The sequence below is a fragment of the Periplaneta americana genome, chromosome 1, assembly GCF_040183065.1.
Source record: "Periplaneta americana isolate PAMFEO1 chromosome 1, P.americana_PAMFEO1_priV1, whole genome shotgun sequence".
Classification (NCBI taxonomy): Eukaryota; Metazoa; Arthropoda; class Insecta; order Blattodea; family Blattidae; genus Periplaneta; species Periplaneta americana.
Window position 1 is genome coordinate 66,045,102 of NC_091117.1, and position 144,179 is coordinate 66,189,280.

Sequence of the window (144,179 nt, forward strand, 5' to 3'; positions counted from 1 at the left end):
AGTTACAAAATACAAGCTATAACACGGATTCGTTTCAAACTCTTTTTTAAAAATAAGCGCGCAAAGTTTCACCATACGTACCTTATCAACAGATGGCAATAGCAGTTCGCCAGCAATTGAAAAATCGAAGACAATAAATATGGCGTATTACATTGAAAAACTTGTTTTCAGTGTGTCTTCTTAATGGGTCACAAGAACTTTCCTTGAAACGCAACAGTAGTTCAGGACGACGTTTGGTGGGAGGCAATATGAAATACACGAATCCCAATTACACCCTGTAAAAGTGGGTGCATGGTACACCATATCTGGTTTAATGGTTATCGGACAAATTTTCTTTCGGGATATGATTGACAGTAATGCATACAAGATATTCCCAGAGTCTGTGAAGCAACTTGACGCGTGGAACAGAAGGATATTTTCAGCAAGATGGGGTGATATGCCATAGAGCGAAGAGTCACTGAAAACAATATCCAGTCATTTTGAAACCGAATCATCTCTACTGATCTATGGCCACCACGTTCACCGGAACTTAACAGCTTTGATTTCTTCTTGTGGGGCTGTCGTATAAGATTTTTCATGACAAGCCTCAAACCTGGAATAGCTGGAGGACAACATCTCTAGAGAAATCACGAACTCTGACAGTGTGATGTTGGTATACGTAAAAGAAAACATGAAGCGCCGCGACGCAAGCGGAGAACTGTGGTCACTTCCGGTAATAGATGTGATGTATGCGTGTTTTACGTGAACCAGAGCAAGTCTACTACAAATTTTACTATTATGCCTTCATTAGTTTCTGAACTGTAGGCAAGACATTGGGTTCGGTTCTATAAGAATCACGTTAGTAGTAGTAGTAGTAGTAGTAGTAGTAGTAGTACTCGTAGTAGTAGTAGTAGTGTTAGTAGTAGTAGCAGCAGCAGAAGTAGTAGTAGTAGTAGTAGTAATAGTAGCAGCAGCAGAAATAGTAGTAGTAATAGTATTAGTAATAGTACTATCATATTAGTAGTAGTATCAGTAGTGATAGTAGTAGTATTAGTAGTAGCAGCAGAAGTAGTAGTAGTAATAGTAGTGGTAGTAGTAGTAGTAGTATTAGTAGTAGTAGCAGCAGAAGTAGTAGTAGTAATAGTAGTGGTAGTAGTAGTATTAGTAGTAGTAGCAGTAGAAGTAGTAGTAGTAATAGTAGTGGTAGTAGTAGTAGTATTAGTAGTAGTAGCAGCAGAAGTAGTAGTAGTAATAGTAGTGGTAGTAGTAGTATTAGTAGTAGTAGCAGCAGAAGTAGTAGTAGTAATAGTAGTAGTAGTACTAGCAGTATTAGTAGTAGTAGCAGTAGTGATAGTAGTAGTAGTAGTAGCAGCAGAAGTAGTAGTATTAGTAGTGGTAGTAGTAGTAGTATTAGTAGTAGCAGCAGAAGTAGTAGTAATAGTAGTGGTAGTAGTAGTAGTATTAGTAGTAGTAGCAGCAGAAGTAGTAGTAGTAATAGTAGTGGTAGTAGTAGTATTAGTAGTAGTAGCAGCAGCAGAAGTAGTAGTAGTAATAGTAGTGGTAGTAGTACTAGCAGTATTAGTAGTAGTAGCAGTAGTGATAGTAGTAGTAGTAGTAGCAGCAGAAGTAGTAGTAATAGTAGTGGTAGTAGTAGTAGTATTAGTAGTAGCAGCAGAAGTAGTAGTAATAGTAGTGGTGGTAGTAGTAGTAGTATTAGTAGTAGTAGCAGCAGAAGTAGTAGTAGTAATAGTAGTGGTAGTAGTAGTATTAGTAGTAGTAGCAGCAGAAGTAGTAGTAGTAATAGTAGTGGTAGTAGTAGTATTAGTAGTAGTAGCAGTAGTAGTAGTAGTAGTAATAGTAGTGGTAGTAGTAGTAGTAGCAGAAGTAGTAGTAATAGTAGGGTAGTAGTAGTAGTATTAGTAGTAGCAGCAGAAGTAGTAGTAGTAATAGTAGTGGTAGTGGTAGTAGTAGTATTAGTATTAGTAGTAGTAGCAGCAGAAGTAGTAGTAGTAATAGTAGTAGTAGTAGTAGCGCAGCAGTAGTAGTAGTAGTAGCTAGAGTCGTGCACAACCGGTTACGAAAAATAGAAATTATAATATATTGATATTGAACGTCTGGCGCTGTAGTCAGTATGCAAAGCTCTTCCGCCTCGCGGGGTATCTCAGTGTTTGGTTCAACGTTTCTCATTCTTTGTGGGTGGACGGAAAAGGCACACCACACTGAGCTATGCAGGAGTTCCAAGAGCCCTTGCAAGGATGAGATTATCACCGTATAGGCCTATTACTTAATTGATAATTCTTCTTCTCTCACTAGAATCAAACAATCATCCACCATCCATCGACTCATTTATCTATGGTTTCACTGACTGGTTCATTGATTCACTAATTGGTTCATTCATTCATTAATTGATTCGTTGATTCATTCAACCAGGTATTACAGTTGGTATCGTCAAGAACATGTATCGTGAAAATACAAGCATTAGAGCTTGAGTGAACGTTTCTTTTTGTTAATAACATTCTATCTTCTTAAAAATGATTTATTAATGAAATAAAAATCAGTTATTTAGAGTAATTAAAATGCATTATAATATATTAGCAACTACTGTTTTAGAGGTATGCATTTTCAGTTTAAAGTGTAAATGTTACACTAGAATGTACGTAGGCAACTTATTGTAATTTATTTTATTCTTGTATTTCTTTACGCACCAGATTTCATATTCTGCATTACACTTATTTCCTTTGTTGTTACCGGTGTCCATTTGGTCATTTAAGTCTTAGTTATGAAGTTAAGTGTATTAAATGTCCAATCAATAATTGTAGGCCTATATCAAGCAAACACTTTTTTTTATGAGACAAAGTAAATTTCCTTCAATTGTTAATCCGGTTGTTACTCAGAAAATGTCAGTTTCATGTATGATGAAGTGCGCCTGGTGTTCTGTCTAGCCTGCAAAACATAAGGGGTAACCAGTTGAAATTCGAACATTCGGTTGCATGCATAATCTTGACGTATGTTTTCTGACTGGTCGAATCTATACGCCTCATGAAATTCTGCGCTCCCGTGAAGTTACTTGTGGGCCACCTTATATTTAGTACGTGTGAATCACGATGCGTAGAAAACGAAAGCTTCTCACACAATTCCAGATACCCACAAGAGCCGTGGGCGTTGATGGTTCCGACTTCTCGGTTTCCTCTATAAACTGTCCAATTTACCGATGCTCCACCAGCAGACGAATCCGGCGCAGTAATGGGTTTTCCACGAAGCCTATCCGATCCAGAACACGACTTTCCATCCACTCAGCTTGTGATGGATGTGTGTGAGACGCAAACAAAAGCTCTGCGATCTGTGGTGTGATCAATAGGGACTGTTTGTTTGCCCCGCACCCAATATACAGTGTCTTGAACGCCGTTAAATCTTCTGCGCTTGCTTGCGCAATTCTCTGCATTGTGGACAGACTGCCTGATACCTACACAATTCAAGCAGTATCAATCATCGTCACAATCCAAGGTTTCGTAACTTACGAATGTCTCTTACACAGCAAATACTTAAATGCCACGGGCCTCACAGCTGCTGCAAGACAATCGGTTGAAAATGTTGACGTTTCTGTTTAGACAGCCTTGGGGCAAGTTACGTCTGTAAGCGCAAAATGCGTGACGAAATGTGTCTCACTGCATTTAGGAATGCTCTATATTACAAGTGTTCGGTCCAATTATAAATAAAAGTGTGATGTCATCACTGCGTCATCATCTTTCACGCCATGGACTTACAAATAGTAACAATAATAATAATAATAATAATAATAATAATAATAATAATAATAATAATACGATATGATATGATATGATATGATATGATATGATATGATATGATATGATATGATATGATATGATATGATATGATATGATATATGATATATCTTCGGTTTCGTGGTAAAAGTGACCAAGTCACATTGAAGGTTTCCAAGCATTATAAAAATTTAAGACATAATTTTACATTAAAAACTAATAATGTAGCACATTTGCCTTCAAAATAATTAATTACTAACATCTAAAGAAGTACGGTACAGTTATTTTTGGATAAATCATTAAACCTTTAAATGCTTTTTTCCAACAATTTTGCATTTTGGACTTGGTCACTTTTACCAAGAAACCGACGATATATTTGTCAGCCAACTTTACAACTTTTAGTTATGGTGGACTTTCACATTCCTGGTTTTCGATTCACCATCTCTTTAACATATACATATTTACCACCCTAATCCATTGCATTTACGTTCTAGTTTCTTTTTTCTTCTACCGACTTATATAATCCTTTTATGATATTTTTATATCCCTTTGTCTTGTGTTTATAAATTTATTTACTAAGTACTTTCACAATCATTCCTATCCTTCTGCTCTGCTGCTTTACTATCCCTCTTTCCCTCTCCTCTCTCTCGTACCTACATTGTCTCCCTTCCATTTCCCAACTTTTCTATTAATTATTGTATATTTCTTTCATTAATTTTCTGAGTTCATTTATTCTCTATTCTGAAATCCATCTATTCTTACTTATTCTTTCTAAGCTATTACTATAATAATAATAATAATAATAATAATAATAATAATAATAATAATAATAGTCTACTTATTAAACACAATTGTGTACAAGTTGTTCAACTTGCCTGCCATTTTTATTTGTTCTAAAGACTTGCCTGGAGAATCTCGCAGTGATGGTGAATATGGACTGCTGGTGGGAAAATGATGATCATGATGATGGTGATACTAATGATAATGGTTAGTAGTAAATAGGAGAAACACCAGAAAAACTTTTCAGCACCTCATTTGTCCACACAATTTCCTCCACCTTTACCCATACATGTCGTGAGAATACATGTCACTCACTTTACGACTAGAATAGCATAATTCTCGACAAAACCTCAACCAGGTGAATAGTTCAAGCAGAATTCGAACCTACGCTTCACTGCTGTCTGCCTGAGTAAACAAGTTCATTCGCTACAGCCAAATTTAAGTTTTCCCATGATTAAGGCTGGCTCACAATAAACCGAGGACGAAAACGACAACGAGAACGAGAACGGATATAATGTTAATATAAATGTATTTAAATGCGAGTATTCACAATTAACTGTTGTGAATGCTCACATTTAAATAAATTTATTTTTAATTATTTCCGTTCTCGTTTCCGTTCCCGGTTTATTGTGAACCAGTCTTTACTTGATCAGTGCAACGTCCTTCGTTCCATCCAATGGAGCTGATCCTAGAATAATATAAAAATAAATGTATTTAAATGTGAGTATTCACAATTAACTATTGTGAATGCTCACATTTAAATACATTTAGTTTAACATTACTTCCATTCTCGCTTCCGTTCCCCGTTTATTGTGAACCAGCCTTTACTTGATCAGTACAACGTCCTTCGTTCCATCCAATGGAGCTGATCCTAGAATAATATAAAAATAAATGTATTTCAATGTGAGTATTCACAATTAACTATTGTGAATGCTCACATTGAAATACATTTATTTTAACATTATTTCCGTTCTCGTTTCCGTTCCCGGTTTATTGTGAACCAGCCTTTACTTGATCAGTGCAACGTCCTTCGTTCCATCCCATGGAGCTGATCCTAGTATAATATAAGTATGGCGCTGTAACTTATGCTTAAGGAAAGAGTCGCGTGTCGAATATGTTACCCGGATAAGCCGACTGCAACACCCGCCACACTACGTATTCCTCTCCAGCCATCAAATCCGTATATGATCGTCGCGGTAATTTAGTTCCCTAGCGACAAGCTTCGTGTTCGATATATGTTTTGCACGCATCAATAGGCCTACTTGTAATGTCAAGCGGTAATGTCACGTTTTCGTTATAAATATTAGGCCTATCTCTAGTTACAAATTATTATTTTACACCGATATCACCACACTGATTTCTATTATTGTCGTTCAATGTTCGAACATGAGAAGAGATATTAAGATACTATAAACTTCGCTCTACTCTACTGGCATCCAACAATACGTGGAAGTGAAGCAAGTAAACTAAAATAACGGAGTCCGTTGAAAACCGGTAAAGGAACTTTATCTTCGGTTCATATTTGCCGGGTCTCTGTAGAACCGAAGCTCGCTTCGCGTTCGTTCAATCTTTTCCCTTCCTTAGAAATGATCGGTGCCTTTATCCTTAGCTCCTCCTTTCCCTGCACCTTTATGCTTTAGCTGCATAAGAATATCAGGCACATACCTCGCACAGTTATACATAATAATGAGTTGAGGTAATTTCTGTTGTTATTAATATGACTAAACATTCACCAAAATATACGTATAAGTAAATAAAATAAAATATATTTTATGCTCGACCATGCCGAAATGTAGTAATTATACACCTGGTAGCAGTCCTTTAATGCATATCATTACAGTACACCTACTCATTAAAGTACAGGTGTTCAGCCAATGACAAGTCAGCTTTGTACCGTTATAAAACCTCAGCCAATGACAAGTCAGCTTTGTACCGTTATAAAACCTCAAGTATCGATTATTCTCGGATATGCAATCGAAAGAGAATTAGCGAAAAGTCACGGAGACTGGAAATCCAACACTGTCGCAGAAGGTTATGTTCTGTTACTATAACAATTAGAGTTAATTGTAAATAATATTCAAATAAATTCAATTTGTCATCTCGTTTTTCAATTCTAAATCAATTTTCAGGTTATACCAGAGTAATGTTCATCTTATTCTGTGCCAAGGTCAATGAAATTCGGCCTCGGAAAAAATCAATACTTCCGCGTCTGCGCACATCTCACAATTCAGGTCAGTTCGCACATAACCATAATTTTGAATACTTTAAAGTTAGAAATATGGTCGAGCATAAAAAGTCGTATGAAACTTGGCTATAATAGTAATTAAGACGCTCGTATGAAAATTATGAAACTCGCTTGCGCTCGTTTCATAAACAATCTTACGTGCGTCTTAATTACTACCATTATAGGCTCGTTGCATAATGTACTATTATGCTCGACCATGCCGAAATGTATACTTACACACCTGGTAGCAGCCCTTTAATGGACCTCATTAAAGTATACCTATTCATTAAAGCTCAAGTGTTCTACCAATCAGAAAACACCATTGTAGCAATATTAAAACGCAAGTATCGATTATTCTCGGATATGCGATCGAAAGACAACTAGCGAAACGTCACGGAGGCTGGAAATCCTATACTGTCGCAGAAGGTATGTTCTGTTACTATAATAATTAGCGTTAATTGTAAATAATATTCAAATAAATTCAATTTGTCATCTCGTTTTTCGATGTCTAAATCAATTTCAAAGTTATATCAAGATCAATGTTTATTTTACTCTCTAGATTATATCAAGGTCAATGACATTTGTTCCTCGGAAAAAAATCAATACTTTCGCGTCTGCGCACATCTCACAATTTACGAGATATTGCACAAGGTCAGTTCCGCTCCCCAGTCAGATAAGAATAACATGAATACTTATTAATAATTTCAAGTTAGAAATATGGTCGAGCATAAAAAGTCGTATGAAACTTGCCTATAATGGTAATTAAGACGCGAGTATGTTTATGAAACTCGCTTGCGCTCGTTTCATAAACATACTCGCGTCTTAATTACTACCATTATAGGCTCGTTGCATAATGTACTATTAAAAACGCATATGTTCATAGTACCGACTAGTACTGTGCAATGTTGAAACATGAGAGGAGACCACGACATTACAAACTTCGTCTTATTCCAGATGGAAAATTGAATAGCCGCCCAGAACGAGGTTGTAACCCTCACTTCTTACAGTAAACTGACTTTTTCGTCGATCAAGGTTGTTAAAGATGCGCTGTGGGTAATGCTTGTGCTCCATAAATAAATATGGCATTTGAAATTTCTAAAGGGGGGAGGCTAGGGGGTGGGGGGTAACATCTAAAATGTAATTAAGCCTGGATTCAGACTTCCCCCTCAATATCTAAATTGAAGTGTTTTTTTTTTTTGTTTAAATTCAATTCAATTATTTAAATAATTAGTTATTTACACTGGGAAGTTTTGAAATGAAAGCCCTATATATACGTATACAATATACGATTATGGCGAAAGGAAAAGCAAGTCTTATCTATTATAATACCGGTTACGTTGTGAAAATCTACTTGGGTCAAGGACGGGAACTTGTAACGTGCGATTAACAAGTTACATTTTAAATATTTGTGAAAGTTACCAAATTGCCAACGGCCAGACCTACGACGAAGATAAACGGAAGGCGATCACAAAATGTGTGTGATGAAATATCCGTTACTAACGTTCTGCTATAGCTGTGTGTGTGTGTGTGTGTGTGTGTGTGTGTGTGTGTGTGTGTGTGTGTGTGTGTGTGTGTGTGTGTGTGTGAGAGAGAGAGAGAGAGAGAGAGAGAGAGAGAGAGAGAGAATATTGTAAAATGCACACAAGCGTATTTTAAAACTTTTCTATATCGCCAAAGGCATTACGACTTCACAATCACATAGACACGAACACGGTGTACATTTTGAGAGGTATCTTTCTTCACTGTTAAATAAAGTTTATCTACAGGCTTGTATCGACTGCGACGAGAAATTCAATAACGGATACAAAAATGACAATGAAAAAGATTTCACCTCAAAGAAACCGTCGAAGACTTAAATAAAGTTTCCACATGCAAATCACGAGAAAAAAGAGATTATGGGCGCATATCACTAAAAATGGGAAGAGGTTGCATGGAAATGCTATATTTTAATGAATACAAATACTGAGCCTAGCCGTATGCTTCAAGTCCTAGGTTCAAAACTTATTACTATCAATTTTAAGTTATTTGCTGTTGAAGTTTTTATGTATTTTAGTACATTATTTTACGACGCTGTATCAACATCTCAGGTTATTTAGCGTCTGATTGAAATGGAGGTGATAATGCCGGTGAAATAAGTCCGGGGTCCAGCACCGAAAGTTACCCAGCATTTGCTCATATTGGGTTGAGGGAAAACTCGCAAAAAAAACCTCAATGAGGTAACTTGTCCCGACCGGGATTCGAACCCCGGCCACCTGGTTTCACGGCCAGACGCGCTACGCTAACCGTTACTCCACAGGTGTGGACTTTTTACGTAACATTTACAATTATTTGCCCATTTTTTTACACATTATAAAGCATATTTCTCGTGTATACCAACCTACAAGACTCTCAGTTTCATATAGGCCTATGTGAAAAATGTGTTGTAAACATAAGCTATATGAACATGAATAAAATAATATGAATATGATATTGTGTTGTGGTTCGGAAGTTTACAGCATGTCATATTTTACTCATGCTCTTAAATTCATACCAAACTGATATTGCATAGCCTATATGGTTCTTATACTCACAATCAAGCCAAATGTGGTGAAATTTACATAAGTTTGGCCGTATCTGTGCTGTAGACCTACATCAATCAAGCCGTCAATATCAGTCACTTGCTAGAAATAATGCGTTTATTGTCTGTAGATGTGGCCACGTAACGTAGTTTTATGTCACGTAGGCTAAAAAGTGGAAGAAAATATCCGACAAGTCATTTCGGACATTTCGCGAGAAGAATTAGTCGAGTATTTCGGAACAATCTTCGGATATGTCAAAAATATATTGAACCAGAAGAAGGACACTTTGTACACCTCTCGTGACACAGAATGTAAGATGCACTTGTATTCATTTTCAAGTTGTTTATAAACATTTTTCCCGTTAAGCAGAATTTTAGAAACTGACGTTACTACCGTAGAAACGGCGGCCATTTCGCGGTAACTGTGCGAGGCGCATAAAATTCCAATGAGCTTGTGGTGTGAGGGAAGTGTCATATATTCATTTACATAGTTACGGAGTCGATACATAAGTACCCCCTAGCGCAGATTTCAATACTTACAAGGAATTTAGTTACACTTATTTGTCTACAGGGGGCAGAGGAACAAGTGGTAAGCTCATCACCTCAAACGCTACCTAGTATGTGGGATGCGAGAGAGGATAAATGTCGTACAGAGACTCTTAATTTAGGCTTGTAAGTCTTTAACGTGCCGAAAATCGCCGACACGGGACCCAAGGCTTAAGGCTGGTCGATAATAAACCGGGAATAAGAATCAGAACGAGAACGGGAAGAGGAAGACGTTAACGTGAACATCTTTTATTTACAATAAACCGAAAACAGAAACGGCTGTGCATATCGATATTTATGTCGATAACGATCTGTAAAATCGATATTACGCATTCTGATATTATTTCTGTACAATTGACCATTGGCGTTCTCCCATGAGCACAACACAGGTTAACCAACTCACAATTTACGGCACGGAATATTTAAGAATTCAACTCACGTGGTAATCTGGAGTTACAAGCAATGTGTGAAGAAATTATGTCACGGCCTAGTTTTTTGGTGACAACAGAATGAATCTAGTAAGCTGTGATCGGAAACGAGAATGGCAAAGTTAAAAGTTCGCCAACATTCATGTTTCCGTTCCCGGGCTCCGGTAAGCTTCTCGTTAATTGTAGCATGGAAGTTCTAAATCAGCTAAGTGCCATTTTGATCAATTTGTAGATTTGTATGTCAAAATATTTTATATCCCGAGACTATTGTATTGCAAGACCTGTTAAGCTCTAGGTCGTCTGTAAGTTGTTCCTATGGCTGTCTATAGATAGTGTATGACATAGGCTATAACACAATTACAAAATTAAAGTTTTTTTTGAGTAACTCGAAAACCTAATTTTGGCACTTAGCTGGTTTAGAACTTCCATGCTACGATTGTGAATGCTCACATTTAGATAAATGGATTTTAACAATTTTTCCATTATCGTTCTCGTTTTCGTTTGCGTTCCCGGTTTATTGTGGACCAGCCTTTAAAGTCCCTTCCAGAGGATTTGAGTTCAGAAAAATCCCAGCCGCGTATGAACCAGCAATCCTTCGGTCTAGACGAGAGCACTTTACCCCTAGAACACTGGCGGCGACAAGCGTCATACATGGAAGACCCTATATGGTATTGTGACACTAGCGACGGTGGTCGTGCATGATGTTTGTAATAATGATTGTGCATTCTCGCCTTCATTGTGGACTTCGCTCCATGAACAGTCTTGCCCTAGCCTCTGATTTAATTAACATTTGTTGGTATAGATTCCCACCAGTACTAAGAAAATAAATTATCAATACATTTCCACCTCGCTATCAGGAATCGAACACGGATCCGCCCTATTTGTAATTACAAAAGCTACTGCTCGAGCCACAGCGAAGCTCTGTCAAACTCTATCGTGTTATTGACCACCGCGAGGGAATTTATTCGTAGAAGGCCTTACAACTACATCAGCTATTCCTGAGAGACACAATGGACTTCTGCGGACAGACTACTGTTAACCACTAGGAAGTGGCATGACGAGGATGAAGTTACATTACACACAATAGCACTAATAAGACGGACGGGGATTCTGTAACTACTGCCCTGGGTCTCGTACACTGCAGCCATTGTTGAGAGAACTTATAAAGGCTCCGCTGCTTGCCCGCGGCTGCGTTTCGACACAAGACTACGCGTGTACTAATTAACAGCAGGCGACTTATTTCAATTATGGAAATGCGTACCCACGTCAAACACGACGTAATGCTGATTAAACGTGCTGATACAAATGATCCTCACATCTTATTACTATCAATTAATAAGCTTTACACTCCATACACACTATATGCCTTTGTACGTTTGTTCAGATTCATGCACTCTACAGGGTGTAACTAAACGGCTTTTACAGTCTGAAAGATATTAGGGAACCTACATATGGTATGAGGAGATAGATCTCGGCGTTTTAATGATTATCATGGTTCTCACTCGATCCTATGTCGTGGGATCAAACCCGGCAGAAGCCGATAGGTTATATACAGCGAATTCCGAATCTCACCGGACCGGTGGACAACAATGACGTCACGCTGCAGCGAAATAGGAACAAAACTGCTGGAAGGTTCGATGGCTATCATGTCGGCTATACAAGTTGTTGTCTGTGCTACCTAGCAAGATTTTGCGAAATTTCCGTACTGTCATGTCGTTCAAAGAAAAGAGAGCATAAACAATTTATTTCTTGAACCAGTAATAATAACTGGTCCGTTGACATGTTCGCTCATAAGCCGTTAACATATTGCTTTTACGTTGTGCTCATTACAAACAATACAGCAGAACCAAAGCAGAACACACCGCCATGACACAACAGTGCACGATGTCATTCGTCTGCTATTCCCCCCCTATACAAGAACCAATCAGATTCACTGATGGCGGATGATGGAGACTGCCACCACCTCTGTAAGCTGGTGGAACATCAGTGACGTCATCGTTGAAATTCGGAACACCGTGATGCCATCAGATAGCTCAGCGCTGAGATTAGGAATACGCTCTAAGTGTCGTAGCAATATTTACATGTGTTCTTTGGGAAGGAACTACAGGCTGGAAACCAGTGTAAACCTGGAAGCAAATTTTAGGAGGTACTGTTGAAATCTTCTTGGTCAGACTAGACTCTGTATGGACTTGTACTGCACTTCTTTTCCAAAGTTACTTCTTCGTCATGCATCCGCCTCTTCAGACCTCCTTCCAGATCGCAGCCACAATTGTATATAAGGCAAAAAATTAAACGCTGACATTGGTGGCCCAACACTTTTTAGGAACAAAAGGCTTGCAACTCTTTTACTGGAAGAACATGCCTTTTCTTAGTGCAGATAGCGTTCATTACAGTACCTACAGCTCATTCACATTCTTTAGTTGAAATTGGAATAGAATCTATAACATGTAACTGGACTCAAGATTCATGAACACACAAAAAGTAACAATTTCCCTCTTCTAGCAAACTGATAGCATTACGCCTGAGCGAGTTTTAAAAAATTAGCGAATCGGTGCAGCATAATTCTTGAGGCACAACAATATAAAATTAGTGTTATGCGACATTAGTGTTATTAGATACCTACGCAAGTTTTGAAATTAGCGAATCAGTGTAAGAGATTTCTTGAGGTGCCATGGCATAAAGTTAGTGTTAACTACTTATAGCAGGCCTGCAGAACTCGCAAAGTAGAGGAACTATGACGTCAGCCTCACTCCAATTCTATTGGGGATGATCGACTTCCGCCCCGAGAATGAATGTTGATGCAACCAAGCGTAACTAGAACACCGTGACCGCACAGGTACAGCTACAGTTCTGCAGGCCTGACTTATAGAAACACCAAGGCGTTATGCAAGCTTGAAACTAACAAATCACAACCAGACCATGGTTTTCGATAAAACAACGAATGGACAAGCGTTTAAGCAAAGGATATGAGATGCCAGCCACTACTTTTATGCCAGGTATCAAAATCAAAATGTTTTTCAAATAACTAATATCCTTCCTTTCAAAGTAGGCCTATATTAAAGACTATTAAAACATAGTTAATACATTTTCCTATATATACATATATATATATATATATATATATATATATATATATATATATATATATTGGTATAGCGAGTTTTTATTTTAGACGGTACGGCGTACCGACCCAACTACAGCACTGCTGGGACCCGTGTGAAAGATTAAAGCCTTGGTTTTTCTGAACGGACGCATGCGAGATGCGAGGCCCGCTTCGCACAAATCCGGACTACAGGAGAGATAGTGAGTGGTTTCTACTGTTCTCCAACCAGGAGATTAACCGTGAAAGGAATGTGCTTACTACTGCGTCATCTATTGGAGCGAAGTAGATAGATGATATTACCGTTATAACGTCAGTTTAAAAAAAACATGCGCTCTCCTGCATATATTATTTCCTGTATCGAGGGATTAAAAGACCAGGAGATTAACCGTGATCTAATTTTGTAACTAGGGTAGTATAAGTACGTGTGTATCACTGTTATTGTTTGTGCTTTGAGAGTTAGCCAATGGAGATGCGTGTACCCACGTGTGTGACCTTATGACATCAACATTCATTCACAGCATTACCCCGCTGCGTCTCATTCCCTGAGACCTTCTCCTGGTTGGAGTACAGTATAGTTGCAAGGTGCGCAGACCTCGCGTCTCGCAGTTATAGAAACCACTCACTATCTCTCCTATAGTCCGGATTTGTGGAGGCCAGCCTCGCATCTCGCATGCATAAGTTCATAAAAACCAAGGCTTTAAGGTGTATATATACGACGCTTACCCCCGCAAGCTCAGAAGAATTTTCTGATAGACGCCTCGCAGTTATCGCGAAATCGACCGTCGTTTCTACGGTAGTAACTTTAAGTTATAAAACCTGTTTAGCGGGTAAAATGTTCATAAACAGCTTAAACATGAATAGAAGTGCATCTTACCTGTGTCACAAGAGATGTTCAATGTGGTCTTACGTTTCAATACATTTTTGACATCTCCAAAGAATGTTCCGAAATATTCGACTAATTTACTATTGCAAAATGTTTGAAACGACTTGCCCAATATTTCCTTCCACCTTTTGCATAAATTATAGACTAACTATAAAAAATCATATTTAAGTATCAGATCAGTATATTAAAATAATATTAAGAGTAAAGCAAAATAAATTCTAAAAATAACTTATAAAGCTTACTTTCTTCTTACAAATAATTCAACTCCTTTTCCGATACCAACGCTAAGCGTGCACGCTTCAACTGATACTTTTGTTGTGAGTTGTAGCCCTGATGACCAGGGAAAGGAAGTTCATGTCCTAAAAACGTGAAGAATATATATGTATTTATGCCGAAAAATATGCTAAAAAGTATGCATTATCAGCCTGAGATTATTTTAACAGAATAATAAGGTATAGGTAACTTAGGTTTAGTCTATGGATTTTGAAATGCTTGCCTCATTGCTGAATGCTCAATTTGTGCTGTTACAGTTCACAACTAAGCAGTGACGTATGTTTTCTGTTGTCATTCTTCGCCTGTTGTCTCTAAGCATAGCTTTGTAGCGTGAAAAACATCGTTCTACGTCACAAGAAGTAAGAGGGACTTCCACAAAAGCTGTGAGCTGTTTTGTAGAAAATTTTGTCGGTTTTTGGGGTGTTTTTCTTTCGAGAATATCTTGAATTTCTTTAAGTTGATAATAACCAGGGTTTTTGGAAAGAATATTTGCTGTTTTCTCGTTCACTTTATCTCTTACATTTTCTAGAACTGATGTTAAACTGAATATTGTTCTATCGAAATCTGCTAAAGACTGCAGTAAAGGAATACTTGAGGGGCTCCCTATGAGGGCGTCATCATTACGTTCAAAATTCATAAACATAAATTAGTCGTGTTTACGAGGTTACACACTTTTAAAAATGAGGGAAAGACAAATAAACATACATAATATGCAGTTTCCCTGCATAAATGTTACAATATGATGCTTTTATAAATAAAGACAAAATATGCACTTTTATGCACAATAAAAGTGATATCACTGTATTCAGAAATTTGTGATTCATGTTGATAATCTTTGAGCATATTCACACAACAATAGAGAACAAATATGCAAGCGCATGAACTTCCTTTCCCTACTGATCACATACATTTCAGATTAGCCATTCTCATATCATAAAATGGCAACCTATAAAAGAGAACAACCATTAGGATCATCACTGTCGAAAATGATTATTTTTGATAACTACCGCTAGATGGAAATACTTCTGCAAGCTATTACTCCATACAGTTCCAACAGGGTTATAACGTGACTTTTTTCGCTAGATGGCAGCAGAGTGAAATTCATACAAGTTGTTGACCTGAAAGTGCATTAGGTTGACTTATCTGTTATGTGTGATCAGGGGTTGTATTGAGACATCCCCCCGCCGCTCTGGAGCGCACAGATAAAGTGTCAAAGGTCTACAATTTGATTGCTTCTAATAACTAATTAAAGTGAGTACGTCAGTGATGTAAGTTATTAAAACAATAGGCCTAACATCTGAGCTCCGCAGTGCTTTGTCGAGGCGAAACACTGTCAGATCAACCTAACTGATGGACACTCATTAGTTTAACTACGAATCCGAGACTCGCACTCACATTATGATTTACCTCCATTAAGATTAAAGGGTATCCAGCCATTTTTTGAGGGTAATCAGGTAAATGTAAGGCAAAATTGCAAGTTAAAGTAACTTGAAGGAAAAACTGTATGTTAATAATAATGTCTGCTTGTTGGCCCATAAAATGGCTCATTACGTTTCTAATTTTGTCGAATAATGAAGTAGGGAATGGTGTTACGCAATCAGAACTATAATTTATAAAGCTAGAGCACTTGAGAACAGCAAAGCAATTCATCATTCCCATATGACAGTTTCGTCTTACTGCACCTTGTTAACACAAATCCTGAGTGCTGTCTCATAACTCGGATTATCAAGCAGCCTAAAATGGCACTTAAAGTGACACAGAAGTAACACGTAACCTAATGCAGATAATACATTGGTGAAATATAAATACGTCAGAGCAACATAATTATAAAACTAAAAATAGTTTGCGGAACTTCATTCTAAATGAGGATATGCTATTTACGACACAAGTTATTTTTGTACTGTAGAGTCAATGGAATATGATGGAGACATTTTGAAACAAAGACATTTCTTAAAATTTCTGATGAAATGGAACAAATGCATGACTGCATAGTCTGTCCTTCGATGATGAGTCGCAATTCGTAACGTCTTCCGTTACAAATCTCTCGACAGGTGGTCGTGATATCTACTGGCGTCCTGCATAACCGGTTACGAAAGATAGTAAAAGAGATATTGTTGCTGAACGCCTGGCGCTATAGACAGTATGCGAAGGTCTTGCGTCTCGCGGAGTGGTCCAATGTTCGGTTTAACGAATGTCCGAGTCTCACTCGGGTGGACGGCTCTGGATCATGAAAGACGATAATATTGAGCCATCTAGGAGTTCCAAGAATCATTGCAAGAACGCGATTATCATCGTGTAGCCTACCTTTCAAATGATATTTCCCCCTCTCTTCTCATTGATTGAAGCACGCATCATGAAACTACTATCATTAGACCTGAGAGTGCTTTTATTTTTGTTAATAACTTTTTCCTCCCTAAAAACTATTTATTAGAGAAATAATAATACATCCACTTAGAATAATTAAAAGACATAGGCTATATTAACAACTACACTTTAAGAGGTAACCTATGTATTTTGAGTTTAAAGAATGAACGTTACAATAGTAAGTGTGTAGGCCTACTTATTTACTCTTCTATTTTGTAAGTAATTGTAATTTATTTCATTCTTGTATTTGTTTACATGTCAGATTTCATTTATGCATTACGCTTATTTCCTTTGTTGTTACCGGTGTCCATTAGTTGATTTATATATTAGTTATGAAGATAAATGTACCAAAGTGTCCTATGAATTATAATCCTATTTCAAGCTAACTTACTTACTTATGGCTTTTAAGGAACCCGCAGGTTCATTTACGCCCCCACATAAGCCCGCCATCGGTCCCTATCCTGTGCAAGATTAATCCAATCTCTATCATCATATCCCACTTCTCTCAAATCCATTTTAATATTATCTTTCCATCTAGGTCTCGACTTCCTCAAAGGTCTTTTTCTATCCGGTCTCCCAACTAACTCTCATTTCTGGATTCGCCCATACGTGTTAGGCCCCTACATGCCCTGCCCATCTCAAACGTCTCGATTTAATGTTCCTAATTATGTCAGATGAAGAATACAATGCGTGCAGTTCTGCGTTGTGCAACTTTCTCCAGGTACTATGTGCAGGTAATATTTCGCATTGTCTGTAATGAGACGATAGTAGCGATCCTAGTGGTTAGTAACTATCTATGGCTGAATATTTACTACGTATTGAGCTTCGTGACTGTATATACTAGACTGTGATACTGCGTCATTCAAGTATTGGACGTAAAGCCAACACGTCCAGCCACGAAAATAGATTGAGTTGTGCAGGTTGATTTACGTCCTGGTTGTACGAGGGGAGAGTAGCCGTTAACCACTGAGTAGCGGCGAGAGGGAAACACTGTCGGTCTGGAATTATTGGCGAGGGAAAAAAAATGGCGCGAGAACTCCTGCTGAGAACGGAATCTGGACTGTCTAGTATGCTGCCACTTTGCTGACTCCGTTATACCAGAACTGAACTCTATTCTGTTGTGACAAGGGGCAAGATATGTTTCGAATCTAACGTATCTAGTTATTTTAGAAACAAGTTTCACTCCAGCAAGGCCTATCGTAAAATACAACATATTGAGTTTAAGCTTTCGAATCTAACGTATCTAGTTATTTTAGAAACAAGTTTCACTCCAGCAAGGCCTATCGTAAAATACAATGCTTTTCTTCCAAAGAAATTTTCTTTTTTGCAAATCATGTACGGAACATGAATTTCATACTCTCTTGAAGTAGGTAAGAGAGAAAATGATGCTACTTCCTACTTTTACTATCGTTCTCGTTAAGTAAAACTCTAAGATAAAACATAAAGAATTCTTGCTTGGAGAGGAAAGTACTCACAAGTATTCTCATGGGAATAGATAAAAAAGTTATTTTTTTCTTCCACCATGTTCATACTGTCAAAACAATTGCTTACAAATGTTGGCCACTCGAGAGTAATTACCAGTTTCATTAAAAAAAAATAAGTTTTCCTGGGGCCGTTTACAGAAATAAAACACAATTTTATTCGAAACATTTATTGGAACAGATACAGAAATTGTTGAGTTCCTTTTCAACATATTCCCCATCGGAATTTAGACATTTGTCATACCAAGGGATCAACAGAGAAGGTCAGACGGCTGTCACACACTGGTTTCGATCCCAGATGGCAGACTTCTACGGCATAGGGAAACAAAAGTTGATCCCAAATATGTTCAAAGAAATAAATTTTATGAAAACAGTTTTTAATTTCATATACTGCACGAAAATATTGAACGCACTGAGAACTGGCTGTGTGTAATGTTCTTGCAGGATACAGTAATTTACTTAACGCACGAAATTAATCATAACAACATTGTTATTTATCCTCCTGAGTCCTGAGACATTTTTTGTTTTATTTTTAAAGTTCAATATAATTCTACACTTCAAAAAAAGTAACTGAAATGAGGAAAAATGGCGAAAAAATTCTGCAGGTTACAATTAGGGCACAAATGCAGGTATATTATACTATACTTTGGATCTCTGCACATACATCTTATACCATATCTTTTTACCCTTAAAGTATTGTGTACTTACAGTACTTCGAAAGCATGTCCTATGGTGTCTTGGCGTTGAGTTGCTGGTCGCCATTTTCATTTACAAATAGTTGAAACATGTACTGCAATGATTGAATCGATCTTCTTGTGCTTCCTGTGAGTCCTAAGAGATGTCAGGAGCTTGGCAAGTACAGAAAATAAGTGACCGATAGCGATTCCACCTAGTGGAAAATTTGAAACTAAATGCATGTATGAAGTATAGTATACTATTCTCCAGGATACAGGAGGTTATAATTTTTTTTCGCATGGTGACCGTAGTTTAAATTCAAATAAATAAATATTATAAAGATAGTAATTTTATACATCGCATGAATATATAAGTACAATTTGAATGAATTGAGAACTGGCTGTGTGTTATCTTTATGTAAGCCAATTTACTTACAGCACGATAATCATAACAACATTGTTATTTCTAGGGTTTCTATAGTAACTAGCCATCGTGTGGTACGAACGTATAAATCATCTCACATAGCATGTAAAAAAAAAACGGTAAGTACGAAATAACGCGCCATCGTGAAAAAAATGTTGCACTGCGCCTCGTTCAATTGTTTAGGTTTGTCACTTCCAAGTACATCTATTTAAAGTAGGCAAATGTTTACATGGGCATACATACATACATACATACATACATACATACATACATACATACATACATACATACATACATACATACATATACATACATACATACATACATACATACATACGACATAAGGAAGATTACCCCACAACTTATTTCATTTCACAAAGCAATGATTGAGGATAATATTTATACCAGTGGTTTTCAACTTATGACCCGAGAACCACATGCAGTACTGCATTTCGAAGTTATTTTGATACTCCAACCTTGTAAGTTTCTCAATTGAAGATCTCCCCGAAATAAGGATGTAACCAACAAAACTGTAATTCATGTTTCAGGAGGAAGGAAAATAATTTCAGGGGTAGGCCTATATTCTAGTAATGCCGCACTTCGATTATTGTGACGTTCTGTTAAGTAATCTAAGTTCTGAACTGTCAGTCAAGTTACAGCGAGTTCAGAATATGTGCCTCACATACGTGTGCAACATCCGACGATATGATCACATATCACCGTCCTTCGCAAGTCTTTTGTGGCTCCGAGTCAAAGAACGTAGAACTTTACACTCTTTGGCTTTACTTTTCCGAATTCTGCACATCTCAACACCAAATTACCTTTCGTCTCGTTTCTCTTATCTATACTCTAACCACGACGTAAATACCAGATCACTTATCTGTTGCATGTTAAGTATACCTCTCCAAAGAACATCTCGTTATTCATCATCTTTTACAGTATTCACCTTGCGACAATGGAATTCCTTGTCACAAAGTATTAGGGGCTGCAAAACAATAAACATTTTTAAAAATAGCTTAAAGGATAACCTTCTTAGTAATTCACTCTAATTATATTGATTTAAACGGTTACGGACTATATGGTAACTTCTTTCTTTAGATATGCGTCCTGATAGCGAAATATTTTCAACATTGTCTTATAATTATGTATTTCTTTATCTAACATAATTTATAATATATTAACATTCTATGTATTTTAATTTAATTCTGCTACACAGCTTGTATTTCATTGTTTAATTAATAGTCCATAGTATTTTACGGTTTAATTCATAAGTAACTCTTATATACACGTAACTTTTATCTAAATCAAATTGTTGTATTTTTTGTAGCTTATGAGTTCATAAATATGTAGCCTATATTACATACTTTTTGCTGATTGAGTGGAAGAGAAGGCCTTACGACCTTAAATCTGCCAGCTAAAATACATTATTATTATTATTACTATTATTATTATTATTATTATTATTATTGTTATTATTATTATTATTATTATTATTATTATTATTATTATTATTATATTTACCATCACAAACATTTGACTAAGCAAGGTTACAATAAATTTTATTCAGATATTGACTGTAATAATTTACTGTTATAAATAAGTGCTTCAAAATTACTTTTTCCAACTACATCACATATTTCAAGAATCTGATGTTACATCCTTTTTCTCGGGAAGTCTTCAATCTTAGGGCTTACTTACTATGCTAGTTGAAGACTAGTTCTGTCTACAGCTTGCTTTTATGTTCTTTAAAGTAAAATCACCACTTACATATTCGGGGAAAAGTTCAACACGAAGTGTGGTTCTCTTGTATCTGGTTGTTTAATTTCACCCTTTGTCTACAAAAGGTTGAAAATCACTGATTTAAATGTAGATATAACATTTAGTATGCTCACTATTACCTGTAGCTTGACGTGCAGTGTGCTAGGTAGACAAAACACTCACCTGAAACAAGAGAAACAGAATTGTGGATCACGCTGTATGTTAAAGAGGTTAGACGTTATGCTGTCGATTGCCAATACAGAACAGTGTACGCGAATTGTTACACCAGCAATTGCACTGCCCTTACTCAGCGAAATGGGAGAGACAGGGTTAATAATACTTGACGCGGCCCATCACGTGAACGTCAGTGGGTGAGTCACAAGAGTTCCTCCGAAGCGACATTCATTAGCTCAGCAGTCTCCTGAGTATAACAAGGCGCTCTCATTTGCATCCCGCTATTAACTACGTGCGGGACATCTTATCTTGATGAGAATCCTAACTTTGACAAAAATAATATCCCTTCCTCTGGCAGCAGATTTTTTTATCAGCGGCGGCTCGTCAATTGGAGTCGTAGGTGGTCTAGTTTGTAACATATTTTCTCTTTAAATCCAAGACCATGTGGCTATGATGCTGGACAAAGTAGATGGACGGACGTAGAGACGGACGGACGGACAGACAGATGGATAGACGGATAGACGGATGTATGGATGGATAGATAGATAGATAGATAGATAGATAGATAGATAGATAGATAGATAGATAGATAGATAGATAGATAGATAGATAGATAGATAGATAGATAGATAGATAGATAGATAGATAGATAGATAGATAGATAGATAGATAGATAGATAGATAGATAGATAGATAGATAGACGGATAGACGGATAGACGGATAGACGGATAGACGGATAGACGGATAGACGGATAGACGGATAGACGGATAGACAGATAGACAGATAGACAGATAGACAGATAGACAGATAGATAGATAGATAGATAGATAGATAGATAGATAGATAGATAGATAGATAGATAGATAGATAGATAGATAGATAGATAGATAGATAGATAGATAGATAGGCGGAGGTACAACACATCAGACCGTCCAACTTGATTAGCATGGGATGTGACTTCTGCCATTGGTTGAGTACCAATTATCTTTCTCCCTTCTACCGCTAGCAATGTTGACTTGGCCTCTCAGACATTATGGAACACAGTACGTATAGTAGTCTACACATTCAGCTACCGGAAGGAAACCAAAAAATACCCTAGTCCTCCAAGTTTGAGTTTTTGCAAAGAACTACAAACTCATCCAGCTAAAGGAAACTTCCCCTCCCCACTAAGTGTTAGCTGAATATTTTAAGAGTAATAAATGTCTTACCATATCTCTAGTGTGAAGAAGGGAAAAGTTGATCGTCCTGTATCGTAGTTTTATTGCACATAAAAGATCCTTGCCCTTGAGTGAGAGGACTCGAAATTTCAGAGCTCGCTTCTAGCCCACGTCAAAATGTAAGCGTTGTTTCCGTTTTCAATTAAATATTTTGTGTCTTAAGTGGTCAGGCATCGTCCTCATCCCGCGTATGAGCAGAACTGTCAAGCAGCATGTGTTAAAATAATATTTAAATTGAGAAGTGAAAATATTTAATATACGTAATTGAAGTATACGCGTAAGACAGCTAATTGTAACGATGAAATAAATAATTCTGTACGATTAAGTAACTGATAGGGTAAAGTTGCCTATTTCCGTGATATCCCTAATCCCGTGATACTTTTTTAAAATTGAATGTCAGTCAAAGCTTTGCCATTGGACCATAGCGCCAGACATCTTTATCGAAAGAGTGCACTTTCGTCTACTTTTGAGACATCGGTGAACTTCCTAGCAAGATACCCGACCCCGTGACATTCAGTGAAAAAAACGTATCACGGAATTAGGCAAATTTACCCTAATATTTACGTATCCTATTTTTCTCACCTCTGATTGAGGCTATGCCTGATATCTACATCTATTACCAGGCAGTACATCTCACTTGACGATATGTATCAGAGGAAGAACAATTGTTTGTATACATCTGAAGTCTGATTAGAGTAATATGTAGCTAATCGGCGATGTATGCAATGGAGGAGGAAAGGAACTCGCCATCCTACCCTATTATCTCCTCGTTTAGTTGCCCCATGAGTCGTGCCTTATTGATATCATTTATGAGGTTCAAACTTGTCTTCAGACAGTTGATTAAACAATACTTTTCGTTCTTCCGTAGACCCAATCCTTTGTATTGTTTGTCCTAATGCAAACCTACTGATGCTAGGGTTGTCAAAGTCTCGATTTGGAGGAACATGTCCTGTTCTTTCCTGCGTTGCAATTTGAATGATGTCCAGCCTTCAATCCTTCACTAACAGTGATTAAGTAGTATTTATTCAATGATGTTTTCCACTAGAGAGGTTATTCAGCGTTGAGCAAGAAATGGTTGTGAGATTTTGTCTCTGGACTCTATCATGTGCCGTAAATCTACGACAAGGAGCCTTTCTTCCTTCCCGGAGGAAACAATGCTACGGAATGTCCTTTAAAATCCACCCCTTCGGCGAAATGTCTCAACTGTCAAAACTAACAGAAGAGTTCTTGCATTTACCTGGAAGTTTAAAAAACCTGAAAGATATGAATTATGATGATGTGTAGTTATTTGTTAATACTTGTTAGAAAATACTGTGAGTACGTACTCAATTAGTACATTTTTACGCAAAATATCTTACCTTAACGTCTAATCCAGTAGTGTCAGAGTTGTAAGCTCCAATACCGGTTGTGGAGCTAGATCGGAGCTTGAACTTGCTTATGTCTGTGGAAACACCGGAGCACGCAACCAGTCTAGTGGAGCACTCCGCTCCGTTTGGTCCCTGTCTGATATCGCTGGTCTAATCGAACGGTAGCACTAGCAATGACTAGCATGGTAAACGAGGACGAAGAGGTTCTCTTGCACTGAAGCACGAAGCCTCTTCGAAGAGCAATCCCGGAAAACCCTTGACATTTATCTCTATTATCCGCACGTGACAAAATATAATACAAAATTATTATACTAGGCTCACTAATGAACGTACATGTAGATACAGTCATTCTCACAGAAATTGTTTTAATAGTTAAGATCCTTAAATTACCAATTAAGTTGTGCATATACTTGTGTGGGGCCACACATTGTCCTATACAGCCTACGTAGTAGCCTACTGTGCCACGCCCAGTAGAAATTAAACGTAGGAGGGAAAATGTATGGTCACGGAAGTACACTTATTTACTTCAACTTGCATATTTTCCTGCTATTTTGCGATAAGAGCCCATGTAATGTACAAGAAGCAACAACATTAGCCGCATTCAGTCTATTAATACCCAGAGAATTAAAACAAGTACGAATATAGCTGAATGACTGAGTCATGTCTTCCTTGATATGAAAGCGATATTGTAGACATGCAAGTGGAGCCTACTTTATACCTACAGAAAAGAAAATTGTATCTTCGTGTTTCCATAAAAACACAATCCTGTCAGCGACTGCATTTGAATAGGCCTATAGCAGGGAGAAACTCTTGAAAAAGCGGTGCAATTTATTTTAGAGTATTTAATGGACTGTGTACTAGGTCTCTTTTGTCTTCTCTGCCTTCTTACCAACGCCTCAATCTCTCTTCTCCCCGTTCTTTGTCTTGTATTTTCTCTGGAAAAATCCAACTTCAATACTTTTAAGACTATTTCCCATTTAATGCTTACCAATTGGAGTCTATATTTCTCTGCTCATTCCATTCTGATTTAACTCTATTCGTACACGTATGTGTTCGAAGTCCTAGCATCTTTTTTTTTAATTGAGTTATTTTACGACGCTGTATCTACATATCAGGTTATTTATCGTCTAAATGAGATGAAGGTGATAATGCCGGTGAAATGAGTCCAAGGTCCAACACCGAAAGTTACCTAGCATTTGTTCGTATGGAGTTGAATAAAAACCCTCGGAAGAAACCTCAACCAAATAAGTTGCCCCGACTGGGATTCGAACCTGGGCCACCTGGTTTCGCGGTCAGACACGCTAACCGTTACTCCACAGGTGTGGACTCTATCATCTTAAAAGTTATTTACTGTAAACAAAAAGTTTAATTATTATGAAAGTATTTGGTCCTTATATAAGCACTCAATACCGCCGTCTTGGTAGCTCAGTTGGTAAGGTAGCCTACTGGATTACGATGGCTGGAAACCTGGGTTCGAATCCCGGTGAGGGTGGCATCGTATGTTTAGTGAACAATGCCATTGTTCCTGAGGGTTTATAAGCACAAAGCCACCCTGGCGGTTTAGATAAAATATTACTTAATCCATTACATTATACCTATTCCTTATAACACTTCAGCAGGAACGGTTAATAAATGTAAAATTGAACACCTAATCGCATTTCTTATGGTACGCCGCGCAGTGTTTATGCAACTCGATACTGCAATTAACAGATAAAAGCTCTTAAATGCCTACATAAGAAGAACAAAGGACATACGAAACGAAACACTTGGCCACATAACTGAGAATACTGATTATCTAAATCCTAAGAGAAATGTACCGCTACATCACAGTCTACTATATACAGTCACGAAGCTTGAGTTTTGAGGGTGCTGGAAACAATAGACTGTGACGGTACTATTTTGCATTGCCTGTAATGAGGCGATATTAGCGATCCTAGTGGTGAGCAACTACCTAATGTTTGCATATTTACTACGTATTGAGCTTCGTGACTGTATGTACTAGACTGCGGCTACATGGTCGGCATGAAAGACAATTTTATTAGTAAAATGTCGACAATGTCGAAGCTCCACTATACTTGTGTATTTCGTTCTGTCGTCCGAGTTTTCAGGCATGGCACAAAGAGAGAACAATCCTAAAGGGATACGCAAAACGTTTGAGAAAATGAGATCGAGTAATGTCATAAGGACGTATAAATTTACTGCGAACGTAGAATGTTTGGGTTGCGCAATACTTATTCTCCAATACTAATAATGTCATTTCAAGCAACATTAATCAAAACAAAGAACAATTCTTACAATTACTGAGCTCATATATTTAAAGACAATACGTGAAGATTTATTCATTTCAAGTATTGTGAGAGGTGAGGTCATTATTCTTTCACCATTGACACATTTTCAACAACAACAAACGTTGAACCTTTATGATTAATTACCATTCAAGGTTTCACAACAATAAATACCATTGTTTCCCCCCCACATCACTAATTCCTTCTCTCCAATTCCCGTGTTATACCTTACGTATATGGCCAAAAACTTTCGATTTCTATTTAACAATTCAGTGATCAAATCTAGGGCAACCTCAGGCCAATTACAAACAATAATTCACATAAAATGACCGAAGTCTGCCTTCTTCAGATATTTGAATAAATATTTACCCAACAGCTAAGTCCAGTTTGAAAGATTTGATATGACTTCTTATAACTCAAATAATATACAATTAGTTTCTAGGGTCCTTCAAAATAATGTACTACAGAGAGGGGAAAAAAGTCATGACATACATACCGTAATCATTTCAAATAACAGGTTACACCGCGCGCTCGCCCAGAGATCCTTTCTACAGTATTTCATCACAGCATCGAGATTACGGATTTATCTGACCTGTCGTCTTTACCAAACCGGTAATGAAAATGAATCAAGATAACGTCACAGGAAGGAAATAACGAGTGCATCCTTGCAAATACATTTAATAGTTGCTGGCTCGTAACACTTTCTCCGGCTTTTGATTCAATCCGCTTTCAGGAACATAAAAAAATTCATTATATCAACAATCTCAAGGTCATCTTTCTCTTTTCCTTCAGTTCGTCGCCCTCGATGGTCTAATCTTTAACTGTTGAACCGAAATTGCATGAATTGATATCCGGCCTACTGGTTTGGGCGCGTATTCTGTATACCTTATTTTATTTCAAGGAGTGCAGTTCGGTGTTCAAAGGAGCCACCGAACTGCACTCCTTGAAATAAAATAAGGTATAGGACGAGGACGCATTCGTCGATAGATGGAAGCGCGAGCACTGTGACAAGGTTAGAATGGGTCAGATAAGGAGATAGCCGAGGTATCTGACAAATGTTATGTTAGGAGGTAAGGACTGAGACAAGGTTAGTATGGGTTAGATAAGGGGACATCAATGAGGCGAAGGCTGTGACAAGGTTAGAGTGGGTTAGATGAGGGAATACATAAGTGATAGGATACTGGAAACTGTGAAAGATGCTGAATGAATTAAATGAGAGGATACCTAAGTAACAGGAAATCGAGGACTGAGACAAGTTTAGAGAGGATTAAATGAGGGGATAGCTAAGTGATAAGTTACTGAGGACTGTGAAAGATGCTGAATGGCTTAAACGAGAGGATAGCTAAGTGGCAGGAAGTCGAGGACTGAGACAAGTTTAGAGAGGGTTAAATGAGGGGATAGCTAAGTGATAAGTTACTGAGGACTGTGAAAGATGCTGAATGACTTAAATGAGGGGATAGTTAAGTGGCAGGAAGTCGAGGACTGAGACAAGTTTAGAGAGGGTTAAATGAGGGGATAGCTAAGTGATAAGTTACTGAGGACTGTGAAAGATGCTGAATGACTTAAATGAGGGGATAGTTAAGTGGCAGGAAGTCGAGGACTGAGACAAGTTTAGAGAAGGTTAAATGCGGGGATAGCTAAGTGATAGGTTACTGAGGACTGTGAAAGATGCTGAATGACTTAAATGAGGGGATAGTTAAGTGGCAGGAAGTCGAGGACTGAGACAAGTTTAGAGAAGGTTAAATGCGGGGATAGCTAAGTGATAGGTTACTGAGGACTGTGAAAGATGCTGAATGACTTAAATGAGGGGATAGTTAAGTGGCAGGAAGTCGAGGACTGAGACATGTTTAGAGAGGGTTAAATGAGGGGATAGCTAAGTGATAAGTTACTGAGGACTGTGAAAGATGCTGAATGACTTAAATGAGGGGATAGTTAAGTGGCAGGAAGTCGAGGACTGAGACAAGTTTAGAGAGGGTTAAATGAGGGGATAGCTAAGTGATAAGTTACTGAGGACTGTGAAAGATGCTGAATGACTTAAATGAGGGGATAGTTAAGTGGCAGGAAGTCGAGGACTGAGACAAGTTTAGAGAAGGTTAAATGCGGGGATAGCTAAGTGATAGGTTACTGAGGACTGTGAAAGATGCTGAATGACTTAAATGAGGGGATAGTTAAGTGGCAGGAAGTCGAGGACTGAGACATGTTTAGAGAGGGTTAAATGAGGGGATAGCTAAGTGATAAGTTACTGAGGACTGTGAAAGATGCTGAATGGCTTAAATGAGAGGATAGCTAAGTGGCAGGAAGTCGAGGACTGAGACATGTTTAGAGAGGGTTAAATGAGGGGATAGCTAAGTGATAAGTTACTGAGGACTGTGAAATTTGCTGAATGGCTTAAATGAGAGGATAGCTAAGTGGCAGGAAGTCGAGGACTGAGACAAGTTTAGAGAGGGTTAAATGAGGGGATAGTTAAGTGGCAGGAAGTCGAGGACTGAGACAAGTTTAGAGAAGGTTAAATGCGGGGATAGCTAAGTGATAGGTTACTGAGGACTGTGGAAGATGCTGAATGACTTAAATGAGGGGATAGTTAAGTGGCAGGAAGTCGAGGACTGAGACATGTTTAGAGAGGGTTAAATGAGGGGATAGCTAAGTGATAGGAGGCTGACGACTGTGACAAGGTTAGAGTGGGATAGATGAGGTGCCCACACCTGTGGAGTAACGGTCAGCGCGTCTGGCCGCGAAACCAAAAGGCCCGGGTTCGAATTCCGGCCGGCGCAGGTTATCTGGTTGAGTTTTTTCCGAGGTTTTCCCTCAACCCAATACGAGCAAATGCTGGGTAACTTTCGGTGCTGGACCCTGGACTCATTTCACCGATATTATCACCTTCATTTCATTCAGACACTAAATAACCTGAGATATTGATACAGTGTCGTAAAATAACCCAATAAAAATAGATGAAGGGACAGATACGTGATAGGAGTACGACGACTCTTACAAGAGTAGAATGGGTTAGATGAGGAGATAAGTGACAGGAGGCCGAAAGCTGTGGCAATGTTAAGAGTTGGTTAGATGATGTGATGGTTAAGTGACATGAGGCCGGGATATGACAAGGTTAAAGTGGGTTTAGATGAGGAGATAGCGAAGTGACAGATAGGTTACATTACATTATTGCTTTTTTCGAACTTTTCGACGTATTCTAGCAAGTAAAACAAAAATAAATGTATAATCCATAAATTCTCATATTTTAAACGACCGTGTCGTACAGAATTCCCGTGGATCCATTGTGCTGACTCCAAATTTCGACGCGAAATGACCAAAAAAATTTCCTGAAGCAAATCTGGCAAACAAAACTGCAATGTAAATAAAATAATTTAACGAATTAAAAAAAAACCTCAAAATTGAATAAAGAAAGTAACAAGTGGACACAACCATTCGCATATCAATGGCACCGAGGTGAAACAATACATTTAAAACTAAATAAACACAATAAAAGAGCCTTATCAAGATTGAAAAATGAACACACCAGAAAAACTAAGATAACAGATTCAATAAATCTTTTCCAATCTGCTCCAAATGTAAACCGGAGGACACAGCACCAGAACACATACTATCCTGCACTGACAACACTATCAACGATATCTACAGTACATGCAACCCCACAAAGTGACCAAGAACTTAAAGAAATTCAGACTCTGGACTTGGTCAAAGAAACTCGGGACAAGAAGTAGAAAGCGTCTACTTCCTTCTTGCTAGATATAATATAAAAAGCATTTTTATAACCATCAAAGCTGTGGAAGGGGGTTGACCTGAGTATTTAACAACGTCTGCACACACATTCGTCACAAAACGTACAATGCATACATCATCTCTCGTCTCACACCGTTAAAGCTATAAAGGTAAGTCGCACACGACCACCATTTGAAAGTTGTCGAAGTTATAGCTGAAATAAATCTTGCCCGTCGTTAACCCTCTCGTGTGTCATTCCATAAAACTGTCTTAACTCCGCTATCCGCAAAATCGTGCACGTCATCGAGGGACTTGAGACTCGCACAACGGAAGTCAGGAATGCCCGCTCAGAATAGACGCTGCGAGAGCTTCGATCCGCAGCCTGCGCTCCCGGCAGCTCAAGGACCAAATCCACGTATATTACAGTGAGGAAGGTGCAGCTCTACGATAGCATGTCACTCTAATCTGGATGCGCTTTAGTAAAGGAAATGACAAACTGTCTTAGGCAATGCGTGTAAGTTTACTTCTGTCTTTCTAGTGTGATAGCGAAAGTCTGTTGTGTCTGAGTTCTACTTGTTTTAAAGTAGTGCATGTGTATATTAAATATTACAATGGAACCTTGTAAATGTGTGGTATTACACAAAAGAATTGGACCAGTATTTGAACCCCTTCAGACGCAGCTACTTTTAGAAGCGTTGCCGCTTGTGAATAATGGATATAAATGTGGCCCTTCTGACGCAGCCACAGCCACAGAATAGCGGCGCTGCAGATGGTCTCAGTAATTTAGAGATGGGCAAAAAGAGGTGGAACAGTTTTTTTGAAACTGCTCCAGTGATCACTTCAACGTTCCACATGGTTCCAAGAGATAAACAGTTCAATTTTTAAACAGTTTTCCTCTTTTCTGCCTGCAAAGACCACGTGTAGCGCTATCATTGACCTCCAGTCGAAAGTAGATATAATATTATCCATGTTCCACACGGCCTTCGTGCAACAGCAGCCTATGTAGGATCGCACAATTTAATTGTACGAATCAAATTCCCTAATAAATATGATATTAATTATTAGCTGTCCAATGATGGAGAATATGTTCATGGTGCCCTAAAAAAGTGTTAATTATTAATATACCGCGAAAAATATCATCGGCTAATGACATCGTTATTAAACTCTCCTAGAGTTATATGCATTATTTTTTTTTACTAAATTCGGCTTATTTACTGTACCCTTAACAGTAGCCTAACCTACGAAAAATTACTTTCGTCGTCATAATACACTGAACAACTGATTTAAAGATGATTCAAGTGCTTTGAAACATGTTCCCGAAGCAGATGAGATGTTGAAACACTTGGAACAGTTGCCACTGATGTTGTAAACATATTCCTATGAAACTGTTTCTTTGAAACTGTTATTCTGGAACAGCTTCGTTCATGAAATAGTTACAGTCGAAACTGTTTCTTAAAAATAACAGTTTATCTCATCTCTACAGTAATTGGCTTCGGCGCTGGTGGCGGCCACTAAAAGTGACGCTTCAAGTCGATACCAAGATTAAATTGTAGGTTTCAGACAGGGCCACAGCCACGTCACTATTTTAGTGGCGCGTCTGTGGCCCTGCTGACGACTTTTGGGCCGCCAATTCTTTACACCGCCACGACAGCCTATTGTGCCACGATGTCTCTTTTTCGAATTTCGTTGGTAATTCCTACTAGAAGATCTTGAAATGATTTCTTAAACATGCGAACATACGAAGAAAAAAAGAAACTTTTTACAGTCATGATGTAAATCATCAAATAAAGTGTGAAATAGTCCTACATTGTCATTCCAAAACCAATAGATGGACCCAGACTCTTCTTCTATTTTTAAGTCTATTCTTTCTCCGTATGGGCAAAGTTAACAAAAATATATCTTCCCTTTACGTCCATGTTCACTGCAAGACTAAAAAAATTCTCTACAAAAAATTAGTTGTTAAACAGTACTTCATACGCGCGTTCGCAGCGCCACCAACGAGTCATTAGTGGCGCTGCTAAGTTGCCTCGTTTGAAAGGGCCCTTATAGTCTCACTCAAATGGTTATCGTCGGTAAGTTAAAGAGTTAATGTTTACTGTTTTATCGCAGATCTTTGAACACTGGCTGAATGTTTTGTTTATTATCGATCATCCGATAAGCGATACGTTTCTAAGGTGAAGATAAGACGTGACCTTGACCTCGACCTCTTTTGCCTGTATAACAACAATTTGCTTGGCGAGTAAGAAGTACACGAGTAAAATAACAAACACGCGGTGAGCTGAGTAAACTTGAGTATCAAAGCATTGCCGACGTTAACCTTTTGAGAGCGACGATGAAACTTAAAAATGGGCCTCTCAGGTAGCTTAGGTAGTGTTGCCACTTTTGGTACAATTCTACAGATTTCGTAAATTAAAAGTTAAAAAAAAAAAAAACATAGTCCAAATTATCTCTGATTAAAGTTCTGGCTGATATGTACGTCTATTATCAGGCAGTAATCTCATTTGACGATGTGTCAGAGGAAGAACAATAATTGGTTGTATGCATCTGAATTCTTATTAATGGAATATGTGGCTAATTAGCAATGTATGCATTGGAGGGGGGAAAGAACTAACCACTCTACCTCATTATCTCCTGGCCTAGTTGCCTCATGAGTGATGTCTTATTGGTGTTACTTATGAGGTTCAAACCTGTCTTCGAAGAGTTAACTAAACAACAACACACTCCAAAAATGCAAATTTAAGATTTAAGCATGTGGTGAGCGTATAGTAGCGGCCATCTACTGAATTAATTGTTAGGAGAAAAAACATCATAATCCTATGTTATAGGAGTCAAAATTTTCCGTGGTTTTCATAAAACAACCATAGTACAAAAACTTTTTTTTTTTTTTGTGAAAACAGTAATTGTCCGGGACGATGGTAGAATTTACAAATATCCCATTCATATCATCTTGAAACATTTATCCATACAATTTTAAACTGTAGTAGATTCGCAGTACTGCTTCTTACAGTGAATGTAAAAAGTATTCGCAAGGTGGGTAATAAAAGTATATAGCAATAATAAATGTGCTTCAAATCATATACTCTCAACTTGTTGGACATGAACACAAGTTACGCGCAAGTATACACATTCTCTGTTATTTACATACAAACACAAAATTAATTGTACAATTCTCAAAATAAACAATTATGTTTGATTAAAACACAATGATACCAAACAAAAATACCAACAAAAAGTATTCGCACACTGGTCACACTTTAGTCACTTCCTTTTCAATTTCAATACTTTGTAAGGTAGCCCTTGCATTTTACAGTAGCCTCTAACCTTCTGGTGATAGAATTAAGTAAATTTGAAGTAATATTTGCGTGAATGTTCCACTCTTCTATGATTGCAGTCTTTAGAGACTCTTTGTGGTAATATGCCTGGTTCTAATCATATTTCTAAATAATCCCAAAGGTCTCGATTGGGTTGATGTCTGTTGACTGGGGAGGTGCCTGAAGGTATGGAGGGATGCTATAGAGAATCCACAGTCAACTATTGTGGGTCGTATGTTTGGGATCGTTGTCTTGCATGAATATGAAATTGTTTCTGATGTACAATTTTTGGGCACTAGGCACTACATGATCCTTCAGAATATCAGTGTAACGTTGGTGATCCATATTGCCCTCTGCAAAAGCCAACGACTTCACTCCTGCTGAACTCATGCACCCCCATCCTAGTACTCAAACTCCACCTTGTTTCACTGTGGGACGAAGATTTTTCTTTTCCAGTTCAACATTTTTTTTTCTCCACACGAAACTTCTCCCATCAGATTGAAATATATTGAATTTACTTTCATCAGTGAAAAGCATTCTGTTCGAAAATCCTTGGGGCCGATTAAGATTTGTTTCAGCAAAGTCTAATCTTTTACTCTTATTAACTTTACTGATGTAGTATTTCCTATGGGCGATTCTACCATGGCATTCGCTGCTCCTTAGGCAATTTCGGATTGTACTGTTACACACACTTATACCGAGATCATATTGAAGCTCTGCCGCACTAATATGCGGATTCTTTTTAATTTTTCGTATGATTGCTCTGCAACTGTATTCGTTTATTTTTCTCTCCCGGCCACTTCTCCTTAAATTTCCGTTCGAATTTCTTTCCCCGTATCTGTCTATGATTCGCTTGATGGTTGACTTACCTCTATTCACAATCGTTGATATTTCACTCAGTCTTTTGCATTGATTATGCAGACGAATGATAGTAGCCCTTCCTTTCTTAGAAGTTTCTTTCCCTCTTACTCCCATTTGACGTGATAGCTATATACTACTTGTAATTCTGGAATCAAACTGTTTTGGAACATGCATTAGGAGCGTTTTCTTAGTACCATGTGCCTATTACGTTCCGCATGAGTGCTTTTATTCATCAACAGAAATGAGTGTGCGAATACTTTTTATGCTGTAATTTTGTTAGGCATTCAATTTATTGAACTATGACAGAACTTACACACAAAATTATGAAAATTTATTGTGTGTATTTGCTATGTGATGCATTATTATTATACGTGAACAGTTTATTTCATACCAAGAATTAATAGTACTTCATTTAAGTCTCAATTCGTAGTAAAAACGTCGTCGTGCGAATACTTTTTACGTTCACTGTATGTACGCGGCGAAAGCCACCTCAGAGAAAAAGAATACTTTAGCACGTGAATTGCTGTATTAGTTATGGAGTCATCTTTAAGTGCAGAAGTAACCCCATGGATTAATGTAAGGAACAAAAGGAGAAGAAATATACTTTTCTTCATTAAAAAGTTTAGAAAATTTAATATTGAAGGTAACGATTAAGAAAAGTAAATATTTCTTGAAGAAACAGGTAAAAGATCCTAGACTAAATTGTTGATGTTGATCTTTAAAGCATTCTAGTAGTAAAAGAATTGTGCCGATATTAAATTAGCTGTATATTTTATTATGTAACTGCTTTACGATTGTAAAAAAATATGTAATTTGATATTAATTTTACAGGTAATTATTAGCTATTTTAATATTCTAAATAGTGTTTTGTAAAGTTAATGCATGTAAGTTATTTTAAGCATGAAAAGTTTTGTTAATTTAGCTTTTATAATAGCTAAGGTACAAAAAATAATTTTACTAAATTTTTTGCAGGTCAATGGTGTAGGCTACATTCCCCTTAACGACCGCAGAGCGGGACCAGTGGCCCAGCCCTGCAGTCATAGGGAAGTGTTCCAAGTGCTAAAAGAAGGAAGAAATATGGTGAAACTTGACATCCTACGTGGAATGATCATGGTACTAATCGAAGAACATCTACTGTAGGTGACGAGACGCAATGGTATTCTGGAATAGTTTGCAATCCTGTGACCGTCAGAAAACTACTTGTCATATCTACAGTAACTCCGGGGCTGAAATACAACTCTTAGGAATTTCATTAAACCTGCCCCTACTTGGGATTCATGGACTGAGCTGCTCTGAAACAAAACCGTGATGTTCACCTCCAATCGTAACTTAGTTTGAAATGGATTCAGATTCTCCGAAGGGTCCTACATGAGACTAAGAACTCCATTTGCTTCTAACTCAATTATTTCCATTCGAATGGAGTTTGTGCTCGATGTAGGACTCTTTTGGGAGTATGCACTGGTTTGAAATTCAGTTACGATTTGAAGTGGGCTTAGTTACGGAGCTCCTCAACCAGGCTAAATGTAATGGCCTTCCGTTCGCCCCCTCACACGAAAGCATACACACTACAAAACTTATGTACAGTATGTTGTATCGTCAAGTGCTCGCTTGTACAGGGACATCATTTTATTTTTACTAACATTTTTAATATTAACCTGTCTATACCTTTAGAGAACCGGAAATACCGCTTGCTCCCCCCTTCAAGACTGGAGTTCGATGATACTGGCGTAAAACACAAATCACTCTACTAGGTATAGGATGGAAGAAACGTAGTTCATCCATTTACGTAAACTAGGAAATATCGCGATTTTGAGTTTGATAATTTTCATTAGGTTTTTCTTTAATCAAAGTACAACACTGTATTAAGAATAAGTGTTTTTACTCACGAAGTGAGTTATCCATGCGAACGTATTCATTATGCAGTGTATACTGTCTAGAGCACATTAGCGTACAATATAGAGAAAGAAGTTAAATTGAAAAATAATCATAATATGAATATTTAAACACAATTTTGAAAATGGTGGCCGTTCATTTCGATACAGGCTTCAGTTCTTTTGTGCATATTATTGCACTATAGACTATTGCATCTAATTCCAATTGCCAGTTTCGTCCTTCGTACTAGTAACTCATGTTGAAATAATTCTGTACCTACTCTACGTACTGTTAATTCAATCTTCACTTCTGCCCGACCCGAAAATATAAAATTACTCAGACATGCTATCTACTGTCCGTCCAAGTGGTTATGCCGCAGGATTGTAGAAAGGGAGGAAATCACGTGACAGTTAATTACTTAACGAGGCCCTTTTATTTAAGTTAAATTAAACAGCTGTATAATATTACGTAAACGTCCAAATCCTAAGAGAAATTAATGTTTTCAGAAAAGAGCTAAGACAGCCCAGCTTTTACAGAGGGGCGAGCAGAAGCAGGTGGGGGAAATCGGGATGCGACGTAGGCAAACGGACAGTACCTGTGCAAAAAATGATTCAATATTGAAAGCTCTTTCGTCACTGGAAAACGCGAACATATTTCTGGAACGTACTATACTCAGTAACTCAGTACTGCTTACTATCTGCGGTCTTGGTTCTGTGTGGAGTTGGGGTGGGAGTGAAGTACATTAAAAAACTCAGGTACAATAAAAATTGAAGTAAAAATAAAATGATGTCCCTGTATCATCGTTGCTATAAATCAGGATCGCATTGATTCTATTTATGGAAAGGGTTTCGCACAAAGAAACTAATTCTCTAACAAGGATGGATTTTTTATTTTTATTTTCGATCACTTGGAAAGCACTGTAATCAACGAAAGGAGACGGACTTCGGCAACTTCCAATTCTTATGTTACTTACTTACTTGTTTTTAAAGAACCCAGGGGTTCATTGCCGTCCTCACATATGTCCGCCATTGGTCCCTATCCTGAGCAAGATTAATCCAGTCTCTATCATCACATCACACCTCCCTCAAATCCATTTTAATATTATCTTCTGATCTACGTCTCGGCTTCCCCAAAGATCTTTTTCCCTCCGGTCTCCCAACTAACACTCTATATGCATTTCTGGATTCGCCCATACGTGCTTCATGCCCTGCCCATCTCAAACGTCTGGATTTAATGTTCCTAATTATGTCAGGTGAAGAATATAATGCGTGCAGTTCTGTGTTGTGTAACTTTCTCTATTCTCCTGTAATTTCATCCCTCTTAGCCCCAAATATTTTCCTATGCACCTTATTCTCAAACACCCTTAACCTATGTTCCTCTCTCAAAGTGAGAGAACAACCGGTAATATAACTGTTTTATAAATACTTTCAGATTCTTTGACAGCATAAAGGATGTTAAAAGCTTCTCAACCGAATAATAACAGGCATTTCCCATATTTATTGTGTTTAATTTCCTCCCGAGTATCATAAATATTAGTTACTGTTGTTCCCAGGTATTTGAATTTTTCCACCTCTTCAAAGGATAAATTTCCAATTTTTATATTTCCATTTCGTACAATATTCTGGTCACGAGACATAATCATATACTTTGTCTTTTCGGGATTTACTTCCAAACCTATCTCTATTCTTATGTTACATGGCGCAAAGAATATAAGGTTGCTACTGATACATCACTGCTTCATTCAAGCGTGAACGAGCTTCGCTATTCCATGCGGGCATTCCTTCCGCACTCTACTGGCATCTATTCTTCCTGGGTCACCTGACGCACGAGCATGGTTACAACTATTCTATGTCCCAGCAAACCTTGTTCCTGATGTAAACAAACAGGACTGGCAGTCACCTTGTACACTTTTTACGATTGGAAAGAGGTTTTTTAGTAGTAGTAGTAGTAGTAGTAGTAGTAGTAATAGTAGTAGTAGTAGTATTTATTTATTTAACCTGGTAGAGATAAGGCTATCAGACCTTCTCTTTCCTCTATCAGGGGATTACAACTACTATATGAAGAATACAATTACAATTACAATTAATACTAAATTTACAATTACAATAAAAATCAAAGTTCAAAAAGATTACCTGAGTAATAAAGGCCAGACGATTTATTGTACAAGTTAAGAACAAAGAAAGATTTTTTTTTTTTACTGAAATACAAATTATTAAACCTAGAGTAATAAAATGATATAGTGATGAAATTACCGATATTGAAATATTTTGTGCTAGAATAAGATAGCTATTTACAAGAAGTCATATCTGAACGAGTCTCAATTACTGACCAACTGTCTATGGTCCGTCCCAGAATTCTGTGGAGTAACTTGGCGAATACGGGGGCGGAGTCTATCTGCGTCTGAGTGTATTGCGGGCAGTATCAGTTCGAGGCCGCTAAGGGGTAAGATGCTCTGGAAGAGGGTTCAGATAAAAATGATCCCCCCTCTGAAAGCGACTGGTAGTTTCGTTCAGCCAATACCTTCCCCCAGAGCGGCCATTGGTCCTAGCCCTCCCACATACTACCTGCGCACAGGTCTTATTTCGTCTTTTTATTTCACACATTCCTGGGACGGACCATAGTATGTTTGCGTTTGAATTCCGTTTTATTTCGACAGTCCCTGATGCTAGCAGGTAGCGAATTCCAGAGTCTTGGCAGGGCTATTGTGAAAGAGGATGAGCATGAGATGTGATGGGATGGTATTGTTTCATGGGGAGAGCGTGTGTTCGCGCATATGCTTCCATAAGTTCCCCGTTTAATCGTAATATTTTGTCACATTATAGTGCTGAAAATACTACAAGTAAGTGATACGTGAAGTTCATTCATACTTTTAATTTGTTTATTTGTAAGTTACGAATCATAATTATAATTTAATTTACAGTAATCTGAGTAAATGAACGTTATAGGTTTAGGATTGTAATCATGCAGGTACTATTCTGTGCATGAATTTAATAGTATACGATACGCAGACAACGTGGTACCTATTGCTAAGGGATCATGATGTAGCTTCACACAACACAAGCCTTTTATTATTGTTATCTATCTTAGGAGCTGTGGCAGAGGAACAATGCTTCTTTCAAACTCACACAAATTTGGTCTTTATTCCAAACCGCATTTCAAAAAGTGTGCATTCAATGTTTTGCCCACTCATTTCATTTATGTGATTCGGATTCCGCATATTGCGGATAGATGACAAGATTGTGACCCTCTTTTAAATTGCACACTACTTCGGCGGGCCACGTTGTGCAAGATGTGTATCTGCAAATTTATGCCTGTACTAGGATGAGCGTATGTGTAAGTACTCGTGTAAGTGCAGTGTAGAGAATGGGTGAGGATGATGAAGAAGATGAGGAAGGGAGAAGGGGAAACCCGGTGCCGACACGCAGCCTACTCATGTAGCACCGAGGGGGCCGCCTCGCTTAACGTCCCCGTCCGACGGACGAATCACTATCAACAGTCACGTATGCCTTTTCTTCATATGCACTACGGATAGATTTGGTGCACAATTTAGTGATTAGAAGTTGTGCACCGCCATCTCTCCTAGTCCCGACGTATAAATTTTACACGAAAATCGTCCACCCCTGTGGAGTAATAGTTAGCGCGTCTGACCGCGAAACCAGGTGGCCCGGGTTCGATTTCCGTACGAGGCAAGTTACTTTGTTGATCCATGTTGAAACTTTCGTACACTACTTTTAACACTTGAATATAAATAATTGATTAAATGGCGATCTTAATAGTGTTAATTCTGAGGATGGTGTCAAGTAGCACCGAAACAGCTGTAAGCCGCACATGCTTAAGTAATTAACACGAGTAAGATCGCCATTTAATCAATTATTTACTTGGTTGAGGTTTTCTCCGGGGTTTTCCCCTCAACCCAATATGAGCAAATACTGGGTAACTTTCGGTGTTGGACCCCGGACTCATTTCACCGGCAGTATCACCTTCACCTTATTCAGACGCTAAATAACCTAAGATGTTGATAAAGCGTCGTAAAATAATCTATTAAAATTAAAAAATACACGAAAATCTCCAAAACCGACGGGATTCGAACTCGGGCCGACTAGTCTGGAGGCAGACGCGCTACCACAGAGTTAACTCGGGCATGCATTTCAAACAGTAACCGCTGAGGATTGGTCAAATTGTTTTCAACACCTCATTTACATTTAAACCTGAACGGTGTGGCGGACACCGACCGTAGTCTATAGAATTTTTGTTATTACTTATTAGAGCAGCACCTGCAGAATTGTAATACATCACTTAAGATTTTGTAAGTTTGAGCCTCCTCTTACTTAAAAACTTCTCTGTGTGAATGACCAAGTTCTCGCACTGGTCAGTGTATAAAGCAGCCTTCAAGCTCTCAACAAAGCCGAGACTGCAATATTTCCGCAAAAACGCAACTGCCAATGGCGTCCAGGAACGCGGCTGTCTTCCGACCACATCTAACACGCGATGCTGTTCTGTGCGTGCACAAAAAGTGGACTGGCCGATTATTGACATTTCACAAGCAAAGCCGCCACTTCCGACAAGTCAAACGGAAATTTCTAGGTACAGAAACTGTCAATAAACCTAATACAAGAGAAATCCCTTTAATATTCTATGGACATAACTTATAGCACAGTCTAGTATATCCAGTCACGAAGCTTGAGTTTTGAGGGTGCTAGGAACAATAGACTGTGCAGGTACTATTTCTCAATGTCTGTAATGAGGCGATAGTAGCGATCCTAGTGGTTAGCAACTATCTATGGATGCATATTTATTACGTATTGAGCGTCGAGACTGTATATACTAGACTGTGCTTATAGTACACGTGCGTACATAGAGGATGTGTCAGGAGGAATGTAAAATACTTCAGGATAATGTAGTTTGGGTTAACCTACATCGATTTAACCTAATATACTTATGTCCGAAGTCTAACGGTTGGGGTGAAATACTGGAACACCTTGCGGTTCTGTGTACTATACTTGACGTGTTATGCCAGATTTTTGCATACGGTAACGTCTGAGCACGGCAACACACACAACTGAATACACATTCACTTGACATTTAATTTGTGTATTCTCATAGTGACTATGAAGACATGATTTTTGTCTATGGATTTTTTGATGGCAATACATTGGCTACTGTTGAGAAAAAAGATGACGTTTTCCTAATTGAAAGTTCCATCTAGCTGTATGTTTCCTCGTGTTTACCGGAGGCAAGCTACCAAATGTTTCATTGTGGTCGGAAAGAGAACCGAGAACCGGGAACCGGTACCCGTACCTGATATGAATTTACAATTGAGGGGTTAGCTGGAAGAAGGGCGTAATTCGAATTACGGCGTTTATCCGTAAAATGGCTATATACGTTCTTTGGCGGCGTTTCTACCAACCACCACAATATTATGCCTCTACTCCCAATAGATTGCAATAGAGAGGTATTAACCTGTTGAATTGCATCCGTCTTCCATCTCACTACTGTGGTTCGAGGACCGGCGAAGGTAGGCTAACTGCAAGGGTGTTCGCGTTGTCTGACGAATGTTCTGATCTATCCTATCTTTCGCCTAATGGAAGCGAATATAACCTTTCTGATGTCGAAAGTGTCAGTGAAAATGAATTACATACGGAAAGGTAGGAAACGGAAACGGTTTAACAAACTATGAAAGAATAGACTAATCTAGCAAGCGACGACGAAATTACGGCAAAGCGCACACAAATAAGTCAGGAAAAATGGTGAAAGAAATACAGTATTACTATTTATTCTTGTCAATGGAGAATGAATATATGGTACTAATGGGCCTAACATAGGCATATGTAGTGCTATAAAATGTTAGATCCAGGCTAGCAGTCAGTCATTTAGGTACGATCATATTTCTGACAGGTTAGCAGCAAAACATTTGAGCCAGTTGCTGCCAGAAGAAATATGAGATGTCTACAGAGGGACAAGCCATTTTCCATTGAGGATTTTCGGAAACTGGAATCAAAAACCAACAGGATACATTTATTATGGGATATTTGGAGAGGACCATTAAGCAACGTCAAACAACTGTAAAACCACATTTAAATGTTATCGACCTGGGCCAAAGAGATTAAGGGACGACAAGGATAACAAGGACGTAACACGGGGAGCAAGGCAAAAGAAGGGAAATACAGTGATAATATGAGGAAGACAAGGATAATAAGAAGAATACTATACCTGGTAAGTTTTATCTTGTTTCAGTAGCAATAAAACCAAGTCCCTTCAAATGAGGGTGGAGATTATAGGAGGGTTGTAAATTTTCAGGATTCCTTTCAAAACCTTGTTATTGTACAGGCTACCGGAACTCAATTTCTTGAGAGACAAACTCAGTGACGGAACTACACAGTACGAAGAGAGTAATTTTATTTTGCGCTACAGAATGTATCACTGGATGGATGGACGGCATCGCTCCACTCCCCCCTATCGCCATAACAACACAGACGAAGTTATATCTCCTTTCTCTCTCTTTTCACAGTGAAACAAGATACATCACACAGATTTTAGGAGAACAAGGGGAATTCTAGAAAATAAAGGCAATAGAACAGAAAATTGAGAATATTTGGAGAACAAGAGAAATACAAGAACAAGGAGAGTGGGTTACATATTTATGTGAGGGTCAATTTCCAAGTTATCTCCCACCATATCTAGTGAGCAGAATGACGTAGTTCTACGTCAAAACCAGACGCTTGAAAAGGGGTAGAGGATTATAGACGAAGAAAAAGAAGATTAGTTGTAGAATATAATTACTGCTGATAATAATCTATTTAAATGTTGTGAAAAACAAACGTGTTTAAACCCAGATTTTCAAACGTAGGTCACCAGCATGCACTGATCGATCCGGCTGCCGCTGCATTTTCAGGACATTATTTATATGTGGTTATCTACGCACAAAAAAGAAAGGTTACTCACTATTTCTAAACCTTATCTCTAGAGCCCACTCGCAAATGTCACCCTTTATATTGTAGATAAATATTTACAAATTAATTTATGAAAATTCATATGTTAACGACCTTGCTCTATCTGTCTAGGAACATGGCTGCTGTCAGCTATTTTAAATAAAGTTCTCCCCCCTGCTTAGTCTATCGTGAGTAATGCGTAGTGCTATACCTCAAGATCAATACTCCGGTGCTGCACGTCCCCTTCATCACCACGCTCCTGTAGGACACGATGGGCCACCATCATTTACTTATTAGCTTATAATAACCACCCCAACCACCCTCTTACATTTTTAAATTGCATTCGTGTACACAGAGGCAAGCGTCCGTTGAGTGGAATGAAACCAGACCATGCATGAATATGTGTATTCAAAAACGAAGTGATTCAACCGCTAGTTAGCTGATAGCTTCGCATCATTCAGGCGGGAGTTCGATTTCCGGCATTATCCTTTAAAATGTGTAGTCAAAAGACAAAAAATTGATCCATGGTGCAACAGCTCATAAAGGGCAAATGTCCACCACCCGACTGTTGCCTCACGTCCACATGCTTCAACAGAGGTGAACGAATATACAAGTCCACCGCTGTGGAGTAACAGTTAGCATGTCTGACCGTGTTGAGTGGGCCCGGATTCAAATTCTGATTGGGACAAGCTACTGGGTGATTTTTTCCTAGGTTTTCCCTCAACCAATTGAAGCAGAATTGAAGGGTTCACAGCCATATTGGGCCAAGCGCCATTTATTAAAAACGGAGAAAGCAAGGATTAAAGTTAAGTGAATGCCATAGTTTAATGAAGATTGACATATCATTTAGTTTTATTGTGTATACTTTATATTACTTGCTATATGTTTCCATTTAATTATGGTAATAATTCATTTTAACCCTTGTTTTCTACGGTTTTAGTAAATGGCGCTTGGCCCACTATGGTTCTGAATCCTTCAATTGCTAGATAACTTTCGGCGTTGGATCTCGGATTCATTTCGCCACCATTCAATCACATATAAGTTTCAGAAAGTAAAAAGAGGATAGCAATGACAAAGGAAGCTTTTAACAGAAAAAGGAGCATCTTCTGCGGACCTCTAGAAAAAGAACTAAGAGACTAGTGAAGTGCTTTGTGTGGAGTGTGGCTCTGTATGGGGCAGAAACATGGATATTACGACGTGAAGAGAAGCGAATAGAATCGTTTGAAATGCGGATGTCTAGAAGAATGGAACGTGTGAAGCAGACAGACAGAATAAGTGACGCTGTGTTGGAAAGAGTGGATGAAGAAAGAATCATGCTGAAACTGATAAGGAGGAGGAAAAGGAATTGGTTGGGTCACTGGCTGAGAAAACTGCCTACTGAAGGCTGCATTGGAAGGAATGGTGAACGGGAGAAGAGTTCGGGACAGAAGAAGATATCAGATTATAGACGACATTAAGATTTATGGATTGTATGAAGAGACAAAGAGGAAGGTAGAAAATAGGAAAAATTGGAGAAAGCTGGATTTGCAGTGAAAGACCTGCCTTTGGGCAAAACCTATCAATGAATGAATGAATGAAGTTTAATCATCCATACCATAGCTCGGATTAAGTTCACGGTGCAGCGTGATGTATTCGTACAAGAACGCGATCGTTAGGCGACAAACATCGTTCACAGAACAGGAGAGGTGAGCGCAATACGTTTCAGGCTGCGGTACAAGTCTTCCGGCTCCTCCGTAAAATGAAAAAAAAAAAAAATATCCATCCAGAGCGGAGGAATCGTGTGGTTAGCACGATGATCCTCACAGCCATTATTTATAACACGTTTCTGTAAATGGATTTGGCTATCTATCGCTGTTCCACTAATTGATCACGATGGGTGGGCATCGGTTCCATACACTGACTGAAATTTTAGGAGCAAATTCCATCCCCATGAGCACACCAACTAGCGCTCCTTCTGTAACGCGAGTCCTAAGCATGATGGAATTAATTAAAAATTAAGTCAGATTCTTATTTGATGCACCACTAGAGTATCCATTCGCACGATATTTGATACAGAATAAATTCTGATAATTCTTCTTCCTCTTCTTTATCCAGGATAAGGTCTCCTTACTTGTTCTGGCTGTATACCTCTTCCTTGTTTTCCTATACGACGTCTCCCAATTTATATTTATTTTAGGTAAGCGTGATAGCCGAACAGCTATAGTGTTGAATTTTTACTCTGATTACCCGGGTTTCAATCCCGAGGGGCTCATGTGAAATTTCTGGTGAACAAGAAGGTGTTAGGTGGTACGTTTTTTCGGAGCACTCCCGATTACCGACATTCCACCAGATGATGGACTAAGGGTCAATGCCCTGTGACGAAAAGTCCAGGTGGTAACTCAGGTGGTATACTCCATTTTATTTCAAGGAGTGCAGTTCGGTGGCTCCTTTGAACACCCACTTACAGATTTATGACTTCCTACACAAACACCTTTGACAATTCCATCCTGTCCCCTCGTCCCAACATTGTACTGTTGCCACAATCCTGGTGACCCTCAAAATGAGACAGTGAGACTAACGGGGTTCTTGGAATTCGGAAAAGATGCGGCAACTCTGCATCCACGTGGATTTGACGGGGGCCTGTAAATTCTTCTGAACGAGGGTTGTGATTGGTTACTGACAGGAGAAGACAAGATTTCCGTCATAGTAAGGAAGACATTTATTTATGACAACCAATTAGAAGGTCTGACGGCAAAGTCCTTTCTATGAAACTGCACTCTATGAAATAAAATAAGCTATAGCGTGTTTGCTAGCTGTTCCGTAGTTGCGCTCGGGCGTGGGTTCGTGTCCCGCACGAGCTTGTTATCTGGTTAGTATTTTTCCGAGGTTTTCCCCAACAGCAAGGCAAACTGATGGCGAATCCTCGGCCTTATCTCTCTATAACAAATTCCATCGACGCTAAGTAACCTAGTATTTGATAAATAATCGACTGAAAAAATTACGCAAAAGCCAAGTATCCACCACTGGAAGAAGTATCCACCATTCTCCTTAGGTGTCTTAGCCACTTGTATGAAATAATGACTATTTTTATTTACGCAAATATTTTTAAGTTATTCCTTATTATACATCTTGATTACACAACTTTTAACACTATATCACTTCAGAAAACGTATTATTTGACTTTCTTGTGTTTAATTTATATTACCGTGTTAACATGTTTCAGCCTGCTATTGGCGATCATCAGATCTCTGAGACATCAACACAGACATGGAAATTCTACACATCCAACCAAACGCCAGAAACTAAACACACTGCAACAATATGATATATACAAATAGACAAAAACACATCCAAATGAAATTCTCAACACACAACTCAATTTCAGAACACACACGCTCTTTGACTCCACATTACACTACTCAAACACACCCTCACAGGAAACAAAACAAAAGGCGCCAAGACCAGCAACAACCAGTTCTGATGATGGCCAATAGCAGGCAATATAAAATTTAACACAAGAAAGACAAATAATACGTATTCCTTATTGTTTCGTTAGGAAATTCTGTCAATGAAATTCTTATTACATTATTTATAACTCCTAAAAATTCATTTCAGCAGTTTAAATGACATTTTGTTTCCAATACCCAAGTTTCAGAAGCATATATTTCAATAATCAAAACTTCAAAAGGCGTAATACTGCAATATAGATGTGAAGCGCTATACTACCAACAACAAGAAATACTCTCCTCTCACTCGAAACCTGATTTCGATCAGTTCTCTCGAGAAAGGGTTTTAAACTTTTGTGCCTACAATGTTCATCTCCAATTACATCATTACCCCCTAGTGCTTCTTTCGGAGACAAAAATTAATCTCGCAACAGGGGGGCGTGCCCTACATTTTAACAACCGTTGTTCCAGAGAAAGAAAGTATAAGAGAGAAACAAAGTCTGATGCTACATCTGACGAGGGGTTATAAACAGAAAATCTTAACTGTTCCAGCTTAATTATGTCTGAACCTTACCAAGTGAAGTGACATGAAAACTGACACTAATTTTACAAGATCTTGATTACTTAATAGTGACAATATATTATGATGCCACCGACGTACTACAGAGCAGTAATCATGTCCAAGATTGCGTTCGGGCATGGGTTCGAATCTCTCTTGAGCTGATTATCTAATTGGGGTATTCCAAATGCTTTACCCAACTGTAAGTCGAATGGTAGATCATTCCATAGCGAATGCTATTGTAGCAGTAATAGTAGTAGTCCTCACTTTGTCCCAAATCTCTTCACTTAAGTATGCACCTCTCACTTCTTGTGACGTAGAAATATTATTTTCTGTGTTCAAGAACGTGCTTCAGATAAACAAATGAGGTTAAGTGAAGAAAATTTTGAGAAATTATTAATAGTACGTTGGTTCAAAATCAAATAAAATTTTTACATCATGTAGAACTCAATTTTGTTAGTTCATATTAATTTTACTGTTTTTTTTTCTGTTTCATTGCGCATGTTTTGTCATATGATACTGCATGAATGCATGCATGCTTTAAGATGTGAAAGGGCATGAAAATCCGGACTCTATGACATGGACGCTAAATAACGCAGTTGATTCAGCATCATTAAATGAAGGGTTCAGAGCCATAGTGGGCCAAGCGCCATTTATTAAAAACGGAGAAAGCAAGGGTTAAAGTTAAGTCAATACCATAGTTTAATGAAGGTTGACATATCATTTAGTTTTATGTGTATACTTTGTATTACTTGCTCTATGTTATGGTAATAACTTCATTTTAACCCTTGTTTCCTACGGTTTTATACTTGTTTTTTTTTTTTTTTTTTAAGATGGGACATGACAGGAGCGTTGCGATCGGAAAAACAACTCAATGTCATACAGCGTGGTAAGCCTGTTGCTATGGTAACAACGGTTGAGTTACCAAACTTACCGTTCTCACATGGCAAGTGCTTAATAGCTCTCTTGGCGACATTTATTGTGCACACAATGTTAGCACTGGTACGTTTCGTCTTTGATTCTCTGTCGATTTTTGTATTGTTTTCTTACCTTCGCGTCAATTGTCAATGAATGTTTTAAGGTCAGCCATCTTAACGTCAATTCATACTTCCATCAGCTGGCAGCGTCGTAGTCCATATTGGCAACATAGCACTGTAGTTCCAAGTTCGGCCGCTTAACTGTCATGTCCCATCTTTCAAAAAAATAAGCATAGTAAATGGCGCTTAGCCCACTATGGTTCTGAACTCTTCAAATAGCTCTTGAAATGTTAATGATCCTCTCAGTCGTGGGACGAAGGGAAATATAACCCTTTCTGTAGTTAGGCTATATGTGTGTAACGCCTCCTTCTCTTGGAATGAATGAAACCTAGTGCAAATATTTTGAGACCTGCTCGTTGACTCTTGAGGATATAAAGATGATTAAACCAGTCAACCTTGCCTCCGCACTGCCTGCGTAATATCTTTAGACAGGAAACACAATGACTCAAACTAATAGACCTAAGTGCTTTGAGACCAAATGTCACCGTAAGCAAGGTAGAAAAGCAACCCTTCTTCCTACTCTTGTACTTCTTATTCTTCATCATCATTATCGCCATCTCTACCTTCGCCAACATTAGTCCAGGACCACGATGCGTGGTTGGAAACAAAAACCTGCACACAGTGGCCCTATTACGGAACACGGCGGGCCTAAACAGGAAAGTTGATAAATATCCGAAGCACGTACACGCTCCATACGTGAACTACGGCAAGGGCCTCCGAAAGAAAAACTCTGGAAATAAACCCGGGAAGAAGGTACCCGTTAGTCATACTGATGGCAAGATGATGCAAGCACAAAAGCACTGATTCTATCAGTTCAAGATTTCTCAGAAATCGTAACAGTTTGTCTTTTACATATTACTATTCATAATTAATTTTACCTGTGGAGTAACGGTTAGCGCGTCTGGCCGCGAAACCAGGTGGCCCGGGTTCGATTCCCGGTCGGGGTAAGTTACCTGGTTGAGGTTTTTTCCGGGGTTTTCCCTCAACCCAATTTGAGCAAATGCTGGGTAACTTTCGGTGTTGGACCCCGGACTCATTTCACCGGCATTATCACCTTCACCTAAATAACCTAAGATGTCGATAAAGCATCGTAAAATAACCTACTAAAATAAAAAAAATAATAATTAATTTTATAAGGCCAGCAGCACATTGCATTGGACATTCTGTCTCGGACTACTCGAATGTTTCATTAGAACTCTAGGAAAGAATTATAAAAGGAACAGATATGCTAGGCTATGTTAATTATAAAGAAACGATGGCTTCATGGTATGGAAGATGGAATAGTCTGGCAAAATGTGCCTCTAAAAATTCCATCAGTAATTGCCCCAAAAAATTATTTCTCACTGATGGTAAAATGCAGTTATATTACCGGTTGTTCTGTATGGTTCTGAAACTTGGACTCTCACTTTGAGAGAGGAACATAGGTTAAGGGTGTTTGAGAATAAGGTGCTTAGGAAAATATTTGGGGCTAAGAGGGATAAAGTTACAGGAGAATGGAGAAAGTTACACAACACAGAACTGCACGCATTGTATTATTCACCTGACATAATTAGGAACATTAAATCCAGACGTTTGAGATGGGCAGGGCACGTAGCACGTATGGGCGAATCCAGAAATGCATATAGAGTGTTATTTAGGAGGCAGGAGGGAAAAAGACCTTTAGGGAGGCCGAGACGTAGATGGGAAGATAATATTAAAATGGATTTGAGGGAGGAGGGATATGATAGAGAATGGATTAATCTTGCTCAGAATAGGGACCAATGGCGGGCTTATGTGAGGGCGGCAATGAACCTCCGGGTTCCTTAAAAGCCAGTAAGTAAGTAAGTTAGTTGGTAAAATGCAGCATAACTGGATATAAGCTTGGCTTGGCTTTACATGAGCCGGGACGGGTCAGTACATTTAGGCACGGTTTGGCTCATTTGCGCCCTTACATGCAATGATTGTCCAAGTCTGATAGGTGGCCTTGGTGGCATTCGTGATTCCGACGCTGATAGATGGGTCATCCTGCCTCAGCCCTTGAGAGAGCCAAATCCCGTTTCGTGAACGAGTACCTGATAAGCCCAAGGGCCCGCAGCAGCAAGCCCTTCTTATATCAGCATCAGAAAACCGTACTATCCAAAGACTTCACCTCAACCTATTTTTACTGTTGCGGATGATAGATGAAACGACATGGGAGGTAGAGTGTGTTGGTGGAATGATAGAGGGAAACGAGAGTACCCCGAGTAAACTCCTCTGCAACGTCTGCTTTGTACTGGATAAAGGAATGTATGATATGCTACTCCAGTGATCCCCAAAAGCTGTGTCGCGACACAAGCCCCTGTCTCTACTCAATAAACGCACCATCACCCTCTTCTTACCTCCTTCACTTCGTTAGAAATAGAAGGTGGGACCGGAATACTTTAGCAATCAATGTACGCAAGCATTGACTATAGCTTTTACACACTAGGTACTGGGCACACACTGCGGACATAAACAAAAGTAGTACAGTCTGGTTATGACTGAAAATAAAGTACATCAATACATACTTTATACATGCAAGGAGCCACCGGCGTGTCTCAGTCGGTTAAGGCGCTTGCCTGCCGGCCGGTCTGAAGTTGCGCTCGGGAGTGGGTTCGATCCCCGCTTGGGCTGATTACCTGGTTGGGTTTTTTCCTAGGTTTTCCCCAACCGTAAGGTGAATGCCAGGTAATCTATGGCGAATCCTCGGCCTCATCTCGCCAAATACCATCTCGCTATCACCAATTTCATCGACGCTAAATAACCTAGTAGTTGATACAGCGTCGTTAAATAACCAAATTAAAATAAATAAATAAATACTTGCAAGGTTTCGTCTTCTTCGGTTTCGTTGCCGCATTACAATGAACAATAAAACACATCCGAAGATTTGCGAACTGAAACGTCCTGCGGCGATCACTCAAACAGTTTTTATATTTTGAAAACGACCGTTCAACACCACAGGATGTCAATGGTGAATGCAAATAATACGACTGGTGTTTCGACATTGCACTTGTACACGTTACCAAATACAGTAGAGCGTCTCGTTTAGGCACAGTGAAAACGTAAAGAAAGTGCAGGTAACGTGTGGGGAAGGTCGAGCCGTACGATAAACACGAGGGATGCACAAGGATTTAGTTACAACATTTATGGCGGAGCATTAATTGAAATTATATTTTCCAAAAACACACAAAACAAAAGAACACAAATTGCATAACTTTATCATACACACATTTTAACAAACAAGCAATTGTAATGTTGAAATAATTCAATATAACACATCAAATTTTGCTACTTACTGTATATGATGTCGCTTTCAAGCACCATCTTTTACAGTCATAAATTTCATTCTCTGTATAACTAACATAATGATAGTATGGTTTATTCTCACTCAAACCTTTGGTCCTGCTGGCCCTTCACATTATAGCATTCGGGCCAGCAGTCCCTTCCATATACTATTTACAACTTGCACAATACCCGATGTTAATGACCGACATCTCTTCATCATTTAATATTCACCCACTATGTCTTTCATGTTCGTTCACCACACTTCCTATATTTCTGCGTTTATTAAATATTCCTTCTTTCCCTCTCTCCTACCTTCTACTATTTCCCATTCCTAATAACAACGTAACAATTACTTTTTCTATTCATCATTTTCACAGATCAACTATTTAACATATCACTACAATCATTTACTGTACTATAGTCTTAACTAAGCTTACCCTCTATTATTTGCTTTACATCTATCTGTATTACTTCTTTGTCCTACTGATACCTATCTAGTCTAGTCCTACTTTTAGCTCCTCTACTCTTCCTATATTTACAATACGTCCTACTCATTCCTACTAATTAAATAAACTCATCATGACCCTTCTCATACTTAAATACTATTCATCCATATTCACTGCACCCTTCATTCCACTGACACACTAACATAATATCACCGTCTTCTGTGGCCGAATTAACAAAACTACATATATTGGCCTGAAGTGACAACACTTTTCCTAAACATAATAATTATCCCTTCTCAAAGTTCAATTTATTCAGATACAGTACAGAAGACGGTGATAGTATGTTAGTCATACAGAGAATGAAATTCATGACCGTAAAAATGCTGCTTGAAAACAACATATAGACTAAGTAGCAAAATTTGTTATATTGCATTATTTCAACATTACAGTTCCTTGTTTGTTAAAATGTGTATATGATAATGTTATGCAATTTGTGTTCTTTCATTTTGTGTTTTTGGAAAATATGTCAATTAATGTTAATTATTATAATTAATTGTAACCAAAACCTTGTGCATCCCTCGTGTTTATCGCACGGCTCGACCTCCCCCACACGTTACCTGCACTTTGTTTACGTTTTCACTGTGCCTAAACGAGACGCTCTACTGTACACATAAACACTGTGACAAACAACCTCGACACTAACGTCAGACAACTGTTCACTATGACTGCGCACAGTAGACTACTCTGCTGGCTTAGGTTCGGTTCCTACAGCGCGCAATGGGACGGCTGACAGGTCATTTTGCGTTAACAAAATGTTCCTACGAGAGTAACGTTACATGTCGAAGCTCCGTTGTGCATCAACCTATTGCCGCCATCAAGGTATCCCAAGTCCGCCGTCTAATTAGAAGTAAGCAACAAATACCAGTAGCGGACTACATTTGCAATACTGTAAGCGTGTATTATATTATAGGATACTATGTTTAGAAATGTATCTTTCAAAAAAGCAAATAAATACGCAAAAACGTAACTTTAAGAAGCATGTGAAGAACAGTCTTTGTTTCGTGCTGATGGCGAAAATGAGAAGTTTAACTTGTCGTAAAATTATAAATGGAGTATAAAAGAACAATATACGATATAGACTAATTATTCTTCTTCTCATAAAGATCATCACGCCCTTAACTATAAGTTGAATATTTCTAATAGGCTTAAACAAACAATAAAAAGTATCGGGTACTGTTTCTATGTCTTTAGGGTAAAATGCTTCGGGGTTTTTTCGACTTAGGGGAAAGTTGGGTAGTATCGGACATCGGGTAATAGCGGACACTGCGTTTCTTTCATCTACCACCAGATGGTAGTACCTGAATAACTTGGTTACGTTTCTGTATGCGACATCACAGAAACGTAGCCATGTCATTCAGGTACTATCATCTGGTGGTAGATGAAAGAAACTCACTGTCCGATATTACCCGATGTCCGATACTACCCAACTCTCCCCTAAGTAATATAATTTCTAACATAATGATCAGCCTGGCACATTTTTCTAATTTAAAAAATCTGCTGATGTAAAGTACGTGTTCTCTTTCATAGTGAATAAGAAAATAGATTTCTCTTTATTAATAATAAAATAATAATGAATGGAAGAGGAAAATGTTAACACGGGTTAACAGTATGTAGTTAATAAGTAGAAGAATATTAGGCCTATATTGATTTTGTTTTCCGGTCACAGTCCGAGTCTGCACTGTCATTCACTGCATTACCTGAGGAGATAATCTCTCCACCCCATCTCTCTGCGATAGAGGTGTGCGAGTTACATCTACACTACGTAACAATTTTTTGGCTGGCAGCCACTGTGATACTTTATTAACCCTTAAATTGGCAATGTATCCTATAGGATACAACAGGTTAATAGGCTATATGCTATAATTTTAACAGAATAGAAAAAAAATTGGTAGGAAAATTAAAATTTCACAATACTATATGAAATTGTTTAAACAAAAACCGCCCTAAATAAGGGTTCGATAGATCGGCCTACTAATCAATTCATAAAGGATAATAAGTAAACAAAACAATTTTGTGACATTTGGAAAGAAAAAGAAAAAAACATTAAGATAAGAAAACGTAGGAAATCATTTACAATAAAAATTTTGTTGGGTACAAATGATTACTAATTATAGCTAAGGATGATTTTAACACGTGAGATCCTATGGGATCAATCGTTGCATCAGAAATTTTATATTGTTTAAGTTGATTTAAAGTTTCACGTGGGATCGTGCCACGGGCACCGAACATGAGCCCAAAAACTGTCCAATGTGTAATGTGGTATTGTGCTCCAAGATGCTGACAACAAGGCTCATATATGACTTGTTTTTCACGACACATCTCTTGTGGCTGTTGCTCATGCATCTCAAAACGGATTGTGGGATCAAGAATGACACCCTTATCCTTCTGCCGATCAATTATGATGATATCAGCCCGTCTAGTAGAGCCATCAGAAGAGACGCAACCAACCTCCTCATAAACCTCATAGGAAGCATTCTGACGGATTGAAGCTGCGATGAGAGAACGAACCGTATTATGTCTGTTGATTCGGAGCAATTCTCCATGATGGCAGAAACCCAAGACGTGAGAAAGCGTTTCTTGCTCGTCGCATCTTCTGCAACGGGTTGAGTCAAGAGTTCTACCAGGGAGAGTACGTACATATGGACATTGCGATAGTTGTTTTCTTTACAGTCCGACACGGTTTAATAAACTAGTGTGAGAAATGAAGTTTTGCCAGTTTAAGGGTTAAGACAATGGTTTTCATTTCTGTTTTGCACTAAATTCAAAGGTCGTAATCATAAAAAAAACAGTTAAAATTACATAACTGTGACAATATTCAACAACGTCACTGCTGGCTCACGAATGATTTTGTGCGTCTCGAAATTTACTTACATCACGTTTCATAATCGTAATCTCATTTCGTCACCTGGACAGAACTCACGATTCTCAGGCTGACCTCGTAAAACCTCGAAACACACCGGTTGCCTAATGCAGTCAGTTCCTATATTCTGTTGTTATAGATAGCATCACACTTTCGAAGAAGACACTACAGGCATTAAAACATTTATCTGAACTCAGGTGACAGGGTAGCTCGGTTGGTAAAGGAACTTGGCTACTGAGTGAAGGTACCGGGTTCAATACTGGGAATTTTCCGTTGTCAAAACTTCCAAAACTGCACCAGGATCTACTCAGCCTCCTATCAAATTGAGTACCGGTTCTTTTCCGGTGGCAAAACGCGGTCGAAACAAAGCCGACAATACACTGAATTCCATTACTGCCGTCTCGTTCCTTAGTCGTATACTGACAACGACACTCTGTATTCCATCCCCACCCCTACCGTGCACGTGCGGCTGACTCGTCTGTCTTGTGTATTCCGGTTTCAGTGATGTTCATGCTAGAGTACGCAATTTGTACTGGTTTGCGATGTTTGCAAATTTTCAGAGGTGCAGCGGCACGCCACTGCTCATGAATGACTACAGACGTGGACATATTATTAAATTAAAACGTTTTCCTGGAAACATAATATAATTCGTCATATCAACTATCAGTATAATTCACAGAGTCTCTAGTATTGTAAATATGATTCCTTACATCTTCTGGTATATTTTTTCCAATGATTAAGTATATTTTTTCTGGCTATGTTGGTACTACTGATGTTTTAATTATATACTGCAGAAGATATTCTCCCATGGCCTGCAAGAAGACCGGACATCAACGAAAATGAAAATCTGTGATCTATATTGAAGAAAAAAGTGAACAAAAAGAGGCTTACAACGAAATATGGACTCATTTAAGCACTGTCTGATATCTGGCTAAATGATGCTGATATTCAAAGAAAGTGTCCAGCATCCCTGACAAAATCAACGTGTTAATAAAGAATAAGGGAATGTTCACAAAATATTAGTAACCTCAAGACTCAATTTTCTGTTCATTATTGCTGTGCAAAATACATTTTCGTACATTATTTCTACCGATAAATAAAGCTTTGTTGCACATATAATTAATTTAATCTACTAATTTGTCCACGTCTGTATTTATATGACATGTATACATAAAGAAGTGATCGGCAAAGATGACGTCACATGATATATAGCCCGCAAAACACAGCAAGGGGAAAGATGGAAGGAGGGAGGTATAAGAGGAGAAATCGCGGAACACCTTCACGATTGCTCAGAGAGGGACAGTGAACATACCCAAACTAAGAAAAAGTTCTATTAAGTTTATGTCAAATATACATTTGTTCACTTCTTTTTTATTTTTGTATTTGATTTCTTTTTTCTGTTATTTCATACACAATTTAAACATTAAAATGGAAGTGTAATTAACTCATTAAAATTAGGAGTCAAACTGCATTTTTAAGCGAATTTTAACTGAACAACGAGATTTTCGTCGTCATACGCGAAATTCTTTTTTATTTTACAACTGATCCTGTCGTGTTTACTTGAACACTTTGAATGAACAAGTGATGGCTAAGGGAAGGGAGGAAGATCATGCCTTACCCTTCCATCCTACTTGCGTGCTAAGGGGTTAACCCGCGAGTCAAGAAATGCAGACCACTGAGTCATGAAGATAAGTCAACCCCATGACAGGCCAAATCGACCCAGAACGTGACGAGAGGTTAAAGCTCCCACCTTAACATACAATCGGCATTTAATGGCAGTAGAGATGTCAATCCCACATGGCCGCCGTCTTTACAATCAGGGAAGTGCCCCTGGTACTCATTTCTGTTAGAAGTTGAGTAGACACCAGGGCCATAATGCGGCTAGAAGAATTACATCATTGGAAAAATCTATTACCCCTATCGGAAATCGAACTCGCGACCTACCGGCCTGCAGCGTTGCGCCTTAACCGCGACGCTACCGCGTGCTTCGTCTTATATAAATACAAATATTTTATTATATTTCTACCTCTGTGCAACGTTACAGTTTGTGGTGAGAGGGAAGAGAGATAGTAAGAGGTTGTATGTGTTTTAGTAGGCCCTACTCTGACGCCCACGATCAAAATAAGCTACGCAGCGGCAGAGACATAATTCAACATCTGTACTTACTAGCATAACAGTGGGAGGGAAACGGAATACTGACTCTAAACACAATTTCAAAATGTGACGGCAATAATAGAATTGATTGTACCACTTTAATCCAGTACCGAGGTCACAGAATCGTGGAACTCTAACTCCATGTTTCTCATGCGCCTCCATGTCGTGTAAAGCGGATACCTTTACATTACCAATACTGAAATTGATCCTATGTGGCTCAAACTGCACCACATCCAATTTACATATCCAAGTAGCATGCCGTCGAATCCCATAAGGGAAGAAGTTTGTTCCTTACACTGTGTTCGTGCTGTACTGTGTTGAACGACGGTTTTGTGCCTGCAAACCACATTATCACAGATCTCCGTTCGTTACAACTTTTCATAGGTAATGCCTCGAGACTGCGATTAAATTTATCTAGAAAAAATCAAGCGCTCTTATCATCATGGATTTTCTTCATTGACCTTCCTTCCGACCGCACTATGGCTCTGAGATTAACCGAGCCTGTAACTGAAATGAGTGCCTTTATCTCGAAAAGGAAGCAAAAACGAGCAAAATGCCATTAAACCTTTTTGTTTTAAATATCTGGAAGAATAGCCTAACCCCCTGAAATTAATGACATTACTTACGGTTCAGTCTGTGTGTGTGTTTATCCTATATGGCCTGTGTAGCGCAGTCGGTATAGCGCTGGTCTTCTGTGTTCGAGGTTGCGGGTTCGATCCCGGCCTAGGTCGATGGCATTTAAGTGTGCTTAAATACGACAGGTTTACGTCAGTAAATTACTGGCATGTAAAAGAACTCCTTTCGGAACAAAATTCCGGCAAACCGGCGACGTTGACATAACCTCAGCAGTTGCGAGTGTCGTTAAATAAACCATAATTTAACTTTAATATACAATATATATATATATATATATATCTGTGTGTGTGTGTGTGTGTGTGTGTGTGTGTGTGTGTGTGTGTGTGTGTGTGTGTGTGTGTGTGTGTTGTGTTTCGTGTTGTAGTTTTATGCTATTCGCACAATATGTCTTCAGTGCAAAAATGTGGCAATTATATCCAATTTTATTGCAAAAAGGGAGTAGCTCCATTATTTGTTTATATTTTACCCTTGCCCCAAATTGCTGATTGTATTAGATGAGTGAGTGATAAAACCAAACTCCTAGGTACCTAGGACATACTCTGAAAAAGAAAAGAGGCTCAATTCAAATTTGATTTTTTTTATGCTTTTTGTTGTTTTCCAAAACTTTGTAAAAATGGAGCTACCTCCTTTTTGCAGAGAGCTCTTCAATTCCTACGAAAAGCCATATTGTAGAAGGTTTAGTATTGCCGCTGTCCACCCAGAATTGTTCTGGTCAGGCATATGAGCTCTGAATGAACTCCTTAGAAAAGCCGGAAATCCTCAGAAAAAAAAAAATATAGGACTATATATATTTTTTATTTTAAACCTAGGAATTCCTTACAGTTGTCTGTTTCTTAAAACAACTAATGGGTAGCGGAATATTATTAAATGTTATTCAATGCAGAAGACCCGGCATTGCAATCAAATTGCAACCCCTCCGACCTTGAGGATACAATACTGAAGGGTTCATTTTCCTCCCGAAAGAAGTCATGCTGACAGCATTAGTCTTCTCTAAAATTCATCGTTCTCATTCATATCTGACCCAACGAACCTTCGAACTAACATGGCAATCACTGGAGAAACCAGAGCGATTAAAGAGACTGATTGCAGTAGTGTTAGTGGTGGTGGTGGTGATGATGATGATGATGATGATGATGATGATTTCCATGTAACATAAGATTACGTCTGACAACCCTTGAGACCGTAACTAACACAATGGTAACCGATCTCATCGGGGACGGAAGCAGAAGATACTGACTACCACGTTCCAATCTCGAATCTGGACTGCGTCCAAGAGAGTGTGTTCTCTCCTTCCCCTTGGCCCAGTGAATATATTATAATAACCCCGACTATAGCCAGCTACACGATATAGTATCACCAGCAGTTGCAGCTGTGACCAATAAAACATATCACGCAGACTGACTGGCCAGACTTCTGGACACATTCGCCGTGGATAAATTTAATACTGCTGATATCCCGTCCATTTATACAGATTCTTGATCAACACACGAAACACCGAGCGCAGTTCGAACAGTGGACTGTAAGTGAACGCAATATGATCCGAGGAATGCTCATAGTTAGGGCGACAAATACAAAAAAGCCCTAAGCGATTTCTGATCACCTTTCAACTAAAACTTTTCTTATTAATTTCAATATGCGTATGAATCTACCAACAAATAAAACAATGTAAAATGAAGTAATTGTAAAATATTAAATTTCACAAACAAATAACCTATAAAAAATAATGTTCTAATATTTATTCGTAACACTTCTCTATGTAGAGATCCAGATCAAGCACTCGTCTGGGGATGGAACTTTCAGGGCTCAGATGCAATGGTCCGTCTGTCAGCATCGAATTCACAAATGCCACCAGGATCATCTGTCGGATTTTGACAATCATATATATATATATATATATATATATATATATATATATATATATATATATATATATATAGGGCGCACAATGGTACAATGTAACCTTAAGTGTAAGAATCCACTCCGAGCCTGATCTTCGCAAAGTCAGACGTTTAAGACGTTTCGTTGAATATTTCGCGAACACTGCTGAACGCTTGGTCGCACTGTACTTATGCAGCATAAATTTCAATACACAAAATATTCACGTGAACTTTACAAAACGATAATTTTATACTGCAAACGGTTTTTAATTACGAATGTAAGTGTGTGAGTGCGAGAATAAATTCTTTGCATATTAACTCTGCATTAAAATGGGGAAGGAGAAAAGATATGACAAATTATCTTGAATCTTATGACGATACGTCACTATAAAAGTGCTACTTTGGCGCAGAGACTGCAACGTGTTCATAATATGTGCGTCCATTTCGTCTGCAATATTCGCCGGGCAGATCACGTAACACCATCCCTCGAAATGTTGTCCTGGCTCCAAAGATCGTAGGAAAATCCACTGTCATTCCCTCCTCTTTCACATACTGCATTTCTCCACTCCTATCTATCTTGCGTCTCGTTTTCAAAATTTATCCGCCCACCATAATCTAGACACACGATCACAACACTCCTCAATATTATCAATTCCCTCCCACAGAACATCCTCATATTCATCTTCTTTCACTGTGACTGTTCCTTTACTTTGGAATTCTCTACCGAGTAATGTCAGAGACTGTCAGACATCAAACCAATTTAAGAAAAGACTAAGGAAATATTTTTCAAACAATTCTCGTTAACAAATATAGCTGTTACAAGTGTCTCAATGTTTAATAGTTATATATATTACAGAATAAATATTTAAATTATCTCATTATTATTATTAATATTATTATTATTATTATTATTATTATTATTATTACTGTTACTATTTCTTAACAGTGTTTATTATTGTCTCACAAACATTACTTATCTAACTTGCATTATTTACTTTTGTGCGAGATCGTGCGTATTTGCTTGTTTTCCGCACAAAACCAATACGCGGTAAGTGTGAAATACCACATTCAGTATTCCCAACGTAACACACATAACAATTTCCCTCTTCTTACAGCTTAAGCGCCACATTCATTTTACTGCTTTAGGCTTTTAACATATTATTTTTAGAGACGTTTAACATAGTAATAATTATAAATTGGAAACTTACCACTGCAATTTCACCTAAATTGCAATGTTAATTATTATTTTTAAATATTTGCAAAAATTAAGTAAAGTCTACTACTCCACGAAACTTATTGCATTCCTGATACAAGTAACAATAAGGAAGCCGTGAAAAAATCAACGAGATTCCAGACGCCGATGTTATTACTGCAATATGTTATATAAATAATATTGTTAAAATATTAAAATGAAAAATAAATCATTACATAACCTTACCGTTTGTTTTAAGTTCGATTTATAGACTGGGGGGGGGGGGAAAGACAGACGTATATCACGGCCTACTGGAGTATAGTAAACACAGAAAACATTTTACAGCAACAATGTTGAAGAAAGATATTTTGGTGTTCCGAAGTTGGCGTCATTAAACAGAAACCAACATGGAGATTTCATTGCAACTAATTAGAAATTCCTCTTTCAGGTATGTAATAAACGATCTTCGCACAAAAATAATGTACGATACACGAGCGGTATGTTTGTTTTCATGTTCTCGGAAATTTAAAAAGCTCAACTACGTTTCGCTTTTTCAATCTTTTCCTCGACCATGAAAACGTCAACATACCGCTCTTGTAACGTATATTACTATTACTTCCATTATTCACTTTCATGTTGTTTTACGGTCTAAACATTAATGTAATAATTATGTAACCAATTGTATTCAATTAGAATTAGAGTCTGGCTGGGCGGAAGAGAATGTCTACTGACCTTAGCTCTGCCAGATTAAAGAAATAAATTATTAAATGCTCCACCAAACCTCACTGCAAACATTTCTCGTAAATTTATTGAACATGTTTCAATAAATGTATAGTCCTACAATACCTGTATATAGAGTCCGTTCAATTTCTTCCAGTGAAGTTTGGCGTTTAAAGGAGTCACGGAACTGCACACGAGGAAGTTGAACAAAGTTTACAAAAATGTTGCGTATGAATATGATTTGGGAAACACTATTGCATGGCAGCAGGAAATTTCAGCGAACGGCGTTTTTTAGAAACATCTGAACTGGACTGGAGAGCCCAACATTACTGGAAGAGGACGCATCTTACTTGACAGCACTGTGCAAGACACTAAATATCATCCACTTCACGCACTCGCATTTTATTTCCACGTATTAAATATCACTTCAAGACAGACACCAACAGTACCGGCACTGCAATAGACAAATCTCAAACTAGATAATTCTTCGCATTGCAATAATGGCTTGAGACATCTTATCTGATTTTATCTTTGGACTCCGCACAGTCAATAGTCGTGCGTAAGACAATTCTGTTAGGTATACTGAATACAGAACCTTTTTCAGACAGAGCGTTGTCGCCGTACTAAAGGAGTCCCACCGTGTGCAAAGAAAAACAGTTATCAATTCTCCATTCTATGCTACAAAGTTATTCAGAGTCAATTAAACAAATTTTGTTGAAAACAGAACGATAAGGCATTGGCATTGTTTTGTTACTAGAAGAAAAGTTAATCTACCAGAGCTCTGCACGGATCGGGTTCGCGCAGAAACCTTTAAGGGTTTTCCGAGCACGGTTAGACTAGAGGAATTAGAGCAAAAACTACACATTCTTACTGGATTTGTCTCGGATCGTGATAGCGTTGTTTTATTAAAATTATCAACATATGAAGGGTTCAGAGCCATATTGGGCCAAGCGCCATACATTAAAAACGGAGAAAAGAAGAGTTAAAATTAAATGAATGTCATAATTCATTGAAACATAGGGTCTATAGCAAGTAATATAAAGTATACTTACTTACTGGCTTTTAAGGAACCCGGAGGTTCATTGCCGCCCTCACATAAGCCCGCCATTGGTCCCTATCCTGAGCAAGATTGATCCATTCTCTATCATCATATCCCACCTCCCTCAAATCCACTTTAATATTATCTTCCCATCTACGTCTCGGCCTCCTTGAAGGTCTTTTTTCCTCCAACCTCCCAACTAACACTCTATATGCATTTCTGGATTCGCCCATACGTGCTACATGCCCTGTCCATCTCAAACGTCTGGATTTAATGTTCCTAATTATGTCAGGTTAAGAATACAATGCGTGCAGTTCTGTGTTGTGTAACTTTCTCCATTCTCCTGTAACTTCATCCCTCTTAGCCCCAAATATTTTCCTAAGCACCTTATTCTCAAACACCCTTAATCTTTGTTTCTCTCTCAAAGTGAGAGTCCACATTTCACAACCATACAGAACAACCGGTAATATAACTATTTTATAAATTCTAACTTTCAGATATTTCGACAGCAGACTGGATGATAAAAATTTCTCAACCGAATAATAACAGGCATTTCCCATATTTATTCTGTGTTTAATTTCCTCCCAAGTATCATTTATATTTGTTACTGTTGCTCCCAGATATTTGAACTTCTCCACCTCTTCAAAAGATAAATTTCCATAATTGAATTTACACGAGTAAGGCCAAATTCAACAGTGTTCATGAATAAGATATTAAGCATACAAAGAGATAATTTATTACAGTTGTATGAACACTTTTTGTTAAATTAAATTGAAATTAATTTTACAAAAAGTGTTCATACAACTGTAATAAATTATCTCTTTGTATGCTTAATATGATAAATTTCCAATTTTTATATTTCCATTTCGTACAATATTCTCGTCACGAGACATAATCATATACTTTGTCTTTTCGAGATTTACTTCCAAACCTATCTCTTTACTTCCTTCCAGTAAAATTCCCGTGTTTTCCCTAATCTTTTGTGGATTTTCTCCTAACATATTCACGTCATCCGCATAGATAAGCAGCTGATGTAACCCGTTCAATTCCAAACCCTCTCTTTTATCATGGAATTTCCTAATGGTAATATAAAGTATGCACATTAAAACTAAATTATATATCAATCTTCAGTAAACTATGGTAGTCACTTAACTTTATTCCTTGCCCACTATGGTTCTGAACCCTTCATATGTTGATAATTTTTCACCACAAAAAAAAAAAAAACAAACAAAAAAAAACAAGAAGAAATGGGATATCTTTGTTCTGGTTATCGTTACTGACTGAGGTCAGTTTGGGTTAGCTAGACAAAACGAGAGTAGGCGGCTCCTCTGGTCATACCTATCTGCCCTGATGATGGAAGTTATGTTAAGTACCAGGAGATGACGGATTAACCAAAAGTCTATTTCTGAATATTCTTTTTATGTACGAGTAGGAGTTTCTCTTATTTGATCCCCCAATCAAAGTTCTTTATCTGAAGATGCCGCCTTCCTCTTCCTCTCTTCCCATCTAAGAGTCTGCCTTCTCACCATTGTGAACCCAAAATATAGCAACGAAGGATTAAGCGTTTCTGCACACATGACACGATACAAAAAGATCAAATATTGCGATCTCAGAAAACATCAACGGAGGTACCCTTATGTATGAAAGCTTCAACAACAACTTCCACAATACGCTCAGCTACTACCAGGTTATTTTAACGTAAACCATCTATAAATGAGCCGTTCAGAGCTAAAGTGGTGTAAGTCAAAATTGGACAATGAGGTTAAAAGTAAAAATTCTGTATAATACAGCGTTAAGTAGCAATTAATATGTCCTTCGTGCTGATAGCACGAAGGACATATTAATTGCTACTTAACGCTGTATTATACAGAATTTTTACTTTTAACTACTGACTACTAATAGTTTAAATAAATTCAATATTAATTGCTACTTTGCGCTGTATTTTACAGAATGTTTACTTTAACCCTCATTATCCATTTTTGACTTACACCACTTCTGCTCTGAACGGCTCAAATGTAACAAATGAAACTAATCTTAAGATAAAGAGATAAACAGATTACTAAAGCAAAAGCAAAAATAACTAAACGAAGAAATCTCCTACAGTTATTCATAAGAAGATTTTACGACTATCTAACTGCTCTAACAGTGAGTCACAAGAGAAGAATTTGTGAGAGAGAAAAATAAAGGGTTGACGCGATCTCGCAAAAAGTCTGGTGATGAAATATGTAAGATTCCAGCTGCTACACATTTGTCTCATTCCAGAGTAGTTTACATCTCTTATTCGGATTATTGTGGAGGTGGAAGTCGGGGAAAAAATAAAAAGTACTATAGCACAAAATGGGAAAGAAAATTGCCAAGTACTAAGTACCAGACTATAAGTCACGTACAAAAGCGGTTCAGTTTGGAGCATTTCTGTGCATGTACAATTGGGTGATCTCGTAGGTCAATCAGCTTCATTCGGTAACGAGCGTCAGCAGCTCCATTTAAAATGACTCGAGGATTTCTAAACGGAACGGCGAAAGTCGGAGTGAGATAAGTTTTCTTATTGATATACATATTTACAGATTTCAATTAACATAATAATTGTGATTTCAATAGTAAAACAATTTTTAGACAGATAATTCTTAAAGGTACGCTTAAGAACTATTATGGGGAAACGTGTTAAAAGTTACTGTACCGGTACTACTTTCCACGTGAAACGCCTATGCCTGAGGTATAAAGAGAGTAAAATTGTAATGTTCTGACATGAAGGGTTTACTCGTAAGTCACTCGTGTTACCATGGAAACAGAAACGTTAGATGAATTTCACGATTCGTGGTTTACACAAGGCCCATCTAACTCCATTATCCATTTAAAACGATCGAGGTTTTGTGAACGGAACGGCGAACGTCGGAGTGAGACAAGTGGCCAACAGGCTTGGAGCTCACACAGACACTTTCTCTCAATCCCAAATTCCCTTACCAGGACGCGCGATCTTGTACAGTAGAGGAGGCAAGATCTGTCCTGTGTCCTTATCATATGTCGTGACTATATCATCAATGGACATGGAGGGGGAAGATATGTTTTAGTCTGAGATGAACTTCCGTGTCGGTAGATTCGTGTAATATTAACCATCATGAAACAAACTCTCTTTCTGATAGCTTATTCTTTCCCCTATCGCACAGTTCACATGCCATAGCTTTCAATTGTTTCTTTCCCGATTTCCCCTTCTTTCATTGTCACTGTCAGTGAGACTTTTCACAGTAGTCATGGAAATATTGAATATATTTATATAATCTGATAAAGTTAAGGCCATCAGGCCTTCTTATCACATCACCAGAAATACAAATACAAAATGCAGAGAAAAGAAGTAAATAAGAAAAATTAACAATGAACACAAATGCAAAAAGAGGAAATGAAGAATTATAAGTACACGAATAAAATTACAGTAAGTGCAAAAAAGAATTAATATAATATATTAACAAACTAATATAACTTATTTAGTGATTAAATAAAATAACTAAACATCTAAAAACAAGTCACTGATTGTACAAATTTCAAGAGAAACAAAACAGTAACAATAATTTCGAAACATTTATAGTATTAGATATGTATATACATGAATATCAAATAAAATACACTACAGAGTTAAGGAAAATACAAAAGCCTATTGTACGAGTATTTTATTACGTTAATTCCAGTATAGCCGTTTCACACACATTAAATGGACAAAGGAGCGAGATGGTTCGCGTGGAAAATCACGAGTTACGAAGTTCTGTTTCCATGGAATCACAAGTGAAGTCAGAGTAAACCTTCTATGTCAAAACGTTATAATTTTTCTCATTAGTACCAAGAACATAGGTATTTTATATCATTAAAGTATGGTTCACAAGATGGCGTAAAAACTTAAGTAATATGAGATAGTATATAGGCGGCCACTATAATACACAGTTCTCTCTCTTTAAAATGGATGATGTCAGTCGGGAATACTCACCGAGTTGATAAAACACATTGCTATAGCTGGTGCTTCTACTTCGATACCACCGTACTGAAAATATGTACTACGCGTTCAATCTTACATGACCGCTGAGAGCTGATGTCGCCACTGTCGTATGTAAGACATTATAGGTGATTATGGAGCACGAGGCATTGAGGCGGCTAAAGCATTCTGCTAGCACTCTGCTAGTTCGAGGAATCAACACCGGTCAACTTACAACGAACGCGTAGTATATCAGAGGGTCCGTCTAGGCGATTATGCAGACAACAGATCAATTTGTAGTAGTAGTTTCGTGTAGAACCTTTGTAGACAATAGTATTTACGATGCAAGGTTGGAAAGTGCATTTTACAAAATCGAGAAGTTTGAAAAAAGAGAAGAACGAGTTTTTCAATTTCCGCAACTTTGTAATGCACTTCACAAACATGTATTGTACAACATATTTTGCACGATCATATTTTTAAAATTACAAATACAATACATTTTGCATTGGAAATTTAGAGCAATATTCTTCCAAAGCCTTCGCAAAACTATACTGTAATGGTAACTAAGTAACGATAAGTGCACTGTAATACAGGGACATCACTTTATTTTTACCAACATTTTTAACATTAACCTGGCTATACTCGGAAACACTGTTACCTCGTTCCGTTACAGGAGTTTGGTGTTACTAGTACAATATGTAAACAAATCATTTTACTAGTTATAGGAGGAGAGAAAAGTAGTGTATCCATTTATGTTACAGGGAAATACGATATTAGAATTTTCAGTTTGATCATTACGTTTACAATATTTTATCAAAATACAGCAGAGTAGTAACATTTTTTTTCCACAAACTCAACTCTTCAGGCGGTTTTATTCATTATAAATGGCTACTTTATTCAGCATATTACCGTACTTTCGGGTAACTCTAACTTCACTTCTGTTCAGTCCACACAGATAAAGTTATTCAGTCATGCTACACACTGTACCTGTGCGAAACAAGCAGGGCCAGGTGTTTATGGAGATCGCGAAAATCACGACATAGGCCTAATAGGTTAGATATACAATAGATTTTTACTAATCTTTACGAATTAAGTGATTCTGATTAATAATATGCGGATAAAACAATCACGATAAATCGCGAAATAGAGTTCTAATAGCAAAATATGAACACATTCGCGAATTATTATTATTGTCTCGTTTTACAGTACAGCGAATTTCATATTCTGAGTTGTTTTTTTTTTTCGGAAATTTTTTTCATTTGAATTTGTTGCACATTCAAGTAGGCTACACTACATGGTATTCCAGGTGTTCTGATTACATTAGTGAACTCAGAAGACGGAGAATTCAACATTTCACTAATAATTTGAAAGTATTATTTGAGGGCTGCAAGTTTTTTTTTTTCCTTTTTTTAATGACTGTATGTTAAATACAGTCTTAACCCAACAAATATTGTCTATTGGCCATACCGCACCTTTACCAGAATCCAATGAATCTTTAATGTTAATTATTTGGAAAGTAATATTCATACTGAGTTAATACTGCAATTTCAAAATAGTTGTATTTTCCAAAATTTCCATTAATATCCAACAAGAGTACAAATCAATCTCCAACAATCTCCGTCGACACCAATATTAAATAACACACATGATAAATTAATCTCCATAAATACCTGTCCCTGGAAATAAGCTTCAATAATATAGGCTCTCCCTTCTATGGAAAACGCAACCATATTTCTGAAACACACTATACTGCTTCACTGCTAGCAGACTTCGAATGCAACAGCGGCCGTAAGTTTGTGTGGCTGACGGGAGCAAGAACATTAGTGAAAGGGGTGGGAGTCAAGTACATTCAGAAACGCAGGTACAATAAAAATGCAAGTAAAAATAAAGTGATGTCCCTGTAGATCTATTTCAGTAAAGTTATGAAGAATGGTTTCCCTAGCAACAAGTTTCTGTGTGAGTATTCTAACTTTCAGGGCCTAACAATAATAGCTCTAAATGCAACAAAAAACACGATCGTGCTTAAAATATCTTTACCACAAACATGGTAGCGCCTTCTGGGAATGTATACCAGTCGTACTGATAGGAAATATTCAGGTGTCTCAACTGTGGCGACAAGTGCTTAAGCAGAATCAAGAATAAAAGGTAGGGAACACATCAATGACACCGATTCCTAGATTTCTGTAAATTACCCACCACGTGTTCATTAAGATAGACAGCTGGGAGCAATGATGTAAGCGGATCTGACAGCTCCAACTTATCAAGACAACGGCCGTCGTACAAAGGAATTACACGTGACCGTGACCTTATTTAAGTACTGTCCTCAAGCTTGTGTAAGATTTGGGACGAACACATTTGTTACTTCAGGTTGAGGAAGAGTTAGTTGTAAGCAAATGAAGACTCGTGATATCGTACTCGAAATATCATGACTTTGATTTTCGACGAAAGAAGTACATATTTATCTCACGCTTACTAAATGCTTTATTTAAAAGCTGATCTACATGCAACATGTTTTTAATTAGCTCTGGCTGTGAAATTAAAGTAAAAAATTGCAAGAATGACCTTAGCTTTTTGCAGTAGGGTCTAATCTTACTGAAAAAATTATGTAAAAGTCACAATGGCGTATGAAACTGCAGTACAAGGAATTAATACTGAAAGGAACTAGTATCACCACACGAAATGAGTAATAAATCTTGTAACTGACGGATGGACCAGGGATGGGGAATAGAGGTGACAGTCAAGTAAGTTTGGTTTAATCACTCCTCATCTCGGCCAGCAGCAGGGTTGCTAGATGCTCTCATCAGGAATCCAGGACAGATGATGATGCTGCATACCTTACCGTGACTACAAATTTGAATTAATTCAATTTGCAATACAACTGATTTTATTCGTTTTATGTTTCAACTAATTATATAGGACCTCCCTAAACTTTTAATTTTGTTAATTTTTTTTTTTAAATATTGATAAAGTCTGGAAAAATGTCATACTACAGCCTGACCTATTAAAATGCATGAGACACTGTTTAAATCCTACTAATAATAAATCAACATCCAAACAGAGTAAAGAATAAAGATATTGCATAATTCTTAATACATAGGCCTACTCAGAGCCGGGTATTTATGGAGATCGTGAAAATCACGACATAACAGATATACAATAGATTTTTAGTAATCTTTACGAATTAAGTGATTCTGATTACTTATATGCGGATAAAACAATCGCGACAAATCGCGAAATAGAGTTCTAATAGCGAAATACGAACATATTCACGAATTATTACTATTGCGTCATTTTATAGCGAATTTCATATTCTGAGTTTTCGTTTCACTTGAATTTCTTATATATCCAAGTAGGCTACATTACATGGTATTCCAGGTGTTCTGATTACATTAGTGAACTCAAAAGACGGGGAATTCAATATTTCACTAATAATTTGGAGGGCTGCAAGTTTTGTTTTTTTTTTTTAATGACTGTGTGTTAAATAAAGTCTCACACCAACAACTATTGTCTATTGGCCATATCGCACCTTTACCAGAATCCAACGAACTTTTAATGTTAATTATTTGGAAAGTAATATTCATACTGAGTTAATACTCCAATTCCAAAATAATTGTATTTTCCAAAATTCCCATTAAACTCCGCCAAGAGTACAAATTAATCTCCAACAATCTCCGTCGACACCAACGTTAAAAAACACAAATGATAAAAAGTTAATCTCCATAAAGACTTGCTCCTGTAGGCCTACATGCTACAAAAGGGTTGGGCGCTATTAAATCGAATGAGTCATTGCAGACCAATCCTTTCTCCCCACTCCACTTACCGAGGTTGAGACAGTTATGTTTTAGTGCGGTACCAGCGGACAGGAAGGTCAGTGACGGGTTTGCATTACGAACTTTCAAACATTTTAGGAAATTTAATATTGAAGGTAACGATTAAGAAAAAAATATTTCTTGAAGAAATAGATGAAAGATCCTAGACTATGTTCTTGACAAGGTTTTTAAAACATTCCTGTCAAATAATCATGCAGATATTTAATTAATTGTGTATTTTATTATGTAAATGCTTTACAATTGTAAACAAATATATGTAAATTTTATATTATTTTCAGAGATAATTATTAGCAATTTTAATATTCTGAATAGTGTCTTATAAAGTGTAATGTAAGTATATTAAGCATAAAAAATGTTGTTCATTCAGTTTTATAGTAGCTGAGATATAAACAAATGTGTGTATGTGTGTATACCAGGGCTGGACAGCAAGAGCGGATTCTACTCTCTCATATGATTTCTCTTCATCCCCTTTCTTCCCCGCCGAACACCGCGCAGCGTTGATGCAGAACTGGTGAATATTAAGCGTCCCCGTTTACAGTCTAGTTCCGCTCCCGATGCCCAGTCCTGGTTATCCAATGCCTATCCACTTCACTTGCGTGATTCGGGTTCCGCATATTGCTGATAGATGGCAGAACTGTGACCCATTTTCCAGTTGTACACCACTTCGGCGGGACACACTGTACATGATGTACATCTGTGGAGAGTTATGTCGTGTATTAGGGTGAGTGTATGTGTAAGTGTTCGTGTAAGTATCGTGTCTGGAATGAGTGATGATGATGAAGATGAGGAAGGGAGAAGGGGAAACCCAGTGCCGGCACGTAGCCTATTCCTGTCGAATAGCACCAAGGGGGCCGCCAGGCTTAACGTCCCCATCCAACGGACGAATCACTATCAAGAGTGACATATGTCTTCTCTTCATATGCACTGCGGAGAGATTTGGGATTTAACCCAGGCATATTGGTGCACAATCTAGTGATTAGAAATTGTGCACCGCCATCTCTCCCAGTCCCGAGGTAGAAATTTTACATGAAAATTTCTGACCCCGCCGGGAATCGAACCCGGCTAGTCTGGAGGCAGACACGCTACCACAGAGCTAACTCGGCGGATTATAAAAAAATGAATTTCACTAAATTTTTGCAGGGCAATGGTGTACCTCCCCCTTATGTTACTCGTATACGGTAGGATAGAAAAATGCATATTATGGTACCAGAAATTTAAAATACCATGTCAGGTGCCGCATTAATTAAAATAGACGTTAATAGTAGTAGTAATAATAATAATAATAATAATAATAATAATAATAACTTTATAACAATAAACTATAAACCGAATATGTCATAATTATTAGTATAAATTGGCCTACTTAAAAAATGGTATGTCAACGACAAATTTCTTCCGCCTACATGTCTAACAATTCAAACAATGCAGAAGACGGTACTTACTTATTCTGTTTCGTCTCAAGCTTCTGTCTCTGAGCAGTTGCCGAAAAGTCATAACTTCGCTATTCAAGTCTGCATTGTATAAAACTGTGAAACTGTGCTTGTTGACAGATCTTATATACTTATTTTCAACAACAAAGCATATTTGGAGATGATGTAGCAGTAGTGATATAATAATGTACTCGAATATAAAATGTCAACAGCTCCAACATTGAATTCCAATCCTTTTTGGTGAGAAATTTTAAGCTGGCGAGTTACATCTAACTTCTGTTCAAGGATTGCAGTATTATATTAAGGGAAAATACCTAAGCATTTCCGAGAAGGAACTACTAAGCTTTAATTTTGAAAGTCGTATTGAGGTTAAGATTTCAGACAGATTGAAAGCATATATAACTAGTGGCTTATGCAGCAAATACTGCAAATTAAGTCCATAACAAGTTCAAATAAAAATTGTTCAGATTTATTTTCAATGAAGAATACCAGACATTTTGAAAGTTATTTGTTTCCACAATAGTGAAACATACTCCCTCTGAATGTTTTTTTAATGCCAAATACTTTTCCTTGAACCTATCCGTCTTCAGTTCTTGAGTTTCAATGCGAAATCGCAAGTAACAATGTCAGGACGATCAGCGAGTTTTTCATGTGGGTGTAATGCAGTAGCTGTTTCAGATCATTGCGGATTGTATGTGAAAGTTAAGAAAATGTAAGGTTTGTCATGCTTTGAACAAAAGACTTAGCATCTTGGTATAGCTGCTGCATGTTTCGTGAACTACCCTGAAATGTAGAGGGCAGAATCACTTTTTCCCACTAAGAGATCTTGGTGAGGTGATCAAGAGACTACAAAATATTGTAGGCCTCTTATTTTGTCAGTAAGTAATACCTTTTGGTCTTTTCTTAGGAATTGTAATTTTTGTGCTTCCTCCAGACAATACTAATCTACCACTGCTGGATTAATATGTGTAACAATGAATGTTATCCCGTATATTTTCTGTAATATAGGCTGTTGTGAAGAATCTATTGCTGAGATTCGGAAAAGGAGGCGAATGATATGTCAGAGTTGTAGAATCTTATATGCGCCCTAAATAAAATTGTCCATCGTAAATCGTTAGCAGTTTCAGTGTTTCATTCGTTGCTGGTTGCGGGAAATAAACTTACTCATCACGGTAGCAAGAAGTGTAATGACCTGCTATTTCCCCTACAACAAAATATGCTTGGCAGCGATCACAAATAATCTAATCGATTAAACCAAAGAAATATGAAATTAATTTTGATGTAGTTTAAAGACGCAGCTAAAATAGGAAGCATGACTCAATTACTACCAAGGAAAATTACAGAATCAGACATATAAATATATATATCACACCGCCATTAAATATATGAAAAAGACCCACACCACTTGATTAATAACTATAAGAGTATTTCATTTTTGTTACCTTACGTAAGTTTTATAGTTTTCAGAAACATAGCCGTTACTCAGTAAATTATAGAAATGAAGATCTAATATAAAATATTCTTTCTCTGCGTCTACTTACATAAAACCCCAAAAGGTTTCACTTTCATATCATCAGTATAGTATTATGTGTTGCATTAACTATAATAATATTTCATTTTTAATGGTAATAATGCCATCAAACATTCTTAAGTTTTGTAGTTCTTAATATCCAATACACAGCTGTACTCGGAAAACTACAGACCAGAGAATCAGATCTGTAAATTATTTTTTATATGTTATCAAAAAATTTACACAAATGGCATTACGATGTGAAAGAATCTCAGCCATCTGAACTCTAAATATGTCAGCAATCCTGCAGGTCATGGCCTTCGTGTAATAGTCTATTGTTTATTGTAGTGTGTGTTTTGTTTAGTCTGAAAGGCAATTAATTAGTTCTCAAAACTGACGAAAGATGGATTCCAATCTTCAAAATGAGGGGTCATTTATTAAAATGCGTTCAGCCGTTTTTCCATAATTTCCATTACCAGTTCAAATTATATATATATATATATATATATATATATATATATATATATATATATAGATAATGAATTGTTTTATAATTTCAGTCAACAACTTATCAATTAGTACAGAAAACATTTTTCTGTTATTTCACATCATAAGGTTATATGTATATCCACAAATATGTTCGATTTTTTAAAATCATCTTCAGGTGGAGAGACATAAATGCACTCATGTTCAATTGGTCAACCTTGTGATGTGAAATAACAGAAAATTGTTTTCTGAAATTAATTGATAAGTTATTGACTGAAATTATAAAACAATTCATTATTATATATAACGAGCTTTAAATGGCAACACTGGGATATGAGATCACCGAGAAGCTACCTGAATAACGAACTGCTAGTTTATTTCGTTTCCGATGTCTCAACTACCGCCTCATTCTCCACTCGACACAAATTGCAGGCTACCATTTAGGCACAGTTCCAATGATCCTGTTACTGTAAACGCATCTCCGTGCGTACGTGTTCGAAATCACACACACTGCTTCCCAAGTGCCAAATGACCTAGTCTCCAAAATCAAATAAAAATCGAGAGAGAAAAAATTAACGGAACCTTGGTGAAATAACATAAAATTCCTATAGAGTTCAATTGCACAAAGAAATTCTTTCAAAAAATAATAAGTAATATTATAGTCAGAATGAAAAATACTGCAACAGTTTCCGTGTGGGACATGGCTGGATGTCCTTTATCTATGTTGAATGAATTATCTTTCGATGGAAACTGGAGTTGTATCGCCCTACAACACGAGGATACCAACCACAATACATTCTTCGAGTTTGAGGTGTAGCAGGAATTAGAACCAAAACTCTCTTCAAGGGCAGCATGCGCCATAGAGCAACTACAATACTATGCGTAGTAGTAGTAGTAGTAGTAGTAGTGGTAGTAGTAGTAGTAGTAGTAGTAGTAGTAGTAGTAGACAGTAGTGGCCGGTGACCGAAATCCTCAGTAAGGCCAGATGCAACTACTTTAAGTGCCTTCGAGAGGAAATGTTTAATATGGACTTTGCTGTACGTTTCACAGAGACATATTTTAATTAATCGAACTAGTTTCTTGGAAATACCAAATCCAATAAGAATATTATATAAAACTTCTCCCTTAACCGAGTCATATGCCTTTCTGAAATCTATGAATAACTGATGTACTGTACCCTTATACTCCCATTTTTTCTCCAATTGTATCGAATAGAAACAAATTTGATCAATAGTGGATCTATTACGCCTAAAACCACACTGATGATATCCAATAATTTCATCTACATGTGCAATTAATCTTCTCAAAAGAATATTGGACAACATTTTGTACGACGTCAACAAAAGTGATATTCCTCAGAAGTTACTACAGTTAGTCTTGTCCTTCTTTTTAAAGATAGGTACAATTATGGACTTCTTCCATTATTCTGGTACAATTTCCTTTTCTCAAATAGTAAGTACAAGCTTACGAATTTCGCGCGCTTCCACCCTCTATTATTAATTCTGCTGAAATTTGACCGATACCTGTAGACTTGTAATTTTTCAGCTTTTCTATCGCAATTTCGACTTCAGAAAGTGTGGGTTCGGGTATAAATGGCTCAGCAGTTAAAGAGTTTTTGTGTTGTGAATAATTTAATTTTTATATCCTTTTGTAATCTTGTTATATAAGTATAAGTGATAAGTTTTTGACAGTTAATGTCCACACTATTTTAAAGTTAAAGAATTAAATTATTTTTATTTGTGATATTGAATATTGTTGGTGATTTCTGCAGAGCTGTAGTATTGTCTCGTTTTCAGCTTCAGAAATTCTGGTCACATTGCATTGAGAAACAATGGAGCGTGCATTCTTTGTAAAGACTACCCTGTCATGTGATATTTGAGCGAAGCTCATGCTGCGCCAGCACCATCTATTTCAGGTCGGAGGCTACTCTATTTTAAAATAATCTTTTACTTTGACTCCAATTCCACAACCTTACAGTCAGTATGGGCAGCAATTTCTTTTTATATTTGCCCACGCAGCAATATAATGTTACATCTGATGAATGATGGACAATTTTTCAATAAGCGAGAGGACCATAATAAAAAGCTGACCACCAGCAGGGGCGTTGTATGTCCTTTGGTATAGTTTAATTAGGCTGGCGTGGTTATTCTCTGGACTAACACAAAGGAGAAGGGATGTAAATAAGGAATAAATAAACATACATTAGAGAAAGAGAAGAGAAAGACAACCATCAATGTTATAAAGACTCGTTTATTTGTTGTTCATATTATTCCGATAGTGTACAATTGAAAATAAACTCCTTACATATGTAATTTCACGTCTTTATTTGGACAAGTACAGTAGACAAACCCGTGCCTGAAGCACCATTCCCACCGCCAATGAAAGGGTTTCATGATCGTACTGTTGCATGATGTGCACCACGCTGAGGTGGAACTAAACTTGCCGGGGTCATCAACTTTCCCTTTCTTTTCCATCTCGTCACTTTTTATGAGAAAAAACAAAGCCTTTGCGGATGCTACATAGCTGATGATTCATATACCTTGAAAATGTTGTCATAATATGTACGAGTAGAATAATGACCGTCCAAGAAGTGAACACAAATCTTGTATTTTATTGAAACAGGTATAACTACTTTTTAAAACAATTACCGGTATATGACTTGTAGGAAGCATACGCCTAGAATTTGCGCTACCTCCATTAATGAAAATATTTCCATTGACCAAATATACAATACAAATGGAGTAAAAAGTATTATAGTATTTTATAGTGGATTAAAATAATAAAAACGAAGTATTTTCTCTCGCTATTTGCACTTAAAACGGTTAACGTACGCATTACAATAGCTTAAGGAGATCCAGATGTGAGATTTATACATTTTCAGCAAATACAGAATGTTAAGAAAAAAGTATCCAACATTTTAGGAGGTGCTAGTATGCATCAAAACAAGACAAAAAGTCTAATAAACATGGGTCCTACAACACATAGGCCTACTTTCTGAGATCTGAACATTTGATCATAGAAGGTGCTCAATGTGATTCCATTCATGGCAATGCATTCCTCTGCCGTTCGGCGTAAGGAATCACGCACTATTTGAAATTGACCTCGTTGTTCTTGATAACCAAAAGTATAGGAGATTTAGATTAGGAACGAGCAGGCCAAAGTGTGGGGCCTCCCTAACCAATCCAACGGTTCTGAAATGTCAGCGTCAGGTGTTCACGATTATTGCGGAAAAAATGTGCTGGTGTGCCATCATGCAAGAACCACATCTGTAGTCTTTGCTGACACGGTACATACTCCAGCAAGGTAAGCAATACATTAATTAGAAAATTCTGATAACGAGCCCCAGTTAATTTTTTTATTTATTTTATTGGGTTATTTTACGACGCTTTATCAACATCTAGGTTATTTAGCGTCTGAATGATATGAAGGTGATAATGCCGGTGAGATGAGTCCGGGGTCCAGCACCGAAAGTTACCCAGCATTTGCTCGTATTGGGTTGAGGGAAAACCCCGGAAAAAACCTCAACCAGGTAACTTGCCCCGACCGGGATTCGAACCCGGGCCACCTGGTTTCACGGCCAGACGCGCTGACCGTTACTCCACAGGTGTGGACGCCCCAGTTAATCTCTGTGGTAGTACGTATGCCTCTATCGCCAAGAACGCCTATCCATACGTTGATAGAGAATCGGTGCTGATGCTTGCTTCTTCAAGTGCATGGGAATTTTCAACAGCCCACACATGTTGATTACAAAAATTCAAAACACCAACTCTGCTGAACCCCGCTCATATCCGCAACCAGACTTTTGTTTCCAGTATTCCTTGCAACGTATCGGTATTCCATACGCAGGAGTGTCAACTACGGTATGATTATTTGGTAGCCTGCTCTATTGTAGGGCAGAAAAATGCATTGCCATAAATGGACGTCACATTGAGCACCTCCTATGAACAAGTGTTCAGATCTCAGAAAGTATGTGTTTTAGGACCCATGTTAGTAGACATTTTTTCCTCGTTTTGATGCATACTATCACCTCCTAAAATATTGGATACTTTTTTTAACAACCTGTATTTATTATTTGTTTATGTCACAGAGTAGATCAAAAAAGGGAGGGGAAGAATTTATATTTATTGATGTAAATCATCAGCCCTCTCACCGTCCAGCGTGCTGACATAACATTTTCAATCACCTGTATGTAACCCATATCATGTGCGCCGTGCTTATACGCTGCAAATAATGTTACTGTTTTAATAACATGAATACTGAGCACAACAATTTAACTGGACTTTTATGGTAATATGCTGAAAATATGTGAACGATAACATGTATTAAGAATTATTTATGAGAGCAATCCAACACAATTTCCGTGCTCAAAAATAGCCCATCTGGTTGATTCATCACATTCATCCTAACTGCCCCGTCACAGTCGTCTTCGTAATTTGTCAATAAAAAGCCAGTACAAAGTGTAGTTTACAGCGAACTCTAAATAGAGTATGGGCGAGCAATCTCGTTGACTAAACACAATTTCTAGTAACGGCATAAATACATATTGTGCGTGTGTGGACTGGTGGGTGGACGAGTAGGACTTCTGAGTGGGCGTATTCGGATGCATGCGTGAACATACACGTGTGGGAGGATCACAGAGAAATGCTTTTGTTTCATCTCGATCGAAATTACAGACGTCTGATTAGCAACTAGATAGCAGGGTAACAAAGCCACAATATTTCATATCTCAAACGCTGGAGGAGACTAGAGGCAATGGAATATATTACGACTCTATACAAAGACGTGCTGCACTTAACACATCCTGCATACCTTGCTTATGTTTTTATTTATTGATTTACGACGATATTAGAGATTCAAGGAATAAAGAAAAAGCACAATGAAAATGGGGCCTGACATGTGTACCGTTATCCGAACAGCCACAGCTTTGAGTCTTCAAGCGAGAGATCCAGGTTCAAGCCCCGATGAGGTTGTAAAAAGAATAAAAACTGACAGAGAATTTAAGGATATCCCAGTGATTGCATGAAACGTCTATACTGGAATCAAAAATAATAAAATATGAAATATACTTTCTTTAACACTGTAGTATGTATAACATTCATGTACAGGGACATCATTTTATTTTTACTAACATTTTTAATATTAACTTGCCTATACCTCTGGATCAACGCCGTTTGCTACCCCCTTCCACGACTGGAGTTCGATTATACTGGCGTAATATACAAACAAATCACTTTACTAAGTATTGGAGAGAAGAAAAGTAGTTCATCCATTTACGTAAACTAGGAAATATTGCGCTTTTGAGTTTGATCATTTTCATTAGGTTTTTGTTTAATCAAAATAGAGTACAGTGTTTTTACTCACGAACTGAGCTATCCTTGTGGACGTATTCATTATGCAGTGTACTGTATATTATACTGTCTGCAACACATTACCGTACGATATAGAGAATGAAGTTAAATTGAAAAATAATCATAATATGGATATTTAAACACATTTTTGAAAATGGTGGCCGTTCATTTCGATACAGGCTTCAGTTCTAATGTGCATATTATCGCACTATAGACTACTGTACTAATCCCAATTACCAATTTCGTTCTTCGTACTAGTAACTCATGTTGAAATAATTCTGTACCTACTCTATAAAAGAGTACCTTACGTACTGTAAGTTCAATCTTCACTTCTGCCCGATTCGAAAAGATAAAATTACTCAGACATACTATCTACTGTCCGTCCAAGTGGTTATATCGTAGTGTCGTAGAAAGGGAGGAAATCACGTGACAGTTAATTACTTAACGAGGCCCTTTTATTTAAGTTATTCTAAACAGTTTTATAATATTACGAAGACGTACAATTCCTAACAGAAATTAATGCTTTCAGAAAAGAGCTAAGGCAGCCCAGCCTCTAGCTGGCGAATAAAAGCTGGTGGGGGAAACCAGGATACGACGTAGGCAAATGGACGACAGTACCTGTGCGAAAGTGATTCAATATTGAAAGCTCTTTCGTCACTGGAAAACGCGAACATATTTTTGGAACGTACTGTTTATTATGACCGTAAGGCTACTATGACTGTATATGCAGTCTTGGATCTGTGTGAAGGACGGTTGAACTTCATTAGTAGAAGGGGTAGGAGTGAAATACATTCAAAAACTCAGGTACAATAAAAATTGAAGTAAAAATAAAATGATGTCCCTGTATAAGCCTATGCGTAAACCATATAATCCTATATTTGCAGGACCACTGCCTGTAGAATTGAATTTAAACTTCAGTTAAAAATACTGTTCATTTGTCTATGGTAACTGAAAGATGCAACATCATACAAGCAAAAGAATCTATACAAAACAATATGCCGCTCTGATAGCAGTGCAGGAAAATTCTTATTATTAATTACAGGAATGCTTCTTTATGTATCACCGAAATTAAAATTGAAGCATTCTTTTCAGTTTCAGAGACAGAGAAATCAACTGATATTTTTATTTTTAGGCCTACTGTTTCACCGTGGGAATGTCTACGAAGTATCAATATATCTATTTATGCCCCTGTTAAATATTAATATCAAATATGGCGCATGCATAGTTATGAAATTCCCATTCCCACCTACAATAAAAACTTTTGTTGGAATGTCTATCGTAAGTCGTTTTAAGTTTATGCCCTTTGAAACTGGAAATTTTTACAGAGTTACCATAAATCTAACTCATTAAAACAAGATTTTTTTTTAAATTTTAGTAGGTTATTTTACGACGCTTTATCAACATTTTTGGTTATTTATCATCTGAATGAGATGAAGGTGATAATGTCGGTGAAATGAGTCCGGGGTCCAGCACCGAAAGTTACCCAGCATTTGCTCATATTGGGTTGAGGGAAAACCCCAGAAAAAACCTCAACCAGGTAACTTTCCCCGACCGGGAATCGAACCCGGGCCACCTGGTTTCGCGGATTAAGACAAGAAAACTAATGGACTTAAATGAGAGTAAAGTGCTTTCTATCCCTCTATACATATATTTTTTTTTTCGAGGAATTACACATTTGTAAGATTTTTTATGTCCGACTTCACATGGAATGTCCCGCATGCAACCTTGTTCTGCAGTTTCGAAATTGTTTACTGATGTCGATTGCTGCATACTTTAGAACGAGGTAGAAAGAACTTTGTGATGGCGATAGTGCAAATAATAAGTGTATATAATTAACATTTCCATACATATAATTTTTTTAGATCTTCCATCCGGACACACTGTATCTTCCTCCCACACATGTATTTCAACCACTTCTGTGTGGTACACTGTGGATTACATGTCGAGTGTTGGACAATCCCACGCGCTCTCAGACCATTCATAAGAGCCTATTGTCCTAACCCAAATGATGACGTGGGCTATAAATAGCATCTAAATCTTAACTCGAAGATACCGAATTTTCACACTGCAAAATCTGCAATATATTGGGGCTGAGTTGTATAAATAATAAATCTGAACTCAATAAATGAAAATACATTCTAGTTAAGCTGAGCTTGGGATGTATTCGCAGATGGTGTATTGATGTGAATACATTGCAAAGCCTCATACTCAAAATGTCAACCTCACCTTCTAGTGCTGCACTTGCTTTCAAAACAGACGAGGCTCTGGCGACCAAGCGTCAGGTGGGATAACTAGACATCAGAATAAGAAATGAAGCTGTGTTGGAAAGAGTGGGAAAAGAAAGAAAGATGCTGAAACTGATCAGGAAAAGGAATTGGTTGGGTCAGAGGCTGAGATGTACTGGAGGGAATGGTGAACGGAAGAAAAGTTCGGGGGAAAGGAAGACATCGGATGACAGACATTAAGATATACAGAGTGATTCACGAAGATTTACCGTCCTTTACGGAGCTTATTTCCGAAGACATTCTGAGCAAAAAATGTCATATAGAAATGGGTTCTATTCTCAATATTTACAGAGTTATGTTTCATTATTGGAACGCATTGCTGTGAACGCGTGATCTTGGTCAGCGTGCAGTCAGCAGCCAGCGCGAGCGCTACGGAAATCAAAGATAGCCGTATGCAAGGTGGAAACATAGTAAAGGTGTGGGACTGCGCATGCTGTTGCGATAGCGGCCGAGGCGTGTGACGTCATCTTTACTGCAGACAGCGATCGCAGCTCATTGCGTTGAGTACATTTTCTTTAATGAACCTAACTAGACATTAATTACAATACATAATTTGAACTGATTGTTGCCAATGTTATTCATATCCTTTTCATTGTGCGTTTAAGTTCATGTACTCTTTAAAGAGTTATGAATAAAATTTAAAAAACATATAAAAAATTAACAGTAATAGCTTAAAAGTCGCTCCCTCAAATCTGCCGTCCTAGACAGCTGCTTAGTCTGCCGAGGCCTAAATACGCCCCTGATTGCATGTAGGCTACTATACCTTTTAACTTTCTTTCACTTCAGCGCAATAGGAGCATCCAGCACTAATGTAACAATGGAAAATCGCGGAGTCACTGAGTCTACTGTCACAGAGGAATGCCAAATACTAAGAATTAGAAGAGAAGAATTACTCTCTAGAAACGAGGATTAAGGAATTGACAGCTGCCAACAGGAAACATGAAGAAGAAAAAAGAAAATTACATGAGGATGTAATTTCATTGAAAAACATTAGACAAACAGAAGTTAAATCTAAAGTGGCTCAAATTTTGAAACCATTTTTCACTATTGGGCAAATTGATGCTCTTTTGAATAAAAAGCATAGGGTGAAATGGTCTGTAGAAGATTACGGTACTGCAATAACACTTCGAAACCTAAGTCTAAAAACATACCGATACTTAAGAACAAAATTAAATTACCCGTTACCTGATTTGTCAACTCTGAGAAAATGGGCAGTAAAACAATTATCGCTTGAGGAAGGGGTACTTCATGATGTCTTAAAATTAATGAAGGCGAGAGCTACAAATATGTCGGAGTTAGATCGTGTAACAGTATTAGCATTTGATGAAATGTATTTAAATGAGGAGGTTTCTTTTGACAGTAGGGAAGAACAAATAATTGGACCTCATAAAGCAGTGCAGGTTGTTTTTGCACGTGGTTTGTTTGCAAGGTGGAAGCAGCCCGTATACTATAAATATGATCAGACAATGACAAAAGAAATCTTAACAGACATAATTTGCCAGTTAGAAGGCAGTGGTTTTCAAGTTGTGGCCACAGTTAGCGATTTAGGTGGAAGTTACAGAAAATTGTGGCGTGATTTGAAAATTTCTACCAAACTAAATTGCAGTTTTCCTAATCCAAATGATTCAACTCGAGAAATATTTGTTTTTTCAGACGCTCCACATTTATTGAAATTACATAGGAATCACTTTCTAGATCATGGTTTCAACTTGAACGGATTGAACATTTCATCAGAACCAATTCATGAACTTTTACGTGCATCCTCGTCCTCTGATACAAAATTAGCTTACAAGTTAACTCCGTTACACTTAAGTGTCCGTGGTACCCAAAGACAAAAAGTTAGTTTGGCAGCACAATTATTTTCCAACAGAGTTGCAAAGGCTTTGAAATGGTGTGGTGAAAACGAGCTGTTGAGATCAAATGAATGGGAAGAAACTTCAAAGGCAATAAAATTAACTAATGATTGGTTTGATTTATTTAATACCGTTTCTAAATTCGGTACCCACCGTGGGCTGCATAGTTACGGAATAAACCTTCAAGATCAGAATATTATACTCTCAGAAATGAATGACGTCATGACCACAGTTAAAGTAGGAGAAGCAAACAGGAAATTACCTTATCAGGAGGGGATTATAATAAATAATAAATCATTAACATTGTTGTATGAGGCAATGAGGTACAAGTACAAAATTGAATACATCATCACAAGAAAACTTAACCAAGATCTGGTAGAAAACTTTTTTTCGGAAATTAGAAGCATGGGTAGAACAAACGATCATCTCTCTGCTTTAGATTTTAAACATAGACTGAAGTGGTACATACTAGGTCGAAATCCATTATCTCAGTTTTGTGAGAACAAAAACACCTCCGATTTGCTTTCGGAAGAAGAGGCATTAATAGTGGGTCCTAGTACAAGCCAATCAGAAGTCAATGATAATCTGCAGAAAGAACTATGTGCAACGGCAGAATTTCTTAAAGGCATTCTGAAACCGGTTAAATTTACCAACGATCGAGATCCTGAAGAAAATATAGGCCTCCCAGAAAAAATATATGAAATCTCTGCAAGACAGCGGATATCCCAGGAAGGATTAAAATATATTGCAGGATATGCTGCATCAAAACATATGGAGCAATACCCGAATCTTGGAATTCCCACAAAATTGTCAACTTCTGCTAATCAAAAAGACTGGATTACTACAGTGTCCCGTGGAAACTTAATTCTCCCTTCTAAGGATCTACAATTGGTTGCCATGCTTATTGAAGTATATTCTCAGATGTGCACGGAATTTCTGTTTCTCATGAGAAATTTATAATAAAAAAGACTGTAAATTTGGTTAATTCTGCCATGAAAAACGAAGCAGAAATCAGTTCTCCTCTTCCGCCAGAAGTAATTACGACATTGGTTAGAACAAGAACATTTATTAGAATTAAAGAAATTAATAAAATAATAAAAATGTCTGGATTTTCAAAGAGAAATATTATAAAGAAAATGAAAAAGATTGCATAAGAATAAGTATTTACTTAACAGAGTGGGATTTATAATGGTGAAATTATGTTATGTCGTGTGTGGAATAATAAGGTAAATAATGTAGTAGACTATATTATGTCTCCAATAGCCTGAATATATAAAAATATTTGTTTACTATAATGACAAATTATTCCAAGAAATTCATATACATATGCTAATGAAGGTTTCAAAAGTATTTGAATTCATATACAAAATAATATACGTTATAAATAACTGTATAGATCTAAGTATGTATATATTTATTACACATTGTATTGTAATTATTATAAAACCACGTGTAGGCCTATATTACAGAAGTCAATATTATTAATGACACACTGCCATATCACATTGTTTCTTGAAACTTGAGTTTAATATGTAATAGATCATAATTTTATTACGTTATCATTTCAAGGTAGTTCCTATTGTACTTGAATTCGTGTGTAATATAATTTGTGTGATATATGGGCCTAATTTTGTGCATATTTGTAGCATAATGTATTATAATTATTATAAAAGTACGTGTATATTACAGAAGGCAATTATTAACGTTGCACTACCATATTACATTATTTCTTGACTCTTGAATTTAATTTATTGTTCACTATTTTATAATGTTATCACTTCAAGATAGACCCTATTATAGCCTATACTGTCAATATTTACTGAATACACAAACCATGAGTTTTATTTATTCATTTAAATCTATGGACGCAGATCTAACCATCAACAATCTGTTATGTTGACTGTGTCATTCGAGTGCGGCCTGCAGTAAAGGTGACGTCATGCGCAGACTGAACGAAAACACGCACAGCTTGTCCCACACCTCTACTATGTTTCCACCATGGCCGTATGCAGTTACGTAGCGCGTCGAGTGCCGTTCACAAGCGTGCGGCCAAGTGTAGGCTACTCAAGCGGACGGCGACACTGTGTTGGAAAGAGTGGGAAAAGAAAGAAAGATGCTGAAACTGATCAGGAAAAGGAATTGGTTGGGTCAGAGGCTGAGATATACTGGAAGGAATGGTGAACGGAAGAAAAGTTCGGAGGAAAGGAAGATATCAGATGATAGACATTAAGATATACATGGTGATTCACGAGGATTTACTGTCCATTACGGAGCTTATTTCCGAAGACATTCAGAGCAAAAAATGTCATATAGACATGGGTCCTATTCTCAATATTTACAGAGTAACGTTTCGTTATTGGAACGCCTTGCTGTGAACGCATGATCCTTTTCAGCGTGCAGTCAGCAGCCAGCGCGAGCGCTACGGAAATCGAAGATAGCCGTATGCAGTTACGTAGGGCGACGAGTGCCGTTCACAAGCGTGCGGCCAAGTGTAGGCTACTCAAGCGGACAGCGACATTTTTTAAAATGTGTTGTAAACTCTCCAAGACTGTAAATTAGGATGGAAAATTGAACTGTAAATAATTAAGTCGGTGGAAGTGGTGTGATTTCTAATATAATTGTTGTGATAAGTGCGTAAGAATAATGTAATTTTCTAGTTAAAAATAGAACAAAGATGTCTGTCCGAAGCAACTAAGGAGTTCACAGCACATTTTTAGCTTCATAATACTTGTCAATTAAAGAAATGATACTTCTGAATGGTTCATTCTCTATTTGTATTATTCTTTTATCTTCAAATTAAATAAAAAACGTATTTTACAAACAACTTTAAATTAATGTAACTCTGAAAATATTGAGAATAGTAACTATGTTTATATGACATTTCTTGCTCAAAATGTCTTCAGAAATAAGCTCCGTAAGGACGGTAAATCCTCGTGAATCACCCTGTATAGATCATATGCGGAGACTAAAATGAAGGTAGAAAATAGAAAGATTGGAGAATGCTGGATTTGCAGTGAAAACCTGCTCTAGAGCAGAACACTTATTCATGTACTTGTGGTAATATCAAGTGAAGAATAAGACATGAACATTAAATTACAAAAATACAACAAAACCAATGTCGCTAAAACCAACTTCATTATACGGCAGTGAAACTTGGGTACTAAATAAAAGGGATACAGAGAAATTGGAAGCAGCACAAATGAGATTTTTAAGATCATTATTAGGTCTCATGGGATTGGATCATAAAAAAATGTAGATAACCGCAAAAAATTAAAAGTAGACAGTATAATTGATGTTGAATGTTATCAGAAAAAATGGTTTCAACACATACAAAGAATGGACCCACACCACATCCTAAATTAGCTCTGCAATATAAATCTATGGGCAAGACCACGGCAATGCTGGAAAGACCAGGAACATTTTCAAGAGTTTTCACGGAACGGGTTTTGGAGGATCTAAGCCGAATTGGTTCATGATGATGATACTTGTGATGATAGGAGGAAATACCTTTCAAATTATCAATGACACCTATGAACTGGCAGTTCCTAGGCAGTAAATAAGGTGGCAGCCCCACGAAGGTACTCGGATATTATGGACCGACCAATCATCTAGCTTATCGCACCCAGTAAAATATTGCCGTATGTCGAAAATCACATATTACTTTCGTAAATAATTTCCAACACTGTTTTATTAGCTGGAGTAGGAAATTCTAATAATAAAATAGCAAATTATCAAAGGTTTTGGCAAAGATTTATTAAAATATTTTTACAGCAGTATTTTACTAGGAAATAACATATCCTTACAAATCACAATTTTCCAGTTACGACACTATTTTACTGGGAGTGCGTTATATAAACTGAATGTGAAGCATAGTCAAACTATGGAAAGAAGTTAGTGTTGGAAGTGCTTCACAAGAAAATATACTTCTCATGGAACGAAAGGACATTGCTACTGCTATTGCTGCTGCTGCTGCTGCTACAACTACTACTACTACTACTACTACTACTACTACTACTACTACTACTACTACTACTACTACTAATAATAATAATAATAATGATGATTAATAAACAAAAATTATGTTGTATAAACATAATGCAAGATCATTCAGCCTTGTTCTAAGAAAAAATCTAACTGGATATTTTTCTCAGTTTAAGATGGGTGAACTTAGTTTAGCAGAAGCTAAATAATTTTCATCAAAATAAAGGAGAATAAATACTTTTCCTGCAAGTAAAATAGTGTAAAGTTTATTTTCATTATAAGCAAAGCAAAATGTCTGTATCAATATTTCACGCATAATTTCTAAGCATCATTTTATATGATGGGTTGAAGGCTATTTTTTTTTTACAACTTCAGATTTTTCCAACTATACTGTATTTTTGGGGTTACATTTATGGAACTATATTCTGCTGCAGTAATTTTTTCCAACCCTCCTCCTTATCTTTGGTGGCATATGTTTTTATTCTGTATAACTGATTTATGTTTGATAATTCAATTAACATCTCTTTAATAATAATAATAATTATTATTATTATTATTATTATTATTATTATTATTATTATTATTATTATTATTACTACTATTACTATTATTTGTTTCGTGTGTCATCAAGCAGACAATAATTGAATGTCGAGCAATGAACACGAATTTTCATCATATTTTGCGCTGACAATTTTGTGACTCAGCTCAGCACTAAACCAAGTCATACGCATAATCTTGGATTAATGTTGTATCAGTTCTATTCATGATGTTGAATAAAATAAACAAAAAAACTATAGTTAACGCTATTTATGCAACCAGGCCTAAGAGAGTAAAATGCGATATAACCCTGAATTTTCAGGTAGGCCTAGTCTTTTTTCCTGTAGAAAATTTTATCTTTATGTGTTAGCTTTTTTTAATGACCAATCACCTTTTTAGCCAGCGGCGTAGCTGAGGCGGTAGGAGCGCTTGCCTGCTGATCCATAGATGTCTTCGGGAATGGGTTCGATTTCCGTCTGGTCTGATTTCCTAGGTCCCCCCCACCCCAGCTGTAAGAAGAATGTCAATTGAAGACCTCCCTCGAAAAAGGATATAACATCAAATTAATTAAATACGTAACTTCAGTGAAAAAAGTAATTCTGAAGCATTCATTTATAACAATGGGCGGCGGGTAGCTCAGTTGGCTATGGACTGGAAGGTCCGGGGTTCGATCCCGAGTGATGACGGGATTTTTTCTCGTTGCCAAACTTCCAGAACGGCCCCGAGGTTCACTCACTCTCCTATAAAATTGAGTACCGGGTCTTTCCCGGGGGTAAAAGGCGGCCAGAGCGTGGTGCCGATCACACCACCTCATTCTAGTGCCGAGGCCATGGAAAGCATGGGGCTCTACTTCCATGCCCCCCAAGTGCCTTCATGGCGTGTGATGGGGATACCTTCATCTTCTTCTTTTTATCATTTACAACAATAAAAGAATTCAGCCAATAGTTGAATAAACTTGTATCTTTGATTAAACAAATGGTTCTGCTGGTAAATATAGGCCTAAAGAAATTATTTTTTCCTCTAATGCGTATTATAGATTTGTTGGTTACACCCTTATTCGAGGGAGGTCTTCAATTAATCCCCTGGTGAACTTTCGGCTTTTTTATAACCAAACCCATCACCGCTATATAACCTAAAATAGTTTAGTGTCATTAATAATAAACGATTAAAAATTACCGTGGTAAAATCAGAATCATTTCTCTCCCAGGCTGAAGAGAAAAATGCTTGGCCTTCCTGGTACACCAGAGATAGCCACAGAACTGGAGTTATTTCACTCATCGTACAGAAAAATCAACGCGCATCCGATACGAGGCGTCCTTGTAGCTTTCACAGAGCTTGGTCGTGATGTCAGAACCCTGTCACTTCCATGCTGTAAATAATTTAATCATGTATATGAAAGTTGGGGTAGCTTTTTCTTGCCCTCCAAGCAATGTTTAATTACATACTTCCCAGTATTTGTACATCATTTAAGTCACGATAGTAAGTGGGGGAGACATGAAAGAGGGAAACAAAAGAATCTGACCCCTTTAAAAACTGACACGGAAGGAGAGGAGGAGGGAAAAAAAAAGTTGACATGAAAAGAGGGCGCTGGCTAGGTCGCAATAATATCCTATAACGGACTTGGTAGTTACGATGTAGAACTCCAGTTTCCAATCCCACAGTCGTAAAGTTAGTTACAATCGTTTTCTGTTACTCGGGCGGAAATTTAGAATGTCTGGAGCAGAGGTTTTCATTACGCGGAGGCCATTTACTTTTCGTGGCCCTTGAAACATATCCAGAGCAATAAAATCGTGTTCAGTTTGTCCCAGTTCTAACGAACACTATATGGAACAACTTCGTATTACAAACTTCGACCTTATCTATCTGTAGATAGATAAAGTGTAAGCGTACGTAGCTAGTAAACATGTCTAATGCAGGCAAAATACAGTCAAACCTCTATACAACGAAAACCCACATAACGATAAACTCTGTTTCAACGATAAATTTTATTGGTCCCGGCGTATTTCCTGTATTTTAAAATACGTTTCATCCACAATGGTTAAATTTCGGAGAAAACAATATAACGATATAAACTTTTTTTTCGATTTACTTTGTTTTCCTGTTCAATGCTATTTCAGTTTTCTCTTGGTATCGACTTCTTAAAGATATTTTCTGTTATTTCGCCTACCTTCTTTCATAATCTCGTTGATCTATCTTGGCATTCTGTGAAAGGAGTGTTTTTCAACAAAATTCTACCTGCTTCAAGAATGCGTGAAAGAAAGGTACCTCTACGTAAATCAGAGGTCATCAGTACAGTGCATCTTCGGGCTAGCGGATAAGACAGTGGTCGTCAGCACTCGCTGAAATGTGCAACGGGTAAGCGGTGCTGTCCCTCGTGCACCGTCGTGCAGCAGCAAGAGATAGAGAGCATACCCGCTAGCAGCTACGAGCGCACCATGGTGCACTATGTTTTCCGCAGGTAAGTAATGCTAGCCCCAGAGTGCTCTGCGCTGACGACCCCTGGGATAAGAGAATACACTATGGAGAGTGACGCTGTGGTTAGGTCATCAGAGTGAAACATTCTTCAGTGATGGTATCAAGAAACTGATCAGCCGCTGAGAGAAGTGTATTCATTGCCAGAGCGATTATGTGGAAAAATAAAACTACAGGTACGAACAGTAAGTCCACCGTTGTGGCTGTGGGGTTTAGCGAGTCTAACTTCGAACCCAGCGGTCCCGGGTTCGATCCCCGGTGACGAGTTGCCTGGGTGAGGTTTTTCGAGGTTTTTCCTCACTCCTATGAATGAATATCAGGTAAGGTTATTAGGCGATTGGAACCCCACTCATCTTCGCCATTTCCTTTCCTCCCCATCATCCTCTCCTCATCACCAGGTTCTGGTTTTTGAGATCACTCTACAGACGGCCTCCCGAAGCTGCTGACTCTCTCGACCGCCCTCCGTGGAATGTAGTTCAGCGATGTTGGATGGCTTCTGCAATGGCACCCGAGGCGGACCTACTGGGGCGGAGGAGTTTCGCCTCGGACCGACAGACTGGCCTTGGGGGAAGTTGCCGAAGCAGGAATAGTATATGGATTTCTATTGGCTGTAGGGACCGGTCGTTAAGGGAGTCATGTGGTTAGGGCGGTGCGCGTACGGGATCTGTGGCACGCAACTCATTCTATATCGAGGATTAGCGCAATAGATCTCAACAGGTCGCATTTTTGGGCCATATGTACTTCCCTCAGTTAAATTCCATCCCATTCCATGCACAGTATGGTTGTAGCACTCAAATAACTATAAAACTTTTGACATAAAAAATTAAAAGTATGCTTTTCAACACGCCTTCATAATTAAAAATTAAGTTGTAGAGTTTATTTTAAATTTTATAAGTTATTTTGTTCAACGTGAAATGAGCATTGTTCATTCTTCGTTATCTAATGCAGTTTAAAGATAAAAATTAACCCGTATATGATCTGATTGCAATGGGAAATCCAAGGTCCGCGCCACAGTCGTTGAGCACATCGCTGCAGAGTGTCATGCGATCTTTATAATTGTATTGTTCAATGAAAATCAGAAGAAATCCGGATATCAGAACAGGTACAAATATCTATAATTCGTTGCACCTATAGAAAATTAAAAGTTCATTCACGTGAAGTCCAGATACGGTTACGGCTCTGCAATACATGGCACACAAACAAAATAAAATGAACTTCATCACTAACGAAACATGCAAACTGTGTGCCAACAAGGCTGAGGAACCATGTAGAATACTAACAACAACGTCCGAACAATATATTGCTGTAACACTTATAGTATAGCGGTAACAATGCTAACATAACCCCTAACGGTACAGATTTGGACACAGATATGATTTCTATTCTTTTCAACTAGCAGCATCGTGAAAACGTGTTTACCATACAATAAGTCGTGTACAGAATAAAATTACAGTAAAACCCCGCTAACTCGGACTATTAGGGGGAGTGTCGGAGAGATGTAATACGTTATTCGTCTTCAAGCAATTTTAATGAAAATCTCTATTAATATTTATATTTTTAATTCCTCCTACGCTCAAGTCATTCATCATATACCAAGCCCCTGCTATACAGGCCAATTAAAACACAAACATGAAATATTTTACTGTCGAAAACATTTCAAGTTACTTAAGAATTCTAAATATTTTGGTTGTGAGACGTAGCTCACACTTCGGCTATGACGTAAAAATCTCAACCTTTACCCGAAGGATTGGGTATGAAATACCAAACAACAAACACCTTTAAGAACAACTTAAAAGATAACCTTATTAGCATTTCACTCCAATCATACTGATTTAAACTATCACTGACTACACTGTTACTTTTTTCTTTAGACATCATCCTGATTGTGCTGTATTTTCAAAATTGTCTCATAATAATCTCTTTCTATTATCTAATATAATTTGAAATATATTAACATTCTATGTATTTTAGTTTAATTCTGCTACACAGTTTATTTCAGTGTTTAATTAATAGTTCAAAGTATTTTGTTGTTTAATTCGTAAATAACTCTTGTATACATGTAACTCTCATCTAAATCAAATTGTTGAATTCTTTGCAAGTTCATGCATATGTATATACACTTTTTGCTGGTTGAGTGGAAGAGAAGGCCTTACGGCCTTAACTCTGCCAGCTAAAATAAATAATAATAATAATAATTATTATTATTATTATTATTATTATTATTATTTCCACCATTCCGAAACAATAACTCATTCATTAGAAAACTAGTTGTGTCAGATGTCAGATTATTTTGTTACTTCTAGTAACAGTAAAATTCGATCGTCTTTCTTCCTTCTGCTAACAAGCAAACATTCTGATAGGGGCAGATAAAAGAGTTATATTTTTTTCTTTCTCTATGTTAATAATGTCAAAGGAAGTGGTTATACAAATTTTTGCCACTCGACCGCAATTACGAGGCCGTCCAAAAAGTGATTTTCCCTGGGGTTGTAAACAGAAAAAAAACACAATTGCATGAAAAGATTTATTGAAACAGATACAGCAATTGTTGCGCTATTTGTCAACATTTCCCCCACTGGAATTGAGACTTTGTCATACCATAGGATCAATTTTTGTATCCCTGTGTCCTAGAAGTCTGCCGCCTGGGATCGGAACCAGTGTGTGACAGCCGTCTGCACCTCTCTGTCGATCCCAGGATAATACAAATGTCTCAATTCCGGTGGGAAATATGTTGAAAAATAGCTCAACAATTGCTGTGTCTGTTTCAATAAATATTTACAATGAAATCATGTTTTCTTTCTGTTAACGGCCCCTGGCGAACCTATTTTTTTACGGCCCTCGTAATTGCGGTCGAGTGGCCAAAAATTGTATAAGCACTTCTTTCGACATTATTAACATGGAGGAAGAAAAAAAATTAACTTTTTTATGTGTCCCCATCGGAATGTTTGCTTGTAAGTCCCTAATTTACGCTACTGAACCATAATACTAATTTGCTCGTACGCTCACAAAATCGGACAAGAGTGTCCATTTTCCCTGTATTTTCTAAAGTTTATTTTATACTATTAATTCTATTATCCGTACGAATTTATGTACTTCCCCTTCCTTACATGTCATTCAAATTCTTAATGGAGAAGATAGGTTATGTTAAATACATTATATTTTCTCTGATTAAGGTTCTGGCTGATATGTAACTACATCTATTGTCAGGCAGTACATCTCACTTGACGGTATGTGTCAGAGGAAGAACAATAGTTTGTACACATCTGAAATCTGATTATTGTAATATGTAACTAGTCAGCGATGTATGCAATGGAGGGGGAAAGGAAGTGGCCACCCTACCCCATTATCTCCTGGTCTAATGGTTGCCTCATGAGTGTTGCCTTGCTGCTGTCACCTGTGGGGTCCACACCTGTCTTCGGACAAATGACTAAAAACAACACACATTATATAAAGTACACTTGTTTTTTTTTACTTGGTTATTTAACGACGCTGTATGAACTAGCGTCGATGGAATTTGTGATAGCGAGATGGTATTTGGCAAGATAAAACAGAGGGTTCACCATAGATTATCTGACATTCGCCTTACGGTTGGGGAAAACCTTGATAATCAGCCCAAGCGGGAATCGAACGCACGACCGAGCACACTAGCAAGCAAACGAGCTGTCACCTGAGTTATGATGGCCTACACTGTTGTATTGTTTTTATACTTGCGAGATAATCCAAGCTTCTACTAAAGTTTCCAGTCCTGTAATTTACAACGTCTTTCGCCTGCTCAACTATAGGCCTATCTACTAGCGCCAGAAGGCTCAAATTTAATGAAAGTACAATCAACAATAATTACTACATCAGGCTCGTTTGTGGTCAGTACATACTATGTAATCTTACACCAAGTTGAGTGAGATCTATTGCAGGCCTATTTATTTAGAAAGATACGAGCTAGACTCTAAAAATAAAAACAAAGAAAGATAATGCTAATAACTTATGTGGGGTATCTTATTTCAATGACGGAACATTAAATAAACATGTAGGATGCCATTCCATCCTGTATTTCGCTATGAAAACCAGATTCATGACTTTCGTGATTTTATAAACTTTGAAACTGATCTACCGGTATTCAAGTGCAATTATCGACGACTGAAATTAAGGGAAAGAAAATGAACGCGTTACTTAGCTCTTCCCGCCCTTTGCCAATGGTTCTCTGTGTGTTTACTCTGGGTTGAAACAGTACATCTTTTTACCCGGCATTCGCTGGCGCCAGACGTGAAAGGAAAATTCCTTTAATCCTGATTTAACAACAAAACTAAACATGACCGCTACGACAGAGTACTGCATCGAATGTTATTTCCCACCGCTTTCCTTTCATATGCCACGCATGTTACTTCTAAGCAGAGTATTCATCGCAAGAACAAGTTAATCCCATCCATCACAGAAGGAATGTAAGCTCCAGCACGCGGAAGACGAGACGAGACGACTTGGTATTAAAAATAAAAGACAAGGATGAACACGAAGCAAAACTCAATCTCTCAATTGTCATATGCGAGCAACTGTACAAATGTATTACGTTAATGAGAAGGAACTAGTTGCTGCGCATGAGTGTTCGTTTTTAGGAGTTTAATTTAAAAATGCAAAGAGTGATCTATAATAAGTAGGGAACGGAATTTGGAGTAGTAAAAGCTAGTATTGGCATCTACACAGCCATTTGTTTACAACCCTTTATACCAAGTCCTCCCCTCCATGACATACACGCAGATCTCTGCACGTCAACAACAGGTGAACGGGACAGTTGTCGCATAAGAACTTCAACGTGCAGGTTTACAGTTCAGAGTAGTGACGTGCAGGTACAATTCCGAAAGTGAAACCAACTAACAATACAAAATTGAAAGACTAGCCTATATTTGTAAAAGCTCCAGTTCGAGTATCAAAATTCAGGAAACATTTCCCGATGACGCGGCTGCGATTCAAATACGCCAGGAACTGCTAAATGATAGAATCTAAAAAGAAGTTATGGATATTAAGTCAATTTTTTATATTTGCCGGATGCCATTATTTGGTTAGAAAAGTCAGAAGTAGAACTAATTGAGCAAATAAATATTATGAGGACTATTGTAAATAAACTGAGTGCAGTAGAAGGTGAAGTAGGAAAACGTGTTGGTGAAAAAATGAACATAGTTTGATTAAAAATGATAGGTATAGTATTCTTAGTCGGATTTCAGATGTACTAACAAAGACGTTTCCCAATGACGTCATTCAACATGTGAATTTAATTGACGTATCTTGTTTCAAGTACTCTCCAATTGTCTCTGCAGATGTAGAGTATAGTTTTCCCATGTTAAAAATTTCCTTCCTTGCAACAGAGCAAAGTTGTATTTTGAAAATTCAGAAATGATATTTACAATTTATTATAACAAGGCACAGCAGGAATAATTGTTTTTATCAACAAAACATAGCATTAATTGAAAATGCCATTTCGTTTGGTTCTATATTTTGTTCAACATTTAATGATACTGTATTAGGCTATGTTGTAAATATTGCAGTATATTGTATATATTGTAAATACTGTAGTATACGTTGTATACATATTATCATATTTCATAATATTGTAAATAAAGGTTTTAATTTAACACGCTCCTGACAGAAGAACATACATATTCAGAGGCGAGTTCCATACAGAAGACAACTATCTATCAGCCATCAATATTTCCACCGACACGCGAGGACGCAGAGATTGATATTAATTATGTATATTTGTAATGTTATTTATTGGTGTCCTGTGCGTTGCCAAGAAAAATACATGTAGTTCAAAGTGAAATGCAGATTATGTATGTAGGCCACTATAACCATTAAACTATAACATTTGTTTATTCTGAAATACGTTCACAGCACGTTGCGTGTAAGTTTTTATGAAGTGGACTGTACTCGTCCATGCAGCTCGCTTGACAGTCACTGAGCTACGAATATCTATACTACGTTTCACCATTCGTTATAATACTCCAAATCCCTTTCCCTGATAATAAAGCACACTGTTAGTTGAACGACTTAAACTTCAGCTTTCCAGGCTGGAAACCTAGATTAAAATTCCGGCGAATCCAAGTGGAATTTATAGTAGAAAAAACGGTATTCGGTGGCAGGTATTAGCGGGGTATTCCCGTTTCCGTTATCGAAATTCCACCAGTGCTCCAGTAATAATTATTCTACTGACCCTAGGAAAACAACATGAAATCTTCTCAGAATTTCACCATCCTCCAGGGTATCTGTGACCATAGAAATCCACTACAGTGACAGCCAACATCCGGCAGGTCACTGGATATGATAGGTGCTTGAAGTACTAGTGGAATATACAGTGAGTTCCAACGAACGTTCCCCTTATTTTCGACGGCCAATCAGCGGAAGGTCCTCCCGCTACCATCGCTACTGGCATCCGCGGGGCTCGCTGCACGGTAGCAGGCTGATCGCTTCACGTGTTTACTTTGCAGTGAGTCAGCTAAAAATAAGCTCAGTTTATTCTCTTACATTGTGTTGTGTTTTGCAATGGTTGATTATTCAGTGGCTGAATGTGTACACATTTTAAAACTTAAGGAAAAAGAACAACAAGGGAAAATTTTAGGCGTAAATTTTCTGGCCAACCAGTTCCGTGTAGAAAAATAACACTACAAAGTGAGTCAGCTAAGAATAAATGCAGTTTGCTCTCTTACGTTGTGTTGTGTTGTGCAATGGTTAATTATTTATTAAACACGTTTAACACGTTTTAAAACCATACTTACGGAAAAGGAAAGAACAAAGGAATACTTTAGACGTAAATTTTCTGGATAACCAGAAAAACAACATTAAATTTAGTGAATGGGTTTAATGAAACAAGTTCATTGGATGAAGGGAAAAGCCAACGACAATTCCTGTACTTAGCGAAGAAAAACTGGATGAAGAGCAGATTTGGGACGCAGTCCTACAATGATAGTTTCTTACGACGATGTGAATTATGAATCGCACAGGATGGGAGACATTACTAGGAAGTACTGTGAGTTGAGAGTGTGTCAAGAATTAAACATCGTTTTAATGACTATATTGTAACTGGCAAATTCGAGGATGTATTTCTCGTACACAATGTTGGACTACAATACTACGTAAAAGTAAACTGAAACATTGAAACGGACGGGTAGACTCATACGTTCTACATACATGATTTAGATTTTTTATCCCAACGGTCATATTACGTCATTTAAGCCCTCGAAGTTCTCATTTGCATTCATATGTAAATCTGAACTTCGTGGAAGGATACGAATAATATGTTAGCTTCACAAGTTCTCTGCTATGAAGGTGAATTTTTTACAATGTACTTCTGTCTGGATTTTTGTAGTTTCTTCCTTTCTTCAGATATACTTCTTTGATCTTTCTTTCGCTTTAACATTTTCACTCTACAATATTTATTTCACTTGCGCTATTATTGCACATCCAGCCTTATTATTTACACTACATGCTCTTACCAACGATATGCTATCACAGATGACTTTATGGCTTCATTCTATGGTTTCTTGCTTAATCAACAGAAAACTATCAACATAACTTTTAGCCTAAATCATCTAAAAAAATAAGGACAACAGACAAAACTATACAAAATTTCTAGAACTTTTTATAGACTCTAGTTTAACATAGGATAACCATATCGAATATATATGCAGAAAGGTATCAAGAGTTTTATATTTGTTAAAGAAATTAATTATTTGTGTTTCTCAAAATTATTAAAAATGTGCCTACTTTTCTTTCTTTCAATCGATAACCCGATATTACGCCTTAATTTTCTGGGGGAATGGTACCAAAATCGGAAGTGTCTTGATTTTGCAAAAGAAACCTATTAGAACTGAAGCGGTCAGATCAATAACCATTCAAGTCCATTTACAAAAGTTAAGAGAGAGAGAGAGAGAGAGAGAGAGAGAGAGAGACTTTTTTATTTCTTACCTAATTATTATTTTTTGCACATAATATTTCTGGTTGTTTTCGAGATCAAGACAAAGTAGTATACCAACTTTTAAAGTCGTAACACTTGTGGAAATATCCAAAATTTAATTTCAAATTTTCAAAAAATGAATGGCCAGAAGTGGACTTGATTGGTTATTGATCTCACCTCTTCAATTTTATGTAAATCAAACTATCTTAAACATTTTCGATCACTTTTCAGATAATCACAGTTATTAACAGTCATAATATTATATATATATATATATATATATATATACATATATATATAGTCCTTTACAATCGACAATTACTCATTATGAACATATATGATTATGAAATTAGAAATAGTGAACAAATTAATAATCCATATTGTAGATTACATAAGAGCAACAAACTTTTCTATTATGGGGTAAAATTATAAATTATCTAATAAGTTTCCCAGTAAATATTATAAGTTACCAAGCAATACATAGCTTAAAACTAGATTTTATAATTGGTTATTAAATAACCCTTTTTACTCTGTTGGTGTCTTTTTAACACAAATTTGTAAGAAATTATTTTAATAAATACATTTAATAACATCTAATTACAATTAATATATTAAGGTTGAAGTGTTTTAATTAATTTAATAGTTTCAAATTATTTCATGTTTTCATTGTTTTAATTAAATTTTACTGTTTCAATTATATTTGTGTTTTTCAAATGTATATGCTTTTCCATGTATCTGTAACGAAGCCTATTACTGTAGGTCTCTTGGCCTAATAAATTGAATTGAACTGAATATTAGTAATGCAACATACACCCTGCGCCATTAATGAGGAAAGCCAAAAAACAATCGAATTAGAGACGGACTTCAATCCTTTCCTACTGACACTAACCTCGGGTAACCATTTTTAGAAAACTCTGATTTAAAAAAATAACACTTCCAGCCTTTCTCACATCCAGTTTTAATTTCTGTCAAACGCTAAAACATATAATGAGAAAGTATGTGTCGACTTCGTGACACTCATTTTTATAGATTCAGGACCGAGAGTCGTGTAATATCACAACCCACCAATCTCCACCACGCCGTACGACAGTCGACGACTTGAATTTAAACGACAACCCAGGCATTCTTTAACGAGAGCTGCTTTTAATGCTGTGCTAAATAAAAAGCCTGTAGGACTCTCTTCTTTAACTGACACGATTCATTAAACAGGCGATCATAGCTGATCTGATGTGATCATCCGATTCAGTTGGTACTAGCAAACGGAATGAGTGTGGTGCAGACTGACGTGTAATGTTTATCGTCTGTTAGCTGTAATGGATTTTCTATGCATTGGATTCGGAAATGAAAAACATCTCTGGGTTCTATTCCACTACGCTCTGAATCGACTACGAGGAAGGTAACGGATTCCCAGTTCTACATTTCCTACCACCAATCAGGAGGCTAAACGCGGAAAACGGCTGAGAGGCGGCAGAACGGCATATTTCTCATAAGTATGAGGTAATATCTTATGAACGAATTTCTTTTCGACTAACAAAGAAGCTTTTCAAACATTAAATTTGTATTTTATATCAGTAGGGCCAGATTCTTCGGTTTTGACCACTTAATTCCTTGTCATTAAATCTGAGAATTAAAAAAATTAATCGTCCCGCGTACAGTGGACAGTTAAGTATGTTACTTATACTGACCTTAATTGAGGACTTATACGTAAAAAGGCCACATAGGACAAACTGTTGTTACTAGAAAATAGCGTTTTAAGTTTTGTTATGATTAACTTATTCTAATTAGGAAAATATGCAGGGTGTAAAAAAAAGTATCCAATATTTTAGGAGGTCATAGTATGCATGAAAACAAGAAAATAATATCTAATAAACATTGGTTCTACAACACATACTTTCTGAGATCTGAACACTTGTTCATAGGAGGTGCTCAATGTGACGTCCATCCATGGCAATGCATTTCTCTGCCCTACAATACAGCAGACTACCAGATAACTATACTGTAGTTGACACCCCTGGCATGGAATACTGATACGTCGCAAGGAATACTGAAAACAAAAGTCTGGTTGCGGATATGACCGGGGTTCCGCAGAGATAGTGTTGTGAATTTTGGTAATCAGAATGTCTAGGCTGATGAAAATCCCCATGCAGTTGAAGAAACAAGGCATCAGCACCGATTCTCAATCAAGTTATGGGGCAGTCGTTCTTGGTAATAGATTAATAGGACCATACGTGTTACCACAGAGATTAACTGGGGATCGTTATCAGGACTTTCTTATTAAACGTATTAAAACAAATTTCAAAGAGTGCGTGATTCCTTACGCCAAAGAGCAGAGGAATTCATTGCTATGAATGGACGTCACATTGAGCATCTCCTATGAACAAGTGTTCCGAACTCAGAAAGTATGTGTTGTAGAACCCATGTTTATTAGATATTATTTTCTCGTTTTCATGCATGCTATCACCTCCTAAAATATTGAATACTTTTTTAACACTCTGTATTTAATGATAATAAACATGCTCTGCTGGAAGAGACATTTCATCAACTAAATGAATGAACAAGAAATTGTTGGATAGTACTTTTTTAACATACGATTTTTAATGGGTTTATTATGTTATGTGCGCAGAACTACATATTGCAAGGGTAAATGTTTATATTATTATGATACTACACTGCTGAGAAGATTATTATTTAATATCAGTATTAATTCATCATAGCTGCGGTCATTGTACAAAAATAAAATTACATTTTGTAATTATAATAATAAAAATAATGTCAGCATTCTTGCGGAAGTTAAAGAGGTCGTCTTGTTCTTTTATGAGGGGCAGCAATATTATTGTTGCAAGCGATAAATTCATCCCACGTGTTTATTTTGTTTTTGTACACTTCGCTTTGATTAACCCTAAGAAAAAAATAGACAGAAAGTCTGAGGACTTTGGTGGCTATCGCACGTGAGCACCGTGGCCGATCCGTCGTTTGAGGAATGTAAGATTTAGATGATGTGGCAACTGTAGACTAAAATGTAAAGAGCCTTGCCATTTGTTTCAAACTTCCAAGCGCATCGGATTTGTACAGACTAACTACAAACAGCCGTTTCTCTGCGCCCATTATGAACAATGATGCCCTCAGACGATCACTAAAAAGAGACGTAGTCATCATACCTTTGTATTACTCGACCAAGGCCAGAGGAGTCCTGCAGGCCGGAGCCGTGACGCTACTGCTCCTGCGTTCGTAATACCGCATCGCGATAGTTCACATTACGCCCGCGGCTCCACTGGACTTTGTCGAGTAATACGTAGTTATTTGTTGTTTTTCTTACCATTTGTAAGACTTGTTTTGCGTAACACTGAAACAGCTATATCTCGACACGCATTGAAAATTGGACAAATGTTTATATGAACTTTATTTTTTTGCACAGAATACTTCCTAGTACCACTCCTTAAAATATTTACTATTCCTCCTAGATCATCCTGGATTTGGTCAATTTTTCCATTATATGTTTTTCATAAGCTTCGTTAAATACATTTTACACATATTTGTGATCATTAAAGACTAAAAAATTCACATGCTTAATGTTTATTCCCTTAGGGGCATGTTTAAATAAATTCATTAAAATCCATGCATTTTTTTAATTGGTTAACTTACGACGCTTTATCACCTGCCATGCTTATCTAGTGTCTGAGATATGATGGTGATAATGTCAGCGAAACGAGTCCAGCGCCGAAAGTTACCCAGCATTTGCTCTTAATGGGTTGAGGGAAAACCCCGGAAAAGCCTCAACAAAGTAACTTGCTCTGACCAGGATTTGAACGCGTGCGCTCGTTTCACGGTCAGACATGTTAACTGTTACTCCACAGTGGTGAACTGCAGGAGTTGAGATGTGATTAAGTCACAGAATACAATCTCATTATTGTGGTTCACAATCCACGGTCCTTATCAGAGTTGTAAAATATGAATTAAAATCAGAAGTAATTTTGAATGGAGACTTAAAAGTTGACTTAAGCCCTGGAAGAAAGTCATGATATAATAGTTTCGCGACCGTATGTATGATTGTGGTTCACATTCCACGGTCCTTATCAGAGTTGTAAAATATGAATTAAAATCAGAAGTAATTTTGAATGGAGACTTAAAACTTGACTTAAGCCCTGGAAGAAAGTCATGATATAATAGTTTCGCGACAGTATGTATTATTGTGGTTCACATTCCACGGTCCTTATCAGAGTTGTAAAATATGAATTAAAATCAGAAGTAATTTTGAATGGAGACTTAAAACTTGACTTAAGCCCTGGAAGAAAGTCATGATATAATAGTTTCGCGACAGTATGTATTATTGTGGTTCACATTCCACGGTCCTTATCAGAGTTGTAAAATATGAATTAAAATCAGAAGTAATTTTGAATGGAGACTTAAAACTTGACTTAAGCCCTGGAAGAAAGTCATGATATAATAGTTTCGCGACCGTATGTATTATTGTGGTTCACATTCCACGGTCCTTATCAGAGTTGTAAAATATGAATTAAAATCAGAAGTAATGTTGAATGGAGACTTAAAACTTGACTTAAGCCCTGGAAGAAAGTCATGATATAATAGTTTCGCGACCGTATGTATTATTGTGGTTCACATTCCACGGTCCTTATCAGAGTTGTAAAATATGAATTAAAATCAGAAGTAATTTTGAATGAAGACTTAAAACTTGACATTAAACCTTGGAAGAAAGTCATATTATTTTTTCGCGACCGTATGTTTTGAGGTACAAAAAGACTTCAACACCATACTTCACGAGAACTTTCATATGGAACTTGTAAATTATTTAGCCATTCCTTTGTGTAAAGGCCTCAGATGGTGTGGTAACGTAAAGGGCGATGCACTTTTAAGAGCTATTAAACTCCCTAAAAGGGCTTCTTCTGGAAGCAAAGTGAAGTTGAAAGACCCTTTCACATGAATTATTGTCCCTAAGTCAGAGTGCTTCAGGATAAACTTTCCGGTCATGTATGAAAATTCAATATCGGATCCGTAAGGGTGGCCTAAGCGATTGTGGTTTCTCATTCCTTCAATCCAATGTCCTAAGCTAAAAGCGAGCGGGACTCGTGAATCAGCCTCTGAGCTTGGGCGCGTGTTCGAATCCGGCTAAGGATGACTTCATAGTTGACTTTTTTTTTCTTCTTCAGATTTTCTATAGCCTAAATAGAAAGTGAATGTCAAGCAAACTCAAGAGAAAATCTTCGATTTCATCTCGCGATCACCAATTACACCGATGCTATATAGCCTCGCTGTTAATAGTGTCGTTAAATAGCCGATAAAAAATTCCATGCTGTCTAATTTCATCGTCCTCAAAGATTAATTACACCCGTGAACTTCGCATCCAAGGGAAAACATGCATGGCACCTGATTAGACTTCCGAAGAAAACTATAAAATTCAGAAGCAGAATTTTCAGAATTTCACCGTGTGCTGGAACTTCACATATCCATGGTTCCGGAACTACATTTTATACAGGGTGAACCATAAGTAATGTCATTAATTTCAGGTGGTTATTATTCGAAATACATCAAACAAAAACGTTTAAAACAATTTTGCTAGTTTTTGCTTCTTTTTCGAGATAAAAAATGTTTTGTGTGAAACATTTCATAGCGTATCATGAGAAAGCCATTGATTTAATTCCCAATACGATCAGTCAATTTAAGAGAGCAGTGTATTATGACAATAAATAATTGATAGAACTTTAGTTTTGTCCTTTATTTGTGAAGAAATTTGATCCCAACCAATGTAACATTGTAAAATTTCTCAGCTGAACGAAAAGTTACATTTGTTCGCCTCAAATTTCTGCACATTTAAAGAATGAAACTAATATTCTTTCAACTATTTAGTGCACTATCAAAATACATTGATCTCTTAACATCACTGAGCATATTGAGAATTAAATCAAAGGCTTTCTCAAAACATGCTATGAAGTGTTTCATTTAAAATAATTTTTATCTAGAAAAGGTATCAAAAACGAGCAAAATTGTATTCAACTTTTTGTTTGGAACATCTCAAAGAATAATCCCCTGAAATTAATTACATTACTTACGGTTCATTCTGTATTAGACCTACTATGCTCGAAAACTGCAGCACTCAGAAAATTGTTAATATCATCACTTGTGGGCATTTTAGGGAACATTTCTCTATTGAACAGACGTAGGTACTCCACATCTTTCATCATTAGACATGATTTTGTTTTAAATTAACAGCACTTGAAATTATATTTTAAAATCTTCATTTTATTTAAGTTTAAAAAATAGTAGTTCACTAAACGCTGACAAAGGCGCAAAAGTAGCGCCAAAACGAAACTGTTCGGCTGTATAAGATATATTACCTTTCTATATAATTCAACACTTTTAAATTTTGCATTTTTCGAAATTTTAAATTTTAAAAATATTTCCAGATATTCAAGTCTTGTTTCACTTACACCACAGCAACTCCGCCGCGGTGGATCTCAAATAAAGCGCGCGCTACCCATCCAGCTGTCCGTGGTTCGATTCCCGCCGTAAGCAACGTAAGAAACATTTATCTCCCAACTATGAAACTGGATGGTGGTCCATTGTCTTGCATTTGTACTGTAATGTCTCTGTGGTAGGCCTGTGTTGTGCCAATCTGACATCCAAAGAGGCCCGCAGTAATCTCCTTCCCCTACTTAGCCTAGGTCTGTGAGTCAGTAGTACAGAAAAGGTGAAAGAAAGAAAGAAAGAAAGAAAGAAAGAAAGAAAGAAAGAAAGAAAGAAAGAAAGAAAGAAAGAAAGAAAGAAAGAAAATTAAAATAAATCATCTTGAAAATATAGTTGTATTATTAACACAGTACAATAATATTACTCACAATGCAACTAGTACTCCTGCCACCCTGAGGTTCAACATGAAAAAAAAAACTATTTCTATGTGTAGAAGTAACTATCATAAAATGAAATTTATATTAATGAAGTTAGGTTAAACTAAGTGCACTTTTAAATTCATTAGATATAAAAGTTGTGAAATAATTAAGTTATTGCTTAGAATTCATAACACGTCTTTATTATCTACGTTCTTTAAATACATGTAAAATCGGTTTCCGTGTCTTGCTCAATATAAAACCACTCTTCCTGTTAATTGTTCTGGGAGACATTAACTTCACTGGCCTCTATAATTACGTGTTCCCATCAGCTTGGCTTCCTAGCAAAACAAAGTTTACACGACGAATAGTAGAGCAAGTTACGAATAAAAAGCTTTAAAACTCGATTTTATAACTGGCCATTAATAAATTCTTTTTACTCTGTTGGTGAGTTTTTTTTAACATAAATTCGCATGAACTTGTTTTCTAATAAAGTGAATCCAAAAAATATTGGGACAGCTGATATTAAGAACGTATTTTATACACAGAACTATTACACATTATTTACATTGCATACCACATTACCCCATCCTTCCAAACTCTAAACTGGCTACGGCTTAACGAACGTAGAAATTTTCATTCTCTTGTTCTCCTTTTCTAAGTCCTTCACACTTCTACATCTACCTACCTTGCCTCCCGTTTCAGTTACCTGTCATCACAGTTACCTCTTCACACGCACGCAAAATAGCCGCATATTAGCCATACCAACACATAAGACATCATCGTATTCATCATTATACACAATCTCGCTCTCGCGCTTGTAGAATACCCTACCCAGTGACATCAGAGACTGTCGGAATTTAGTAGAGTTCAAAAGCAAACTTATTAAGCATTTTCTTACTGCGTAGAGTAGGTTTAATTTTTACTTACTCAATACAAGAAATGCTTCTCTCTTCTTAACTTTTAAAATAAACTGTCTAGCTTTCATTAATCAGTTAACCTTTTAGTACTTTGATTTTTATTGTATTTGTAAATTTAATATTAATTGTAATTGTATTCTTAATATTGTAATTGTAATCCCCTGGTAGAGGGGAAGAGAAGGCCTGATGGCCTTATCTCTACGAGGTTAAATAAATAAATAAACATTTTATGTTAAACAATACACACTTCAAACATAACGTTTCTTTCTCCAGAAATGAAAACAATTAACTATATACAAACATGTAAACAAACAAAATTAATACTTCATGTCAAAAAAAATATTGGGACATTGTACATACACATAACAAAAAAAAAAGTTTATAGTTGTCAAATGCGGATGTTCAGTATCTCGTTGGGTTTCCATTGCTTTTGATGACCTCTCTCAGGCGATGGGGCATATTTTGGGACTAATTTTTGCGTGTAGGCTACTCTGCAGAGATATTAGCCCATTCTTCCAACGATCTCCTTTTCAGGTGCTGCTTTGGTGTGAATCGGACTCTTCAGTCGAGCTCGGCCCATAAATTCTCTATGGGATTTAAATCCCATGATTATGGGAAAACTGTAAAGCAGCCGCAGTTTCACATCATGAGAATTATATTTGGGGCCATTGTCTTCATAAAACATGAATTTATCCGTAATTCCTATTTTGTCTGCACTTTTATTCAAATTTTCTTTCAGTAGGTTGAGATATTTCACTTTGTCCATTTCTTCTCCAATAAACATCAATTCACCTACTCCAGTAGCCGCCATACACTCCCACCCCCGTGCTTCACTGTAGGTTGAAGATTCCTCCCTCCCCCCCCCCCCCCCCCGCCAAACCATTGTCCTCAAATCTGAACCACAGATTTTAAATTTACTTTCATTTGCGAAGATAACATTCTGCCACCAATCTGTATCTTTACAAATAAATCCTTTGGCAAACTGTAGCCTCTTCCTTCTATTTCTTTCATAGACAAATGGCTTCTTCCTCCTACATATCTGACCGTCTGAGGAATAGCCTAACTGTCTTTCCTGTTCTTTCAGCACATAGTTTGGGAGTACTTAATTTTGGATTCTCTTTATTCTGACTTAAAATAAGAGCTTCTTTCCGGGCTGTAAATGTTCTTGGTCGGGCTGGTTGCGAAATTAAATGTATTCTATCCTCATTGCGATATCTCTTAATAATATTTTCTCCGTACTTCTTTTCATTTGAAGAATTTCAGCTATATAGGTTTTGCCTTTTCCAAAATGATAGATAGATTACAAGTTGTCTCTGATCCACACCTGTAGAGTAACGGTTAGAGCGACTGGCCGCGAAACCAGGTGGCCCGGGTTCGGATCCCGGTCGGGGCAAGTTACCTGGTTGAGGTTTTTCCGAGGTTTTCCCTCAACCCAACAAGAGCAAATGCTGGGTAAATATCGGTGCTGGACCCCGGACTCATTTCACCTGCATTATCACCTTCATATCATTCACATGCTAAATAACCTAAGATGTTGATAAAGCGTCGTAAAATAACCTACTAAAAATACAGCTAAGGTCGGGCTCTCTGTTAAGCATTGAACTCACGCCATTCTAGTTCGCAGCCGTTGGCTGTAGCACAGTAGCCAATAGCGTATGTCCTGCTAGGACTAGGCTTTGTTTACTTTATTGCACAGTAATTGAAAGCACGTTCTTAATCATGGCCTGCATCTTAAAATGAAATTGCAATCACGTTACAACACGCCTACGTAATGAGTGTCGTGCTTGTAAGCAGCCAGAAGATTACTCCGCATGCCGAACCGTAAGCTCACTTGGTTTAATTATGTATCCGCCGAGTAACAATAGCACTACTGCTGTTCGCCTGGCGGTATGACCATAACGGTGCTGGAGCTGCGATCTAGGATTTGTCTCACACTTGTTGTCATGGACAGGAACACAAGGTGAGGGTTATTTTCCGGGGCTCCCAGTTTCCCTCAACATTTTTCAATTCAATTTCTTCCCTTCATTTCATTGGAAAAACAAGGCGCAGAATGAATTATGAACTTCATTGATGTCGAATAGACGTGGCAAACTAGATAAATGCTAGATTCTTCTTGGGGCTCCCAGTTTCCCTCAACATTTTTCAATTCAATTCCTTCCCTTCATTTCATTGGAAAAACACGGTGCAGAATGAATTATGAACTTCATTGATGCCGAATAGACGTGGCAAACTAGATAAATGCTAGATTCTTCTTGGGGCTCCCAGTTTCCCTCAACATTTTTCAATTCAATTCCTCCCCTTCATTTCATTGGAAAACCACGGCGCAGAATGAATTATGAACTTCATTGATGTCGAATAGACGTGGCAAACTAGATAAATGCTAGATTCTTCTTGGGGTTCCCAGTTTCCCTCAACATTTTTCAATTCAATTCCTCCCCTTCATTTCATTGGAAAAACACGGCGCAGAATGAATTATGAACTTCATTGATGTCGAATAGACGTGGCAAACTAGATAAATGCTAGATTCTTCTTGGGGCTCCCAGTTTCCCTCAACATTTTTCAATTCAATTCCTCCCCTTCATTTCATTGGAAAAACACGGCGCAGAATGAATTATGAACTTCATTGATGCCGAATAGACGTGGCAAACTAGATAAATGCTAGATTCTTCTTCTTCTTGTTTTGTTTAACCTCCTCCATTCCTATCAATTTACAATCCAATTCGGTATAGGGGAAGGTATATGGGTCAACACCAGACAGGCACACATTGCGGGCCTCTCTGGTAATGTGTTCAGCACGGCACAGAATCACCGTTGACAGAACACAGGATAGCACATGACAACGGACAAATTCCCAGTCCCATCGACGGAAGACAAATCTCTTCCATTGCTCACACCGGGAATCGAACCGCGAACGCTTGGTCTGGAAGTGAACACGCTATATACCACAAACTGATTCGCTCACTAAACGTCACAAACGTTTGGCACTAAAAGCACCACACAAACTCTGCGGTGGTTGTGTGGTTTAAAGTATCAGTCTGTAATGCAGGTGGTCCGGGTTCAAGTCCCATCAAAATTATTCTTGTGGCGGATAAAGTAGCAACAGTTCCCTATCCCAAAATGTGATACTTTCCGAGAACACGCCCTTAAAGTTTAGCAATAGAAATCAGAATAACCGTGAGAGTGCTTGTATATGTGGCTTTGAATTAAAAATGTATAACTACAAATATTAAACCACGGTACCGGTACTAATGAGGAATAATAATAATAATAATAATAATAATAATAATAATAATAATAATAATGTAATAATAATAAATGCAAAAGCACTAGCCTATTCGTGAGAAAGATACATATATAGAAGATTATGTACATAGATTATACTAGAACATTTGACAAAATTAAGTAGGTCCTAATTTTGTTTCAGAATGTTCTCGACTGACAGAGAACCTCGGGTTCTGGAACTTATCAGAAACTTCTTCCGAGATCGGATCTGGCTCTGTCAGAGATGAGGCAGAATGGCCCACTAGTCAGCATCGGATTCTTGAATGTTACCCAGGCCACCCGCATATACATAGGCGCAGAATAGGCCAATGCACTCATTCCAGCCACATGTACTGTATGTATGTATGTATGTATGTATGTATGTATGTATGTATGTATGTATGTATGTATGTATGTACATTATGAAATAAGCGGGGAAATGAAAACAATAGTAGCTACACACTGGTATCTTCATAATTCGATGCCTGCCCTGACAAAAAATAAAGCCACTGCATTTTGGGGACCTCTCAATAGGCCTACAAACTGACAGAAAAATAGAAGCAAATACACCGGGCATGTAATCCGAAACAATAACGCCAGGACTTGCAGGATTATTCATGTAGTTATCCACCTGTCAGGCACACAACAAAAGAGGAAAAACTTCATTTAAAAACAGGAACATAACGAATGTGCGAAATACAGGCTCTTATATAATTGATGTACTGGGAAATGTTACAAAAAGACTGACTGAACATCTTCCTGCTATTCTCACAGTGTCACAATGGAACAGAATACAGAGAAAACAATATTTTAAGCTCTCCATGTAACAAACGCAATGTGCTTGACAAGCATCACAATCTCTGCAACACTAATGCTAAAAATTTTGTGCTTCCTGGGTTTGTGTTTTTTCTTTAAGTAGTAGTAGCAGGCTGGTAGTAGCGACTGAATTTGATGGTGATAGTAAAAAGGCCAGCGATTGGTCACCGAATGAAGAAAACAGGTTAGCTGAGCTTTGGAGTATAGATGATAGCACACGCACAGGCATGTTCAGTATAGTCAACGCAGAAGATAATAGAAAAAAGAGTATCGATGTTAACATGGTTTGGTGTCAATTATTAGTCTGATTGAAACTGTTTTCTGTCGACCTGTATTTATAAGAAATTGAAACACAGAACCACATCATAAATACACAACCCGTCCCATCTCACCTCACTCGCGATAACTTATTAGTCATTAGTAAAGTATTGCATCGTTTATTGGAGTAGGATCATGGCAATGTACACAGATCGATGTATCCTATTATATGTGTGCATCAGTAACTATTTGTTAAAGTACAAACACTGCTTATTCGAAAGATGAAGATAATTTTCGTTTGTGCAGAAACTGATTCGAACAAATATAGCGTTGTAAAATTCCTTTGCATGAAAAGTTACATTAGTTCGGGTCAAATTTCTGCATACTTAACGGGCAAAACTACAATTATTTCAATCATTTACTGACATAATACATTGCTTTCTTAAATTGACTGAGAATATTGGAAATTAAATCAATGGCTTTCCCAAATAAGCTATGAAATGTTTTATAAACAATTTTTATCTCGAAAAGGAAGCAAAAACGAGAAAAATTGTATTACACCATTTTGTTTGAAATATCTCAAAGAATTACTTACTTACTTACTTACTTACTTACTTACTTACTTACTTACTTACTTACTGGCTCTTAAGGAACCCGGAGGTTCATTGCCGCCCTAACATAAGCCCGCCATTGGTCTCTATCATTATATCCCACCTCCCTCAAATCCATTTGAATATTATCTTTCCATCTACGTCTCGGCCTCCCCAAAGGTCTTTTCCCCTCTGACCTCCCAACTAACACTCTATATGCCTTTCTGGATTCGCCCATACGTGCTACATGCCCTGCCCATCTCAAACGTCTGGATTTAATGTTCCTAATTATGTCAGGTGAAGGATACAATGCGTGCAGTTCTGTGTTGTGTAACTTTCTCCATTCTCCTGTAACGTCATCCCTTTTAGCCCCAAATATTTTCCTAAGAACCTTATTCTCAAAAACCCTCAATCTCTGTTCCACTCTCAAAGTGAGAGTCCAAGTTTCACAGCCATATAGAACAACCGGTAATATAACTATTTTATAAATTCTAACTTTCAGATTTTTTGACAGCAGACTAGATGACAAAAGCTTCTCAACCGAATAATAACAGGCATTTCCCATATTTATTCTACGTTTAATTTCCTCCCGAGTGTCATTTATATTTGTTACTGTTGCTCCAAGATATTTGAATTTTTCCACCTCTTCGAAGTATAAATCTCCAACTTTTATAGTTCCATTTCGTACAATATTCTGATCACGAGACAATCATATACTTAGTCTTTTCGGGATTTACTTCCAACCCTATCTCTTTACTTGCTTCAAGCAGAATTTCCGCGTTTTCCCTAATCGTTTGTGGATTTTCTCCTAACATATTCACGTCATCCGCATAGACAAGAAGCTGATGTAACCCGTTCAATTCCAAACCCTCTGTGTTATCCTGAACTTTCCTAATGGCATATTCTAGAGCTAAGTTAAAAAGTAAAGGTGATAGTGCATCTCCCTGCTTTAGCCCGCAGTGAATTGGAAAAGCATCAGATAGAAACTGGCCTATACGGACTCTGCTGTAAGTTTTCACTAAGACACATTTTAATTAATCTAGTTTCTTGGGAATACCAAATTCAATAAGAATATTATATAAAACTTCTCTCTTAACCGAGTCATACGCCTTTTTGAAATATATGAATAACTGATGCACTGTACCCTTATACTCCCATTTTTTCTCCAATATCTGTCGAATACAAAAAATCTTATCAATAGTCGATCTATTACGCCTGAACCCACACTGATGATCCACAATAATTTCATCTACATATGGAGTTAATCTTCTCAAAAGGATATTCGACAAAATATAACTCTCTGAAATTAATAGCATTACTCACGGTTCACTCTGTATTCGGATCACGCTCTGGACAGCCCTACATTATGAACTCGGCGTATACAATTCGCAGTATCACGAACACTTGGAAGTGTACTTGGCCTGAAGTGGGCCATATCCATTTACTTACTGTTTCGAAACATTACAACAGAATTTGTAAACACAGCTATGAAGGCCACAGGCGCGAGATACAGCCATCTCTTTCTCTTCATAATCGTCCTCTGCAAAGCGCTATTACTTCATATCTGGCCCGCAGGCCTAAAAATGACATTAAGTGTATCTTTATCTTGCAGAGAAACTTTCTCAGAACGAAAGATCCAACACCGCTGTAAGCCAACACGTTTTCTCATTCGGCCTCTAGAACGACGTCAACCTCTGGATTAGACACTTAAACTTCCATCATCAGGCTTTGATTATCAGTGTAACCCCGTTCAAAGAAATAAAAGTTCTCTCTTTCACCTGTTATTAAAGAGATATAATTTGGCAGCCGGCGTGAGAATGTTCCGCGTTGAGAATTTCCTATACAACCTTGCACACACCCACGTACAATCCTGTCGGAAGACATTCATTTTTAAATAACAGACGTTCCCATGCGAGGACCATGAGATATTTTCACAAATTACGTAAACTTTGCCAAGTAATTTGCGTATATTTACTCCTAAATTCTTCAAATTAAACTTTAAACAGTAAATTTTACGGAAGTGTGTCAGAAACCCTCAGCATCGCATACTATTCTATTAACACACCTCGAAATTAATGCAAATTATTGAAAAGTTTGCCAACATTCTGTTATGCAATCGTCTGCAGAGACTGAGTAGTAATCATGCTGTGCAGTATATCCGGGGTTCGCGGGTTTAAACCCGATCGAAGGTCAAGGAAATTGCATCATAAGCATATAAACAATGGCTTACCATGTCGATAGTCCACTGGTACACTACCCATTACTTCCACTGGTTCAGAGATTCTCTGGTATAAACCTGGAGATGTATGCATTTTATTTTTGTTTATAAAGTAATAACAACTGTAGTGATAAGTAAAGTTCGAAGGTTTAGCCCCTATTCTAGCCTGCAACGTGTAGCATTATGTTTGGTACGTACAGTCAACTCTCAAAAAACATTCATGCACAGTAGGACCTCAAGCTTCAGGCAACCCGGTCAGTCTGATATGATTTATCCGTGCGTAATAATATGATGATTAAAGAATGATAACAAACAGTTTTACGGAACATATTGCGTTCAGAGAACGTACAAAGGCAGTTGCACAGGAGAACTAATACAGTATTTAAATTATATAAATTCTTAATTATGTTTTATTTAACGACGCTCGCAACTGCCGAGGTTACATCAGCGTCGCCAGTGTGCCGGAATTTTCTCCTGCTGGAGTTCTTTTACATGTGAGTAAATCTAATGACATAAGCCTGTCGCATTTAAGCACACTTAAATGTCATCGAACTGGGCCGGGATCGAACATGCAACCTCGTACACTCTAAGTGTACTCTACAGACTTCACCATCCAGGCCGACAAAAATTATATAAAGGTACAGTAATAAGTACATCGTCACAATTTTCTGGAAGTCAAGAAAACATTATTTTGTTCATAGAATATAATATGTGCAGTACATAGATGGGTTACAAACATACCTAATCATTATATTACTTACATTGCACATTACTTACTGTCTACATCTTCGATTATTTAGGCCTACATATTTACAATATATACACTTCACACTTTCCTCTGATTGAGATTCTGGCTGATATGCACATCTATTATCAGGCAGTACATCTCACTTGACGATATGTGTCAGAGGAAGAACAATTTGTTTGTATGAATATGAAGTCTGACAAGTGTAATAGGCCTATGTAGCTAGTCGGCGATGTATGCAATGGAGGGGAAAAGGAACTGACCACTCTACCCATTATCTCCTGGCCTAGTTGCCTCATAAGTAGTACCTTCTCGGTATCACTTGTGAGGTTCAGGCCTGTCTTCGGGCAGTTGACTAAACGACAACAAGAACACTTCACACTATTGGATTTTTTTTTCAATATTTTTCAATTTATAGCTTCTACCAATAGCGAGACTGTAGCTACCGTATGTCATAAGTATGTTTCACTAAATCAGCATTGCAGTGAGTTACAAATGTTTCGAAGGAAAATTTTCTGCAGACAGCGTTTGTATCATGAAAAAGAGCGTTCCACATCTCAGAAAGTAACAGGAGCATAACCGGCCTCTCTGAAGTAAGGGATGTCACGTCCACACAAGTTACAATCCTGTAGGTTTGCATCTGTGGGACCAGTCAAACAGATTATCTCCTATAGTCGACATTACTGCATATCTACAATAATTATTCCTGAGTATGTTAAGAAATTCATATTTTAGATTTGTGACAATGGTTCCGTATTAGGCAATAGGCCTACATTAAACATATGTGAGATATTGTCCACTTGTTTTAGAGCTTCAGTCATTGGTCACTGCGATGATTCTAAAATGGTGATAGTTTCAAAAGTAACTGATAAATTACGGTTAATCATATTAAGCACGGACAAATCCTATCAAACCCACCGCGTTGCCTTGAGCTTGAGATCCTACTGCGTGAATTTTTTGTGAGTAGCTTGTACCTATTTTATGCCTCGCGCAGCAATAAACCAACGTAATGCTACATATTGCGGGCTCAAGTGATAAGTAACTCTTCAAGGGATTCCTTGCGACAATCTTACGACCACCTTGATGGAATATGACAATGCAGCTGAGGACAATGGGAATGCAGCTTAGCGGTATGGAAATATAAAAACACTACGCCTATAGCTTCACAATTAATTAAAATATTCTAAAATGCTATTTTTTAATATGTTGGCTACATGATATGCATTGTGGAACTAGAATTTATGTTCTTAGATAATTATTTAAGGAAGCTGTATCAACTACTAGGTTATTTGGCATCCATGGAATTGATGATAGCGAGAGGTATATGGTGAGGTAAGACCTAGGATCCGCCTTTTAATTACCCGACATTAATTTAATTATTTAACAAGCTTAAAAAATGATAAAACAACAATGTTTCTAGCCACTACCGTAAGAGCCAGGCTCGTGTACGGTGTGGTTTTAGCCAATATATAACATAAAATTTACAAGGACAGTTTACTAAATACAGTAACTTAATTCAAATCAATAAATAACACACTAGAGCAAAGAAAAAGAACAAAGAGAAAAAGAAAGAAAAAACACAATTAATATAAATTGACAATCGGACAGAAGCCAGTGATATTCAATAAAAACATGAATATAGTCGACAGAAATAAAAGGTAAAAAAAATACACATATGTTAATATTATATATCATGAATAATTTTATAAATCTATTTTTTAAAATATTTTAAATTTGGAAAATGGTTTGTAATTTTATTATAAAGTCTTGGGCCGAAACTAGCACCATGTTTAAGAGTTGCACTTGTAAGACATTTAGGCTCAATTAATGGAAAAGTAGACTTTTGCCTTCGAGTACGATATTCATGTCCATTTGATTTATGTTTTATTTGATTTCTATGGTAGTAAGTTAGTAAACTATATTGATAAATTTCTTTACTATTTAATATTTTAAAACTGTATAAATTAAATTTGTTGGGTAATCCATATTTCTGGTTAGACAAATTTTTATTAATCTTCTGTGTAATAAAATTAATGGATTAAATACAGATGATGCTACTCCACCCCAATTTATTATACCATATTGTATGAATGATTGTACTAAAGCTAATAATATTATTCTCAATGCCTCCTTAGTGATAAAATTTCGAAGTAGGCCTATTATGAATTTATAAATTGTCTTTCTTATTCTTGTACACATAAAATCAATTTGTTTATCCCAACGTAAATGCTGATCTATAATAATTCCTAAATATTTGACTTGTGTGTGGAAGGTGTTAGATTCGCCTTACAGTTGGGAAAAACCACAGAACAAATCCAATTAGCTAATCAACCCAAGCGGGAATCAAACCCATGCCCGGGCGCAGTCTCGAACCAACACCGAGCCCACCGCCTGAGCTACGCTGGTGACTCAAACCTACAGTTGGTAAATTATGTATTTTTATTGATTATTTAATGGTACTTTATGAACTGCGACATTATCTTGCGTCAATGGAATCAGTGATAGCTAAAGTTACGGTATTTGGGGACATGAGTTTTAAAATTCGCCATGAGAATACTTAATTGCAGCCCAAGCGGGATTCCAACCCACGCCCGAATGCAACCTCGTATCGGCAAACACGACCGTCTGAGCTAGGCTGTGGCTTCTGTATATCCTAGCGTTGATATTACGATGCCTTTATACTTCCTAGATTAGTTTCATGTAGGTATCCAAATATCACGTTACAGTAAAGCTCGGTTACATTATCTGTTGTTTAGTATTTTGTGTCATAATACGCATTAATACTTGTGACATTTGGCCTTCAGGGAGATTCTGATTACTTTTATCGCATCGCGTGATGTAATTATTTTAATTTCCGCCCCAGGGTGAAGTCATCATGATGTTGGAGGGTTCTAATGGAGGATATACGATAATGTCCGCAAATTAATCGGATGGAACACGCTGGTGCCTTCCTAGACACATTTAACGTCCTTACCATATACTGCATATAATTGTGAGTAATTGCTTATAGTTAAAGAATAATAAAGCGATGTGATATTATTAACTTCGTCTTGCAGCCTCATATTACGATGGCAATGTATTTAGTACGGAATCGTGTCTAATTTAATTAAAATCACAAACTTACTTAGAGTTTCCTTCTTATAAATTAATTACCGGTACAATTTCCTCAAAGACTATATTTACTTCACTATTAACACCATTCCTCGCGTATGTGATACCTAAGAGGTTACGTCCATTTTCGGTTTTTCCCCCTTCAAAATTTTCTAGAGCTCCTTCAGTGGAGCAGCGTAACCCGGAGTGAAACAAGTGGCCAACAGGCTTGGAGCTCACATATTTAGTTTCTTACAGCCCCGAACCCCTTGCAAGGACGCGTTTTGCGAACCTTTTAAATTTGTCCTCCCAATTCTCCTCTTTCAATTCAATTAAAAAAAAAACCATTGTGAAGTTCTATAGAATAACTCAAACGGAAGTTAAATTTTGATACTGGTATTAGTACCTTCTTTTTTACATTATTACATGAATTACAAAGAGAAAATATTGTGATGGTGCAAAAAAATTATTTCTAGATTTTTACGAAAATAAATGCTTCCAATGTAACACACGTGTGCAAATCCAGGCCTGATTAAAGACAAATAAATTTCCACTTCTCTACTTGTTTCTTATCCGAGGTCTATGGATTTATATTAGGATAAATTATAGCTTATATTTAGTTCAGAAAATACGTTAAGTGCATACCTATCATTTATGTAGCTTTATATATTGCAGGATGTTCATGAATAACATAGTGTAAATTTAAGAGGTTGTAAAATGCGATGAGATGAGAACTTCCTACTCAGCAATCCAGATCGGGGATAAGAAATGAAGGAACTATATAGCCTTCTAAAATGATTTCCCGCCTGTGAGATAGACAACTCTACTACCAACCATCTCACTGAGTTCGTGATAACTGCTATATGAAGTAATGTTACTGTGGCACATATGTCACGCATTGGTTTCAATGCCTTATAACTTTTTTGTAAATTGATTTTTGACTTATTTCTTTTCAGATCTGTATAAAGTAAACTTGGGAGACACACCATGGAGAGATTGAATCCTGAACAGGGCACGAAACTGATTGAACTTTATTTTGAGAATCAAAGGTCCATCATCCTCACTCAGAGAGCATACCGTCGGCACTTCCATGTGCGCAACTGTCCTCATCAGACTACGATTCTGCGTCTGGTAGCACGATTTCGGCAAAATTATTCAGTCTGCGATCGCCCAAGAACGGGTAGACGACGTTCAGTTCGAATTCCCGAAAACATTGAGAGAGTGAGGGACAGCATTAATGACAACCCTGAAACATCAACCCGAAGACGTGCCGCTCAGCTTTGTGGGTGGGTGTCGTTATTGAGTTCCCACGTTGGACGCCATTTGAGGGTGAGTGGTTATTGTGACCACACGTTGGGCGCCATTTGAGGGTGGGTGCGTCTCGATGTTGCGTGAGATTCACTCAGGGTAGCCGAGGTACGGTTGTGGTGTAGGTTGATGTCGGGAATAATACCAAGCCGGCTACTTAAATAAAAGGCAGCGTAAACTTCAAAACTATAAGTTTATTGTCGTATCCACTTGGTAAACCCTAGAATATGTATTTCCGGCTGACATATAATTCAATCGTTGGTCGCACTTCTGTATCGACTCTATGGCGGCTCTGAATAAGCTCTATCCGATACTACAAATTCAGTACTCTGTCCAGTACACTATGACACGAAGCGAAATAGTAGTCCTGTCGACACCAAACGAAGTAGTTATTCTGCCCTGTATGTAGGGCCGCCGACACGATGTAAAGTTGTTTTGATGATCTCCGCTCCGAAGCGGAATAGTAGTCGTTATCTCCGCTCCCCGTCACCCTTATTTATAAAAACCTATCCTACGCTAAAACTAACTATCCTATTGGTTAAAAACTACGTCACTAACTGGCCTAAAATCTATTCCCTATTGGTCCAAAGTGACCTCATAAGCTGGACCAAGATCTCTTCTTATTGGGCGCGAAATATGTCATCTCTAAATTTAAACTTTGGATTTCCCATAACATCTAATTAGTTTGTATATCTCACAAGAATACCCGTTCTTTGGAAAACCCAAGCTTGGCAGTATCTTTCCCACGGGTCTAGTCCGACTCCGGCTTTTATGCTTCATCGAGTCTATACGAAACCCCGCTCAAGGTGGCCCTAAATCTGTCCGATGCTGACAAGTGACGAAACACCTGTGTGAGGAAGCTAATTCTAACGAAGTCGCCAGAACATCCCCGCGAATACATGTAATAAAAATATGGAGATATCACTTCGCTAATAAATCGGTCTCTCCCTCTCCTAATTACTGCTTCAGCTTGGGATGAATCGAAGGTCGCTGCAAAGGATTTTAAGGACTGATTTGAAATTGTTCCCATACAAACTGCAACTGGTGCAGAGAGTGTCTCCCGCAGATGCACAAGCCCGTCTCAGGTATGCAGTTCGCTTCCAAAACTTGGCGAGGGAACAACAGGACTTTCTCCAGAATCTGATGAGTGACGAAGCCCATTTCCACCTAAATGGTGTTGTCAACAAATAAAACTGCCGAATATGGGCACGGGAAAACCCCAAGGTCATCCAATAAGATGTACGGTGTGGTGTGGTGTAACCTCAGAACAGATCATCGGTCCGTATTTCTTTGAAGAAGAAGGTGCTGTCGCAACAGTAACAGGAGAGCGGTATCGCAACATGATCAGGGACTTTCTCAGACCAGCTGTGGCGAATAATGCTGCACACTGGTTTCAGCAAGATGAAGCCATTGCTCACACAGCACGTGAAACCAGAGCACTGTTAACACAACTTTTTGGCGAGCGAATGATATCCCGGTTTGCTGATTTCAACTGGCCATCACGTTCCCCAGACTTGACAGCCCCAGATTTTTTCCTTTGGGGATATTTGAAAGAACGTGTATACGTCAACAAACCAGCAACCATCGAGCAGCTCAAAGACAACATACGGGCCGAGATTCGTGAGCTGCAGCCAGCAATTCTTCGCAAAGTTATGGACAATGCACTAAAAAGAGCCACTCTTTGTGAGACTGCGAATGGCGGTCATTTGAAGGACATAATTTTTCATACCTAGTGTTTTCACATTTCCCAACAGTGTACTTCTCATCTCAGACAGGAATAATTTTGTGCATGCTCAAACAAAAAAGTTATAAGGCATTAAAACCAATGCGTGACATATGTGGCCATAGGGCCAGAAAGTTCATGCATTTACACATATGTTTCCATTGACTATAATTAATTGCCGATTAATATTCACGAATTATCAACATTTAAGCTTATCAAACCAAATTTTATGTTGCATATATTTGCATATTTTAGTGTACTTTTATAAATGTATAATATTTCAATATATTTATAACACTGTGGCATATTTTCTCCTTAAAGCTCATTAAAGCTGATTTTATGTTACATAAAAATGCATAGTTTGGACTTTTAAAATAAAAACATCATATCCTATTTTTAAACTGATATTGAGTGAAATGTTATAATTATTTTTACCAGAAAATATTGAAAGTTTCGCGGCACACCTAGCGAATCTCATGATAAAATAGTGTACCGCTCTCAACAATAATTTAAGTTTAATCTCATCTAGTTTGACCTACAATGTTATTACATTTATTAAGTATTATTATTATTATTATTATTATTATTATTATTATTATTTATTAATGACCTCAAGAAAAACAGAATTTTATTGGTGCATATTTATTGGCATATTTTAAGGTGTATTTGACCTATTATTGCGGCATATTTTCGCGTTTAAACTAATTAAAACTGCAGCTCTCAACAATAAATGTAAGTTTAATCTCACCTAGCGTGACCTATAATGTTATTAAATTTATTGCTTATTATTATTATTATTATTATTATTATTATTATTATTATTATTATTATTATTATTATTATTATTATTATTATTATTATTATTATTGATATCAAGAAATATACAATTTTATTAGTGCAATTTCATTGACATATTTTAAGGTTTTTAAAGGCATACTTGCACGCATATTTAGTAAGTTTTTAGGGCATGAACTTTCTGTCCCTAGTTATGACTATGGAAAGCAATAAAGTTTCGCATACTGTTTTATTTCCAACGCTAGGTTGCGTAATTAGAAATGGCACGATGTCATACTTATTATAATTATGACTGTAGATCGTCCATTTATTATTTCTGATCATGGTTTACTTAATGAAAAGTGTTCACGTTATTGCCTTCTATAATTTCTTAACTTTACGCTATGTTATTTTATTAGCATTCTGTATAATAATGGTGTCAACACGAAACCAGTGCCCATCCTACGATAACACAGGACAACATACTGAAAACAGGTCAACATGTACAATCTAAGCGGAATTCGAACTCAGGATCATGGATTCCACGTAGAATTAAATAAATACGCGTTAGTCTCTGCGGGCACCAGGGAAGGCCTGTGTAACATATGCGTTAATGAAATCCCTGTGACTGTAACCAACGATTCTAGTGGGATTAAATACGGGGTAAACACTGCACATTTACAATTGTAATCACTCGAACCAATACAATGACATAAATCAAAGGTCCACAACCAAAGCGTCACAAAACACATTTAACGTGGTTATTGCTACTAAATCATTCAAAAGGTGTTAATGTAATTACTTTAAAAATAAACTGCTCACAATGGGGCTATGATTATTTCATACATGCATAACGGGCTTTATAACAACTTTGTATCAAAATGTAAAATTCAACGAATCTGCTTACACAAAATTTCTACTTAAAAGGTCAAGGATGATTATCATTTTAAGAGGTAATAAAAAGAAAAATGATTATTATTTGTGGACAACATTTCCATCTGGGAAAAAAATATAGACCTACAGCTCTTATGTCCGTCCGAGTGGTTATGTCACATCCTGATTTCCCCCATCCGTTTCTGCTGGATCCTCTGTAAAGACTAGTGGCTGGGCTGTTAGGCTCTTTCCTGAAATATTTTCCGTACGGAATTGGAAGTCTTCGTAATATTATATAACTGTTTAAAATAATTTAAAGACGAGGTCCCCGTTATGCATGTAACTGTCACATAATTTCTTCAGTTTTGACGACCCTGGGACATTGCCACTCAGACGGTCAGTATATACCTACAGAAAGGGAAGCCATAATAGTTTGTAGAACAAAGGACTGTGGTCTGGAGAGGGACGTGTTCGAGCCTAGGTGATGGAGGGGTTTTTCTCATCTTAACTTTCAGGATGCCTCCGATATACATTTAGGCTCCTTTCAAATTCAGTACCGGTTCTTTCCAGGAACAAGACGGCTGGAGCGTGGTGCTGACCACATCAACTTGAACCGAAGTCAAGAAATGAAGTGAGCACATACTCCATGCCCCCGTACGCCATACGACGTCATGAGGCCATCCTTGTGCGTCCTACAGATAAAGTCTTTGACCTAAAAATGTCACATCAGTTGGTATATTTTGTAATGTTCTTAGTGTCGAAGTTTTACTCCTAGTTGAGTGTTAGAGAAGACCCTATTATTATTATTATTATTATTATTATTATTATTATTATTATTATCATCATCATCATTATTATTTATCAGCAAGTGTTACCATAATTCTTATATACGTGACTCAATGTACACGCCTACATCTTCCCTTGAATGATAAAATAATTATTATGCTATATCTCCATTTTAATTTCTTTTTTTAATCTAATGACCATTATCAGTTATTAGTAGTTATTGATTTAATAATAATAATAATAATAATAATAATAATAATAATAATAATAATAATAATACTGATAGTTTTATCAGTAACAGTAGTAGTAGTAATAATAATAATATAGAGAAACTGATTGAATATTACGTGCTAGTGTAGTAATGAAGTGAGTATTAAACTCCAAGAACTGAAATCAGCCTTCAATCATCGTCATGAAGAGAAAGATGACATAAATAAATGTAAGGAAGCCAGCTATCCAGTAGCGAACGAAATAGCTAGTTCTCTTACGTCTTCCAACGAAGGAGAGTTTTATAAAAGCGTAATGATCAAGGTGACTGAAATAATTTGTCCAATGAAAGTTGTTATTTAATTTTGAAAAACTGCGCATTTCTCGACTAAATATTCAGAAGAGAATTCAGGAAATTTCTGATTGTGTTCATTGAAGAATATTAAAAAAAACCCAAGACAATGATTAAATTGCATAAGTTAGGTCAGATGCAACAGTGTTCATGAGTAGGATAGTTATATACAATAAAAGTGATTTAATACAGTTATATGAACACTTATTAATGATTGAATAAAATTAATAAAATCGGTTAAAAACCATACATGTTTCGGAGGAATGCTCCTCCATCTTCAGTGGGCACGACGCTGGTATGGATGTTTGACCGCGTAACGTTTGACGTAAGGAAGACTCCTTAAGCTACGTTACGCGGTCAAACATCCATACCAGCGTCGTGGTACTACCACTGAAGATGGAGGAGCATTCCTCCGAAACATGTATGGTTTTTAACCGATTTTATTAATTTTATTCAATCATTAAAAAGTGTTCATATAACTGTATTAAATCACTTTTATTGTATATAACTAAAGCAAGACAATTTATATATATATTTTTTATTGGTTCTTGATGATAGTAGTGATTACTGAAACAGCAAAGCTTACTATTTTTATTCGCGGTATTGATGAAGAACTCAATGTTAGTGCACGAACCACCACTGGTTGTAGTTTTCATGCCATATACTTCTCCCCTGTCTCCTTACTTCTTAGACTGTCTCTCGCGTGTAATCACTGCCGTTCGAGTTTTGGTCACCTCTGATCTAGAGAGTTAAAGAACGGTGATTTACAAATGAAGGAAAACTATGTTTATAACATTTACCACAACAGCATGGGCTATAATTTTCTCGACATATCCACACATTTCAAACTGAAGAGTGACAGCCCTACTTAACACGTCATGCGACGAGAAACTGAAGATTGGAAACAGTTTCTTTCCTTAATACATTAAAAAAATCATAGACCGCGGAAACACCGCAACCCACAGTTTGAAAATCAATGTTACCACAAATCAATCACAAGTCAAAGAAGTGTCCAAGTAAGCTTCACAGGTAACCTGGAAACAAGATCGCCCTCGTCCTGGTTGCGACTGTCAGAGGAAATGACGGGGATGAATAGCGTTACTTAGCAACGTATCCGTCACTTGTTCCAAGCCATGGTCAGGAATACGGTTCTGATTGGAAGCAACTGTCCTCAGACAAAACGATCCAACTTGCTCCCAGATTATAAATAGCTCGATTTACTTAGAAAAAAAAGTTTCTGGTCCCTTCAATCACTAGTACGTTTTATACAGAGCGAATCGTAAATAATGTCATTAATTTTAGAGGTTTTTCTTTGAGATATTTAAAACAAAAAAGTTTCTTACAATTTCGCTCGTTGTTGCTTCCTTTTCGAGATAAAAATTGTATTGGTTTATATAAAAATTCACAGCGTGTTTGGGAAAGCCACTGATTTAATTTCCAATATGCACAGTGAATTTAGGAGAGCAGTGTATTATGATAATAAATATTTGAAATAATTTTACTTTTGTCCTTTAAATATGCAGAAATTTGATACAAAGAAAAGTAACTTTTCGTTTTGCAAATTAAATTCTTAAATGATACGTTTGTTCCGCTCAAATTTGTCACATAGGAGGTTTCATAAAATTAATGATGATTTGTTGCGCAGCTGAAGATTTTGTCACCACATAGCTTCAGTGGAGAGCACACAGCGCCTATGAGAGCGTTTGTTTGCATTGCATGGATATTTAATATTATTTAATATATTATTAGGCCTATGACATTATTATAGGGTAGGCTATGCCCAAGTCAGTGTAAAAGTTGCAAGTGTGGAGAGGGGTGTGTTTGAGCACATTGTTACGTCACAAAAGACGTATGATTTCTGTGTTTGCATCTTGTCAACAGGAATAAATGTCATAATAAAATTTCTACAACGGATGACGGACAAGCAACTGACAGGAATGGAAATGGGAAGCGCAAAGAAGTTTCATCCTTCTTGAACAGCAAGAATGCTCTTGCAGTGAAGTAGTAGGCCTATTATGTCACGTTACAGCACTGGATTGACGTTCTCAAGTTACTTGACAGGTTTTCATTTTATTACAATTTAAAGACGAATGAAAGAACTCACTTTTGAGGGAACATAAAACCCATGCCTATTTCTTATTGGGTAAAACTCGTAGCTCAGTGATTGGTGTAAAATGAGAGGGGATAAATGTAAAAGGTAATCGTGATTATGGAAATTTCATTTCAGTTGAGAATGTGGATGAATTAAATTTGTAAGTACTGAGAGCGTTCTGTTAGGTTTGATGTAAAACAGCGATTTTTGATCTTCTTTATTTCGTAACATAGCCTATTGAAAAGGTTCTGAAATTCTCAAGGTGTACCTCTAGTTTCGTAAGGAGATTTTTTATGATTAGAAAACGAAATAATTCTCTTGGATCTGGTTTCACTAACATCACTAAATGGTTGAATTAAAAAATTATGCTCTGACCTCTCATAAAAATGGACTGTATGCTTTTTGGGATCACATTCTTCAATTGTTTCATATAAATCATTTCATAGCATGTTTTGGGAAAGCCATTAATTGAGTTCTCAATATGCCCAGTCAGTTTAAGAGAGCATAATATTATTTTTCAGGTTAAAGAAAAAAGTAATTAAATAACATTAGGCCTACACAAAAAATATTATATAATTCATAATTCGGTAGAAAACGTTGGTGTATATGATGAAGGTAAATGACATCATCGAGGTTCAGTGTAAGCCTATTGATGTTTAATTAATTTTTCTTCCTCCTGAAAAATTATGCTCTGTACTGTCAAATAGGAGGTTTCATAAAATCAACGACGAAATGTAACAACATTAATCTAAAAAGCACATTCGAATTTCTTCCTACAACCGCTTCGAAATGTAACAACATTAATCTAAAAAGAACATTCGAATTTCTTCCTACAACCGCTTCGAAATGTAACAACATTAATCTAAAAAGGACATTCGAATTTGTTCCTACAACCGCTTCGAAATGTAACAACATTAATCTAAAAAGTACATTCGAATTTCTTCCTACAACCGCTTCGAAAATGTAACAACATTAATCTAAAAAGTGCATTCGAATTTCTTTCTACAACCGCTTCGAAATGTAACAACATTAATCTAAAAAGTGCATTCGAATTTCTTCCTACAACCGCTTCGAAATGTAACAACATTAATCTAAAAAGTACATTCGAATTTCTTCCTACAACCGCTTCGAAATGTAACAACATTAATCTAAAAAGCACATTCGAATTTCTTCCAACAACCGCTTCGAAATGTAACAACATTAATCTAAAAAGCACATTCGAATTTCTTCCTACAACCGCTTCGAAATGTAACAACATTAAACTAAAAAGCACATTCGAATTTCTTCCAACAACCGCTTTTGCTAACATTATGTAATCTATTAAGTGACATGAAAGAAATCGAAATCTTAATAAATTTTGAACTCCATAAACAATTCAGGTACTACATAAATTTTTTTGCATGACTACATGCTGTCCGGAATTTGTCTACCTCTTTATAGTAAATAAAATGCATTAATATACTTTAGATTTAATGAAAAATAAACATAAATATCAGCACAAACCTAAAATGAAACAAATTATGAGTGCGTGCTTTACGAGTCCCTCCACATTAGGGCCTACAATCAATGACTGTAAACGTTTTAAGTGTTTCAAATGAAGAAAAATTATCCTTATTTTTGACAAAATACATGTTCTTCTTTCCTAATAAAGTGCTGGCTACCAAATTCTTCTATTACAGCACTGATCTCCAAGCGCCCAGATTTGTTTTGTTTTCGCGTGTTCACTGAACAGCAGACCTGAAGTGTGTAGTAGAGTCTGATGCTGCCGATCTATACTCCATACATACCTACACTGATGTGAGTCGCTTGAAGGCTTTAGGGAACCTAAAGCAGGACTCTAGTTATAACTTACATAACCTCCTGAGTCCTTAGAGTATAGTATACTATACCATACTTCATATATGACTATCATATAAGATATAAATTACGAGGGAGAGTCAAAAAGTAACCTCAATAATTTTGTTTTATTAATTGCATATGCACAAAAAGACTACAAACACTTCATCACCTTTCAACATAGTATAACAGGAACACTTGTATTGAACGTAGTGGGAACTATGTTGAAAAGTGAGTAAGTGTTTGTAGTATTATTGTACATATTCAATTAATAAAACAATTATTAAGGTTACTTTTTGACTTTCCCTCTCATGTGCATAGACCCGAAGTATAGTATAATATACCGGTATTTGTGCTCTAACTGTTACCCGCAGAATATTTTCAGAATTTTTCCTCATGTCAGTGATTTTTTTAAGTGTAGAATTATATTGAACTTTAAAAATAAAACAGCAAATGTCTCAGGACTCAGAAGAATAAAAAGTAAAATAATAAATTTATCACCAAACGAAAAGAAGACAAAAATAATGTCTAATTACACAGAAGGCCCAGTAAAAGTGAATAACGAAATCATCGAATCAGTTCCACATTATTTACATATCTTGGATAAATTATATCCTCAGAGTATGAATATGGAAATCGAAAGACGAGTCTCTTCAGCTTGGCAAAATTCCTTAAATTATCCTTCATCCTGCTTTACAGAACACAGAAATTGTAACACAAAAGGCTAGTATTCAATAGTTACTTTTTACAAGTACTCTTTTACGGAGCACAAACCTGGTCTCTTACAAAAAAGTCATAAGTCTAAATTAGCGACATACCAACTAAAATGGAAAGAAAACTGTTACACATGACATTAGAATACAGGATCAGGAAATACGTAAAAGCGCTTAGATAATGAGGCAAAAAGAGATCAGAAGATGAATATGTATTGGGGAGGACACATGTCAAGTATGGACTCATCCAAATGGACGTACAAGTCAACATGGTGAAATCTAAGAGTGAGACGAAGAAGCAGGGTAGCCTAGATGGCCAATGGCGTAGAATGGGATTTCAACGTATACAGTGGAAAGAAAAAATAGACAAGTTATATTAAGTGTAACAGTGAAGTGATGAAGAATTATATTAAATGACTGAACAACTTAAGAATAATCAGATAGTAATAACATGTGCAGAATTGAGATTGTATTGTATTTATTTACATTCCATGGTATTCATACATAGCTTCACAGATAGAATATGGAACATGTCAAAAAAATCTTAATAGTACTATAAAGCCTTGATTATAGCCACAATCTAGATTGAAATATATATAAAACAGTTTTACAATATAGTGTACACAAAGTTTTAGTATCAATACTGCTCTCAAGCGCCTGAAATTTCCTGAAGCCAGCATAACACCTCCAACTACTGGAAGACATCTACGTGATGTACTGCGAAAGAAATCGTTTGAATCCTGCTGTAAGTTACCTCATAAGAGGAAAGGTGTAGTCATCTATGAAGAATACCCAAGAGCCAATTCATGGTTCAGCACCAAAAAGAATCTGTCGTCTTCGGAATATATTAATGCAATCAAGATGTCCTACAACCCTATTGGAGTGCGCTCCGTTCCTGGCAGAGCTTTCAGCACGACCCGTTGCCGTCAACCTGGCTGCAACGAGGCAGAAACTCTTGGCCACGTGTTGGGCTTTTGTCGGAAAGGAGAGTTATTGCGTAACAACAGGCATCATAGAGTCCGTGGAGCTATCGCCTGTCTTCTTCGGAACAAGGGTTGGGAAGTTCATGAAGAGGTCCACTGTATTTTTGAAGATGACTCTCACAGAAGAGCAGATATAACAGCAATAAACAGGCAACAACAAAAGGCTATTATCGTAGATCCAACTATACACATGGAAAGAGTTCTGAACCAAGCACATCAGGTTGATCATAAAAAGAGGGCCATTTATGAGCCTTGTATTCTCAACCTTAGTGCCAAGTATAACATCTCTCTCTTCAATTCTACAGCAATAGGTTTATTTTTTGGTGTTTGGAGTCCTTTATCAAAATTTACATATAATTTTTAAAACAATTATTAATACCATCTTTTGAAATTCAAAAAATCATCTCGCAAATTCTTAAAGATCCCCTGCAGATTATACAATTTCATTTATACCACTCAGAAGGTCTTAATTGAGGATATGCTAGTTTGAAATAAAATCTTTTATTTATAAGTATAACTTTAAGGTCAATTTCTAAGATTTTATTTTATAATTAATAATCAACGATGCTTCACTATTACAATTTATTTTATAACAATATTCATATTTAATTCATATTTTATTTGCTATTAATTTCCGGATCCTCGTGGTCATCCTTAATTAAGGCCGGACGATTTATTTCTCTTCTCTACAACACAGAAATATTCATGCGGTGTTGTTCGAATGTCATGAATTCACCTACAGAATAGAAGAGTGAGAAGTTAGGTATTACTTTAATTTGGCCCTAAATAATCTTACGTTTTGAGTTTCATTTTTTATATCCATAGGGAGGCTATTAAAAATGTTTCCTGTCATATAACGCACTCCTTTTTGATAGGACGATAGACTTGCTGATGGAGCACTTTTTGACGCGTATTTATGCTATGAACTGTCGAATTAGTTATACAGTTTTCACGATTCATACGAGGAAGATTATTAATGAAAAAAATATACTGACAAGCCATGGACATTAAATGTGTTTGGTCACGTTGGTACCCCAAGACTGTTCATTTGAGGAGCTTTTTGACAGATAGTATTTTGTCCTATCGGTATCTTGCGATGTTCCTCTGGTGATAGGAAGCCTTGCCCCATTGAGGATTTATGACTTAAAATACATAAAAATATAAATAAGTAAATAAATAAATAAATAAATAAACTTCTTCGATATATCAGTTATCTTACTTTCTATAGCCTAAAATTAGGAATAAATACATTTTGTTATAATCGTCTCACTTAATGACGAAACACAAGCGCATGCCAGTGCTCACTTTGTAGCCTTTCTGCAATGAATTTTGACCGACAAGAAGTCATTCTTGTACGAAGGAAACTACCACACATGCATCTAAGCGTAGAAAATTATTGGAGTTCGCTCTCCCGAGTCCTTTGCAACCACAGCTTTGGTTTCGGATACAAGCATTATTAACAATCAAATACAGCCAACAGTTATAGCATGAACCATTGCCAACTAAAATCTAGATCCTAGTTGGCGGTGTCTGTACAGACCTCTGTGTACTGTAATGCTACACCTGTTTCCAAATGTCTCACATAGAAGTGAAGTAAAGTGCCGTACTTCATCATTTGCGATATAGACGTATTTATCATTGAATCGTGTACTTTTACTCTCTAATTAAGTGCCGCAGACTCTAATTTTAAAAATAAAAATATAGCGCATGTTTTCCATTGTACAAGCCAACTCTTCTTTTCGCGTCCTATATTTATCGTTATTTCATCTATAATTAACAATCTGTTTCGGATGTGGCTTTATATGCACTCTTTGAACGTGGTCTAGCTATTTTCCTTGGTAGCTAATAATTGACATTAGACTATTGTTTAAAGTAAATATTGCAGTTGATTTCGTACAAACGTATCATCCAGGTTTAACCCGTCTTACTTTGTAACCAGTATAAATGTATATCATAAACAGAGTGCGGATTTTAGCATATTTTATTCCTTAGTTGTAAATCATACGATACTAATATATAGAGCATTCATTTTTAGCCCCTTACCTTTAAGTTGTGTGCACATGGAGTTCACGTCGTTGTTTGTTGACATCAGATCGAAGGGCTGGAGTACTCGTTGGGACACACTGGACACATAGAGCGTATTCCGAATCTCACCGGTGAGCAATCAGATGGCATCGCGGTGTTCCGAATTCCACCGATGACATCATTGATGCTCCACCGGTGTCGCACCGGTGCCATCAACTTGCAGAGGTGGTGGCAGTCTCCATCAGCCGCCATCATGAATCTGATTGGTTCTTGTATAGGGCGGGAATTAGTAGACGAATGACATCGTGCACTGTTGTGTCATGGCGGTGTGTTCTGCTTTTGTTCTGCTGTATTGTTTGTAGTGAGCACAACGTAAAAACAATATGTTAATGGCTTATGAGCGAACATGTCAACGGACCAGTTATTACTACCGGTTCAAGAAATAAGTTGTTTATGCTCTCTTTTCTTTGAACGAGATGGGAGTACGAAAATTTCGCAAAATTTTGCTAGCGTAACACAGACAACTTGTACAGTCGCCATGACAGCCATCGATCCTTCCAGGAGTTTTGTTACTTATTTCGCTGCAACGTGACGTCATTGATGCCACCGGACCGGTGAGATTCGGAATACGCTGGTACACTCGCATTAATATAAAGGTGAGTCACTTCCGTTAATCATTCTTGAGCGAAACAAATGAACTTCAACTGTTGCAATTTATAACTAAGTGTAAGCGTAAAGTATCGAAATTAAAGCTTCTCCTGCGATCATCAACAACAGTTTGTATTTAGAGAAACTTCTCTCACCATCACAAGACGTTACTGGAGCAAACAGGAAATAAGGAACGTTACTCTCTTTTACTCCCCATTGTGCCAGTTTTTTTGCAACAAAGCCGAATCACCAGGGATCTTGTGTAAGTCGTCTTTAAGTTTAGTCTTAACCTTTTCGCCAACAGTATTAATCCATCAACAAGTATAATAAATTTATCATTAAATTGTACATCTAGAACATTCACGTTTTTTTTTTTCAAGTTCGAGAACCCTGAAACTACCAAGACCTGCAACACTTAGCGAACGATTCGGTGTGTATATTTTTCCAGAAAATCCTTAAAATAACTATTTTCGAGCTTGTGAAATGTATATTACATTTAACCATCATTTCACATAAATATCTGTAAAATTCCGAGCCCTTAACCTGATTGTCAGTAGAGATGGTAAATATGTTTCTTCGAATTGCAATGTTGTTTCAAGTACTTACTTTTACTTCCCCTTTTAACGTCTTACACAGAACACATATTATAGAGTCGGCATGTAACTTTATATGTTCATTTCCAAAGTCTTCCAGAATCTTATTCAAGCGATCCTTTAAAGAACGTTTTGTTTTCGGCATTGTAAATGCACTGATCTTGTACAACTAAAGATAATTGACACGGTACGTTCGCTGTGTGCTCTACGTGGACGGTCTATCTTACTCGCACAACTCCGCAACTATTTTGTATGTGATCCGTACGTACGAAAGGACAAGTGACGTCATTCATACTCCGTACAGTTAACTTAATATTCGCTGTCTGTCGTGTTATGGGGCTAAAAATGAATGCTCTACTAATATATAAATGCGTTTCAAGTTATTTGCAACTAAATGTCAAGATTTTATAGTGAATATTTATGCATACTTTAGGAATTAATGCATATTTCAACTTTTAGCGCATATAAAAGCATATTTTGTTGTTTTTAAGCATTCTAGTGCTTATTAAGAACACGAAAAATGAGAAAAAATGGAATACAGAAGAGATGCAGACATTGAAACACATTACAGATATATTTTATTTATTGCAATATGACAACATGCAGACAGTGCGCTGTTATCAGCGAATCATTGTGAGCAATTCCGCGGTAATCAACAAAGCCCTCTGATATTGAAAGGAGCTTCTTATCATTTCAAAAGATTCTTGTGTGTAGATAATATAAATAGATCTTTGCCTAACAATTAGAAGAATATGCAACTCCAGCAGAAATGAATTAAGTTATGTCTAATATCCTTATGTATAACAGGAAAACCATCAATAATATGGTAGCAAATTGCTTAAAATCGATTTTTTTTCAACCATGCATATTTTGTTATTTTAGTCCATATACTCGTTTTTAAGTGCATACGTGCATGCATATTTTGCCGTTTTTAATGCATATGAATCCGCCCCTAATCATAAATATGTAACAAGCTTACGTGAGCTCTTTTCGTGCATAGTTAGCCGAAAACCCAAGGAGTCAGCTTTCTACTCCGAGGACTCAGGTTCAGATCTAGACGAGTTCAAGTGGAATTAGTAGTGTATTAGTATTTGCAATGTTCTTTATATGATACATTTGATTGCAGACGTTTTTCAGCATCAAAATTCAACGTGGGCGAGAAATGGAAGACAAATTATACCATTACTTTCCTATCAAGGACAGAGTTCTTTGACGTGACGCAAATCTGCGACAACGGAATTCTGAGGTTTACTTTCACCACGGAGGACGCCATGCTAAGGGTTTTACCGTCCCTCGGAGCCCATTGCACTAGGTCGGGTTTGAACCTGGGATTGCCCAGGAAATCGTGTGTACATTTTCCCACTATCCGTAGATCTTCAAGTACTATTCGGTATTTTATGTCTTCAAACTCCTGACCAGTTGTTACTACTGCGAATGACAAATTATCAATTTATCATCTAGCCCAGGGTCGGGAAACAACCTCTCTCAGAGAGCTTAGCCTCCCCGCTTACCTTAGTTCCTCTTATGCACCCTCATCTGGCCTATTAGTACATCTATTCCTCTACATGACCAATAATTACACTTACAGGATGGAAATAATATACCTGTGCAGATTTTAACAGCCTTATTCTTTGGATACAGTACAACAAAAAATTTTAATACCATATTAGTGCCAAATGAATACTTTCCTCAGGAAAAAAATTATCCCCTAAATGTTAACGATAAGTAGTAGCCTATCCTTATGGATCTGGTTTTTACTCTTATATATAATTGGAGAAACTGGTAAGGGATGATTTTATTCTTTCGTAGTTTTTAAATAAAATGGACGGTTTTCTTATAAATTAAATAAACATATTAACACGTAGGCTATGTTATTTTCTACCGTTAGGAAGTATGGCAACCATACTACAGCGACTAAGGGACGCAATGCTGCTATTCAGACCAAGTACATCTGTATATTCGTAGGTATGCCAGCGATACCCTGTTACCAAACTATGCAGAATTTCAGTCTATTTTTTTAATTAATGACGCATTTAATTACAAAGCGCATAATAGGCTTTTTATTTATTTTAATGTACTCTATTGTCCCCTTAAATCTGAAGAGTTATATCACCTCCATCCTGTATATTTTAAAAACAGGAGACAACATGCTACATTAAGATATTTTAAAGTTTCCAGAGTCAATGTGTTCATGGAAATGTGATAAAGAGGCAACGGTGGAATTACTCCAGGAGAAGTACTCGAGAAATACCAACTACAACCGCTTTGTTGCTATACACCTCACAGATGTCAATTTAACGAAGAACTGTCAGTTTTAAAGTTCTACGTAACTACTCGTACTTACCACATGCTGACTTTCACCAGAGATTTAACTCTTGAAATAATTATTAATCTGCTTACCTGAAACAGAAGAACGCAAACAATTAATTACTTGGCTCCAAATACAGAAAATACACAACTAAACAAAACATATAAACATATATGACTCAAAAGATGACATGGGGAGACCCGGGCAAAGAGAATAATGCATATTTCTTAGAAACGCCAACAGATGGCGCTTTCTGCTATGTTGGAGAAAAATCCCAACCTGATTTTGCTGCTGGAACTGACTTATCGTCATTCTAGCTAGTGAGAGAAGATGTCAGCGTGTGTTTGATGAAAATTGACTGTTTTCTTAAAATATTTCAAGGTAAGAGAAACAAATGTACAACACACAATACTGCAGAAACTTTTTGTTATGTAATAGTAATATATAGGCGACACGATTACTTCTGAACTGCCGTACTTACGCAGAAGATTATTGACGTTTGTGTTTGTATAATTTAAATGGAAAGCGAAATGACGTCTGCGGGCAAAGTGAATAGGGCAAAGTGGATAACTTATCCGCTTTGCCCTGCTACCTTTATCTGACTATATAGTATTAGGAAGATGGAACAAGCCAAATGGTCTGAAGAAGTCATGAAGAAAGCACTTGAAGAAATAAAATGTTCCAATCAGTGGTTCTGCTATCTGGCGATACAACCATAATGTGTTTGTTGATGAAGATTTTGCTTCAGATCAACTTACAGATCGCCCACTTGAGACAGAAATCAGCGAAACGACAGCTGGCTCAGATTTAACAAATTCTGCGGTGCCAGCTTCTTCAGCGGCTAAAGAAACAGTTAATTCTCACTCAGAATCAACTACCCCTGTGATGTCTTCATCTTCAGAGATTGAAGAAATAGTAAATACATCAATACACTCAGATTTTCAGTTCCGGTTACACCAAAACCCTCAACATCGTCAGCAGGAGAACCCAAGTCATTTCTTTTGGTTTAGACCAGTGCCAAAAGTGGATGCTCGAAAGATACGAGGTAAATGAATAAAATGTCACCGATCTGAAGCTTTTACATTTATACCAATTAAAAACGTTCAAAGAGAAGTAACTTATGGGCAGGAGCAAAAGCAGAAGAACTCCAAGTCTTCAGTGCCAGTGAAACGTCGACTTGTTCAAATTTGTATTTTGTACTTATCTAACGTGCTGTAAAGGGCTGTAATAACATTTCTCATCGTCTCATATGACTCATTAACATCGTGTTTAAGTGTTGATTTAATTTTATTGTCAGTGAATAAAAATTAAATAGAAATGTGAAAATAGTATAGGGATATTCGCTTTTCCCGGGTTAATTATTCGGTTTGCCCGGTTACCCGGGTACCCGGGCAAACCGAATAATTAACTACATTTTCTTTCTCAAATCATATCACTGTCCGTCGGTACTTGAAACGAAATGCTATTGTTTAGATATGTGGACAACATGTGTCACAACCAATGTCACGAAGTTTTTATTTCGGGAGCACCAAAATACAGCCAGTGGCATTGTTTATTCTTAGCTTATCTGCTTTGCCCGGGTTTCCCCTAAATATGACAATAAAGTTAAAAGCTACTCATTTTTTATATAAAGTACGTATCCCTGTTATATATTGTGCAATTTTACGCTGAAATTATGCGTCGTACAACTCTACAAACGGATATGACATGGTACGAGAAGCAAATCTCTTCTCCCTTCCCCATCTGCCTACTTTTGTATGAAAGCACATCCCAGAGCAAAAGCAGAAAAAAAATAATAACCTGTCAACAAACATGGGAAAACATGCACGCATTTGTAAGCATCCCAACCGGTCTGAAACCGCCTCACTTGCAAAATGTTCTACAAAGGTGTCGGAAAAATTATACTCCCGGAAACAGCGAATTTCAGTTTACGGTAGCATGAGTTTTAAGAAGCTTTTGATGTAAAAGACCTAAAAAATAAACAAAACATGGTTTAATTCCAAACTGTCACATATACTGTATCTAAACCTAAAATAAAGAACCAAAATACGTACTGGCAAGTCAGAGCGAAATTTACAGATTGAAGTTAGAAATTAATAACATTTTAAAAGCTAATGTTTCAACAATTTCAACAGCAGAATCTAAAGTAAAGGCGTTTCGAGGTAAAACGAAGATACAATAGAAGCAAAATATTAATTAACAGCAAAATTATCTAGCAAATTACATAGCGCATAATAGATTTTATTGATTTTAATGTATTCTATTGCTATCTTGGAGCCTAATTATCATAGGAAATTTAGATACTGACAGAAAAAAATGAAGTTTTTAAAAATACCAGGGACGATAATTATTTTCAAACTCAACAAATTACAAACAGTATAAGAATAAAATTATATAACATACTTCTCCCTCCTGTGCTATTTTTATGGTAGTGACTATTGGACTTATTCAAACCAAAGATAAATCCAGATTGAAATCCGCCGAGATGAAATTAATTCAAAGAACAGCAGGATACAATTCGTCAGAATGTAAACCAAATGATGAAATTTTGCAATAATTGAAATATAAAACGAAATGGATTGAAAATGTCATCCGAATGTCCAGATCAAGATTGCTAAAATTAATTAAATGTAGGGGAGAGTCGGGTAGTATCGGACATCGGGTAATATCGGACAGTGAGTTTCTTTCATCTACCACACGATGATAGTACCTGATTGACATGGTTACGTTTCTGTGATGTCGCATAGAGAAACGTAACCATGTCATTCAGGTACTACCATATGGTGGTAGATGAAAGAAACGCTCTGTCCGATACTACCCGATGTCCGATACTACCCGACTCTCTCCTACTCCAAATGGAAGAAGAGGGAAAGGCCGACCAATGAAGAAACTGATGGGTGAAATCAAATGTCGGAACAGGTTGACGGTGATCTATATCATTAGACGCTTAATTGTTGTTATCATGGTGATTGTAAATAATCATATCATGATAATTAACTTAAACACACAGTTCAAGAAAAGTATCATAAAATTTCATCTCCAATAATCACAGTACTTTGATATACCTACAAATTAAAAAAGTACAGAAAAAACATATTTATAAATGTGAATCAAACAAATGAATTTTTAATATAGTATCAGAACGATAACTTCTTATTGTAGTATCACCACTCACGTTAGTGATCATGCATTGCATCATTATGAAATTTCTGCAAAGGTACTGCATTCTTTCGCCAGAAAGAAAAGTTTTTCCTTATTGTCGATTGCCTTGATAAAAGAATAAATTACAGAGTAATAGTTATTTTGAACACGATAGGTTTTTGTTTATAACAGAAGAACAGCAGTAGTAGGAGAAATAAACAAACATTGTTAAAAATCAGTTAAAACGAGGTTTAGATATTGAAAATGCTGCAAATTTTGCAATTGAATGTTTAGTACCATTGAAATCCCGCGTAAGATTTAATGTTCCAAGAAAAATGTAGAAAGTTTGTCGGAGAAGGTCATGCTGGCCTACTTTAGTATAATTACCTAACTAGTTCCGTAATAAAAATATCATTACCTGACTAGTTGCGTAATAGAAGCATTATTACCTAACTAGTTGCGTAATATAAATATCATTACCTAATTTTATTATCTGTGCATTTCGAACTGGCGGATCAAAGTCACGTACAAACATACAAAAGTACAAACCACGCACGAGTCACTGAACTGAAAACTGTGAAATGAAGCACTGGTAATTCCGACTGCTCCAGGTGAATCCGGTTGAGGAGAATGATCCAAGATAAGGGAAAGAACACGTGGCAAATGCAGTCCATTGCTTGACCACCTTGAACCGCCAGTTCGAAATGTACAGATAATATTTGCGTAATAAATGTGTTTATAACATTTTTATTAGTGATGTAGTGCCCACATTACATAATCAAAGTGGATAAAGGCTATTACAATGAGATGACATTGTTACATAGCGACATCAGTACAAAAGTGAACCGAGAATGACAAAATGAAGCGAAGTATTAGGACAAATTCTGCCTCTGCAGATGTTTATTACTAGGGGGCCGATGTTGATGACCTAAAAATCTACTTAAATACCCTTAAACTAATGGAAAAACTACATGACATTAAAATAAAATGACATTTAAATATTATTCACCGTACTCGCACCACAACTTCTTAAAAATTAGTCACCTTGTTTCAATGACTGCCCTGCAAATCTCGGAGAGAGGAGACAACTTCCTGGAATTTGGCTAAAGATAAAGGAAAAGAATATGCAACAAAATGAAGGTTTTAAGGGTAAACAATGTGTTTCAATCAGGGATGGTTCATGTCAGTGCCTTTATCCTCCCTCTCCTCCTCCTTCCGCGCTTCACTTTTGTTACCAGATCCTCCAGATGAGAGAGTATGAATAACAAAACAAATTGGGCGCAGCGTCCTATCCAGGACATGGTGGGTGAAAGTTTCCCCCCTTTCAAACATAAATTCTAAAAACACTCTCGTGCCGACAAAAAAAAAAAAAAAAAACAGTAGTGGTCAAAGCCCTCACCAAAAGTAAGCTGTTGTGAAGCACTTTATATTACTTCCGTTGTGTGAAGTGAAGCCTTCAGTGGAATGGGACTTTAGAGTCTGTTCCAAACTATAAAACTCAAACTTCACTGTTATTCACTTATTCAGTAGGTAATTACTACTGACCTATTTGGTTATAAAATGATTTAACAGACCTATCGGTAAAGAAGAAAGTAAAATGCATTCCAAATGATCTAAAAGTTCTTGAAAGTATGTATTAAAAATGACCAAAAAATGCCGAAAAAAAAAATAAAAATGACCTATTAGTTCAAAAATGTCAAAAAATGCAATATAAGAAATTTCTTTTTTACGTTGATATTAACATAAAAAGGATTCATATATTAATAGGCATAGTTCTAATGTGAAAAATAAGATCACTTTTCATCAATATCCGCCCCTATTTATAACACAACAAATGCTACAGAATATTTCGCTCCGTCCCAAGACATCAGATGCTCTAAGACTGCCCCTGCGAGAATGCACAATATCTTAAACATGCTCTACATAGGCTATCCGGGATCGAAACTTGAACCCAGGACTTACTCAATATGGTCTACTTCAAGCAGTACATTCGGTAGGCGTATCTTAAATATTCCGCAATTTACAACCATGTTGGCATGACCACAAAGGGAATCAGATCAACTGCAACATAATTTATAGACATCCAGTACCCTATTCTAACCTCAACTTCATTCTGTGGCTATTGAGAAGATCATCACGTATTGATCTCCCATAGTTGTAACATAGTGTTCAGTTGCTAATCTTTATCGGCCTTCAAATTGATCAATGAACTCAAACACGTTCAACAATGATTAAAATTAACCTAGAGAGGAATACATCACAGATAGTTATCACTTTATCTCTAATCTTGTGTTACACGTGATTACCATGTCCGTAAACGGGAACTCACTCGATTGAGACGAGCGCAGTGCAACATTCGTCTGTGCAGTTCTGTACCGTTATGCCGCCTGCCAATCGTCATATTACGTGCATGTTAAGTGAGGTCGGGGAAGTGAGCCATGACCTTTCATGCAACAGTATGTGGACTCCTATCTCGTATTTGTAAGAAGCAAGTTGCTAATTAAAAAAACAAGACATAACATAGGAACACATCAAGTACAGTCATGTCAAGAATGGACATCCAAGATGAAATACTATGGTAAAAAAAAAACAGACTTCATTAACGTTGCATATAGAATTCACGGTATGGTGTTCGATTCCATCTAGAAAGTGAGTAATATATAAATTAGTTTTTTATTTTTCAGTCAATCACTTAACATGTTATGATGGCAGAAATGGATTCTGTTACATTAAGATACAATGTTAATATACGTTACGAATATTTTCGACTTACTTTCAACTCATCTTCAGGTGATAGTTTTCTAACAAACAAACATTTGAACTAGGTGAAAATATTATTTAAACACATTTATAAAACACTAGTAAACAGTCTGACCATGCATACTTTACGTAAAATGGTTGAATGCCGTACATAGTCTTAAAATTAAATTGACATACAGATAGAAAGCCTTCCAATGAACATAATTACAATACAATATACTGACAGGCATGCAGTGTGCCTGAATTATGAATTAAAAACATTTAAAATTATTATATATAAAACTGAAGACTAGGCTTGTTCTTTATGACGTTCAATGTATTGGAAGACTGTATGAAGTGGGTGTAAAAGAAAATCTCGGTCTATTCGCCGCGGTGAGAGGCATTATGTGAAAGATGTACAGTGGAGGTTTTCAGATGATGTGGCCTTCTCATCTTGGCGTTGTCCCCTGCCACTGATAACATCCGTAGAGTAACAGATGAAACTGATGACGATTTTGCATAATATTTCTTAAATACAGGAATATCATTTTATTTTCACTTCAATTTTTACTGTACCTTAGTTTTTTAATGTACTTCACTCTCACCCCCTCTACTAGTAAACTTCCAATCGTTCTCCACACAGAACCAAGGCCGCGTATGCAATCGCCTTACGGTCACAGTAAACACTATTGAGTTAGTGAGTCTGTATAGTATTTTCCAGAAATATGTTCGTGTTTTCCAGTGACGAAAGAGCTTTCAATATTGAATAATATTTTCGCACAGGTACTCTCGTCTGTTTGCCCAAGTTACATCCCGGTTTCCCCCACCCGCTTCTGCTCGCCCCTCTGTAAAGGTTAGTGGCTAGGCTGTCTTAGCTCTTTTCTGAAAACATTAAGTTCTGTTAGGAATTGGACGTCTACGTAATATTATACAACTGTTTAAAATAACTTAAATAAAAGGGTCTCATTAAGTAATTAACTGTCACGTGATTTCCCTTCTTTCTACGAATCTGCGACATAACCACTTGGACGGACAGTATAGCATGTCTGAGTAATTTTATCTTTTCGGATCGGACGGAAGTGAAAACTGAATTTACATTACGTAAGGTACTCTTTTATAGAGTAGGTACAGAATTATTTCAACATGAGTTACTAGTACGAAGGACGAAACTGATAATTGGAATTAGGTACAATAATCTATAGTGCGATAATATGCACAAAAGAACTGAAACCTATATCGAACTGAACGGCCACCATAAAAAAAAATGTGTTTAAATATCCATATTATGATTATTTTTCAATTTAACTTCATTCTTTATATTGTACGCTAATGTGCTGTAGACAATATAATATACACTGCGTAATGAATACGTACGAATGGATAGCTCAGTTCGTGAGTAAAAACACTTATTTTTAATACAGTACTGTATTTTGATTAAACAAAAAACAACGAAAATTATCAAACTCAAAATCGCGATATTTCCTAGTTTACGTAAATGGACGAACTACTTTTCTTCCCTCCTATACCCAGTAGAGTGATCTCTTTGTATTTTACGACAGTATCATCTAACTCTAGTCGTGGAAGAGGGTAGCAAACGGTGTTTCAATCGTTAATCCGAAGGTAGACCCAGGTTAATATTAGAAATGTTATTAAAAATAAAATGATGTCCCTGTATATTCATATGTGAAGCCTCGCCAACCTCACTGAATAATCAAGATTAATTTCTACAAGTAGTCGACATGTAGATACCTATTACTGGAGAACAATTCGTTCCGGCACCGGGACTCGATCCCAGGACCTCTCAGGTATGTGCTGTTAACAGTCTTCAACAAAATGTTGTCGAAAATGGCCATAAAGTCATTTAAATATGCGCTCCTGCATACATGGCTTATACGTCTAAAATGCAGGTATTAGGCCATTGATTATACAAAGCAGGAGAGTTCGGCCGGCAGCGTCGTGAATCGGGTCTCGGCATAGCTCAGATGGAAAGTGCCTCAGAGCGCATAGCTGAGAGGTCCTCTGTTCGATTCCCGGTGCCGGAACGAATTTTTCTCTAATAATAAATATTTCTTAATTTTGAAAATTTCCTCCTCCTCCTTCAATTGGAAAACTCGAGACACATTAAATAAAGAATGGAGCGAGATTGACCGGGTGGAAAACCATGGAGCATAAAGTTCATCTTATACAGTACTTGCTATCATCGTACCACGAGTGGTATCATAGTAAACCTGCCATGTCAAAACGTTACAATATTTTTTTTTCTTGTAGCTCGAACAAAGACCTTTCATGCCAGTTGTAGTAGTAGTAGTAGTAGTAGTAGTAGTAGTAGTAGTAGTAGTAGTAGTAGTAGTAGTAGTAATGACTTCCTTTCCTACAAGGTAAGATTTGCGAAATTTAATTAATTCAGAATGTCCTTATGACCTTCACAGATGTTCTCCCGTCACACTATCGAAACACTATGTTTTTCCCCCTTTTCACCCCTTGATATTTTCTGGATCATACGGTGCATGTAGTTAAAACTGCAGTAAAAACAAGACACGCTTAAATTCCTATATACAATAACTTATCTGGAATATTGCTGAAACAGGATAAGATAGTGTCAATATTTAACAAAATAGAAATATGGATTCAATGTCCAACGGGCAGCGAGGCTGATGTTCGAGATTAAAATTGAAATACCGTAATGCAGGTATCTCGCTGCGTCAACTCGGAACTGCTGATCGATCACCTTTAACACACACACACACGCCAATTAGCGCTAATGCGTCACATCCCCTTTACATTACCCTGCAAAGTGTGAGGGTACGAATGATCTACAATTTGTATAATAATCTATAATACAAATATTATATCACCCTTCGCTATAGTTCTAGCGGTACCATTCACACAGTAAATCCAGGGGACACGGTATCCATTCCCGCAAGAGAAATGGAAATTAATTTTCTTTCTTTAGAATTTGGATCAGGTCTTTAACCTGCGACCTCCAGATACTTTTGTGGTTAAAATGAATATGTAATTAATACATCCGCTTGTCATAACAGATGACCATATAGGTCCGGAAAACAATTTAAAAAAAAATGCATATATGGAATAGAGAGAAAAATCAATACAATAGATAGCAATCATAGTACAATATGCAATTTAGAAAGTTTAAAAGTAAAACATTATATAAATGATTATTTAAAATTCCTATGAATTTCTTTAAGATAATTAAACAAATATTTTTAATATCTTGGGATGTCATATCATATTGTTGTAAACTATGAGTAGTATATTTATATGCCGATCCGCGGACACCAAAAAGCAAACCCCTCACCTCCCATATGTAATCAACTGCATCTCACTCAAGTGAGGTACACATGGGCGGTAAATGACTTGGATTATCTTGATCAACCGCTAAGGCTTGAGATACATTCTTTTTGAACCGTACAGTTGGATCCAATATTACTGTCTTTTTCGTCTGTCTATTAAGAGCAACTATATCCGCTCGTCTGTTACTGCCATCCTCAGATGTACAATGTACTTCTACATGTACTTCAAGATTTTCATTTTTCCTTAAATATGAGGTAATACAGCCTAAGAGCGAACTCTATGATGACGTACATTGCGCAATAAATCTCCTTTAGGACATAATCCTAGTACATGATCGTACAAACTTATTATTATTATTATTATTATTATTATTATTATTATTATTATTATTATTATTACACCAAAATATTCGATACATTTAAAAGATCCAAACTTTTTTAAATTCTGCAAACATAAGTATATCAAACAAATTACTTTAATGTAAAATTTATGAAAACAGTACCACAAAATTAAATTCAACAATGTCACCTCAGAATTCAGGTGCATAACTCAAGGATTAAGATAAGGCTGCCCCTCATCACCAACTCTTTTTAACACATACACGCACACAAACATATATGAGATAGTCCAAGGCCACACTTTTAACAAAAATGTTTTTATGGGAGTTCATTTTTTACACATATAGGGAAGCTACTAGTAAAATATTGTATATAGCCTATTAGTCAACAAATGACGCAAGTATACGTCGAAGAAATTATGATACCGCACCTAATAGCATTGGACTCTAAACCTTTAATACACTCTCCTGCAAAATTTTGCCTCTGTGGCTTACGACTATATCATTCTCACCCCTTCACACCACACACACACACACACACACACACACACACACACACACACACACGCACACACACTGTACATTGTCATCAAGCTGTCACAAACGTCACAAAAAAAACTTTGCTTTGTTTTACTTTCGGCATTCTTACATCTTCACTTGTGTGATACAATATGCTGACTGCGGGCACTGCGGGTGCAGTAACCTATTTGTTCTGTTGCGCTGAATGGGGGGAAGCACTAACACGCGTGATCAGGAGTCAAGGGTGATACAACAATAAGGAAAATTCT